The sequence below is a fragment of the Muscardinus avellanarius genome, assembly GCF_963383645.1.
Source record: "Muscardinus avellanarius genome assembly, chromosome: 13".
Classification (NCBI taxonomy): domain Eukaryota; kingdom Metazoa; phylum Chordata; class Mammalia; order Rodentia; family Gliridae; genus Muscardinus; species Muscardinus avellanarius.
This window is the reverse complement of record NC_137799.1, coordinates 30759195-30879243: the sequence shown is the minus strand read 5'-3', so window position 1 is coordinate 30879243 and position 120049 is coordinate 30759195. Positions and strand designations below refer to the sequence as shown.

At 36.3% G+C, this 120049-nt stretch overlaps 4 protein-coding genes and 1 pseudogene across 5 annotated transcripts; 2 read left to right on the top strand and 3 right to left on the bottom strand.

Annotated features, from left to right (window-relative positions):
• Nucleotides 1–11761: 11761 nt before the first annotated feature.
• Nucleotides 11762–69438, bottom strand: LOC308272139 (olfactory receptor 13F1-like; annotated as a pseudogene). The gene is made up of 3 exons: nucleotides 68616–69438; nucleotides 33617–33623; nucleotides 11762–11856 (listed from the first exon to the last, which is right to left on the bottom strand). The product of its transcript is annotated as an olfactory receptor 13F1-like (transcript).
• LOC308272414 (olfactory receptor 13C8-like) lies at nucleotides 34450–35412 on the top strand (the record flags this gene model as incomplete). The annotated part of the gene is made up of 1 exon (XM_080709213.1): nucleotides 34450–35412. The coding sequence occupies one exon, from the start codon at nucleotides 34450–34452 to the stop codon at nucleotides 35410–35412; it is 963 nt and encodes a 320-aa protein (XP_080565339.1).
• LOC308272416 (olfactory receptor 13D1-like) lies at nucleotides 57581–58516 on the top strand (the record flags this gene model as incomplete). The annotated part of the gene is made up of 1 exon (XM_080709215.1): nucleotides 57581–58516. The coding sequence occupies one exon, from the start codon at nucleotides 57581–57583 to the stop codon at nucleotides 58514–58516; it is 936 nt and encodes a 311-aa protein (XP_080565341.1).
• Nucleotides 69439–88344: 18906 nt separating the features above from the next.
• LOC308272138 (olfactory receptor 13C9) lies at nucleotides 88345–89202 on the bottom strand (the record flags this gene model as incomplete). Its single annotated transcript, XM_080708919.1, has 1 exon — nucleotides 88345–89202. The coding sequence occupies one exon, from the start codon at nucleotides 89200–89202 to the stop codon at nucleotides 88345–88347; it is 858 nt and encodes a 285-aa protein (XP_080565045.1).
• A 17137-nt stretch (nucleotides 89203–106339) lies between these two features.
• On the bottom strand, nucleotides 106340–107305 carry LOC308272417 (olfactory receptor 13C7-like; the record flags this gene model as incomplete). Its single annotated transcript, XM_080709216.1, has 1 exon — nucleotides 106340–107305. Exon 1 carries the CDS (start codon nucleotides 107300–107302, stop codon nucleotides 106340–106342), a length of 963 nt encoding a protein of 320 aa, XP_080565342.1. The 5' UTR covers nucleotides 107303–107305.
• Between the last annotated feature and the right edge of the window lie 12744 nt (nucleotides 107306–120049).

Below are 120049 nucleotides of genomic sequence, written 5' to 3'. Positions count from 1 at the left end.
ATTGATCTGCCTTTTGGTTTCTTGTGCCTTTGGGGTCTTGTTGAGAAAGTTTTTGCATGTGCCTATGTGTTACAGTGTTGGACCTATGCCCTCTTCAAGAAACCTCAAGGTCTCTGGTCTAATTTCCAAGTCTTTGACTCAACTTCATTTGACTCTTATTACAGGGTGAGAAAGTGGGGTTTATTTCCATTTTTCTGCATATCATTAACCAGTTTTCCCAACACCACTTGTTGAACAGGCTTTCTTTTTCCAGGGTAGTTTTTGGCCCCTTTGTCAAAAATCAATTGGTTGTAAGTGTGTGGATTTGTTTCTGGGTTTTCTGTTCTGCTTTATTGTTCTATATATCTGTCTTTGTGCCAGTACCATGCTGTTTTTATTATAAGGACTTTGTAGTATAAAGTCAAGTATTGTGATTCCTCCTGCATGGTTTTTGTTGCTGAGAACTACTTTGGCTATTCTGGGTTTTTTTTGTTGTTGTTGTTCAAAATGAATACAAGGACTGATATTTCTATGTTTGTGAGGAATAACCCTCATAATTTAATGGTAGATCTATAGATTGAATCTGTAGATCACTTTTGAAATTATGGTCATTTTGATGATATTTATTTTGCCTATCCATGAACACGGAAGATCTTTTCATCTTCTAAGGTATTTTTTAGTCAAATCTATTGCTTATAGTTTGAATTGATGTCTTCACTTCAATGATTGCATCCTTTAATTCTTTCAGACTCTCCCTAAATTCTGTTTGAAAGTCTTGCATAATTTCTCCTGCTAAATTTCTGATTTGTCCTTCTGGCAATCTCTGCAATTCTGTGTTGTCAGGTTCTATTATTGTGAAGTTGTGGGATCTCACTGCTTCCTTATTATTCCTCCCTCTCATGATTTCATAAGTTTGTATTGTTGATTTTGATAGATTTCTCTCAGTCTTAGGTGTTAGCTTATATATCCAGAACAAGTTATGTTAAATTCAACAGATTGATATTGCAGAATGACAGAAAGTGGATCTCTGGAGATGCCTGTGGCTAAACTGTTTCCACATGGTTGTTCATGTACAGGCAATGGGGATATCATTACAATATAATAAAAATGTACATTGTTTCTTTTTTAAAAAAAGTTCAACAGGTTGAGTGAGGAGGGAAATCAAGCCATAAATGTAAGAATAGGGTAAAGCCACAGATCAAATAGAATGAGAATATGAGTTTGATAAGGTAGTATATAGTAGATATTAGAGATATTGAATATGTAGTAGTATTATAGTAACCAATGTAGACTATTCAGTATAGTGATATGAAGTATATTTAAGACAATACACAGAAGAGAAAAGAAGAGGGAGAGAAAAAAGGAAAGAGCTAGAGAGAAGAGAATAAGTATGTACAAGGGAAGAAGCTTGATTTATTTGAAAAAGCCAAAGACAAGAATTTTGATTCAATATCAAATATAAATGCTCAGAATTTTAAAACAGATTTGATGTATGTCTATCTACCCTAAAACTTGGGATCTCTTCCCAGTCATTTCAGTGTGTATTTTCATAGGGCACCCAGATGACCACAGCAAATTGAACCACAGACACTGCAATTTAACATCTGCTCAAACATAAAGTTAATTGTTAATCTCATAAAACAGCTTGCTCCTACCATCTCATCTTAACTACAGTAGGACCATTGCATGGACCAGCTCAGCATTTACATGATGAAGAATGTCAGGACAATGCACAGTTTCTCTTCATTTATGTTATCCTGTGTCTTCAGAATTATTCCCCATGTTTATGTTAACCTAGGAAAACGGTAATTATGTTTAAATATATTTGTATATATCTGTGTAGCATATGATACTTTACAAAAACCAAATGCATTTTAAGTATTCATATTTTTTTCCAAATATGAATGACAAAATGTGGTTGAATTTATCTAGCCTGTAGGTAAAAAGTAGAACATGAAGCTCATTTCTTGGGCAATGAGGTCTAAAATTCTATGGACTAAAAATACCACCAAAAGTTGTTAGACCTTGTTTTTCCATCAATCACAATCTGAATTTTTTGGTCTTGGTAGAATAATGAAGAATTTAATATTTCAGTCTTTGAAATTTTTGTATTGATATGAATCACCTCAGAATCTTATAAGATAAATTCTTGTTTAGTAGGTAAAAAAAAAACAGGGCTTTCTAGATCAGCATTTCTAATAAATGTCCAGAAGATGATAAAGCAGATATTAGGAGGCAGGATATTAGTTTATCACCCTTAGCTGGCTGATTGTTTTTGATCTCAATAAATTTTCCTTTGTATTTATTGTATGGACTGGATTAACAACCTAAAAAATAACCAAAGATGCCATTCTTTTGCATTTTCCATCTATTCAACACGCAGCTCACAGTGAGATGAGAAGTGGGAATTTTTTTCTGTAGTGTAAAATGTCTTAGAGCCAGAAGTCAAACTAGACATATTATCACTTTGGAAATAACTTAGTTAATGAATACCAACTAGAAATTTCCGACTTTGAAGACAGACACTGAGAGAATATTGAATGTTCAAACAAGAAATGAGAAAATTGAAGTTCAAAGCAATTTTAACTTGCATTTATTCAGCTAAAGACCAAAAGGACCTCCAAAAAAGTTTTGTTTGTTTAAATTTAAGAAAATAAGTAAAATAATTTTGATCACAATTTCCTATATGATAGGCATTATGCTTGAAATTTATTCATCTGAGTACATGGCTAATAAAAAGAAAAAGCAGAATCCAAAGCCTATTCTCTTTCCACCTCTTTCATGTATAACAAATAACATTAAAACCTGTACAGAAATTGTGTGTAAAAAAACAGAGAATTATCACTGATTGCCACAGATAAGTTGAGATCATTGGATGAAACTTAATTTCACTCAGTTAACAATGTAGAGAGAGACAGTTGATGTCTCCAGGACTTAACTTTCATCACAGAGGAATGTTCAGAACTGTGAGATGGAATCACATACCTGATAACAATCCATTTGCTGTTAAATTATTCTACATGCATTCTATACCACTTCTTAGGATAAATCAGTATTCTTCTTGAGGGATGTTCTGACAGAGATCAGGGGATACCTTAGACAGAGAGGGATAAGCACACTTCGAGGAGCCCAGTCATGAAATCAAGGAAGATGATGGCAAGACAATGACTTACCAGAAAAACATGGTAATGTTTTAGATCCAGCCTCTTAGGGTCCATAACTAGGGAGCCTGTTCTCTTCCCTTGTCCAGACAAATGTAACAACAATGCATTTTACATTACTAAACCACAGCTCATGCCCCTGACCTTCACCTTTCTCTCCTGCCCAGAAATCTTCTCACTGCTCCTCACTGATTTTTATTGACCCTGAGCAAGGTCTGCTTTTTGTCTTAGTTCTCTTCTGCTCCCAAGTCTTTAATTTCATTGCCTTGCATGTTAGGAAATAGCAAGAGAAATAGGAAAGTAACTTGTCTTTCCTGCTCATCCCTGTACAACTGTGACCTACCACATTGGCAGCACAGAAAGGATGAGTTTGGGCTGAATCAATAAAGATTTGCTTTCTAGGTTTTTAAGGATTTTTTCTGCATATGTGTGGGTTAAAATTCAAGACAACTGAATATGTACCCATTGTTCATTAACAACAAGCTGTAGGTATAAAAATAATAGTATCATTCTGTCTCTACTAACAAGCTGCCATCTAACACATATATTAGCCAGCTATATATACAAGCCACTATTAACACAAGGAAGTCATACAAGAATAACTTGAACAAATAGGGCATGAGTTTAGATAGTGAAAAAGTTTTAGGTTTGAGTCATTTTTCCTCTAAGATATAGGCTGTTTTTCATCTGTAAAAAAGTGACAGAAATACCTACCTTAATTTTATGAAAGATTTGAGGGAAATTCAGGAAGATTATGGAAACTGCTTTTGCAGACTGACCAGCACTGTACAAATTACAATAATTCACAATTGCTAAACTATGGAACCAGCCAAGATATCCATTGACAAATGAATAAAATACAAAAATATGGGATATGTACACAATGAAATTTTACTCAGCCATAAAAAAGGAAAAAATTACATCATTTACAGAAAAATGGATGGAACTGAGAACATTATACTAAGTCAGTCACAAGAAGTAAAAATCGTGTTCTCCCTGATATCCAGAAGGTAGGGAGAGAAGGAGTCATAGGTAAAACTCTAGACAAAGAAGGAAAAACCATATATTAGCAAATCAGGCAACTTAACTGAGGAGGATGGAAGAGAGGAAAAGGGAAATTCTCTAATGTACATGATGTAGATTAAAAAACATATCAAAATCAATCACCAAGCCATACATGAGAAGGAGGGAAGAGGGAGGGAATGGGGTGGGAATTGGTAAAGGGCTAAGTGAATGATGTGTACATATAAAAGTTCTACCATCTTGTATTACCCCATTAAGATATATGACCACAATGTACCAATAAAAATTTAAAAATAAAACATTTATATTCAAATAAAAATTAATTAAAACAGAAAATGGAAAATACTGATATGAAGTCACAGTTTCTATGGTACTAATAAATTGGAATCTGTATTTCCTGTTATTTATAGTATATATTCTTATTTAATAATAGTTTTTAAATGAATGAAAAGGCAGGGTTTCAAAGTATTCAGGATTTACCTTTATCATGATAAATTATGCATACCTCCACATAAATTATCATAATTTATTCTTATAAATTATGCATCAGAGGAACCAGATAATTACTTGAATTTTTTTCCATTCTCAGATGATAGCTACAGAAATAGTAATATGGTCAGAAAATATAGGCTTCATGTGATGTTACTATGTAAAAGCCAGGTACTTTGTTCATATTTATGTCAAAAGTCTGAATTTAGATTAGGTTTATAAAATCATACCTGATCCTATAGATGTGGAGGAGTAAATATTTATTTTGCTACAATTGTTATAATTGTTCCCCAATTCCCAAAGCAATTTAGACTTAGAGTGAGGGATCTGTACAATGGGGAAGCTTCTGATGTATTAGGAACAAAGTCTCACAGACCCAATTAGAGGATGTTGAGAATATATTGTGGCTGAGCTAAAGCCCAAAAGAAAATAACATTCTCCTACCCATGTAACTTTTAGAAACAGGGGGACATACCCACCAAACAAACCTTATGAAATGTCAGTGCTGCATAGCTTAAGATATACCTACCAAAGTAAAATGAATTCAAAGAGCTCAGTATATCACACAATACTTACTGAAGTTAAATGTAATTTATAAAGACAATATCTAGATATGATGAATGAAGTAAAACAAGAATTTTTATCAATTTAATGACTAGCTATTTAAATGTTTAGTTTAATTCTTTGGGTAAATTAACTTCATGCTGGATGCCACTTTTAATTATTTTTTGAGGGTGATGAAAAGAAATTGACTATACTATACATACACTCACAGGACAAAAATGAAGCTATATGTTAAGACCATAAAATATTCTTCTAACCATCCAGAATGATTAGTTTTGAGCATAAATTCAAATTGGTAGATAGCACATTATTGAATTAAATTTTTTAGGAAAGTCCAGTAAGGTATGATATATAAATACCTAGATTATGATAATTTAAATAGATGTCATGTTTTACTGTTAAACATTTGAATTTTGAAAAATAACAATTTAAGTAGGTTGTAGTATCTTACATGCAGATAGATACAAACATGCACACATACAAACACCACCCCTACAAAATATAGCATGTGTACACTAGATACAAGTGGATGCATGTCAATGTTGTTTTTCTACTATGAAATCATAAATATAAATTTTTATAACAAAAAACTTGTAAACTGGGCGTGGTGGCGCACACTTGTAATCCCTGTGCTTGGGAGGTGGAGACAGGAGGATCGCGCAGTTTCAAAGCCAGCCATGCTGGCTTAAGAGACCCTGTTTCCAAATAAAAAATATATATATATGTATAAATAGGTCTGGGAGTGTAGCCCAGAGGTAGAAGGGCTTCCAGGAACTCCAGTACCACTAAAAAACACCTTGTAAAAAACATTTACATCATTTACATGGAAATGGATGGAAGTGGAGGACATCATGCTAAGTGAGATTAGTCAGTCATAAGAAATAAGAAATCGGATGCTTTCCCTAACATGCAAAAGCTAGGGAGAAATGGGTAAGAGAAGGAACTCTAGATGAAGAAAGAGATCCTATGATGGGAGGGGGGAGGAGGGAAACTCTCTAAAGTACACGATGTACTTAAACAAACATATCAAAGTCAATCACTAAGTCAAGCATGTGAAGGAGAGATGGGGAGGGAATAGGGTGGGGATCAGGAAAGAACTAATTGGGTGATGTGTGCTTGTATGTCTCCACAAGTCTTGTATCCCATTAAGATGTATGACTATAATGCACCAATAAAAATTGAATAAGACTTTCTACAGAAAAATAAATCAAGGTAAATTAATAAAATAATATACCTAAATAGTTGTTTGTATTTGGTTTGGGAATGATTAAGAAAAGGCTTCCTCAGGCATCAGAGGAAACAGATAATTAATAGGAATTTATCCCATTATCGGATGATAGCTTATGGAATAAGATGGGCAGAAAATATAAGCTTTGTGTAATAGTGTAGAAACCCTACTTAAGGTATTATTTTCAGACACTTTCATTTATGGATCTGAAGAGAGATTATCAAAGTGGGGCATTTTTGTCTTTATAAAACTTCCCTTCTGAATTCAGACAAGAATTAGAACAAATGGAAGACTGTATTCTCTCTTGAATTGGCTTCTTGGGGGTATAACATGAGAGGGCATGGAGACATTCAAACTATATAACAAAATATAAAAGAATATGTTAGCTCATCAGGTGTGGTGGTACACACCTGCAATCCCAGTATATGGGAAGCTACAATAGGAGGACTATAGGTTCAAAGCTAACCTCAGTAATTGAGTAAAGTTCTCAGCAACTTAGTGACACTCTGTTTCCAAATAAAAATTAAACAAGTGTTGGAGTGTAGCCCAGAGGTAGTATGCCCCCTAGGTTCAATGGCTAAACACAGACACACACACACACACACACACACACACACACACACGTATCTATTTCCCTCATCTCCCTCAAGAACTATTTATATATCTGAAAATTGTTCTTATTGTCAACAGAAAAATTTCAGAAAAAAAAAACAATTATAAGCCATCTACTCATTGTATCCAGAGTAAGCCATAGCTGGCAAGTGGATTCTATTGGCCTGTTATACTTATTTTCAAGTGGATATCAGTGCATCTTGATTGAGAGACATACATGTGTAGTATTTGGTTTGCATACCTGGCAAATGAAGTGATTACTATTACCACCATTGTGCAAGAATATTATGCTAATCTTGATGTTCATTATTTAAGGCACTCCATGTGAAATTCAATAATGAATTAAGCAGCAAAAATTTTAAATACACTAATATATATATATAAACACACTATATATATATATTCCCCTCCTTAAAGGTGTGGCCTATTTTATTCCCCTATGTGTATGCTTATAAATATCACAATGAATATCACTTTGATGTATAATTACAATATAACAATTTAAAAAATAGGAAACAAACAGAGTAGAGGAAGAAGAGGGGAAGTTCCAGTGGAAGAGGGGGTGGGGAAAAGAAGGTTGAGGAAAATAAAATTGATCAAATTATGTCATGTACATGAATAAATATCAAATGAATCCCAATCATCATATATAATTATAATGCACACATACAAACATTTAAAAGTTGACTAATGAAAATTTTAAAGGATAACCTAAATTCTTTCTTTAAAAAATTGGAGGATAATAAAAGATTAAAGGGATGGCTTTCACAATGGAATGGAATGTGTTAAAAGTTAATATGCAGCTGAACATGGTGGTACATGCTTGTAATTCCAGTACTAGGAAGGCTGAGACAGGAGGATCACAGGTTTGAAAACAGCCTCAACAAGTAATGAGATTCTCATCAATCTAGTGAGACAAGACCCAAGACTGTTTCTATATAAAATTAAATGGGACTGGGGGTGTATCTCAGGGGTAAAATTCCCCTGGGTTCAATCTCCAGTGCCACAAAAAAAATGTTAATATACATAAAATTAAAGGGAGATCGGCATTGGGTATATCTTTGACACATCTTAAAGAAAGATATTGAGAATATGGTGGAAATTAAATAGGCACTCACAGAAACTCTGTTTTTCTTTTTCTTTTTCTTTTCTGCTCCTATGATATTGGGACATTCATTCCATTTATGAGCTCTAGAGAAATGTTCATTTGCTGAATACCATACCATAACCATGAATCTAAATATTATTACTGTACATATTCTTAAAACAATGCTTATGTGGATAATTCCTTTTTTATATTTTGAAATCAGGATGAATGATGTCTCTAACTTGATGGATGATACAGGCCTTTGTGGTTGTACTTAATACTTTATTTAACTGAAAATAAAGGCCTGAACATTGACCATAGTATCGTGGGAAAATTAACACTTGGGGTTCACAATAAACCCTCAGATTTTACTCAGGGAATAAGCAGTTAATGATATCAACATAATTGGTGCACTAACCAATATTGACAGATATATTCTCAAAGACAGTTGTTCAAAATTAAAGTTACAGAATTTTTTTGGTTCTGAAATTTCTTCTCTTGACAAATCATGTCATATCTTTCTTAAAGCCTCACATGAGTAAATATTCTCAAGTTTCATGTGTTCTATAAAAGATCCAACATTGGGCAAGTGTGCAATGCATAATTTAAAAATCTGGTCTCCCAAAATATATAAAAACAGTTGACATGTAGCCTGTTTCACCTCAGAGCAAAAATCCACAAGAATGAAAAATTATGTTTTTCTTGTGGATCATGTGCCATTATTGTAGGTGATAGTCCCCATCACCATTATCCTATTGATTCTTGTAGAATATCATTCACGTAACAATCTGTGTGTTCCAGAGGTACATTTTCATGAACTACAATCTGAGTGGTAGTGCTTGGATTTTTGCCACTTGTTGTATATCCATATAATGCATATACCTAATCATAATCACATCATGTGATATGTGTTATGTGATATATTTATGCCTACAATTTGCCTCAAAATAATCTTTAAGATGAAGATAAATAAATAGGAATAATGATAAAAGATTGACCTGATATTTGTAGGTATTTAAGCTACATAATATGTACATGAAGTTTTGTTTAATTATTTTAATTTTTGTTAAATTCTTGAAAGTAAATATTTTCAAAAAATGTTCTAAGGAAAACCTATATAAGTGTGTGTATAAATATATATAATATATAATATAATATAATTGGTCTTATATATTAATATCTTATATGACATTAATATTCATATATTACATATTATATATATTATAAAGAGAGAAAGAGACACGACTATATGAACATGTTTGTAATCAGAATTCTAAACATTTTTGAGAAAACTTTTATAATGATATTTAGGTAGTAACACATTCATGAGAATAATTTAGCCAGAAATTGAAAAGTTAATTTCACCTGGCCTATTGTTTTCTTAGAATTTACCCTATAAAAATGTGTTTTGTATTAAAAATATGTAACCATAAGTACTTATAATACATCTACTAATAAAACAAACACATGATAAATATATAACTTAGTTGATAACTTGAAAAATAATATCATTGGGTGGTGGCTATAATGATAGCAATTTGTTCTTTTTCGATTTTAATATAGTTTGGAATACCAGAAAATAGCTATTTACAATTTAAATTTTAATATATTTAACAATTTGTTGGAGATTTTACATTTTCTGATTTTTCCAGAGAGGGCAATTTATTCTTCAATTTGTTCATTTTGGGCCATTGAATAGCACTTGTGTATATCAAAGCCAGATTTCGTCCACTGACATATATCTAATAGAATAGTTTATAAGATGATAAGCTTAACCTTATAGAAGTCTGTATGTAAAATGCTGACATTATTGTATAGGGAAACTATTAAGGCTAAGTTATAAAGATTTGGTTAAAACAACAGAAGTAACATTTTTACATGCCAAAGTCTTATTTAGAAATATCGCCAGTTGTGGTGGCGCACGCTTGTAATCCCCGCTCTTGGGAGGTGGTAGAGAGGAGGATCGCGCAGGTTCGAAGCCAGCCATGCTGGCTTAAGAGACCCTGTTTACAAATAAAAATATAAAATAGGTCTGGGAGTGTAGCCCTGAGGTAGGAGGGTTTCCAGGAACCCCAGTACCACACACACAAAAAAAAGAAATATCAAAAATGAACAAGAATTAAGTCGGGATCAGATGTAAACGTGGGGCCTATGGTGGAAAGGGCGGCGAGGCACCAGATGTTAAAATGCACCATCCACGGGGTCTAATTCATGCTTTGTTGGATCAATGTCAACGTGCTCAACTCAGAGGAGAGAAACCAGGAGCAATAGGTACTTGCACTAACAATACTTCTTTTTGGTGGGACAGTTGCTGGGCTGCAGGATTTAGGAGCCAGATCACTTAGGTAGGAATCAGGACTGGCCTGAAGGAAGTGGACTAGCAAAGAGTGAAGCCTAAGAAATGAGGGGTGATATACTAACACAAATAGAAGACAGGAAAATGAAGTCAAAGTCTAGTTATCATGGTGGATATGAGAAATTGTATAATATAGCCCAACTTTAGCCAGTGCTCAGCACTAACCTTCTAGATTAGTAATCTATAGAAGAGAATACTGTGATAGACTTACCAAGGAATCTCAAACTATTGAAGAATAACAAGAATGATTTTATTTCCTATTCACTTTTGTCATTCTTCCAGAAGCTGTGAGAATATGTCAGGTGGATTTCTTTGTGGCTATGAAATGTTTCTGCTTATTTTTGGCTTAGAATATTCTTCTTTCTTTCTTTTCTAGACTATATCCTCTGCTAATCTGCATCCCTGCAAACTCAAGAAGCCTCAAGGACTCAAGCCAGACGCCAGACTCTTCTTCTTTTGCAGTTATCTCAAACCTGGAGAGGCTCTCACGCAGCTCCCCTCACTTGGCGTAAATGGGAAGTTTCTATTCCTTCACTGGAAGAGAAGAATGACACCTCCATGATGTTATTTGTGCTTTCTTATTTCTTCCTCTGGCCTGACCTTCTCTTTATACAGATAGGGGTTGGAGGGAATAGCAACTCTTATGTGATTTCTATTAGTGGAGTAAATTTTAGAGGGAGATATCTGACTCTAGTAACTATTATAGTAAAATAGAGGCTAAGTACTAATTTTTAGTACTCAATATGAAGTCTTAGTATCAATTCCATAAATTTAGGATGGCAAAGGCTGCTACCATGCCAGTATTTTTTTGCAACTTATAGAAAATTTAAATGACACTAAGAACAAGATTTCATTTGTTTTTCTTTATTAAAAAAGGATTATGCCTTAGAAAGAAAAAGAATCTACGAAAATATTTAGGTACTTTGGGGACTCACAGAGTTTGTGCTCTTATCTCTACTTTTTGTAGCTTAGGTGTGACTTTTTCCCAATGTTTCCACACAGTCCACTAGAAACACTCATTTCAAGCATCACTAAGGATGGGACGTGAAAATAATTCATTGCATTTGTGAAATCTGGATCAAGACATGTTTGAAGCTGAGTTAGTAGCAAACTATAGTTCTCAGTCATTGCAGCTGAACATGGCTAGTAAAAGCAAAGAACAAATATATCTCTTTGTAAGGTTTCTTTAAACTGTATTCTCATTGAGTTACCCATGGGTCTATCTTTATGCTGTTACACATGGCCTGTATTTCTTGGTGTCCTTATTGAATAGATTTTTGGTTCAGTATGTATTTTACAGCAGCTTTTACATCTTTATTCCTCAAGCTATAGATAATAGGATTTAGCATGGGAGTCACTACCCCATAAAATAAAGAAATGAGTTTGTCTGAAGTTTGGAACTTGTCTTCTCCAATCAGATCTTGGGATTTGGGTTTTGCATACATAAAGAAGATGGTTCCATAGAATATGATCACCACAGTCAGATGAGCCGAGCAGGTAGAAAAAGCCTTGTGTCTCCCTGTGGCTGAGTTCATCTTCAGGATGGTATAGAGGATGAACATGTAGGAGAAAAAAATGACCAGCAGTGGAAGAACCAGAAAGGCCATATTTGATATTACCATGGTAGTAATATTGAGGGATATATCAGCACAAGCTAGCTTGAGGACAGCTAAGATCTCACACGTAAAATGATTGATAATGTTATTCCCACAGAAAGGCAACTGCATGGCAAGAGATGTTTGAACAATTGAATTGATTCCACCAGAGAACCATGACACAGAAGCCATCAGTACATACACCCCCTTGCTCATTATGATGGGGTATCTCAGAGGGTTGCAGATAGCCACATAGCGATCAAAAGCCATCATTCCAAGAAGTAAACATTCTGTTGATCCCATTGCAAATCCAAAGAACATCTGTACTGTACAACCAGAGAAAGAAATGTTTCTTTTCTTTGACATTAAACTCACCAATGTTGATGGAACAGAAGAAGATGTATAGCAGATATCCAGGAATGAGAGATTGCCAAGGAAGAAGTACATGGGAGTGTGAAGACGGGAATCAAAGATGCTTGCTGTGATCAGAATACCATTGCCAGTTAGAATCACTAGGTACATAACTAAAATCAGAACAAAGTAGATGATCTCTGTTTTGGGGTATCCAGAAAGACCCAGCAAAATAAATTCTGATACCAATGTCAGATTAATTTTACCTATGTCATTCATTTTCAAGATGTGAAATGATGACCTAACATAAAATGTATCTATAGCCAAGATACTAGTGGTACAAAGTATATGAACAATCATTTTTTTCAGGATGTACTAGGAGTTCTTGCTTGGAGCTCTGACATCATTATCTTCAATCATGTGCATGACTAGAATACAATGAAATTGGGAATGATAAAAGTAATTACACCCTATCGATAGCATGTTAATATTTAAACCATGATCACACACACACACACACACACACACACACCCAGAAGCAATATTTCCTGTTGTGGATGACATGTTTCTAAGTTAATATTTCTATAACCCCTGGTTATTTACCAGCTATAAGCCTGTTTAACTTTATCTGTCCCAGCCAAGTGCACATTGGAGAAGGTAAAAAACTATCCAACAAAGACTGGAATTTTGATTCATGAGTAACCATTATGTTTAAAATTTTAGAGAAATTTTGATTTTTTAATATAGTTTCATGTCTGATGTGCATATTTTATATTAATTGGCATAATCATGCATTTTATCAGGATTTAATCATAATCAGTTGAATTGCATAAACTTAAAATTAACATCTGATTAAAGGCATAGCCAGTTGTTGATTTCATATTTAAGTCCACTCTTGGTATCTTGTATGACTGTTTCTATGACAAAACCATTGCATAGACAAGCTCTGCATAAAAATGACAGAGAATTTTTGAAGAATATTAATCTTTTTATATATTTTCTTATGCAGCTTCAGAGTTTATCTTGACAACTGAGTTAATTAAGTCATCCTAAAAATAGTAATAATGTTTATATACTTCATATAAATATGTATGGATGTTTGCATATGTCACATATATGCTTTGCAAAGTATAGTATTCATTACATTACTTTCTCTTTTCAAATATAAAAGATGAAACTTGACCAAGATTAACCAGGTAATAATAGAGCTTGCAGCAATGATTTTTAACAGCAACTTCAGTTCATGGATTTACTAATATTCATATAAATGTGAAGCACCTGGGGATACTGAACGCTTTTCAACTCTATTTTCATGTTTTGTTCAGGTCCTGAGGTCTAAATTTCTCATAAGTTCCGAAGGTGAAAGTTATGTAATTGGTCTCCAAAGCTCTTGAGTAGCAAAGCTTGAATATATACTGAGTTGGAAGCTGATCTAAATGTTCCTGATTCAAACCAATTTTTAATATAGATTGGCATAATAACCTGGAAAAATTCAAGAACATAATACTTTGGAGAATTACAGAAATCTCCAGATTGACTTAATACTGTTAAACATTAAAAATATTGAAAGACATTTTAAAGCAGAATAAACTTATTCCAATGACTAGCTTACCTTAATGCCAGTCATATTCCAAGCACAATAAGAATAAATACTACAGTGACACATGCATATTCATGTTTATAGCAGCACAATTCACAATGGCCAAACTATGGAAACAACCTACATATCTGTTAACAGATGACTGGATAAATAAAATGATAGATACACACACAATGGAGTTTTACTTAGGAACAGAGAAGAACAAGAAGTCAAGGGTGGCATGTTTTCTCTCATATGTGGAAACTAAAGAGAAAATGGGAAAGAAGAAAACTTCATGATAAGAGTGAGAGCAGTAGAATAATGAGAGGGGATCAGGGAAGGGAGATGAAAAGGACTGAGGAAGAAAACAGATCAAATAATGTCATGTCTCATATGTCATATATATCACTAACAACCTTACTAGTGTGTATGGGGAAGGCAGAGGGGGCAGCACGTTGGGGTTAGGAGGGAGACACACCAAGAGATGTAGTGTGTATATATGAATATATCACTTTGAATCTCACTAAAATATACAATTATATCAACAAAATTCCAAAAGAATGATTTATTCTAAAAAAAGACTACTTTAAAGTGCTTCTGTTATCTGTTATAAAGTCCATACTTTAATTAAGAATATAGAAAAACACATATAGAAATGTTATAGATATGTTTTCATACTTTACTTTGGGTTGAAGTTATAGATTTTCCCAGAAGAAATAGATATATGAAAAAATTTTATGCAAGGGAGACCTCAGGAATAGTTTGTCCCTCAAGGTGGATTTATAGGCATGGAAAGGATGAGACAAATTAGAAGAGAAGAAGAAGGAACCCAAAAGTAAGAAACTGAGCCCAAATCAGAATAAGCAGATTGGCATCTCATTGGTTTAGGACAAGAGGCTTTCTGTGAAGGAGTGGTGGCAGGCACATCTAGGAAGGAAAGTTAATTGGGTGTGTTGAAAGCCTCTGAAATCAGGGGGAGAATTTGGTACTTGGGAGACCATCATTTGAAAATAAAGAATATGAGATAAGTTTCGCAGCTCTCCAAGCTTGACATCATACAACATTATGAGAGACTTCAGCAGAAATATAACTAAAGGAATTAACATACTTAAATTACTGGGTTGTTGCTAATTGCTGACTAGATGTGAAAAGCCATTTTTTTCATAATCACCACAACGTTCAAATCTGGTAAAAAAAAAAAAATCAGAAGTTTAAACATTGCAGAGACTAGTAGTTGCCAGAATTTTAGCACGTTACACATGCCATTGTGTGACAGTAGTTGGGAAAGGTACCAAAGCAAATACTACTTGGAGTCAGAAATCCAGCTCACTAGGATTATTTCCTCTACACACACACACACACACACACACACACACACACACACACACAAATAGTTGGAATTCAAAATAGAAATATTTAGACGTTGAAGGGAAAGGCAAACAAGGAAAAATACATTCTCAGGCTTTGTGATAAAAAAACTAAGCCCCCCCAAAAATGCTAATTTTTGTTTATTCAGCTTAATAATGAATGAGGGAGCAAGAAAGGGATCAAGAATATTTTCATTTTTAGTCAAATTTAATGTGACATTTTATGTGCCAATTTCTTTTTTTCTGGAAATAGTTTGCTAGGCCAAGGTCATATGGATAATAATAGAAGGATGCAGGATTCAAAGTCCATTCTCCTTTTATTATTACCTCTCCTGACTAGTAACATTAAAATCCATATAGAAATTGTATGTCAACAACAGAGAATGGCCAGAGAACCATAGAGAAACTGGGGTCCCAAGAACTAATTGACTGCAGTCACTCAACAGCACCCAGAGAAAAGGAGCAATGGTGCTGCATTTCTTCCATAGTACTTGTTAAAATAAATCAAAATGCTCATGTGGGATTTAGAAATTGGCTAGAGGATCCATTGGATAAGGACCAGACACTTTGATCAGTCCAGGCACAAAAATGAAAAGAAGACAGAAGGATGCCCTCTTACCAAGACACATGCAGATGGACCATCCTTTGGGATCCAGGCTTGGAGAGAGACAAATGTTATGACCGCGCATCTTAAGCTACTGGAACTGCTTCCCCCGGCACCTGCTGGCAGCCTTTTCAGCCTGAGCTGGAATACCTGGACCAATTCAAATCTACATTGAGCCAGGCCTGTCTTTGCTTTTCTTCTGCCCCCAGCACTTTACATTGGTTACCTTGTATGCTGGGAGATATCAAGAGGCACAGGGAAGCTGCTTATCTCCCTTGATTATCCCTCTACACCTAAATTTAGCAGAGTTGCTCTACACAGTAGATGAGGTTTGACTGAATATGTAGAGATTTATTTTCTAGGCTCTTGAGACCTTTCCCTGTATAGTGTTTATAGATTCAAGTTCAGGGCAACTTAATATGTCTAAATTGTTCACTTGAATAGACTTTATTTTTTACACTGTGCTTTTATTGGTGTATTATAGTCTCATATAATAATGTAAATTATGTTGACAATGACATACATGCACAAAGCACTTGTTTTTTTTTAATATCATCAGTACTAACAAGCTGCTATATTATGTATATAATCAGAAGTTTAAGCACTGCAAGTACCTGGGGTCACCTAATAATCATTTCAATATACATGACATTAGGTTAAGCATAATAGAAAAGTGCTTTAGACAAGGATCTGGGTCCTTGGTGTGAGGTTCTTTGCAATATATAACCTCAATTTTGTCATTTGGAAATTACTGACAAAAATACCTATTACTATTTTCTTGCAGGAATATTGTAAAGAAATAATAAGATGGTATATGGAAATTGCTTTAAGGATTAATCTTTATTATATAAAAACTATAATAATAATAATGGCTATATTTGGTAAAAAAATATTAAATTGGTGCCTGTATTGCTTCAGGTTATTCATATTGACTAGTAGCTTTAATCATAGCATAGGTTGGGATTAGTTGATTTCAGTGGTTATTAAGGACTCACCTTTATCATGATGAATTATTTCCACCTCCTATAGGAACCAGATACTTTTTTCATAGTATTTATGAAATCTAAATTAAGGTCAGGTTCAACAAATCATACTTGATTTGATAGATATGGAAGAGTAAATATTTGCTATGCAACAGTTATTATAATTGTTCCCAAATTCCCAAAGCAAATTAAATTTGGAGTGAGGTATCTGAGGAATGGAGAAACTTCTGACGCATTAGGGACAGTGTCCCAAAGACCCAATTAGGAGTAGTATTGAGAACACACTATGGCTGAACTGAAAACCAAAAAGGAAATAACAGTCCTTTACCCATTTAACTTTTGGAAACAGGGGCAAATGTTCACCAAGCTTCATGAAATGTGAGAGCTTTGTAGTTTAAAATATACCTACTGCAGCAATATTAATGCCAAAGGCTTAATAATTACTAAAAAAGTCATAAAATTGAAAAATTCTAGACATTATAATTGAAATTAAAAGGTGTTCAGTGTGAATTACTCTGTGGTTTAGCTTTTAGTTTACTTTCTCTTAATTATTTTTGATAAATTAATTGCATGCAGATGTCATTACCAACCTTTTTAGAATGAAAAGAAATACAGATGAATCAATATATAAGCCTACAGAACAAAAGTGAATCCATATGTTAAAGTCACAAAAGTTCTTTTTATAGTACAAAATGAATAGCTGGGATATAAATTCAGATGGGTAGAAAGCACATTATTGAATTAAAGTGTTTTAGAGAAGTCTATTAAAATACAGTATAGATATATTAAGACCCAAACATGAATCTCATATTTATTATTAATCTATTATTCTGAGAAGTAATAGTTTGTTCAACAGAGCAGAAGCAGTAATCTTATAGACATATAGACACAATATACATACTAGGAAACATAGTATATGATAATTAAGATGCAAAAGGAAACATGAGAGTTTTGTTATTTATATATAAAGTCATAGAATCATAGAGCTGGAAATTTCTGTAGAAACTGCATAGTAGGATGTATCTTTTTATAATGAGTAAACTTAGAGGTGAAGTAGTAAAATCATGTTCTAAAGTCATGCAATAACGTTTAAGTAACAATTATAAAAATCTTATCATTAAGATGACAAGCATATGAACTCTTCATACTATCTTTGCAACTTATCTATGAATGAAATATATTCCAAACAAGATCATTTAAATCAATGCCAGTCAAAATATGTACAGAATTTTATATATTTTAAGTTTAATGTCATAGAAGTTTTAAGCTGAAAAACATTGTAGAAGCCATCAAAAATTATATCTGTACAAGTGAGTAAATAGATATAAAGTGAATGTTCTAAGTCACAATATTGCTGTTAATATGTTTCAATTAGTAACAAAAAGACTAATAATCTAGGTGACAAATTCCTTTAAAATGTATTTCAAGACAACTTTTACCTTACAATACCAGGGCTTATTTATTATATTTTAGACAATAAGAATGTTTTATAATGTCCTATTTAATAAATTCATTTAGCCTAAAGTATTTACTGGATACCACTATATGCCTATTTAATAAATTCATTTAGCCTAAAGTATTTACTGGATACCACTATGTGCCAGCCCTTCTCTGTGCACTGAGGATACAATGTTTGGTTGAGCATTTTGCAAGAAACTAAGGGCTAGAAAAAGAGGAATATATTAAATATACTTAACATATAATACTGACATTATTTACATGAGAAAATTATACTTCTTACAAAACTCTCAAGGTAGCAACACATTTTGAAATAAATATGGTTGACATAAAATGTTAGAAAATCTCATTACTTTAATGAAATAGATTTACTTCAAGATATTATATTTAAAATTCCCATGTGAAATCAAGTCTTAATAAACATCTCCTTCAACAAAATAATAAAAATAAACTCAAAATTAGTTCCATAGTTTTTCCTTTTTTCCCAAGCTGAGAATAAATGATTTAAAAAAATATCTATGATATAGTATTGATTTATTTTTAGAAGGTTTATATGATCCTAAGAAATAATTGTAATGAAATAATACTTTGATCTTCTTTTCTTTTGTTCTATGTCTTAATAGTAATATCTAACAGAATCTTGAAGTTCATAAAATATGTTCATAATCCTTATTGCATAAAGCAATATTTCTGAATATCTGCAAGAGAAAGAAGTTGCTACATTTCTTCTACTCAAGATTTAAACATAGTGGGATAAACAGATACATAAAGTAACAAATTAAAATACCATTTAATGGCCGGGCGTGGTGGCGCACGCTTGTAATCCCCGCGCTTGGGAGGCGGAGACAGGAGGATCGCGCAGGTTCGAAGCCAGCCGCGCTGGCGTAAGAGACCCTGTTTCAAAAATATAAAATAGGTCTGGGAGTGTAGCCCGGAGGTAGAAGGGCTTCCAGGAACTCCAGTACCACCAAAAAAAAAAAATACCATTTAATGAATAGTTGAAAAATAATATCTGATTCAATAGCATTGTGTGCTCTAGTAATTTCTTCTCCCTCACTTTACTGTGCCTAGTAATTCTAAAAGGTCACAAAGCAAGTTCATTAGAGTTTAACAATTTATTTAGCCACTTCAATATATACCTAATAGCAAAACCACATATACTTGTACCAGAGTGTAGTAAATTAAAACTTCACAATATTACTACCTTTTCTATTTCTCCAACCTACCCTCTGATTAATTTTCTTAATCATTACTTAGTTTTATTTTCTACAATTAATTCTGACACTGGAATATTATTGTTGAGGTCATTTTCACTTGAATCTGTGGTTTTTTTTCTTTCTTTCCTTCCTTATTAGTTAAAGATAGATTATTTGAGCTGGGCGTGGTGGTGCACACTTGTAATCCCTGTGCTTGGGAAGCTGAGACAGAAGGATCGCACAGGTTCGCAGCCAGCCTCAGCTACTTAGTGAGGCTCTCAGCAACTTAGTGAGACCTTGTTTCCAAATAAAATATAAAATAGGATTGGAGGATAGTCTGGAGGTAGAAATCCTCTTAGTTCCACCCTTAGTACCACCAAAAAAGAAAGATTATTTGGAGAAGGTTAAAAAACTATCTCACCATTGCTTTAGTTTAAAGTAGACTCTGAAATTTCTCTGGAAGCATTCTGTTCTAGTTGGGTTATGATAATGATTTATATGTGGCTTCTTACATGCCAGTTTTTAAGTATATAGCCAGTATGGTATTGTTTCAGTCAACATTCTCACTGCTATAATCCAAGACAACTAAGCACACAATATAGCGGAAGGAAGATTTATTTGCTCACATTGTTTTGGAGATCTCAGAGGTTCAGGCAATGTCAAGCCAGGTTACATCTGCAGAGAGCAGGGCACAGCAGTGGGAATAAGAGAAAGGGAGAACAAAGATTCTGCTCTTGCATTATGGAGGGGGGAAGCAAGAGAGCCAATAAGGAAGAAGATTCAAAGACAAAAGTACAGTAACTAGGGCATACCTGCCAGGGACCCACCTTCTCTAACCACACTCACCTGTCTAGGTTACCGTCCAGTAAAGCCACTGATGGAATTATAAACTTCAGGACTAAATTGCATCAATTTTGACCATTAATATATGAGCTCTTTAGAGACATTCTATATGTAATCATAACATATATAAAAGACCTCTTATCAAACTTGAGCTGGGCTTTTCAAAAATTAAACTTTTTGGATACCAACCCAAAGATAAAAACTATCCTGTGAGATTGAGAAAGGGAGTTTTCAGTTGAAAAACTGTGACAGAGTTTTAGACCTCTCTATGTATAGCTGCTATTTTATATGCTGATATATATATATCTTTTACCTTTATTAAAATCTACACGACTATACCTGTAGAGTCTATATCTGTGGACTATATACCTGTGGCATATATACTGTTGACTATACTTGTTTGCAGTTAGTAATATAAGCAAGATACATGATCTCCATAAGTTACATGAGGGCTAAGGCTTTGTTTAGAAGGAAGGCAAATTAAGTGGGCACAAGAACCTTTTAATAATATTCTGGCTCCCAGGCCATCAGAAGATTTGTATAGCCATTATGATACGGAGTTTTCTCAAAAACTAAAAATAAAACTACCATATAATCCTATAATTCCACTCCTCAGTAGATATCAAAAAAGGCAGTATCTCAAAGAGATATCTGTATCCCATGTTCATTGCAGGATTATTCACAACAGACAGGATATAGGATCAATGTAAGTGTCTACTGAATGTGATGTTGATATGCATATACCAGGGAACATTGTTCAGCCTTTTGAAAAAAAAGAAAGAAAACTATCATTTGAAACAAAATAGATGAACCTAGAGTATATTACTAAGTAAAATTAGCCAGTATCAGAAAGATAATAATGTGTGATGTCATGGTTAAATAAGTCTCACATAAAAAAAACCTTGCGCATAAAGAAGAAGAGAGCAAAATAGTGTGCCAGAAGCTGGAGGTGGAGAGGAATAGGGAAATAAGAAGATGTCATGTTTGTCAAAGTGTAAAATTTTCAATTGTGCAGGATAAAGTTCTGAAGTTCTAATATACAACATGGACACTATAGTCTATGATACTGTATTATATACTTAAAATGTGCTAAGAGATCTTAAATGTCCTCAGATAAGAAGGGAAAAGGCTACTATGAGAGATGCTGGATTTGTTAATTATTTTAAATGTGATCATTTCATCATTTGTCTGCATAGCAAAGCATCACATTTGTACAAATATGTACAATTTCTACTTGTCAATTATTCCGGAAAAATGGAAAAAAAGAATAGATAGCAAAGAATAAGTAAATATTATTAAAATATCAGTAAAAGAATATAGGTGATCTGGCTGCTACATCAACTGCTGAGATGATAATAACCATAACAGTTTGCTTCAATTTATCCCAAGCTTGATAAGTTTAAGATATATGATGAAAATCCATAGGAAAAAACATGTAATCACTTTAGAACCACAGTCAATTAAAATTAAAAGATGAGTTGATGATTCATAGTAAGGGTATAACTAGGCTCTCTTGTCACAGACCCAGCAAAGGACCCAAATCATATTCAAAGAGTATGTAAAGTTACCTGAAGGTGGAACAAAAACTCTTGGAATTTTATAAATAAATTGGCAGGATAGAGAAATGTAGTTATAGAAAAATTAAAGTAAAAATAAGTCCCACCATAGGTATGTAAGGATAAAAGTTATGTGTGTATATTTTATTCCTAATAATTACTATGCTTTTCAGAAGAATAAACAGAGAGATAGAAGCAACTACAGATTATGTATTAGTTTCCTATGGCTGCCATAACAAATGTCACAAACTAGATGGCTTAAAAACAATAGAAATGAATTTTCTGCAGTTCTAGAAGCTAAACAACTGAAATCAAGGTTCAGAAGTACCAGTGCACTAAATTGGTAGAGGAGAATCCTTCCCAGATTTGAGTAATTTGTCAGCAATCCTTGGCTTTCCTTGCTTTATAGCCACAACACTTTAGTGTCTGCCACCACTGTCGCGTGATCTGTGTCTGTCTCTGCTGCTCTTACCAAAACACCCCTCGTATTGAATTAAGCATTCACCCTGCTCCATCTTAACAAATACAAACTACAAAATCCACTTTACAAATAAGGTCACATTTTGGAATAGACCTTTGACAAATCTTTCGGAAGAACATACAATTCACTTCCTAATAGGCTGCCTTCTGATAGAATTCAAGAAGAATTAGAGCTGGCAGGTAGATGACATTGGTCCATTATCCTTGGTTCCAGAGGAACAGGAATAATTTTTGACTGAGAGAGACTCTCACTCTGGCTTTAGATTTTTATATCCAAAAAAATGATGCAAATACCACTACCACTATTGAAGGCCTATCAAGAATATTATGTTTTTAATAGTGATTATCTAATTAACCCATTTTACTCCAAGTAAAATACAGAGAGTTATAAAGCACCACATACAATGGGCTTATTCTATGCATTGACAAACAAAGAAATGGACTAACTGAAAGTTGGGATAGCCTGCTTATTAAATTAGATGGGAGGGGAAAAGGGAAGGGAGCCAGGCATGGTGGCACAGGCCTACAATCCCATTACTTGGGAGACTAAGACAGGAGAATCACAGGTTTGAGGCCAGCCTTGGCAACTTATTGAGGCTTTCAGCTACTTAGCAAGAACCTGCTTTAAAATAAAAAATAAAAAGGCTTAAATGTAGTTTAGGGGTAAAATGGCTCTGGTTTCAATAACCAGTAACACATACACACACATGCGCACGCGCACACACAATGAAGAAGTGACAAGAAAGAGACTCATGAGATAGCATTTATTTATTTTTTTAGGTTTTAATATTTATTTATTTTATTTTTATTTTTATTTTTATTTTTTTAACAATTTTTTATTGAACATAAATAGTATACATTTACACTATATTTGGTGCCCTCTCCCCCCGCCCCTGTTTTCTCTTCCCCCCTCCCACCAATGGTTGTCCAGGTTAACCATGTCTTATTCATAATTTTACACATGTTCAGGTGTAGACCCTCATTAATCAAGATCTACCTTTCTCCTCTCCTATCTTTCCATTAAAACTTAGCTAGTATTTCCCCTCTAATATCTGGAGTCCCACTGGTATCCTTTGTGTTTCCTAGTTTGGGCATATTAGAGGAAACATGTGTATCTTCTCCTTCTGTGCTTGGCTGATCTCACTTAACATAATGTTCTCCAGGGCTTTCCATCTTCTTGCAAATGATATAATTTTGTTCTTCTTTATGGCTGAATAGAATTCCATTGTGTGTATTTCCCACAGTTTTACTATCCATTCATCTGTTGATGGTGATCTGGGTTGGTTCCATATTTTGGCTATTATGAATTGTGCTGCTATGAACATAGGTATGCATATGTTGCTGTATTTCTCTGAATTCAACCCCTTTGGAAAGATACCCAGGAGTGGTATAGCTGGATCATATGGTGGATCTATTCCCGCCTTTCTTAGGAATCTCCACAGAGATCTCCATAGTGGCTGAACTAGTTTGCACTCCCACCAACAGTGTAAAAGAGTTCCTCTTTCCCCACATCCTCGCCAGCATTTGTTGTTGTTTGATTTCTTTATGCTTGCTACTCTGACTGGGGTTAGATGGAATCTCAGTGTAGTTTTGATTTGCATTTATAACTAAATGTGTGCTACAATTTAATGTGTTTGAAGAAGAAAAAAAGATGGTTATTGGATAGATTATCAATATATTTTAAGAGAGACATGGAAAAGTAGTAAGAATGACACAGCACTTAAAGAAACCTCTCTATTTCTATTTTTTGCTTGATCTTATACTAGTAGAATAAGAATTACATTTTTGTGTTACGGAGAAAGTTTTGATTGCTGAAAATGGCACTATGGCGATACTGCTAAGCAAAAATGCCTGTCATTTCTTAGAATGGATTATTCTTTTCTTCATCTTTTTAAATTAGGAAAGAATTCTTTTCTACTCAGTGGTGGAGGCAGGCCTACATGCTTATACTTGTCTACCTCTACTCCATATTTCTAACAATAGAAGAAGGGAGCTCACTATCTACAGTTACACTGCTGCCAGGTGTATGGGTCATTCTTCTTGTTGAATTTAACAGTCCAGACCCAAGGAAGATAATCTGGGTAAAAACTAATGGTAAATGAAAAGAATGGTATTTGGTGATACAGAAGAAAGGCAAAAACTAAACGCACATACAGAGAGAGAAAAAGGGGGGGGGGAGAGAGAGAGAGAGAGAGAGAGAAATTAGCATAAACTTGCTACTTAAAGAAAATTTGATAGCAAGAGAATATTCCTTAGATTATTTAAAGATGCTAGCCACAGGTTGTATTGGTTTTCCTAAAGAAAACATCATCCTTTTATAAAACTGAAATGCAAATGTAACATAATGCCTGTTTTTGCACATGATGAACAACAGCCAAGGTAATGAATACTTGACTAACTAAAACCATGATTAGATTAGAACAACTTATTGGGCTTACATACCAACCACTCACTGTTACAATGTTTGCTATGGAAAGATCTCTGGCATGTTCAAACTAAAGTTACTGGAGGTTGCTACTAACAGTATGATAGTATCCTGTAAAAGTTAACATTGGAGATATAAAATATATACTCAAAAATCTATTCAAGAAATGTTCACATGACTAAAATATGTTTGTGTGTAAGTCAACTTTGACTAAAACATTCTAAAATAGACTTGGGCATAGGTCAACTTATTGGATGATTTGCCCATATTCCCTACTTAAAAGGTTCATTAGTATGGGAAATAAGGGCAATTGGCCTGGACTCATAATAGAAAACTGGATAAAACTAATTTAATGGATAGGAATAAAATGTACTAGGGTACAAGGGTGGAAAAGATGCAGACTGAGCCCAGAGGGTACTTTTTACTTACCTTCCTTTACCAACTGATATCTATTACCTATATTCTTCCAGGTGGAAGACAATTTAACTCATAAATAATGACATGCATGCTGTATTTGAGCCTTAAAAATCTTCAAATACTGTAGTAATGTGGATAGCAATATATTTCTTATTTGAATTTCATAAGTACAAGAATGTACCAATTATATGATATGATTGGATCTGATAACATTCTCCCTGGAGTTTTCAAATGTTTTTAATTCTCCATGTTTATGTTCCTAACTTTAATTTGTTTCAAATATTGGGCCCCATTCTAATTCTTCCCCAAATAATTTAAATTGCCTTACTGTCCTAATAGCTGGTTCTTTGGAGAATATTTGTGCACCTCAAAATGTAGAAAAACATTTAGGTAATCACAAACAGCCAAAGAACCTTGAATTCAACTAAAAACACTGGGCTCAAGAGTCAGAATATGTTAGGTAGCCTCATTTATTGGTTTCACCTGAAAAACAAACCACAGATAAGTGGAAACTTGAAGAAAATCACTGCAGCACACTGCTTGCTACTTAATTCTCACTTATATCCCCTAACTTTACTCTGCCATGTATTATAGAAAACAGAGAACATTTCTTAAGGCTGCAAAGGAAAAAACAGCTGTTAAGGAAGAAAACCAGTCTCAAATCAAGAAAAGGAAAGAATTCCTCGGACTCAGAGGTACATAGATGACATCATATCTCACCTTGTTTTGTAAACACTTTCTCAAATTATATCTCAAATATACCCTAACTGGATATATATAACTTTTTATCTATTGAGTTTTCATCATTTAGTGTCCTAGAGATTTGCATTATATTTTAAACCATTGTCTGGTTAATAAATAATCACATCAAAGGTCTTAGTTTGAAATTGCCCTCACTTAAAAAGGAGAAAAAGAAGGCTCCAAGTTTTATATTTGAAAACATAGGTGCTCTAAACTCACATGCTGTGTCCTTTATCAATGTCATATCTATCAGCCTCTTCAAGAAGCATTTATTCCTTTATCTACTCACCCACTAACCCAGAGGACAGAATTAACATTGGATTCCCCCATCAGGTGCTCAAAACTAGAACTTCAGGGCAAAACATACATGTTATTTCTCATTTTCTTCAGTAGTTAAGCAATATAAACACTATTCCTGAACCTACAATCTGATGGAAAGATAATTCTCTGTTCTAAATGTGTACATCTGTAATACAATGACTTAATCACCTAATAATCAAATAATTAAGCATAGCTATGGCACTATGTTTGAAAAAAATTTAAAAATATTTGCTGAGATATTATATCTCATCTAAGATATCATATCACCAGTATTGTTATATATTACCTTCATGCTTATATAACCTGTATGATTATATTATAGACAAAATAATAGTTTGATTCTTATATCTAACTATGAATGTAATTTATACTACATATAATTCTTTAAAATATGAATGTACATAAGTTTACCTGGTTCTTTGTACCAGGTTTTTGCTTAGTGTCTTTATTTTTTGCCTAAGAAAGTAACTTTCATTCTCATATACTTTTTTTTTTTGAAGATTTAAAGAAGTTTAGCTGGGTGTGGTGGCGCACTCTTATAATTCCCGCGCTTGGTAGGCTGAGATAGGAGGATCGCACAGGTTCGAAGCCAGCCTCAGCTACTTAGTAAGGCTCTCAGCAACCTAGTGAAACCCTGTTTCCAAAAGGTCCAGAGTATAGCCCGGAGGTAGAAAGCCTCTGGGTTCCACCCCCAGTACCACCCAAAAAAATAAATTAAATAAATAAATAAATAAATACAATAAAGAAGTTTATTAAAAAGATAGAAATAAAGAAAATAGAAATACAGAAAATAGTTACAGCCCCATGCCAAAATGGCATGAGGGGGGAGGTTGGCCTTGGCCAACTCACCACTCCCCCTCATTCTCATATACTTTTAATTATAACTAATTATTACCCACAGAGTATGAGAAGTATTTTAAGTTTCTACTCTCCACCATAGACTCAGCATATATGATGATAATGAAATTCAGACTAGGCTAATGAGCTTCTGTTATCCCCACAATGTAAATGAGCACACAAAGCTGGGAGAAGCTAGAAAATTAGCATAATACACAGCAATCATAAGAGGTGCAGCAAAGATTCTTTTTGGCTTATGTATGCTTGATATGATTGCTTATAATGTCAAGTTTACTTTGGGGCCTTATAGGAAACCCAAGAACAGAATGAATGTGTACTTTTTCACCTGGTGAGCAAAGCCTTTAATGAACCTACTATTCTATTTATAAAAGAAATGTTCAGGACAGGGCAGAGCAAGGAGGCTTACTTTAGAAAAAATTTTAAAAACTAAAAAATGTCAATAGCAAAAGGTTAGGTTGATAGGACTCTCAGGGCACTAATACTCTAACTTATTAACTGGTGTGTTTTTCCTTTTTTAAGGGTTTTCTAGTGAAGGCGTCCACAGTCAGAAGTGAAAGGAACTAGAAATTCCAGGCAGAATGAGGCAATTACTATAACAACTTTAGTTAGTTAAATAAGTGAAGTGCCAGTTAAACCCTAAACTGTGAAGAAGTCTGCATAGCCTTAGACTTTACTTCAAACTGAAACTAGGTAAGCTTTAGTTTCCACAGACATATTTGAGCTGAGAACTGAGGGGAAATGGAAGGATTGTTTTTGCCCTTTTGGTATCAATTTGACCTAAAATGAACTGTTTCTAAAAGATGCATTTTGAGTAAGGTTCTCTACAAGCCAAAGACAGAAACAGCAAATCCCCTGAAAGAGAATGCTTACAGACCAACAGAATACAGACCACAGTTGAGTATTGATGTGAAAAGTACTTCATCCTGATGAGTGTCCCTATGATAACCTTTGTTCTGTGTCTCCATCCATAACCCACCCCCTCCAAATCCCAATAGTTTCCATTGCCTAAAGAATAACAGTGCATTTTATGTGCATCACAAATTAGTAAATCGGCATTCCTCTTCCCATCTCTTCCCTTGGGATATTGAACCCTTACCCACTGTTTTGTTTAGAATCCATGCCAACACATCTTGCCTCACTCTACTACCTCGGACTTCTGAGGACTCCATCACGCTGACACCAGGAAGTCCTGTGTTAGCCCCCCTCAGGGAATCTCCCCGTTTTTGAAGTCAGTTGGTGCTTACTTTGGGAGTTTGAATAAAATACAGGTGGTGACTCAGAGGCTATTGAGGAAAGCTGACTTTTCTTCTTACAATCAGACCTCTCTATGTAGCATTGCTGTAACACTTTTACCAAGGACCATATTCTATCCCTTAGCCCCACAGAATCAAAATTAACTTGTGAGGGCAAGAAGAGACTGGGCTTTATTCACAGTATATTCATACTAGCTCACAAATACAACTAAAGAGCAGAGTATTTTACATTATGGTGAGAAATAGAATGGCCAGTGGGAATTACCTACTTAATTCCTCTGCTCAGTCCATTTTCTTCTATTTATTTATTTATTCATTTATTCATTTCTTTTTGTGGTGGAAGAGGAGAATGTGGTACTGGGGATTGAACACAAGGACATTCTATCCCACAGCTGTATCCTCAGCCTTTTTTTTGTTTGTTTCTTATTTTGAAACTGGTACTTGCTAGGTTGCTGAGAGTCTCACTGCATTGCTGAGACTGTCCTTAAATCTGTGATCTCAGATCATAAAATCTCCTGTCTCAGCCTCCCAAGTACTGAGATTACAGGCCTGTGTCACCATGCCTAGCTCATTGTTTTTTTAAATATGTTATAAGGACAATATATGGTTTATCACCAAAAGGGGAACACTGAGTCAAAACTATAGTATAGTTTATGCAATATTATAAGTATGCCATACCAAAGTATAGTGTAGTTGAATCAAGGCTAAATCAAATGCCAGATTCATCTGTCTCCATACTAAGGATACTATCCACTAGCATCTTTCTAACGGGACTCTGAGACTTAGTTCTCTTGGATGAATGTTGCCTCCCATTGACCCTGGAAACTTATTTTCATTCTCCTCTATTGCTGACTAACTACTCTATGACTTTTCCCCCTAATTGAGCTAGATTAAAAACTTTAATTTTAAAAAGGGTTGATCTAACTTTTATTTATTTTTCAAACGCCCCATTTCCCCTCCAATCCATTATGAGTTATTTTATGGCATTCTAATATAAATTTTCTTTACTTTTATATTTATGAAAGTTCCTTCTATTAAAACTATAGGTTTTATCATAAAAAACTGTTTACATAAAATCTACATGTATCTTCTCTTTGATGCTTGCATATGCTTTGATTTGTCTACTCTTCAGATTTAGACTTTAGTTAATCATTCTCAGGTGTGTGTGTATATGTGCGGGGAGGATGTTTACTGGGGTTTGAACCCAGGACTATTCTACCTCCAATCTACATCCCCAGCCCTTTATAATTTTGAAACAGTCTTGCTAGGTTGCTGAGACTCTCACTAAATTGTTGAGGCTGACCTCAAACCTGTAATCTGCCTGTTTTAATCTGCCAATATTGGGATTTACAGGTATGCGTTAACACATTCAGCTTGCATTTTTATTATCTACTTCAGTTCACATTATTTTCCTTGGTATTTACAAAGCCTGTTATTTTTGCCCATAATCACTGATTCCATAACATTCTATCTTCCATCCCACAATTATGTTTAATTCATCTTTAAAAATGCATTATTCTGGTAAGATATGTATTTTTAATTTAATAATTTGTTGAGCTCTAGATAGTAATATTGCTTACTTTTTTCAAAAATTTTAAAAATTTTTTATTGGTGCATTGTAGTCATACATCTTAACGGGATATAAGATGGTGGAGACATTCATGCACACATCGACCATTTAGCCCTTACCCAATTCCCACCCCATTCCCTCCCCATCCCTCCTTCCCATACTTGGCTTAGTGATTGACTGTGATATGTTTAAGTACATCATGTGCTTTAGAGTTTCCCTCTTCCCCCCCTCCCATCCCCTCAGTTAGGTCACCTTATTTGCTCATCTATAGAATCTTCTTTTTCATCTAGAGTTTTTCTTATTAACCATTTCTCCATAGCTTTCACATATTAGAGAAAGCATCTGATTTCTTAGTTTTTGTGACTGACTAATCTCACTTAACATAATGTCCTCCAGTTCCATCCATTTCCCTGGTAATGATGTAATTGTTTTTTTTTTCTTTATGGCTGAGTAAAATTTCATTGTGTACATATCCACAGTTCAACAATTTTTAAGAAATCTATTTGTGCTGTTGTATTGGTATTGAGTCCATTTGCTTCTGATTTCTGAAAACTGTTCCAAGAGCATTTTTGCTGTGGTAGGACCACTGCTCTGATGATGAAACCCTAGCTTGTCTCCAAACTCCTTTGGTCACAAACAAGATAGTGATTAGTATACTCCTGCTTGTTCCTTTAGTTCTAGGAAAGAACTCGACTAAGACACATTCCAAGGACTCAAATCACTAGGTCCTGTCCAATTTTAATATAAACAGAGAACTTTCTGGTATATCAGTATATATTACCATCAGAATTCTACCTGACCCCATGCTTGACATTATTTGATATCATCTATTTTTCTAATGAAAATGAGTAATATTTTATGCCTGTTTAAATAATCTTTTTGAGCATTTAATGAGCACTTTCAGATTTTCTACTATAATACTTCTATAAAGTGTTGAGTCTGAACATTTAATAAGCACTTTTCATATTTTTTTAAGCTTGTGCATTCTCCATATACTTGTCAATCATTCGGGAAATCCTTTCAATAAATAGCTGATTCATATACTTTGATCAATTTTCCACTGATTTAATGCTTGATTTTTAACTACTAAGAAACTTTGAAATTCTATATGGATCTCATGTCAGTTTTAGATACTGTAACCATCTTCTATAACTTGTTAATTTAATCTCTGATATCTTTCACTGAAAAGAAATTCCTCATTTTGATTCAACTAAAACCAATTTTTGCTTATTGCTTACGCCATTTGAATTTTTAAACTATTTTTCTCCACTATTGGCTCATGAAGCTATTCTATAGTGTTATTAATTTAATAATTTTTCACAGTTATATCTTTAGTTCACCTGGCTTTAGTATATGATATACTAAAATTTAATTTTAACTGTTTTTTCCATATAGAGAGACATTTTCCTACTATGACATGCTAAATTTTCACTTCACCATTGCTTTGTTCAATAATTTTATGTCTAGCACCCATATATACATATGTCTATATCTACCATCTCTTTTCTTCCACACTGTATTACTTAAATGGTCTTGCACCAATATCATTCTATTTGTATTACTATCTATGACTTTGTAGTATGTTTCCAGTATGGATCTACCATCTTATTTTTCTTTTATAAAAATGTACAGTGTAAGTTAAGTTTTGTACTTTTAGTCTTACTAGAAATTTTAGAATGAGTACTATATTCCCATAAAACTTCAGCTACATTTTGAATAGGTTGAGTTGAGTGTAGAAACTAATTCAGATGAGAAGTGACTGCTTTTTATTTTTTGAAGTGACTGTTTTTTATCTTTTTACTCCCACTATTAACAAGTTATTCACTTTCAATTACTCATATTTTATTATGCCATATATCATATTTTTTACAAGATCTGGAAAGATCTTATATAAGTTTTAAGATTAAACCACATTGGGAGGCAGAGATGGGAGGATTGGGCAGGTTTGAAGCCAGCCTCACTGACTTAAGAGGCCCTGTTTCCAAATAAAAATATAAAAATGGGTCTGGGATTATAGCTCAGAGGTGGAGTTTCCAGGAACCCGAGTACCACAAAAAAAGATTAAACCACAGATGCTTGTCTTTTAATTAGTTTTACATTTTTATTGTTTTCTAATAATTTATTGATAATAATGATTGAAATTTTTACTCACCTATAGACAGAGTTTACTAATTTTTCTCTTACACTGATAAAAATTTTAGTTTCTATTTTTCACTACTTCTGACATTTATTTTGTCTCATGATTTAGACAACTACTAAGTCTATGTTAAATGTAGTTGTAGGAGTAGATATCCATATCTTATTCCAGATTTTAGTAAGATTGCTTTAGCAGTCTCCATCAATCAACAAATAGTAAATACTGTTTGCTTTTGTTTTATGGTGGAGATTGAACACATAGGCATTTTACTTCTTTGCTACAGCCCCAGCCTTGTTGTTGTTGTTGTTGTTGTTGTTGTTGTTAGTAGTAGTAGTGGTAGTAGTAGTAGTAGTAGTAGTAGTAGTAGTAGTGTATTTGAAACAGCATGTCACTAAGTTGCTGAGGCATATCTATGTTGTTGAGGCTGACTACAAACCTTTGATCCTCCTATCTCAGCCTCCCAAGTACTGAGATTATAGGCATGCAATGTACTACCACACCTGGATAATAAATAGAAATTTGATATAGGTTTTGCATATAGTTTTCTTTCAATGTTAGAAAGTTATTTTCTGCTTTGTGAATTTCAGATACTTCATACAAAAATTATAAATTGAACTTTACTACCTGTGTTTGTTTTATCTCTTGAAAGAATTTTTTTCAGCCTGTTCATATCATGATTAACTGCTGACATTAACTAAATGTTTCAGAAAAGATAATCTATACATTACACAATAATAGTCCCTGTTTTCTTCATTTGTTATAAGTAAAAGCATTTAGAAATGTATCTGGCAAAAGTTATCCATACACAAATGACTATATTTCATCATTTTCAGAATTATTAAACTACAGATTACTGATATTCTCATTCATTTCATTGATGGTTTTCAAACTATGCCACCAGAAATCCTCTTAAACCAAACTGAAAAAAGAGTGAACAAGGAACTAAAAGAATACTGCTTTCTTTTCTCCTTTAAACCAGTATAACTTCAAAGAAATTATCCTTTTTATTTCTCTTAGGTATTATGCTTCTTCATAATCCAAAAAAATGGTTATATATCACTGGCCTAGTTAAATGTATTTATCTTTGATAAAAGAATCATTGTTAGAGTTGATTTTTAAGTGATATTTCTTACATGAGGTAAAAAATAAATTAGAGCCTGAAATACATATTCTCTGTGCATAATAAAATCAATTTGGTAAATACAATTTATTTCAACTTTCTATAAAAATGCTTACTTGAACACATCAGTCCTCATTATATTAAGGAAGATAGTGAGGAAATATAAATATATTCTTTTTCTCAATAAAGTTACATTCCTCAGTGAGATTTTTCATATTGCCTCAATCAGGGTATATTCAGATATATAACTACTACTGTAACACTTGCAGACTGAGCTTTAAAAAGATATTCAACACATACCCTACATTGTGACATTGATGGACTCCAAGCCAAGCATTTTTTTTTTTTTGCCTTTGTGGGCACTTATTTCATAACAAAACAAAGTTATGTTTACTTTTCCATTGGTATAAACACAGATATATTAATATTATGTTTTAAATCTAAAATTTTACTTTTTATTCAGATTTTAAAACAGATCAACGCCGGGCATGGTGCCGCACGCTTGTGATCCCCGCGCTTGGGAGGCTGAGACAGGAGGATGGCACAGGTTCAAAGCCAGCCTCAGCTACTGAGTGAGGCACATGCTTTAAGTCCTCTGGGCCAGCTGTAACTGAGCTCTATCATGGAAACAATTTCAATGTTTTCAAACAATCTAATTTATTTGAAGCCAAAATGAAAGTGCAGGCATTTAAACCATATTCCCTGATTTTAAAATGCTGACCTCTAATTCTAATTTAAATCACAAGACAGTCAGTACCAAACAAAACATATCTCTCTGCTAAATCCATGTTGTTGGCCAATAATTCACACCAATGTTTAAACAGACAGAAGTTGTAGAAACGGCAATAAAATTATTTGGGGTGCAAAGATCCTTTCTTTTATCTCTGAGAAAGGCGGATTGAAAATCCTGTTCTAGTGACCTGGGTTGATACTTAGAAATTTCCCCCAAAGTTATACTACTGCATCCAAACACAGAATTGTAATAACACAGAATAAAGTTCTCTAAAAAAATTAAAAACAGCTCTTGTAGGTATTGTATTAATGGATTTCTGTTCTATCATCTACAGAGTTCTGCTGGAGAAAGCATGTGTATAATATGGAAAGAGCCAATGATTCCATGTTGACAGAATTCATCCTGGTGGGGCTTTCTGCCCACCCAAAGCTCCAGAGAGTTTCCTTTGTGATAGTTTTGTGGATGTACTTGATGATCCTACTTCGAAATGGAATCCTCATCTCTGTGATCATCTATGGTTTTCACTTGCATACTCCCATGTATTTTTCCCTCTGTAATCTTTCATTTCTGGACATTTGTTACGCAAGGTCCTCTGAACCATTAATTCTTGACAGTTTTCTGACAGTAAGGAAAAAAGTTTCCTTTTCTGGGTGTATGGTGCGAATGTTTCTCTCCTTTGGCATGGGGGCCACAGAGTGTGTGCTTCTATGCATGATGGCACTTGACCGCTATATGGCCATCTGCTACCCCCTGAGATATCTTCTCATCATGACCAAGAGTGCCTATGTGCCCATGGCAGCTGGATCCTGGGTCACTGGGCTTGGTGACTCAGTAGTACAGACCTCTCTCACAGTGCAATTACCATTCTGCACTAATAACGTCATTCACCATTTTGTCTGTGAACTTCTGGCTATCCTAAAACTGGCCTGTGTGGATATTTCAATCAATGTGATCAGCATAGCAGGGTCAAATCTGATTGGTCTAGTTATTCCATTGCTATTGGTTTCTATCTCTTACATCTTTATCATTGCCATTATTCTAAGGATTCCTTCCACTGAAGGAAAACAGAAGGCCTTCTCCACCTGCTCAGCACACCTGATGGTGGTGATTATCTTCTATGGAACTATCTTCTTTATGTATGCAAAGCCCAAGCCAAACATATCTGCTGGTACACATGATCAGGACGTCACCGAGGCATTCATCTCCCTCTTCTATGGAGTGATGATCCCCATGCTCAATCCTTTCATCTATAGTTTAAGAAACAAGGATGTAAAGGCTGCTGTTAAGAACATGCTGGGTAGGAAAATCATTTCTGATGAAATATGAATGCTGATTTGAACTATGTGACTTAGTATTCAAAGTGGCTGCAGATAAAAACTACTGTGAAAAAACAAATTCACCCTGTGTCACTCTAAATCATGTGATGGAACTATTTAGATTGCTGTCATTGCAACTATTTTTGTCCTAACTGTGGAAATGAGGCATACATCTGGTTTTAAAACATAGCAACTATCAAAGTACAAGTTTTTGAAAATATGTTGGAAAGATTTAGCAAAAAGGAATCACCTTTACACTATTAGAAAATAATAAAAGTTAAAGATGTTCTAAAAATTTGTAATATAGAATAGGAGCACTATTAATTGCTATGCAAAGTGAATATTAATCTGTCCATGATGCGTTATACATTCAATTTCTATTTGTTAATTTATTCATTGTTTGTGTTCCCATTCATATAAACTTCTTCAGAATAGTATCATCTATTTACCCTACAGCATTCTGAAAACCTATAATAGAGCCTGCAAAGTAATAAATGCTCAATAAAATATTTTCAAATAAATAAACTAGTTACCTGATCTATCAAACAAGAAATACATGCCTGCCATAGCTGAAGTAGCAAGCATTATTCAAAAAGAATAATTAATCCTAAATACACTATATTGGTATTTTGTCTTACAATGATCCTGTTGGTAGCTAAGGTGTTTGTTGCCTTTTGTTTTCTTTGTGGTTTGTGTTATAATGTACAGAAACAGGTTTTGCTTTCCTGCTACTGTATCTTTTCTTGGATTTGGTATGTAATGAAACTATAACAGGTGTTTTCGAATAATGCATACTAATTTTAACTTGGTAAAATACAAGTGGCATGGTAGAAAGCATTCCTGTTGTGTTTTGAGAAGAGTCCAGTATAGAAAGATGACTGCTTCCCTACTCTGTATTGTCTCACACTCCTCCTAACCAATAAAACTAAATAGAACTGGTAATTGAGAAAATTTACAATATGAAGACAAGTGGCAGAAGAGATTGAATCAGGTTTTAGGGACTGGAGAATAAATAAGACAGAGATGGCCCCAAGTTGAGATTCTTTACTAAAGAGTACAGTCATGTGAGGCAGCACCCATGTGAGCACTGAAGGCCCCACTTACACTGAGGGAATTGAGTCAGATGTGGTCAGAAGAGGAAAATATCCCCTTTAGTCAACTCTTCTAGGAGTTTGAGGTAGGCGAATATAGAAAACAAATCTACGTTAAGAGACAAGAGATACTTCTAAGTTGTAGGAGTAAGCCCATTATACCTTCCTCTCTTGTTAACAGATAATAATTATTGCACAATATTGAATAAGTTAATTCATACACAGCACTTAATAGTACCTTAAAAAACTAAATGCCCCCTGAATGCTCTTTTGTTATTTTTAGTGTTGAATATACTTTTGTAAGTCAGAGATTTGAGGTGGCCCAGGATTTTCATCCTTACTTTTTAGGAAACAACTTTGATGCTATTAAGCTATTGTCTGTAAGCTTCACATATACTTTTTTGTATTGAAGTTTGAATCCAGAGGCTTTTCATCTCTGAGCTACACTCCCAGCCCTTTTCACTTTCTGTTTTGAAACATAGTCTTGCTATGTTGCTGAGAGTCTAAATTGCTGAGGCTGTCCTTGAACCTGCAATCCTACTGTCTCAATCTCCCAAGCACTGAGATTACCTGCATGCATCACCATGCCCTGCTCAAATATACTTTTCTATGTTCTGCTTTTTGAGTTAATATTGAAACACTGAAAACTACATTTCTCCGTTGTTAGCTAGCTTCTATTGCACTTTTCCAAAAGTATCGATTGAGGAAGACTGAAAGATTGACTGAAAATAAAGGAGTTTGTCCCTAGTCCCATCGTGTGCTTCCTGTTCCTGTTGACATCACCCCAGGTTTGGTTCTTCACCAGGACAATTGGAGCTTCCAATATTGCTTTTAATTTCATTTAGTTTTCTCCATAGCCTGGAACCAGCAATATACCAGTCCCTTCTCTGAATTTTGAGCCTGTCACTTGGTTCAAAGTTGTGGAAAATTAAAAGCCCTGTCAAGTCTTTACTCTTTCTTGAGGTATATTTAAAATCAATAATGTATAAAGTTGTCTGCTTGAGAAATGTGCCAAATCAGATAAAGCATAGGCAGTAGATTGGGTCAGAATATAATTTCCATATATAAATAAATAACAAAAGATACTTGAAAAGACATATGGATTTTTTCTGCAGTTACAAAAGTCACTTTAGTATACTCTACAATTGTATGCTCATAATAATCATGCAATCATTATGTGATAATTAAATCATCCAATGGCCATGAAGTATACCAAAAGAGTAGCAGAATGGATAGCAGAGAAAAAATTCTAGAAATAATGGCTGAAAATTTCCCCGATTTCAATCAACAACTAGTCTACACATACAGAAAGCTAAACAAATTTCAAGATAAACTCAAAGAGCCCCACACTCAGACACATCATAATCAAAATATGGGAAGACATAAACAAAGAAGATATCTCATAAGCTTCAAGAGAAAACTGGCTCCTCGTGGACCAGGAAGCCACTATCAGATTAACTGCTGACTTCTAATTGAACAATTCAAGTCAGAAAGCATTGGGATAACATATTCAAAGTCCTAGATGAAAACCTAAAACAAAATAATACTATTAATCATCTCCATCGAGCAAATATATGTTTCAAAAATAAGGCAAAATAAATCCAATAGTTTAGCAATAGTTACTGAGAGAGAGAGCTCCAAGATTTCCTTAGCAGCAGTTTCTGCATAGGTTTATCAAGATGGCCCTTGCCTCAGCTCTCTGCTTACCAGTTGAGAAGCACAGTGCTTTTCTTCAGACATCTGCTCATTGTGCAGCCTCTGATTTGGCTAAGTTCAGTCTGCTTTTTTTTTTGCCAAGAAACTATTCCAGCTGGCTCAATTCTGAGACACAGAGCAAGTAGAAAGTGCTACCTTTCTCTGTTATACAATTTTAAATCTCCTCCAGTCTGTATTTTTTAATATGGCATTGTTCTATCTCATAGTTTCCATATACTAACTTTGTGCCTGGTTACATTGCCACAGCATCCTAAACATTATCTATACCATGGTTTTTGACTTAGTGACAGAGAACCTCATAAAAGTGGATCAAAAGATAGCTGAAGCCAAGAAGTCTTGCTGTAGTGCATCTGTTAACATGAAATACTAGATTCCTTAGGGTTACTCTTGCTGCAATACAGCCAGATTCCAAATGAAATCTTACAGATACACATTGGGCATTTAAAAAAATGACAATCTAACTCCTCATTTCATGCCCTATGGTCATCATTACTGCTGTTCGCCAAATACTCTGGTTCTCCTTCTTTCCATAACACAGAAAGATTGCCATTTTCCTTGAAGCCAAGTCAAATTTTATTTGCTTTGATCAATTAAATCCTCATAGAAGTGATATTTCTCATCTCTAGGTAGAAATATTTATTGCATGTGTGAGATCCTGACACACTCTATTTCCTTTGCCAGAGAACAAAAATGGTCACTTCAAGAGGAGCCTCCATTAGACTACATGACATGTTCAGAGCTTCCCTGCCATTCATGACACTTTATATATGTAGCTGAATCAATTAAAAAATAGTGATAAACCACGGAGAATCAGAGGCTGTTTGATACTACATTATGCCCAGACACCGCAAATAAGGGAAAAAGTTATGAGATAATACCTGGAAGAACTATAAGAAAACAGTAGCAATAAGGTTATCTGCATGGGAAATGCCCTTATCAGTAGTGCAAATGGTCTCAAGCCTTGTACTAATTGAAAATTTTAACCTGAGATTCGTTTCTTAAACCTGAAGCCCCAAATGGAGGAAAAGAGGTTAAGGAAGTCACTCTGGTTGCTAGTTTTACCAGATGTTCTTTACACAACTGCATCATATTTAGGAACATGTAATTCACGTCTTAAAAGCATAAATTTGAAAATCATATCAATTTTCCTAATTGTAATAACAGAGTAGTTCCCCAAAAGCTAGGGATCAAATAATTTAAAATGAAACACTTTTTCTAATACTTACACATGTAACATATGCTAGCAGCAATCCTTACAATTTCAGATGAGTAACACTCCCTTTCTCCCAGCAAAACAGATCCAAGTACTCTTTGTGGGTAATTTCAATTTACTCATGTAAGATTCCCACAGAAAATTTGAGTTTACAATGAAAAAAATCACTAAACATGTACTAAAGCAAACTGCCATTAGCAGAAGTTCACACACAATGTAACCATAATATATATGATGAAATAAATTCATTATATTAAAAGTAATATTACATTAAAAACATATTTTACCTTTAAAAGGATATATAACTTCATTTTATTTTAAACTGTATGTTTATAGGAGACATACATACTGTATAAAAAAGGGTTGAAGTGAAAAGAAAGAAAAGGTATATAGTAGACAAATTTAGCAGTTGTTAATGTTTCTATATTAGTATTTGAAAAGATTAAGATCAAAGATGCATTATTAGAAATAAAGGGGGTAATTAAATTATAAAAAATGTTAATTTAACCAGAAAGTCATAGATTTATTCCCTAAGAGTTTCAATATATAAAAGAAAATTTAATATAACTACATATCTACCTCAAGAACCAAAAGGATAAACACAAAAAGTTTTATAACGATGTAAAATATTTGAACAAAAGCAACCCAAGTATAATTAAATATGCATTCTTCTAAAGCACCTGTAAAATATATACAAAAATTGATATGATACTAGGTCAAAAGCAAGAATCAGCATATTTCAAAGAAATGACATTAGCCATCCACATTCTCTCTCCAATATGTGACTTAAAGACAGTTAAAAGTCTCCATAACTTGAGATAATTAAGACACACTTCTAAATAACTAATGAATAATAATGATATTCAAATATTTTAAAATTATGTGGCAAGTGCTCCAATAAATCAAAGTGCATGCTCGTCATAAGCAACCAGTGTGGCCATAACAATGTCTGCCACTTAATTATTGGCCCTTTTATAGGTCAGAAAAAGACATAATTTCAAAATTATTAAAAGATTATTATTAAATCTGACCTGAATTTGTAGCAACTGCTATAGCTATAATTATGTTTATAGTGAGTTTCTTATATTATACAGTCTTTATAAATTTTTTTAGAAAACTTCACTTCATAGGGGAGAGAGAAAGAAATAAAAGGAAAAGAAAGACAATGAGAACAATCTAAAGAATTTAATTTCAGGCCAATATGTCAAGCATTGTTATATTTTCATCATATAATTTCTTATTAAACAGTCAGCCGGGCATGGTGGCGCACGCTTGTAATCCCCGCGCTTGGGAGGCTGAGACAGGAGGATCGTGCAAGTTCATAGTCAGCCTTCCTGGCTTAAAAGACACTGTTTCCAAATAAATAAAAATATAAAATAGGTCTGGGAGTGTATCCTGGAGGTAGAAGGGCTTCCAGGAACCCCAGAACCACCAAAAAAACATTCATAATTATATTGAAAGTATTATCTTCTTATTCATAATTTATGGAAGAAGAAATTAAGACTAAAAGAGATTGACAGGTTCTAAGTGGTAGGGCTGACTTTCTTTCCTCTAGGGGCCTACTAGTTATGAGGAAAATATACTAACATCTAGCTGCATCTAAATCAGAAAAAAATAATCCAAAGGTATATTAAATTATGGAAAAATTATACTCATAACTGCATTACGAGAGAGAGAGAGAGAGAGAGAGAGAGAAGAGCGCATTCTAAAATGGAGCCTCAAGATCATCTGACAGATTATACTTAAATTGACACAGATCTGCCTGTAACCATAATTGCAAGTTGACAAATCAGACATGGATTCATGTACTTGGATGCTTGCCTCCATATATTATTATGTGTGACGGGCCACGCCCATCAGCCAATAAGTCTGAGAGCTAAGATGGCGCTGAGCGGAATTTCCCCAGAGCACTTAGGTGGTAAACAGCTTTCAGGAAGTGACGACAAGAGCATGAGATACACGGGAACACCGCATGCCATAGGGCAACAGCCAATGGACTGGCTGTTGCCATGAGTTGTGCACGTGAACAGTCTGCTGATTGGCTGTTGGGCTCTATATAAGGGGAAGATTTCTGGGGGGAGGAAATCTATGGGAGATCGACGGGAGAAGATTTACGGGAAGAAGATTTACGGGAACTGTACAAGAACCTGGGGTAATAAAACTGCTTGAGGAAGATCGTGTAAGAGTCGTCACTGCGCATGACAAGTGGTGGCCCGTACGGGGACTTCGCTTTGATCAGAACCTCGGCAGTCCAGGGCAGCCGGCTGGTAAGTACTCCTTGACTCCGAAAAGGGAGGAGGAGGCTCCGTTTACGGAGGGTTATTTTCCCCGATCAAAGGGGGCTCCATTAAGGAGGGCAGCTGGCTGGTAAGTACTCCTTGACTCCGAAAAGGGAGGAGGAGGCTCCGTTTACGGAGGGTTATTTTCCCCGATCAAAGGGGGCTCCATTAAGGAGGGCAGCTGGCTGGTAAGTACTCCTTGACTCCGGAAAGGGAGGAGGAGGCTCCGTTTACGGAGGGTTATTTTCCCCGATCAAAGGGGGCTCCATTAAGGAGGTAAATAAGGCTCGCGGATAAGCGAGGCTCGCGGAAAAGCGAGGGACAGCGCTGTATTTTCCCCGATCAAAGGGGGCTCCATTAAGGAGGATATTTAGTAAATAAGGCTCGCGGATAAGCGAGGCTCGCGGAAAAGCGAGGGACAGCGCTGTATTTTCCCCGATCAAAGGGGGCTCCATTAAGGAGGATATTTTTTAGTGTAAGCAAGTTAGAGAATCGGGCTGGTCCTGATTCGACAAGATGGGAAATAGTCCATCTCACCCATTGCATAAAGCATTGAAAGCTTTGTTGAAAAGTAGAGGCCTAAAGCTTAGGGACAAGACAATACAAGATTTTCTCGAACAAATAGATAGGGTAGCGCCATGGTTTACAGTATCAGGGAATCTTTCTTTAGCAAGCTGGGATAAATTGGGAAGAGACGTAGAACGCGCCGAAGAACAAGGTATTGTCACAGGAGGGACTCGGCCGCTTTGTCGGCTGATTCGTGCCTGTTTGGAAGAAAGGCGCTTTAGAAAATTTGTGCAGGAGGGCCAGGCAGCTTTAGACGGTGTAAAAGAGGAACGTTCAACTTCCTCTAAAGTGGCCAGTGAGGAGGATTCAGAGTCAGAGGGGGAGGATGACTCTGAGGAGGAATTAGAGGCCATTTGTAAACAAGTGAAAGCTTTTGAACTGATTAAAGAGGAAATTTCGCCTCCTCCGTATAACCCTTCTGCGCCCGGAGCAGGAGAAGGTGTCTCTTTTAGTAGTCAGATGTGGAGAGATGCGGGAATTTTCCTAGCAAATCAAGCTTTCCCAGTTTTCCAGCTGCAGGAGGGGGGAAATCGTTATCATGAGCCTTTGGACTTTAAAACAGTTAAGCATCTCGCAGAGTCAGTTCGCACATATGGGTCGTCAGCTGCTTTCACTATAGCAATAATAGAGAGTTTACATCGCTATGCCATGACCCCAGGAGACTGGCAAAATTTAGTTAGGGCCACCTTAAATCCTGGCCAATACTTGGATTGGAAAGCTTATTATATAGAATATGCCACTGAACAAGCTGCACGTAATCGAGCAGCAGGAAATCCAGCCTGGGATATAGACATGCTGATGGGCCAAGGACGATTTGCTAATCAACAGCTTGGGTATCCACAACAGGTATATGAACAAATCAACAGACTCGCTACCCAGGCCTGGAAGGCCCTCCCTAACAAAGGAGAGGTATCTGGTAACCTTACAAAGATTACTCAAGGATTGACTGAACCCTTTTCAGACTTCGTTGCCCGTCTAGTAGAGGCTGCGGGAAGAATTTTTGGGGATTCTGACGCGGCCATGCCGCTCATTCTACTCGTAGGCAATCCTCAATTAGATTCTCCTCGCGTCCTTACCGATGAGGCCCGCAATGCGTTACAATTAGTAGAACAAGCACTTACGAAAGCGTCTCTCCGTCGAGTGACCCCTGGACAGCCATTATGGGCTTGTATCCTGGCCACTGAAAAACAGCCTACTAGTGTTCTTTGGCAACAAGGACCCCTTCTTTGGATTCACCCCAAAGTCTCCCCTCAAAAGGTAGTTGAATATTATCCCACCAGTGTAGCAAGCCTTGCCCTTAAAGCCATTCAGCAGTGCATCCAACATTTTGGCAGAACGCCCGATAAGTTGGTGGTACCGTACACTGCTCTGCAAGTACAAACGCTGGTAGCCACTATTGATGATTGGGCTATACTTATGTGCTCTTTCAGTGGTGAAATAGACAATCATCTTCCCAAAGATCCATTGTTACATTTTGTTCTGGAACATCCTCTCATTTTCCCATTGGTCACTAAAAACAAACCTGTAGCTAATGCAATTAACATTTTTACTGATGGATCCAAAACTGGTGTGGGGGCCTATCTAATAGAGGGAAGCAATCCTGTTGTCATCCAATATTCACATACCTCTCCACAACTGGTTGAATTAAATATTGTTTTAGAAATTTTTAAGAGAGTTTCTTCTCCTTTCAATTTATTATCAGATTCACAATATGTGGTTAATCTGGTTAGATCGCTTGAATGCGCGGGTCAACTCTCTTTACATACTCCTATTCATTCTATGGCTAGCCAAATCCAGATTTATATACATTTAAGAAAGACACCATTCTTTATCCAGCACGTTAGGGCACATACTGGATTACCTGGCCCTATTACATATGGAAATGATCTAGTAGATAAACTCACCAAGATACATATGATTTTTTCTCTTACTCAAATGCAACAGGCACAGGCATTTCACCGTCAATATCATGTAAATTAAAATCCCTCGACATCAGGCTCGGGAAATTGTAAAAACCTGTAATGCCTGTGCCCCTTTTTTACACCCCCCACATGTGGGCATTTGCCCACGAGGCTTGCTCCCTCTACATCTCTGGCAAATGGATGTAACTCACATATCTGAATTTGGAAAATTGAAATATATCCATGTTTCCATAGATACTGTCTCTGGAATTATTCATGCATCTGCTCATGCCGGGGAAAAGGCACATGACGTCGTCAATCATTGCCTTGAGGCCTGGGCAGCATGGAATATGCCTAAAGAAATAAAAACTGATAATGGCCCGGCTTATACTTCCCAAAAATTCACATCCTTTTGTTCACAGATGGGAATAACTCTAAAGCATGGCCTTCCGTACAACCCTCAGGGACAGGGTATTGTGGAACGCGCCCATCGTACTCTTAAAGAATGCTTGATAAAACAAAAAGAGGGAATTGGAACCAATATGAAACCGAAGCAGCGCCTATCCTTAGCCCTTTTTACTTTGAATTTTTTGCAATTAGATGTCAATGGCAAGACTGCTGCCGATCGTCATTTTGCCCCCTCGGGTACGAGCCAGGGTTTCGTGCGTTGGAAGGATGCCCTCACAGGGCAATGGAGGGGACCTGACCCAGTGCTCACATGGGCCAGAGGCTCTGTTTGTGTGTTTCCACAGAACGGCGCCGATCCTGTCTGGGTTCCAGAGCGGCTGACTCGTCTGGTGAAACAAAAGGATGATGAGCCATCGACTGATTCTTCTGGGGACCATGATACTGTGGAATTCCAAGGATAGGGATTGATCCACAATGGGGGCTTCTGACTGCTTTTCCTTTTCCATTGCCTTTCAGTCATTCTGCTCAAGTTTTTCCCCGCTTAATCCTTTTACCTTTTCCCCTAAAATTGGCACAGGAGCAAATTCTACTTTTGCAGGTTATAATTTTACTTATCAGAGCCCGACCATGGCCTTTCATTCTAACCCATTTGATCTGTGGCTTCTTTGTGGGATAAATGGCAGTTGCACGGATTTAGCTCCCCTTGTCATGATTAATGATAACGCGTCTATTGCCGCTAATCTTTCTTGCGAGCTTTCTGCATATCCTACAGATAACTGGTCATCGAAATTTGACAATTTGACAAAACAATTGCGGTTGGAGATCATCAAAACCAATACTACTCGAGTTGACCCGGTGATGGCCCGCACCTTGATGTCCTGGATCCAACAAGCAGCTCGTCATTTAAAAGAGTGGGCTGGACTGGGTGCTCTTGGCCTCTGTCTGGTCTTACTGTGTATCTTATGTCTCTATTGTCTTAGAAAACTAATCCGTCAGCGCGCTACAGATCAAGTGCTCATAGCTCAGGCATTTGCAGCCATGGAGTTGGGACAATCCCCTCAAATATGGCTTGCGGCGATGGGAAAGTCTTAATGACAGGATGCCAGCTAGGACTGCACTCGGGACCCCGGGAGGGTGCATCCCGAGGAGGGCATGCTCAACTGCATACGGGTTGCCACTGATTCTTGTCCCGTCCCTGGCAAAAGGTGGTGGGCCTAGAAGCCCCTTCCAAACATACAGGGGTTGAGTCCTCTGTCCTCTCCTGTCTGAAAAAACAAAAAAGGGGGAACTGTGACGGGCCACGCCCATCAGCCAATAAGTCCGAGAGCTAAGATGGCGCTGAGCGGAATTTCCCCAGAGCACTTAGGTGGTAAACAGCTTTCAGGAAGTGACGACAAGAGCATGAGATACACGGGAACACCGCATGCCATAGGGCAACAGCCAATGGACTGGCTGTTGCCATGAGTTGTGCACGTGAACAGTCTGCTGATTGGCTGTTGGGCTCTATATAAGGGGAAGATTTCTGGGGGGAGGAAATCTATGGGAGATCGACGGGAGAAGATTTACGGGAAGAAGATTTACGGGAACTGTACAAGAACCTGGGGTAATAAAACTGCTTGAGGAAGATCGTGTAAGAGTCGTCACTGCGCACGACAATTATGTGTTGTTTTTGTTTTTGTTTTTGTTTTTTTCCTTCTTAAAACCAGTATCTTTAGCCGGGCGTGGTGGCACACGCTTGTAATCCCTGCACTTGGGAGGCTGAGACAGGATGATCGCACAGGTTCAAAGCCAGCCTCAGCTACTTAGTGAGGCTCTCAGCAACTTAGTGAGACCCTATTTCCAAATAAAATATATAAAAAATAGGTCTGGGAGTGTAGCCCGAAGGTAGAAAGACTTCCAGGAACCCCAGTACCACCAAAAAACAAAAATTCCCAAAATAACAAACTAAGTTACTTTATACTTCATAGCCTTAATATCAATTACTCATCAAAAGTTATTAGAGGTCAAGAAAATGAAGAAATCCTATCTGGATTTTACTCTCACGTTTGTTCAAAGCTGTTAGTTGGATTTAGGAAACTATGATAACCAAGTCCTCTGATGACTATGATGGAGGCCATGAATAAGTTTGGATAATTACTTTACCTTTCCTTGAAGCCCCCATCACCTCCCAGGAACTCACACATAGCCCTGTATTCATAGGTAATGGACAGTAAATGTTAGGACCAAGGACTTTAAAACCAGATGTTGAATAAACCTACTATCATAGGCTTTCAGGTGATATACCTTAGGGAAGATGAGAGGGTTAATATATTTTTAGTATATTAAGGGAGGAAGAAAACCTATATGATGAAAAATCTGGGTATAATTAGACTGTTTAGATTGGAATCTCATACATATACCTTACTAATCTATGGCCTATGCAAGTGATTTAATTTCTCTGATTTTAATTTTCTTATTATGAGGGTTAAACATACTAGTTCTTTTTTTTTTTTTTTTTTTTGGTGGTGCTGGTGGTACTGGAGTTTCTGGAAGCCCTTCTACCTCTGTGCTACACTCGCAGGCCTATATTTTATATTTTTTTATTTGGAAACAGGGTCTCTTAAGCCAGCACGGCTGGCTTCAAACCTGCATGATCCTCCTGTCTCCGCCTCCCAAGCGCAGGGATTACAAACGTGTGCCACCACACCCGGCAACATACTAGTTTATTGATCCATATCTTAAAGACTTTCTCTTACTCTAGAAAAAATGTGCTTACTTTAGCAAAACAAAAAGCAGAGTTCATTTATAAACAGATTTGCTTGGGGTGACAGTGGGTCACCACGTTGATGAATTCTGACCAATATATAGACAGGCAAACTTAAACACTGATCATAGATATTCAATTTGATGATATAGAGAGTAGAATTTTTTATGCAATTATAGGTAATATCTTTTCAGTATATAATAAAAACAGAACATCTATTACTAATCTAGTCTCACATTTTAGAAAATTAATATATCCACTAAAAGGAGAGACAAGTAAGATGTCTAAAAGACAAAAAGAGAAGCATGGTTATGTACAGGCACCGAGATCACAAAATAAAAAGTCTCAAAAATCTAAAACTGAATATCCTAACTCTACAAAAGGAAATTAGAGATACTGACATCAAAGATACCATAGAATATCAAGGAGAAGAGGCACCCTGACCAAGTGAGGTCACTGATGGCTCCTGCAGGGTAGGTCAAAGTTGTCTGAGTCAAGAGAAAGAAGCATTAATTTTACTGAGACTGAATAAGGTTAGTTCTTTTGACTATCACTGGACATCGCCCATAAGATTTGCAGAGAAACAGGGAAAGAAGAAAACATTTCCCTGTTGGAGATCAATTTAAAATGAAGCAATCACTTCAGTAAGGAATGTTTTTTGTAGCTCAGGTAAAGGAGCACATTAAACAAATTATGTTACAGATACATTTACCCCTCATAAAAATCTAAAGCTATATATGTTTTTATAATGATAAGGTATGCACACTCCAAAAAGAATGAATTGGTCTATTTGGGAATGGAGCTTGAATAATTAAAATTTATATTACCATTACCCCATGGTATAGCTCTATTTTCTTTTGATTTCTAAAACCTTTCACAAACTCCCTATCCATCTCTTTAGTAAATAGGTAAGAACAATTCTTAGCTGTAGACACCATTAACCATGTAAAACTGGGTACTTCCAATAAGAAGATGTCATTTCCTTTCTACTTGTTATCGGGTAGCCTAGTAATCTGCTCCCACAGGAATATAAAACAAAGTCTAATATTTATACCTAAGCAAGAAACTACATCTCAGAGGGCATCATTAAAAGTTAACTGACCTACTTCTGTGTGATATCAAGGTACAAATAAGTTACACAGGATGGGATCCCATGTGCCTGTTAAAGCCTAAAGTCATGCTTGTTAAGGTGAACTTGTAACTTTTTAACAACACTCTGCCCTCCACAAGTTTTCTGGAGGGACTCTGGAGCATTTCTTAAGAGATTGATTTCTCCTTAAACTAGAGAGGGAAAAAAAAGTATAGAGGCCATCACGTGGAAAATTCTAAAAGTGTAATCACTTTGTCCTGTGAAAAGAAAGCAACCCTCTATGTACTGCCATCAACAAGTCACTTGAAAAGCATAGTCATACAGGGCAAATAAGACATAACCCAATGAAAACACAAAGTCAAAGTGAACTGGTGAGAAAGCAACTATAATAACACTGCATGTTTTTAGTCACATAAAGGCTTGCTACAGTGCTCACCCCCCCCATCACTTTAAATATAGTCTACTGCAATCAAGTACATTAATTGTGTAACAGTGAAGATATTTGAGTTTGTGGTCCCCAAAATATATAAAAGTATACAAATAGTTCATTGCAATCCCAGGAGATTAATTTGTGACCTACATAATTATTATAATTTAAAAAGAATTAGAGTTGTGTGGAATAGATGACTCCAACTTTTAGAATGGAAATTTCTTTCTCCAGGAATGTTCACATGAATCTAAGACAATCATGGGGCAGAAACCTACAAACAGGAATCCCACGGTAATCAAAGATAAGATTCAGTAAGTAATTAAGACTTTGTTCCAACTTTAATTTATATAATCTACAGTGAAATTTAAAGATGAAACAAAGAAAGAGCTCAGGACAAGTAAGGATGATAAATAGCATAAACAAATAATGGCAAATAAATTATCATACTGACGAGTGCATCTTTGAATTAGGACTATTCAATATGCCAACTCAATCATTATGGAATAATCCTGACTGCCACTGTAGAACAAATTATTTGTTCATCTGAAGCTAGAAATGTGAACATCTGTCACCAAAATGTACATATATGAATAGCCAAGCTTTCTAACTGGCTATATGTTAAAATATCATCAGGTATGCCTGATAGTATATTCATATTGAATATAACATAGATGTTTCCAAGGGCAAAAGCTAGAGTTTATCATGCCTCTTCACCTTTTGTTGGGATTTCACATGATTGCTGAAATTTGTGTTATACCTTCAGAGAGCTCAAATTTGTCTCAAATAAATTTCATCTTAAACATTACATGGTATTAATCACAACTAAAATTTCATGAGCATCTGTTCCTTTAATAGCATTGGACACATGCATTTACAGTGAGAAGGGAATTGGACCTTGCTGACCTGACAACTCCAGTATTTTTGCTTTTGTATGCTCCTCACTTATCCCTGTTCCACACACAGCTTCTAGAGAAAGAGGATGTTCTAGCTCAGCCAAGGATGAAACAAAGATGAGTGTAGTAGTGGTTTGGAAGTTATCACATATCCAGGGAGCTGGGACTCAGAGACATACTAGTGAGTGTTGCTGTAATAATATCTCATACCCTTGTGAGTATGAGTCCTGCTTCTTCCAAGTATTTTCCAGTTTGTTTTCTGAAAACTGTACTATACATGAAAATAGAAAAAAAAAAAAATATATATATATATATATAGTCAGGATCCAGGCATGATGAATCACACTTGTAGCCCCAGCACTTGGGAGGCTGAGACAGGAGGTTCTGGGTTCCAGGCCAGCCTCAGTTACTTAGTGAGGCCTTCTGCAACTTAGTGAGACCCTGTTTCAAATAAAGAATAAAAATAGGGGGTGAGGTATAACTCAAAGATATAAAGCCTCTGGTTCAATCTCCAGTACCACAAAAAAAGAAAATATACAGTCCTATTGTAGCATTTTCTCCCATTTGGAGACAAATTCCACTGTCTAGGAGATCCTCAGAAGATATCAAGTTGTGGCCAATGTGAATGTGGCACTAAGACCTGACAAAAGGTGATATTCAAAAGAAACTCTAACAAGTAAGCAACCACTCAGAACAGAAACACAGCTGGTATAACATACTAGGAAGCTGAGTAGTAGTTTGATCTATATCATATCCTAAGATCCACTACTGTAGAATATACTAAGGAAAACAGGAATGGAAGATGGGAGACCTATTAAGAAGCTGCTAAAAAATGGCATTTTACTTATTTTATTTAAATATTTAATTGTCAAAGATTGAATATAGTTCATGATGATTTAGTATGCATAAACATTGTCTAAGGAGTACCATAACCAAATTAGTACAGCTATCACCACCCATTCTATATTTTACATATTGAGAATTTATTCATCATATAAATGAAAGTTTGTACCCTTTGACCAATATCTCATTATCCCACCCTCAGCCCCTGACAACCACTATTCTACACTATTTATATAAGTTTTACAGAAACATTATCATGAATCAACTTGACAGTGTTGAGCATCACTCATTTGGGTCTACCAATGTGTCTGCTGAAGTAAATTGACTTCAATACACTTATCAAAGCAAATGAGATGCTTCTAATTTGATGGAATTATCTTAAGTAACTTGTGAAATTTTATGTAATCAAACTCAATAAGGTTTGTAATTTTGTCTCATAGAGGCAATATATTTTCCCTAGCTCATAAAGAAATAGATTCTCAATTTTAGTGGTAGTGATTAATTTTGATACTTTTCTATTGATTTTTATTAGCTTCCTGTTGAAGTGGAATGATTATTTATCTGTTTTATTTACCAATACCAACTGAAAGTGATTACTTGTAGCATCAAATTATACCCAGATTCACTGATTAATAATCAAATATAAAACTGTTCACTTTTATGGTATACCTATTAAATGTCAAGAATGACAATAAGCACTCTAAATTTTATCAGGCGACAGTCCTGTGATATAGTTATAATACTCATTTAACAGCTTAAGTAGCTTAGTAGATGGTACTAATATCTGAGTTTAGATACTGGGATCCTAACTTATATGTATAGAGTCCATAACCATTCTTTCTCTATAAAAGCAACACATAATATTTACAATATCAATATAATTAGAAGAAGAGCAAACACTTTTATTGAGTGCCTTCTATGCATCATACTGGTAACCTCTTCGTGTGCATTGCCTTTTTAATTCTCAGAATAGAAATATTAGGTAAAAAATTATTAAATTACTTCTATCACAGATACATAAACTTAGGCTTAGAAATGTTCAGTGACCTCCTTGAAGCCATAGACGTTGTCTTCAACAAAGACTGACCTGTCTCCAGAATCCACACTCTTAACCACTTCCCTCTTCTGCCTCCTAAGGGGCAGAGGATGTTTTGTTCCTGTGGGTCAGGCAAAACCAGTAACCAGAATCAGGATGCACAAGAGGGGTCCTTATTTATTACACAGAATCTGACATTCTTAAGATATTTTCTTTTTAATACTTTTATTAATGCATTGCAATTATATATCATAGTGATGTTCATTGTGATACAAACATATATGCAGTTTTTGATGAATGTCCCTGCTACTCTCTCCCCCTCCTTATACATACTAGAAAAAACAGAAGTAATACATTTATTTATTGCCAAAGTATTATTTGATTTTAAGATATTTTCTTTTAGCAATACATGTTCTTAATTATATTACCAATTCACATTGGAGAATGACTGAAGGAACATAGAATTTTAGGCCAGAGCAAGAAAGACTTAAAAACAGTAATCTATAAATACTTGAAAAGCTGCCATGAGAAAAAACTGTGTGTTTTTGTTTTTGTTGTTGTTGAGTTTTCCATAGAGAAGAATCAGAAATATATGCAAAAGGTTATATATACAGTTACATGCAAAGACCTGGTAATTACTTATTATCTAAAAATAACTTATGTGGTCTCATAAAATTTTCTAGTCATCTAAGGATCTGGGGGCAGGATAAGATGACCATTAGCCATACTGTAGGTGTGTTTCTCTCATCTCATAAGAGTACTGATATAATTTCTACCTCTAATTCTCAATCATTTCAAAATATGATTATTTTACTGGTGTGATCATACATTAATGCATTTAATTATCTTTATCTTCATGTATGTAATTAATTATTGAAGTGATGAAGATTATTACAAAAATATATGTACTCCCCTTATGGAATAAGATATGATTATTATTTCAGCATTATTAACAATAGTAAAAAAGCAAGATAAATGCCCATTATTTGAAAATATAATAAATAAATCTCAAAACATAAATAAAACAGAATACTATTTAGCTATTATAAATTGTGCATTCTCTGAGTGCTTGATGGTATATGAGAAATTGATTACTATATAGTCTTGAGCATAAACAGCCATAAACTACAGCTAAAGGTAGAAATATTATGATCTATAGTATAATGTTCCTCATATTTCTTTTTAAAATTTATGAAGTCATATTTTCCTACTAATTATATCCAAATCCAACTCACGAATGATCACAGTGCCCACCCCACAACAGGCATTCAATAAACATCTGGTGAATGAATAAGGCAGAAAAGCTGTGATAAGACTTTAACAAGGCATTTGGGGAAAATTATCTAATATAGTAAAATATGAATCTGTTCCATACTTTAGATAGAAAAGGACATAGTTACCATGTGGATTAAACAAAAAACCAAGTCAGAGAAAAATATTTGTTCAGACTTTTTCAGCGATTATATTAAAATCTCACTTCAATGGGGAAAAAAGGCATATTAAAAACAAGAAGGAAAGCCACTATTGGAAGAGTATTAGCAGAAATTTTAAAATTCAAAGTGTTAAGCATATAGTCAATATATAGTCTACTAAAATTCATACTAATTAAGAAGAAAATTATTAAAATTAAAATAGTTAAGTGAAGAGTATGGACAGATAATATAAGAGAAAACATAGGCACAGAGAAAATGTTCAATATAATTAGAAATTATAGAAATAGCATGTAAATCTAAGTTTTGATATAGGTAAAAAGAATAAACATCTCTAGTTCCAAAAAAATTATAAAATCATCTGTGCAAATATTTCAGCAGTAAATAGTCTTAAGTTTGGTGGAAATAATTATGTATATATACTAATAGTTCTCTCAAAACTCTTATGATTTCTGTAGTCATATCTCTAGAATTTTATTTTATTTCTGATAGAAGGAAAAGCAAATTAAATAGAAACATAGATATCAATGGTTATCATATAAAAGTCTCAGAAGCAAATTAAAACATCTAATAATATGAAGTTAGTAGGGTAGATTATACTAATTCCATTTAATAAAATAATTTTAGAATATTTTAAGACATTAAAATACTATGACAAATCATTGATAAAAGTAGCAAATGCTAATTATAATTTATTTAGATAGGATTATAGTAGTATAAAAACTATGTCTATATGTGGTCTAAAATTAACAATAACAAAAATAAAGAGGTTAGTGACTCATTTAGGATTTCTTAAAGTTCACTTGGTATTATTGGGGCAATAAAAAGAAAATGTTTTTGAGGAAATTAACTCTTCTAAGATTTTTTTTTCAGTACTAGAAATTGAACCCAGGAGCATTCTACCTCCAAGCTACATCCTCAGTCCTATTTTTATTCTTTATTTTGAAATAGGTTCTCACTAAGTTGCAAAGGCTTCACTAAGTAGCTACGGCTGGCTGTGAACCCGTTTCTGTCTCAGCTTCCCAAGTACTGTGATTACATGCTTGAGTCACCATGCCCAGAAACCTTCGCTGGGAATTTTTGTACATTCTGATTCCAGTTCCAACTTATGATGAGGAAATCAAACACAGACATTAGTTGAATACTCTTAAGAAACGTTTGATGTGGAAGATTTTCTTGAATCATATATAATTGGGTCTTTGGAATGCACAGAAGTCAGGGAGTCGATCCCAAGGGGATCTGAAGTCTCTGACTCACAACCTTAGGGACTAAGAAGTTTGTGAAAATAAGTGTTAAATTCACCTCCAAAAGAAGCTTGGTCTCCCTTGAGTCAGTGCCAACTTTATAACAAATCATTGGGAAACGGTAGGTGCACCATTGAGCTTTCTGCTTACCGTGTTTTATTTCCTTCATATCCTCTTAAGAATAGTCACGTATGGGCAAATTGCTGGAGTGTGGCTCTTTTTTTTCACATTTCGTTTTAGGAAAGCAGAGTCATTGCTTTTCAAATTGAGAATCTTCTGTTCTCATCTGAAAAGGCAAAGGATGGTGACTTTGAATGGGAGGTGAGTTTAATAGAGATGAGTTTATTATAATTATTTGATAAAGAAAACATTCCATGAGTAAATATGTATATATTTATTTATTTATTTATTTATTTATTTATTTATTTTAGTTGAGGTTGTCAGTGTTTGTTGGGTTTTTAAAATATGAATATATCTGTAAAAAATAAATATAAAAAACAGGTATTACCCACCAGACCAGGATGTTTTATTTATTTTTAAGGCTCCAAATAGTCCAGTGATCTGCAATTTCTTGAGATATGATTCAGTCTTATGAACAAGAGAAAGTTGCTTACAATACAACAAATATTTATATGTAATAGGCTAATGGATACTATATTCAAGTATCTAGTATACTAAAACCTTAAAGAATTAAGAGTAATCTAGAGAAAGAACACATGACTTACATGTTATTCCTATATAAACTATGCCCAATAAGAGCAAGAGAAGGCATAAAATTAAAGGTGTTAATGATAAAAACAAAATTAGAAACAAATAATATGAAGGAGAAGGGAGAAGTAATTATAATTTGGTTTTAATCTGAACCCCAGACAGCCAAAGGTAGAAAACTATTAAGTATTATTTGTGTTTTCATTTATATTATAAATCAAATTATGGTAGACTTTAATTCCCCACAATAGACTTGAAAGTGATTTTGAGTATAGTTTTAATTTGAATTCATTATTGTGGGTAATATTCTCATAAGTCGTTTCCAAAGAGGTGAATATTTATTTTATATGCATTTTATCATGAGTCATCATTTAAACCATTAAATTGTGGTTTTGTAAAATTTTGGTAAAAATAAGTGAACATTGTGGTACAGTGTTAAAAATAGGAACCCATGAAGATATAGGCTGAAGCCATAACTCTGGCATGTATCACCAAAGGATATTAAAATTTTACTTAACCCTTGAAATCTTAAAATAACTTTCTCTTCTGTAAGAAAAAAAAGTCATTATAGGATTTGGGTTGAAGATTAAATGATAAAAATTCATGTCAGACACAGGGTGGCCCACACTTGGAATCCCCATATTTGGGAGGCTGAGACAGGAGGATCTGGGTTCGTGGCCAGCCTCAGCTACTTAGTGAGGCCCTCTTCAACCTAGTGAGACCTGTTTCAAAAATAAAGAGTAGCCGGGCGTAGCCACGCTTGTGATCTCAGCATTCAGGAGGCAGAGACCAGAGGTTCGCTATTTGCCGACAACTTCAGCTCTTTAGGGAGGCCCTTCCCGACTCAGTGAGACCCTGTTTCAAAAAATAAAAAGACTAAAAAATAGAGATGGGGTGTAGCTTGGAGGTCCAATGCCCCTGGGTTCCAACCCCAGTACCAAATAAATAAATAAATAAATAGCCAGCAAAAATAGGGCTGGGGGTGTAACTTGAAGGTAGAATGCCCCTGGGTTCCACCTTCAGTACTGCAAAAATAAATAAATAAATAAAAAGAATAAAAAATAGGGCTGGGGGTTTAGCTTAGAGGTAGAATGCCCCTGAGTTCAATCCCCAGTACCGCAAAATAATGATAAAAATTGTATAAAATGCCAAATACATACTGAGAGCTCACCTGTTGTCAGGTACTCTTCCCTTTTTGAACTAAAATATTGTTTTTACTTATGGTATATTGAGAATTACAAGCTATAAGATCTATAAATAGAGAATTGGCATGTATATTAAACTTTTGCACAATTATCAACTGTCTTTTTTTTCTTTTTTTGGTAGTGGAGATTAAACCCAGGAATGTTTTACCTTGGAGCCTCTGAGTTACACCCCAAAACCTCAAGTGTTTAAGCTAAACCAAAATTCCTTCTTTTGAAAAATATCTGCCTGAGCAGCAAATTTAACAAGTAGAAGAATAAATTTTACACAGAAATAAAAGGCAATGTGGTGGCAATCAATGTTCAATTTAGTTGTCCCTGTATATCCAACATCTTAAAAAAAAAAAAACAGAACTGACCACAACTACACAAAAGCCTTACCTCCATGTTTCAGCAGAGTGTTCAATTAGCCCTGCCTACCATCCGGCAGCTATTTTATAGACAACTAAGGTACCAGCAACACTCCGATGGGCTTGGGGAGAAATGGCCTGAAAAGCTGAAAGGCCTTGTGACTCAGGTGTGTTCTGTAGGCAGGCAACATTGGCATCACCTGGGGACATGGAGATCTCGGAGCCCACCCTAGAGCCACTGAGTCAGAATTTCTTAACAGATTCCCCAGGTGACACGTATCCTAAAATACTAAAGCTTGGAAGTACTCTGCAAGTGGGTGGGTCTTTTCTTCAGTCGCACATTAAAATCACTTGGAAAGCTGTATTTTAAAAATGGCTGATTCCCTCCATCTGGCCGATTTTTATAATTTTGGGAGAGCAATAAGGCATAGATTTTTATGGTATTTAAAAAGAGAAAATGAAAATTTGTATAGAAGTCCACTTGCTTAATATACTTCTATTTACTGTTGGGAGGGGAAGTGAGGAGAGAAAAGGGCATCAAGCACAGTCTGAATGTATGCCATTTTCAAGATGATCCACATAAAAAATAAATAAAATTTTTTTTAAATAAAATGAAATAAATAAATTTTTCACTCAACTTTATTTTCCTCAGAAAATTATCATGATAACGATATGAGAAAATGTGTGAACTCTTATAAATTACAAAGCCCTAAACCAGTGGTATTACTAATGATTTATGACATTAAGTCAAATAAGTAAATCTTTGTTGTACAGATTGAAACATACTATCTCCAAAATATTGATTTCAAAGTTGGACCTGTGGATTGACTGTATCAGAAAGAACTGATAGGTGTTAATGTAATGCAGATGTTTCTGCCCTGCTCTAGACCAAAACACCAAAAAGCTAAACTCAGACCTGTCACCAGCACCCTAGTGGATGCTGCTACAGGGTTGTCCTTCCCACCCCAATTAGCTCTCACTTTGTATGACTGTCTTGTCCTACAAGGTGAATCTCCAGGCACAGAAAAGCAAAAATGAAGCATACCAACTGGACAGAGATTGAGTTCATTCTGCAGGGACTTTCTGAGTACCCAAGAGCTGAAAAAGTCCTTTTTGTGCTGTGCTTAGTGATGTACCTGGTGATCCTTCTGGGGAACAGCACCTTGATCATCCTAACGCTGCTGGACTCCCGTCTCCACACGCCCATGTACTTCTTCCTCAGTAATCTTTCCTTCCTAGACATCTGGTATACATCCTCCTTTATTCCTTCAATGCTGGTACACTTCCTATCAGAGAGCAAAACCATCTCTTTCAAGAAGTGTGTTATTCAAATGTCTGTCTCTTACACCATGGGATCCACAGAGTGTGTGCTCCTGGCAGTGATGGCCTATGACCGCTACGTGGCTATCTGTAACCCCCTGCGATACTCCATCATCATGAGCAAAGCCCTGTGCATTCAGCTGGCGGTTCTCTCCTGGGGGTTAGGACTTCTCAACTCATTGACAGAAACAGTTCTTGCCATACGGTTGCCCTTCTGTGGAAAAAATGTTATCAATCATTTTGTTTGTGAAATATTGGCCTTTGTCAAGCTGGCTTGCACAGATATTTCCTTGAATGAAATTACTATCATGTTGGGCAATGTCATATTTCTGTTTTCTCCATTACTGCTGATTTGCATCTCCTATATTTTCATTCTTTCTACTGTGCTAAGGATCAGTTCAGCTGAAGGAAGAAAAAAAGCCTTTTCCACCTGCTCGGCCCACATGACAGTGGTGGTTGTGTTTTATGGGACCATCCTCTTCATGTACATGAAGCCAAAATCCAAAGACTCTGCTTTTGACAAACTGATAGCCCTGTTCTATGGCATAGTCACCCCCATGCTCAATCCCATCATTTACAGCCTCAGGAACACGGATGTGCATGGAGCCATGAGAAAACTGACGATCAGACACTGGTTCCAGAGAAAATGACAACACCCTGATACTTCTGAGCTTATATACAAAATAAGCTCATAAATTTGAGCAATGGTTCTTTTTTTTACTGTGTCTAGAATTTTATCTGGGACATAATAGGCACTCAATGAATAGTGCTGACTACCTTTCAGGAAAAACAAATTGTAGATTTTCCCTTACCACCAGATCCAGTTTGGGTAATTAAACTAAAATATTGTAAATCTCTAAAATAATAAAAATATAGTTCTGAGGTCCCTGAGTTCGATCTCCAATACCACCAACATGAAATAAAAAGTTTTTAAAATTAATAAAAATAGTAATCAAGTTAGATTACTTTATAAAAATGACTGTGATCACATAAAAATGCAGAGATAAATGGTTTAAGAAGTGAGAGTGAACACTTGAAGGCAATTTTTTAAATTAAGTCTTTCCAAATCCAACCGGTATGTCAACTAAAACACATTTTCCACCTTCTTTTATGAAACTATTTTATGGTATTTTGTTTGTTCTATTCTTGCTTTGTACTTGTCCAGGGATTTGATCTGGCCCCAACCTCCACTTTGGCCACATATTTTACTTATCTTTTTCCACTTATGTCCCCCAACTCCCTGTACATGTTGTGCTTTGTTGACTATGTAGTTAGACAATTACATCATGCTCACCATCTTATGATAATAGTGCATACAATTTAACCTGAATTTTTGCACTTCTTCTCTGATGAAATCTGAGCAATCTCTCAAAAGATAGTCTGCAACACCATTTAAAACCCCCCCAGATGTACTTATTTCCTCCTCTATGCTGTCCTGGCTTTTATCCTTACTACAGTGACTTTTCTTTTATACTATAATTATTTGTTAGTTTCTGAAATCCTCCCAGTAGCAGAACTATGGCCGGTTGTTCTCTGTATGAAGTCCATTATCAAGTTAATTAGAAATAGTAGTAATTAACTGTTGAAGTAATTAATTAAAATTTTAAAAGGATAGTAAAACACAGTCCCAAGTGTCAGATTTAATACACAGAGATAAGCGAACTCAAATTTATATATTATTTTATTCTCCAGACAATAATTCCAAAATTTTTCTTAAAACATCAATTAATCTTTAAATATAGAGAAATATAAAGCAAGCTAAAAGATTGAATAAAATACATTGAAGAGATCATTCGGGCTGGGTAAGACAAAAATTAGAGGGTATATTATTCTCTAGTAAATAATTACTGAGAAAATGTATCAGTTGTATAATTAACAGATACTGACAATTTCACTCTTTCAAGGCAGTGGACAGTCTCATTTTAAAACATTTTTCTTTCATTAAAAACAATCAAAGCCGAGCATGGTGGCACATGCTTGTAATTCAAGCATTTGGGAGGCTGAGATGGGAGGATCGTGGTTCACAGACAGCCTCAGCTACTACTTAGTGAGGCCCTTTGCAACTCAGTGAGACCCTGTTTCAAAATAAAGAATTAAAAATAGAGCTGTTGGGGTAGCTCAGAGGTAAAATGACCCTGGGTTCCATCCCCAGTACTGCAAAAAAAAAATTCAAAATAACTAGTGAGTAATAATGTATAGTGTCATTTTTATAAAATATCATGTCGTATATTTTCATGATATGTAGTAGAATGACCTGGATCAGTACCCCAGTATGAACTGGGTGATAAGAGCATCTATGCTCAAAGGCTACCCACCCAGCAAAAGTCTTATTCACACAGCAGTGCTGAGGAGGGCATTCTTACTTGCTCTGCCCATCATAATAGTTTGGAGCATCAGCAGAGTAAGGAAGACATCAGTGTGGAAGAAAGTTTTCAGAGCCTGAGTTAGATAAAAGAGGCATAGACACAGCATTAAAACATTAAAACAGCACTTAGTTAAGTATCATATCTGCAAAGGAAGGCTGACTGACTGAAGACATTAGAACACACACAGGTTAAGACCACGCATGGTGCCACACACATGTAATCACAGCGACTTGGGAGGTTGAGGAAGGAGGATTGCAATTTTGTGGTCAGCCTGGGCAACTTAACAAGACCCTATCTACAAATAAAAACAAAGTAAGTTTGAGATGTATCTCAATGCTAAAGGGCCTCTGGGCTCAATCTCTGGTAACACACACACACACACACACACACACACACACACACGAACACAAAAAGGGTAATAAAAATATAACACTGTCTGCACATCAAAAGGAGAAGTGGGCAGGTAGCCTGAAGTGAGGTTGTCAAAGCCCTAAATAATCAGGTGGGAAAAGCATGGAGAAGGGGAGGGTTCCGTGTGTGTGTGTGTGTGTGTGTGTGTGTGTGTGTGTGTGTGTGTGTCTGAGTCAGAGAGGTGAAGAGGGTTCTGAATCCTCTGAGAGACCTAAAAAGAGTGAGAAGGGCACTTTGAGGAGGCGAGACAGATCACAGTGTGTCAGGACCAGTTCAGGGTGGAGTGGGACAGCCTTGTCTAAAGTATCAAAACTAAGCATGTTGAGAAGGGGGCCAGTATGAAGACAATGGGGAGGACATTCACATAGGGGAGTCTGAAGCCAAAGAAATAAAAAGTCAGTTGTAGATGTGGACTGGAATCTACACCGTTAGCTATCTGGTTCTCAGGCCTTTGAACTACACCATCTAGGTCTCCAGCTGGCAGGAAATAAATAGGACTTGGCCTCCATAATATTGTCTTACTTAATATTCAAAAATACATTGTGGTGTTATAACCATTTTTATTTTATAAGAAAGAAAATTTGATTCAGATATTTAAGAAATTGACTAAGATCACTCACCTTTGTATAGAAAAATCAAATTGAAATTTTTCACTGCCAAATTCATTGTACTGTTCTTTCTCCCATCTCTCAGTTTTGACCAATTATAGGAAACCATGAATCATTTTAGAGATATTTGCCTTAAACTTCTCTCTAGACAATTTTACCCATACTTATGCCCCAATTTCCACCTCTTTATAAAGGATTTTCCAATATACATCTGAGTTCCTCCCTAGATCACTAATCTGTCTTCATTTGGGTGTCTGTCCATGCATCATCAAGCAGTCAACCAACTTACACCTTACCTGTGTGGAGTCACCATTCTCAAGCTTCTCCCTTTATCCAAACAAAGGCTACATTGGAGATCTTTACTTATAATCAATGGAATCATATTTTATGATTATTGCTCTTTATCTAAGAGAAACTCAAATCCTACAACTCTGTATTTCTTGTTTCTTTTTCATCTCATTGACTTCTGTTACTAATTGAATTGTGTTCCTCCAAAAGTTGTTAAAGTCCCAACCCCAATATAAGGACATATGAGCAGATCCAGTAAGAGGGTCTATTATGATGACCAAATTAAGATGAGGTCATCAGGGTGGGCCCTAATCCAGTATGACTGTGTCTTTATAAAAAGAGGAAGTTTTGCCCCAGGGACACACACAAGGAGAATTCCACATAATGAATGGGCTCATGCTGCCATAAATCAAAGAACTAGTGGCAGTTAGAGAGAAGACTAGAGGAGGGCCTTCCAGAGCACCTTCTGAGGGTTACAACCCTGCCAAGAACTTGATCTCAGGGTTTCAGATTCTGGAACACTAAGACAATAAATCTATTACTTAACTTCTTGCTATCTCAAGACTATGAGGACTATTTCAAAGTTTTGCTAGCTCATTTCTCCCATTTTCACCAAACCTCCATACTTTCAGTCTTTATCCTAGACCAGCCTTTGTAACTTAAGATCACAATCTGATCTATTCACAAGAGTACAAGAAAATCTTCACTAGCTTTTCATTTTCAAAGAATAAAACCCAAATTTGTGTCTCCTATAATACAATATTTGACAAGCTGCCCTCAATAAGCCATTCCACTGTTATCCCTTAAGTAAATGTTAGTAGTCTAGACTTTCTTTTTTCTTGCCTTTGTGAATTTGCTAACAAAAAAAAATGGTGTGCTCATTTCTCAGCACACCAAACTCCTATTATTTCTTTACAGTTCAATTTAAAGATTATATCTACAAAAAAATTTGAATATTTCACATCAATAAGAGAGAGGGAGACAGAAAGACACAGAGAAATTCTTTGAAAGACTATAACTTCTAGAGATCAATCAAAATGATGTTATATAAAAGTTTCATGTTACTGTAATTCTCTGATTTCAACCCCTTTGGAAAAATACCCAGGAGTGGTATAGCCAGATCATATAGTGGGTCTATTCCCAGTTTTCCAAGGAATCTTCACACTGCCTTTCCCCACATCCTTGCCAGAATTTGTTGTTATTTGATTTATTTATGCTTGCCACTCTGATTGGGCTTAGATGGAATCTCAGCGTAGTTTTGATTTACATCTCCCTGATGGCTAGTGATACTGAACATCTCTTAATGTATCTATTGGCCATTTGTATCTCTTCTTTTGTGAAGTGTCTATTCAGTTCAATTGCCCGTTTCTTGATTGGGTTATTTGTTTTGCTAGTGTAGAGTCTTTTGAGCTCTTTGTATATTCTGGATATTAGCTCTTTATCAGAGTGGTCAGCACAAGTTCCAAACTATGGAACCAACCCAGGTCTCTATCAAGAGAAGAATGGATTGCAAAATTATGGGAAATACACACAATGGAATTCTACTCAGCTAAAACAAAGAACAAAATCACATCATTCACAAGAATATGGAAAGACCTGGAAAACATTATGTTAAGTGAGATCAGCCAAGCACAGAAAGAAAAGAGACATGTCTTCTCTAATATGCCCAAAATAGGGAGTATCAGGAATACTAGAGGGACTCCAAATAATGGAGGAGAAACCTCAACAAAGCTAGAATGGAAGGATAGGAGAAGAAGGCTGAGGTTGATTAATGGAGGGGCTACATCCAAATATGTGTAAAACTATGAATATAGCATAGTTAACCTGGACATTCATTGTTGGGAGTGGGGGAAAGAAAAAGGGGGAGAGGTCACCAAGCACAGTCTGAATGTATGCCATTTTTAATATGTTCCACATAAAAATATTTTTTTAATTTTAAAAAGCTTCATGGAATATTTTTAATTGTTATAGACAAATTGTATATGATAGTGAGATTAATATGTTTTATAAAATATTTTTGAATGAATAAATGCTTTTTTAACAAAAATGTTCCCAAAGTTACACATCACATTTCTTCCTGACACTTAAACATCAAGCCCTCGGTCTAAGCAAATTCAAAAGAAGAAAAGAATAAAGTATCATCATAATCCTTGTTCTACAGCCTACAGCCCTTCCACCTTACCTTTCTCTCTCTTCTGCCTGTCATTACTAGGGGTGCATCTCAATATCGGTATATCTGCAGAAATACAAGAGCCAGCTTCATTGCTTATTTAATGATAACTGAGTTCAAAGCATGATATCTCCTAAGATCGATAACTTACCATTAACTCTGATTCTGCTAGCCTGCTAAGCACTTCTCTACCCCAAGACATTCACATCACACATATTCAGCTACATGAAAATATAGATTCACACATGCAATACACAGTCACACATTTATAAAACATGCAATTGTTTCCATCAAAGTTAGCTATTCTGAAAAATAAGCTAGTCATAGTAAGGTCAATAACTTATTAATGTAATGACATTTGCATATTGCATGTTTTACATTTTGAATACTCAACAGTTGACCTAACGATATTTAAAATTGATTGGTTTTGGTCTTTATAAAACTAATTGAAAAATAAAATTTCACATCATCTTACTTATTTATACAAAAGCTCAAGCCAGGCATCATGGCACAGGCCTGTAATCCCAGTGCTTGGGAGGCTGAAACAGGAAAATCACAGGTTCAAGGTCAGACTCAGCAACTTAGCAAGATCTTGCTTCAAAATAAAAATAGGGCTTGGGATATAATTCAGAGGGCTAATGTCCCTGGGTTCAATCCCCAGTACCAACAAAAAATAATTTATACAGATTTATTTACACTGACTTTATGTTACCTAAGAGTTTTAGTACTTAAAGAAGGAACTTGGAAAGTTGCACATCTCATTTTATAGGTATCTAGCCCCATTATGCCAACATTTTGAAGTATATTGACCTCTAAAATAACTTATAGTAATGTTTATTGATTTTTTACCAATGAGAATTAAGAGCACAAAATGAATTTTTTATTTATTTATTTATACCAGGTAATGAACCAGGGACATTCTACTTTCTTTTTTTTTTTGTGTGTGTGTGTGTGTGTGTTTTATTTTTTTTTATTTTTTTTTAATTAATTTATTTTTTAAATTGGTGCATTGTAGTCATATATCAATCACATTGGAGTACAAGACTTGAGAGGATATACAAGCACACATCATCCAATTAGCCCTCCTCCAGCCCCCGTCCCATTCCCTCCCCCTCCCTCCATCCCACACTTCTTTGGTGATTTACTTTGATACATTTGTTTATGTACCTCCTGCATTTTAAAGAGGCTCCGTCCTCCAGTATTACATACCCTCTGATTGATCACATTAGTTGCTTCACTATAGGGCCCTTTCTATAGCTCAACCTCTTCCTGTTGCCCTTTTCCTCCTAGTTATTGCTGATTAAGAGAAGCGTCTGATTTATATTTTCTGCGATATTTCTCTGTGCATGCTGCGTTGCAAGTACCAATCCCACTCTTGATGGTCCCAGTACTGGCCTGGCTACTCAGTGGACTGATCCAGACCTCGCTGGCTCACGCAGCGGCCTTGCCTCATGGGAGGACCCAGTTCTGGTCTCGCTGGCCCCTGAACCGGTCAAACCCCTAAGCTGGCTTTGGTCCCGACCTTGGAGGCCGCAGGAGTGAACTTGCCTCACGCCAGGCTCCGATGCTGGCCATTGGCCCCTGCACCGGTCTAACCCCTTGGCAGGATTCCAATCCCGGCCTCGGAGGCCCCAACACTGGTAATGCCTCACGGCAGGCTCCGATGCCGGCCTCGCTGGCCCCAGCACCGGCCTAACCCCTCGGCAGGCTCCGATCCCGGCCTCGGAGACCCCAGCACTGGTCATGCCTCAAGGCAGGCTCCGATGCCGGCCTCGCTGGCCCCAGCACCGGCCTAACCCCTTGGCAGGCTCTTATCCTGGCCTCGGAGGCCCCAGTACCGGCCTTGCCTCACGGCAGGCTCCGATGCCGGCCTCGCTGGCCCCAGCACCGGCCTAACCCCTCGGCATGCTCCGATCCTGGCCTCGGAGGCCCCAGGACTGGTCATGCCTCACGGCAGGCTCCGCTGCCGGCCTCGTTGGCCCCAGCACCGGCCTAAACTCTCGGCAAGCTCTTATCCTGGCCTCGCTGGCCCCAGCACCGGCCTAACCCCTCGGCAGGCTCTTATCCTGGCCTCGAGGCCCCAGTACCGGCCTTGCCTCAAGGCAGGCTCCGATGCCGGCCTCACTGGCCCCAGCAGCGGCCTAAACCCTCGGCAGGCTCTTGTCCTGGCCTCGGAGGCCCCAGTACCGGCCTTGCCTCACGGCAGGCTCCGATGCCGGGCCTCGCTGGCCCCAACAGCGGCCTAACCCCTCGGCAGGCTCCGATCCCGGCCTCGGAGGCCCCAGCACTGGTCATGCCTCAAGGCAGGCTCCGATGCCGGCCTCGCTGGCCCCAGCACCGGCCTAACCCCTTGGCAGGCTCTTATCCTGGCCTCGGAGGCCCCAGTACCGGCCTTGCCTCACGGCAGGCTCCGATGCCGGCCTCGCTGGCCCCAGCACCGGCCTAACCCCTCGGCATGCTCCGATCCCGGCCTCGGAGGCCCCAGCACTGGTCATGCCTCACGGCAGGCTCAGCTGCCGGCCTCGTTGGCCCCAGCACCGGCCTAACCCCTCGGCAAGCTCTTATCCTGGCCTCGGAGGCCCCAGTACCGGCCTTGCCTCACGGCAGGCTCCGATGCCGGCCTCGCTGGCCCCAGCACCGGCCTAACCCCTCGGCAGGCTCTTATCCTGGCCTAGAGGCCCCAGTACCGGCCTTGCCTCAAGGCAGGCTCCGATGCCGGCCTCACTGGCCCCAGCACTGGCCTAACCCCTCGGCAGGCTCTTATCCTGGCCTCGGAGGCCCAAGTACCGGCCTTGCCTCATGGCAGGCTCTGATGCCAGCCTCACTGGCCCCAGCACCGGCCTAACCCCTCAGCAGGCTCCGGACCCGTCCTCGGGGGCCCCAACACTGGCCTTGCCTCACGGCAGGCTCCGATGCCGGCCTCGCTGACCCCAGCACCGGCCTAACCCCTCAGCAAGTTCCGGACCCGACCTCGGAGGCCCTAGCACAAGCCTTGCATCATGGCAGGCTCCAATGCCGGCCTCGCTGGCCCCAGCATCGGTCTAACCCCTCTGCAGGTTCCAATCCCGGCCACGGAGGCCTCAGTAGTGGCCTGACTCACAGCAAGCTCCGATGTCGGCCACTGGGCCCGGCGCCCGCCTAACCCCTCAGCAGGTTCCGATCACTGTCTCTGTGGTTAGTATTTCAAAGGTTCCAGTTGTAATGTATCAGATCTCTGCCTCCCCCGAATATTGGCCACTGGCATTGCCACTGCCTCCACCGTTTCAAATCCTTCCCAGGCTCTTTTTTCACTCTGAATGTTGTCCAGTGTTCCTAAGCATGCGTGATGGTAGCATTCGACATTTGGTGTAATTTCTCCAAAAAAATAAAGTTGGTAAGATCCGGTTTCTGCTTCTCCTGAATACAAGTCTCTACCACCATCGCGAAGAACTCTTTCAACACCGCATTTCTCCTTGGTCTCCGCTAAACTCTCTCCTTATATGTGATGTCTGAGATTCTTAACAATATAGAGAAATAGCAGTCCTCTTTCACGGCGAATTTTTCCATAAGTTCCAGTGCATTTAGATAAGTTTTGTCTGCATCTCCAGTGTCCTGGCATCCATAACGGCTTTCTTACCACCTCTCCGATATTTTTCTTTATCTTTTTCTGTTCTGGGCCCGGTTTCTCCAGGGGTCTGGCGTGCTACTCGCAGTTCAGCCGGGACCCAGAGTCCCGCGATCCGGGCCCCAGCTGGCGTGCCCTGTGCTCGACCCCCGCCCAGAACCCAGCGTCTTACTGGGCCTTGTTTCTCCAGGGGTCTGGCGTGCTACTCGCAGTTCGGCCTGGGGCCCAGAGTCCCGCGACCCGGGCCCCATCTGGCGTGCCCAGCCCGCGACCCCTGCCCAGAACCCAGCGTCTTACTGGGTCTGGTTTCTCCAGGGGTCTGGCGTGCTACGCGCAGTTCGGCAGGGGCCCAGAGTCCCGCGACTCGGGCCCCATTAGGCGTGCCCCGCCCGCGACCCCCGCCCAGAACCCAGCGTCTTACTGGGCCTGGTTTCTCCAGGGGTCTGGCATGCTATGCGCAGTTCGGCCGGGGCCCAGGGTCCCGCGACCCAGGCCCCGGCTTTTGTGCGCCGCGCGCGACCCCTGCCCAGAACCCAGCGTCTTACTGGGCCTGGTTTCTCCAGGGATCTGGCGTGCTACTCGCAGTTCTGCCTGGGGCCCAGAGTCCCGCGGCCCGGGCCCCATCTGGCGTGCCCAGCCCGCGACCCCAGCCCGGAACCCAGCGTCTTACTTGGCCTGGTTTCTCCAGGGGTCTGGAGTGCTATGCGCAGTTCGGTCTGGGGCCCAGAGTCCCGCGACCCGGGCCCCATCTGGCGTGCCCAGCCCGCGACCCCCGCCCAGAACCCAGCGTCTTACTGGGTCTGGTTTCTCCAGGGGTCTCACATTCTACTTTCAAACTACACTCCCTCCCATCCCCTTTTTATTTTTAATTATTATTTGGGGGGGGGGGGTCTTGGGATGGAACCCAGAAGCATTTGACCTCTGAGCTACACCCCCTTGCCCTATTTTTTATTCTTTATTTTTTGAAACAGGGTCTTATTAAGTTGCGGAGGGCCTCACTAAGTAGCTGAGGCTGTCCACAAACTGCACTCCTCCAGTCTCAGCCTCCCAAATGCTGGGATTGCAAGTGTGAACCACCACTCCCAGCTTCTATTTTTAATTTTTAAACAATATCTTTTGAAACAAGTTGCTAAGGCTTGCATCAAAACTGTAATCTGTCTCAGCTTGTCAAGTATTGGGATTACAGGTGTGGGCCACCATACCCGGCTAAAAACTTTCTAATAAGCAATTTTTTCACACTATATTCTGCTTTTTATTTCTTAGGCTGCAAATGCATATTTCCAACATAAGAGTCAAAGCCACATAAAATAAAACCATGAATTTATCTATTTCCTGTGAATATACAGCTAAGAGGTTTAGGTACATGGAGAGAGCCATGCCATAGAGTAGAACTACCACAGTCAGGTGGGTTGCACAGGTTGAAAAGGCTTTGCCTCGGCCATCCACTGAGCTCATTCTCAGGATGCTGGAGAGGATGAAGGCATAAGAGATACAGATGAGTAGCACTGGCATGGGAAGCAGCAGCACACTGATCACCAGCATGATCAACTGCACCATGGATGTATCTACACAAGTCAGTTTCAAGACAGCCAAAATCTCACAAGTGAAATGACTGATGATGGCATTGCCACAGAGAGACAGCTGCAGCACAAGCACTGTTTCCAGCAGGGCAGTAAGGCAGTCTGTCACCTAGGAGCCAGCTGGGATCTGCACACAGACCCTCCTGCTCATGATGAGGGTCTTGCAGATGGCCACATACTGGTCATAGGCCATCATGAAAAGGAGCACACACTCAGTGGAGCCCTTGGCAAGAGAGAAGTACATCTGAGAAGCACATCCTGAGAATGAGATGGTGTTTTTCCATGAAACAAAGTTTATGAGCATCAGAGTGAGAGCAGAAGAGGTATACCAGATGTCCAGAAAAAAAGAGGTTGCTGAGGAAGAAGTACATGGGAGTGTGCAGGTGAGAATCCAGGATGGTGATGGAGATCAGAATGACATTGCCCAGCAGAGTGCTCAGGTACATCAGCAGACATAGCACAAATATGATTACCTTAACTTTGGGATAGTGAGAAAACCCCAGGAAGACAAAACCTGTTACAGATGTCCCATTTGGTTTGGACATTTTATTATTTTATGTTCATCTGCCCATGCATAGATGGAAATCTCAGAAAAATATATTTGAAATGATTATATAGTTTTTCTTGACCATTTCATTCCCTCCTTTCAATCTGTAGCAGTGAATAAATGTATATATTTTATATATTTAAATTTCTAAACCCTGCCAACTTTCAGAATTTTTGTTAGAAGTGCCTGACAGCTACTTCTTCCTGTCAGTATTACTGGCAATATTACATTAATTATTCATTCATCCATTTATTTGACATTTATTGAATACACCATAGGACACTGAGGATCAGGTGCTGACTTATACAAAATCTGCTCTCAGCAATGCATAATCAAATATAGTACGCAATAAAGTAGTAAATAACTATAATACCACAACATATTTATGCCTAGGGATACAAACATAAAAGAACTGTAACTCCATGTTAGAGACAACTGCTCAATAAGATGTTCTGAAAAATTGTATCTATCTAAAAATGCATTAGACCCAACTGGGATCAGGGAAAATTAGCTAGACAGAGAGCTCTTTTGTTAATAAAAAGTTGCAATAAGAAATAACTTCATGCCAAGTGTTGTGGCACATGCCTATCATCTCAGTAAATTGGAGACTGAGACAGAAAGATCACAAGTTGGAGGCCAGTCTCAGCAACTTAGCAAGAATAACCTCAGCAACTAGTGAGACTCTGAAAATAAAAAATAGAATGAAATAGGACTGGAGGTGTAACCCAGAGTTAGAATTTCCCTGGGTTCAATCCCCAGTACCACAAAAAGTAAAACTAACTTCACAAATTTTCAGATGGTTTAATATGACAGATGGATATATTTTACTCTAAATAATGTCAGAAAAAAGGCTAGGGAGATAAGTAAAGGCCCAAAAATACCTAAAAATCACTCAAATAACACCTGATTTCTATCCTCAAGAGTGAATGTTTGAATATGAAAATAATCTTGAACCCATTCTTTCTTAGAAATAAAAACATTTTTCAAGTTATATACTTTCTCACTTGAATCAAATTACAGCATATCTCACAACTGATCACATATACAGACATGCTTAAAATTACTATTTTCTGCCGGGCGTGGTGGCGCACGCTTGTAATCCCCGCGCTTGGGAGGCAGAGACAGGAGGATTGCTCAGGTTCAAAGCCAGCCCTGCGTGCTGGCTTAGGAGACCCTGTTTCCAAATTTTTAAAAAAAATGTAAAAATAGGTCTGTCAGTGTAGCCCGGAGGTAGAAGGGCTTCCAGGAACCCCAGTACCACAAAAAAAAAAAAAAAATTACTCTTTTCTAAGACAGAACTCAAATGAAGCATAACATACACAGGCTTTATACCCATTCTTTCCTACCTCTCCAAGTTCATTTCCTAACACTGCATCTCCCACCACAAGTTTCTGCTCTAAAATGGCAACCAACCATGGTTCCTCATGCTTATGTTGGATTCAAAGTACCCATGAGACATCATGAGAGAGACAATTAATATCCAGTTAGGATGTACAACTCTAGATCACAGGAGATTTATGAAGTAGAAGTTCACAGATATTTTTAGCCTCTATATGGGTGATACTTGGAACTGTAATTACAAAGATAAAATTCCTCAGGAACATTATCTAGAGAAAAGAGGTCAATAAAGACCAGGTTCCTGGGAAAGTCCCAAACAATTTGGGAGGGCATAGGAAGATCACCCTCTATTCATTCAAAGTAAAGATAAGAAAAATACAAGAACCAAAAAATATGATGTAAATAGAGAAACTGGGTGGGAGAGCTTCAAAAATGTCACATTTACTGATGCTAAAGACAAGACCAATGAGGTAAGAATTAGAAAACTAGTAGCAAACTCCCTTCTGACTCCTGCCTTTCTCCATTGTTTGCAAATTAGCTAGAATTTAAGTCTAAATATAAAGTGCATACTTATAAGTGATGCTTATTCTTTGCCTACAATTCAGAAAAGCACACTTCAAAGCATGTAAATCTGCTGATTTACTTATGTTAAAGTCATTTTGATTACTGATTTACTATATATATTTATACCAAACAACACATACATCTTTTAGGAATTATGTATAAACTTAATATTTTTTATTAGGATTCCTTTTTGATCCCTTATACTACCTACTAAAATATTTGTATTGTCATTTCTTACTAAATGTTTATTGGATTCATTTAACCAAATCTAATATATACAATGTATTAATGGTAAGGTTTGGAGGAGGGAGATGTGGAAGGGAAGAAGGAAGATAGAGTAAAGAAAACAGTTCAAATAATGTCATGTGCATAAACAAAAGTATCAATGCCAATCTCACTAATATGTATGGGGAGGAAAGTGGGGTTTTCAGGGTTGAATGCAGAGGGAAATACACTAAGAAACGTGTGTGTGTGTGTGTGTGTGTGTGTGTGTGTGTGTGTGTGTTTAAATCTCACTAGGATACACTATAATGTATAATTACAATGAACCAGTAAAAGTATAAAACATCTAAGGTATAATTTAAAAGTCTTTTTTTTTTCTTTGCAATACTGGGAATTGAACCTGGGGTCATTCTACCTCCAAGCTACACCCTCAGCCCTATTTTTTATTATTTATTTGGAAACAGGGTCTCATTAAGTTGCAGAGGGCCTCACTAAGTAGCTGAGGATGGCCACAAACCTTCAATCCTCCTGTCTTGGAACTGGTAATAATAAATAATAAATGTTTTTGAATAATAAACAATACATGAAAGTTTTAAGTAGAGCTTTATTCTTTGTACAAAGTTGTATTAGTGAAGCATATTACACTCAGACACATACATATGTTATATTCCTCACCTCCCATCACTGGACTGTGAGCTTATTAGTAACCTGCTCCATACTGTGCGAGTAGAGTAGTAGCATGCACAGAATACGTTTAACACCATATGGAAGTCTTGCACATGGTTTCTAGTACGTTAAAAATGAGTTAATATTCAAAATAATTCTCTGTGGCAACATAAAAATATGAAGATTCCTCAATTTATTATTTATATCTACAATCTTACCTATGACATTAAGTAAATTAAGACATTATGACATTAAGTTGAATTAAGAAATAAAAGTTGGACTTCCGGGAAGATGGCGACCGAGAAAAGCGGGGCTTAAGAGCCCCGCTAACAACAAATCTCCATTACCACAAAATCAGCGCCTTTCATAGCCAGAAAACACCATCACCAGTGAAACAAAAAATCACCAGGCTCCAGAGAGAAAGCGGACTGAGAACAGAGCCACAGAGGAGATACACCGGCCTCACGCCCGAGGACGTGGCAGACGCGGCAGCAGCGCCATACTGCCGGCGGCACCGGCGAATTCGCGGGACTGCTACAGCAAGCCGAGGTGAGCCACTGTGGAACAGCCAGGCGGGATTTCTCCGCGCAGAGAACATCTAAAGCTCCCAGTGGCCGAACTCAGCACACGCTGCAGGGATTCAGAGTGGAAATAAAAACCAAGAAGAAAAACGCCAGCCCCACAACCGAGGGCGTAGCAGCTGCGCCATATTGCCACCGGTGGCAGCAGCACCGAATTCAGCGAGGCCAGTACAGCTACATCTGCATACTCAAGAACAGTGAGTCAAATTGCAGGCCACAGAGGAGAAATCCCAGTACTGTATTCCCTGGGACTTGACCCAGTGGGGGAGGGGTGGTGGCAGAGATATCACACCATAGGAGAACTTGCAACCTGGCACCCCCCACAGTCTAAAGCAGCCTCTATCGACTCTCTGGGTCGGAGACTCTGTGATAAAAACCCAGTAAAGGAGTAGTGGGGTCTGAAATACTACTGACTCGAGATCCAGAACACCTTAAGTGAAGTCATAGTGACCCAAGAGAAGAACCCAGAGAAGGCACAAACATCCGAAATCATGGGAAAGAGGAATAATACTGGAGCAATAAATGCCCACAACCCCACAACATCAGAACCCGATAAAACTGAAAATCAGAGATTTCTAGAAGATCAAATCAGGAAAATAACTGTAGAAATAATAGAGGTGCTTCGAAAAGAACTCAGAGAGAGCCAAAAAGAGATAAAGGATGCAATTAATGAAGTAAAGGCCTCAATTCAAAGCACAAACAACCAATTAGAACACATGGAGAACAGAATCTCGCTCTTAGAAGATGAGCAATCCAAAAATGAATGCATAGTTTCTAATCTAGAAAAAAATATCCGACAGCAGGAATCTGATATTGAAGAAATATGGGCTCATTTTAAGAGAGCTAACCTAAGAATAATTGGAATAGAGGAGGGAAAAGAAAGTGATACCAAAGGGATCAACAATCTCTTCAAGGAAGTAATAGCAGAAAATTTTCCAAACATAGAGCAAGAGGTTGATACAAAGGTCCAGGAAACTTATAGAACTCCCTTTAGACAGGATCGGAGAAGAGGATCCCCACGCCACATAATTGTCAAAATGACCAATGTGGAAGACAAGCAGAGAATCTTAAAGGCAACAAAAGCAAAGGGCCAAGTGACATTCAGAGGCAAACCAATTAGAATCACTCCAGACTTCCCAAACCAAGTTATGAGAGCCAGAAGGGCTTGGAGTAACATATTCCCAATTCTGAAAGAAAACAACTTCCAGCCAAAAATTTCCTACCCAGCAAAACTTTCTATCAAATTAGATGGAGAAATAAGAAGCTTCCATGACAAACAGAAACTGAAGGAATTTATGTCTTCAAAACCAGCACTAGAGAAAATACTCAAAGAGATTAACTACAAAGAAGAAATAGGTAACACACTCCAGAACTAGAGAAACAAGATTTTCCATTCAACAGACAACTAAGATTGGTTATCTGTGGAGATTCATTATTTATGTTAGTCTTTTACCTATCTCTAAAGGGTATTGTTTGCCTTTATTGTTGTTAATCTTTAGGATTTCTAGTTGGAATATTAATATACCTTCAGATATAGCAATTGGAAATATTTTATTCAATTCTATTAGTAACTGTTAACTCTGTTTACATTGTCTTTGGATATACAATTTTTTTTAGGGAGTTTGTACACTCTTCTGTTGCCTGTGCCATTGAAATCATATCCAAGAAATCACTGCCAATTTCAATGTTGTGAGGTTTAATGACCCAGATTTTCTCCTAAAAGTTTATAGTCTTAAGATTTATATTTAGGTCTATTATCTATTTTGAGTTAATACTTGTATATGGGATTAGGTAAGGGTCCAATTTTATTCTTTTCCATGTAATTATTATTTTCTAACAATATTTAGTTAAAAGATTAATATTTCCACCACCAAATGTTCGTGGAAACCTTGTCAAAAATAACTTGACAATATAGGGAAGAATTTAGCTCTAGGCTTTTATTTAACTCCAATGGTTTATATATCTGCCTTTAGAATAGTACTACACTGTTTCAATTATTGTAGCTTTATATGGTTTGAAATCAGAAAAAATATATCTTCTAGCTTTGTTCTTTTTCAAGATCGTTTTGGGTACCTAGAGTCCATATTCCATATTAGGATAGATTTTTTTCTGAAAAATAAATATATAAATATATGATAGTTTCACCTAAAAAATAGAAAAAAAATATTCTCTGGTAAGAAAGAAAGCAAAAAAAAATATTGAAATGTTATCTTTAAGTCATCAAAAGCTGGGTATCAGACAAATGAAACTGTTATGTGAGATTATCATTTTTAATTTTAGATAAATTGCCATAATACTAGATGTCAACTACTAAGCCAAGCATGGGAAGGAGAGATAGGGAGAGAATGGGGTGGGGATTGGGTGTGGGTTGACTGGGAAAAGTGTGCATGTATGTCTACAAAAGTATGTATCCTACTATGATGTATGAATACAGTGCACCAATAAAAAAAATACTGACTCATAGCCAGGTACATGCAAAAAAAAAAAGAAATAAAAGTTATAAACTCTTAGCCCTAAGCATTTAATGTAGTATCTCAGAGGGGAAAGAGGACAATGGTCACTTGTACTTTTACAAGAGATGGATGCCTCCCCAACAATAATGCCCCATAAGAAATGAGAGCACTGTCCTTGAAGTGTGAGATTGGGGCTCTAATTACCATCCTCTAACTTACTGGTATGCATCATTAGGCAAATTGCTTTATATTTCTTTAGCATTTGGTTTTCTAATCATACAATGAGAATAATAATTTCTACCATGCATAGCCCTCACAAATTTAGATTAACTTGGCTCAAACTCACCCCCCAAATGTGGAGTATTAAAAATATGAATCCCATAGAGATTGAGAGTGGAATAGTGGTTCCCAGAGACTGGGGAGAGATGAAGGAGAAGGGAAGAATGAGGAGACACTGGTTAGTGGGTACCAAGTTCTAGTTAGGAAAGATTAACAAGTTCTAGTGCGCTATTGCATGGTGGAATGACTACAGATCATTATAATGAATTGTACATTTTGAAAAGCTACAAGAAGGAATTTTGAACATTTTCATGGTGAAATGATAATATTTGAGGATAGAAATATGTTTATCCTTGTTTGAACATTATACAATCTGCATATATATGGAAATATCACCTGGTATTCCATAAATATATAAAATTTTTATGTTTTTATTTATCAGATAATATGAACTTTTTAGTGTATGTGGCACTGGGAGTTTGACCTGGAAAATTCTACTTCTGAGTATTAGCAATATTTTATTTTATTTCATTTTTTTAAACAGGGTCTTACTACATTGTGGAGGGTCTCACTAAGTGCTAAGGCTGGTGAAGAACCTGTGATCCTCCTGTCAGCCTCCCAAGTGTACACCACCATACCCAGCTAAAATGAATTCAAATTAGAAATAAATTCTCCTTCCCCAATCCCAGTTTCATGGCATCTCTAATATTTCAGAGAATCATGAAGGATTTATGATTTTCCTGATTCCTATAACTGTATTTGCCTATATGCTGCTCAAACCTGGGCCACAATGACTCAGAAAAAAAATACTACTTTCTTCACAGTTGGTCAAGATATTAGCACCCTAACTCTTGGTAACTATGAAACACTTCCCTGATTATTTCCAGATTGGTTCATGATAGACATTTCTGGCCACTAACATCAATTTTGGTCATAGCACACCTCCACTTCTGTGGGAATATTTTTCTATTCCCAGTTTTCTTACTCTCTCTCTCTCCATTGTTTCCTCTCTGCTGCTCTCTGGCCTCCTTCTCAGAAAGGAAACAATGAAGTCTCCTGTTTCCTTACAGAGGAACTCTCGCTCATTCCCTTGCCCTTGTCTTACATCTGACAGTCTCAGCCAGAACAAATCATTCTTTGTAGACTCTTTTCCTTTAGTTTCCTGTCCAATAAGGACTTACCGGGGTCTTGAAAGGATCACAGTTTTATTCATTGGTCTATGCCATTTTTATTTCTTAATACATGGGTAGTATTTGACTCATCACAGTTTATTGAAAAGACCCCTTCCTCACTGCACTGCAATGCCACATTTGACATCAGTTCATTGCAGATGGGCATATTTGGGACCTCTGGTTCTGGTCTCCAGTTGTTTTTCTATCCGTGCCTCACCACTGTTCCATTAATTGCAGGTTTAAAACTCGTCTTGATTTCTGCTCCTCTATATTTTTTCTTCACTATAGATTGTTTGGTAAGTATTGGTATTCATATATTTTTGGTAAGTATTGACATTCATCAATTTTCACAATGCACCTGCTGGGATTTTGAATGTATTGGACCTAAATATTAGATTAAAGAGAACTGACATCTTTATAACATTGAATCTTTCAGTCCATGAGAAAGATATAGAAATTCCATTTCAGTCTTCTGTAATTTCTTTTAGTAATTTTTAACTGGGTTTTTTTTTGTATGTATAAATGTCTTGCACATATTTTATTAGATTTGTTCACATGTTTTTATGTTTTGGTACTATTGTAAAATGTTTATTTTTTCTTTATGTTATTGGTTGTAATGACTTTTCTATGCTAATTTTATATCCAACAATCTTGCTAAATTCACTTACTACTTCTAATAATTCATAGACAATTGGATTTTCTATGTACACATATTGTCATCTGTAAATAAGAACAGATTTCTTTCCTTCTCTCTCTTATATCAGATCATATTATCTCTCGCTTATATCTTTCGTTATAGTTATGATTATAAATTCCAGTACAAAACTGAATCTGTGGTGACAGCATGCATTCTTATTTTTTATCTCATTTATTATAAACACTGATATGTAAATTCTTTCTAATTCCTTACTATTTCCTAGTAGTACCACATGTTATGTGTTATAATTTATCTCTTCCTTTCTGCTTTCTTTGGAGCAATGTTTCATTTATCTTTTACTCAGTTTTATTTTTGCTATCAGAGGGTGCTCACTGAAATAAAAATATGCACCTCTGACGTATAAGATTATAATATACACTTTGTCATTTCAGAACAAATATGAGACCTCAAACTCCAAACTTAACTGCTTCTAGTTTTTGTGTTACTGCTATTTTAAGGTTTAATTCTGTACAGTTTAAAAGCTGTAATCTGTAGGATTGTCATTTGTACACTTGACCTTTATTTAGATTGTTCTATGTATCCACTCGTCCTCATGTTTATCATCCCTATATATTTCTCTCTGTCATTTTCTTATCCTCTCAGTAGTTATTTACCCATTTTGGACTTCTTTTGAAACAAGTTTGCTAGAAATAATTATTGTGGAAGATTTGGAGGAGGGGTATATCTGAAAATGCTTTCATTTTGTTTTCTTTTCTAAAGGATATTTTCACTCAGTATATTGGTTGAAAACTATTTTCTTTCAATTTTTTAAAGAACTATCTCTCTCTCCAGGCATGGTGGTGCATATTTGTAATCCCAGGATGTGGGAGGCTGAGACTGGAGGATTGAAGGTTCAAGACCAGCTTCAGCAATTTAGCAAGACTCTCAGTAGTATAGCAAGACTATTTTAAATTTTAAATGAAAAGGGCTGGGGTATAGCTCAGAAATAGAATGGGGTTTCAATCCCCAGTACCCCCCAAAAAACCTCTATTTTCTGATATTCATTGTTTCTGCTGAAATCTTCTGTCTCTTTACTGCTTTTTTGAAGAAATAAATATGTGGGTTTTTTCCACTTTAGCTATTTTTAATAGTTTCTCTTTACTGTTGGTTTCTAAGATTTTATGATGTGATCCTTACATGTGGCTTTCTTATTTGTGACTTGGTATCTTTTGTAAGTTGAGGGAATCATTTACTACTAGTCCATTTTTCTTTGACCCCATATCTTTTCTCTCCTACATGTCCAGCTAGACTTTTCATCAGGCCATATATAGTTTTTAGTCTTTTTCTGTTGTCCCTTGTTCCTCTTCATTCACATCTGTATATTTTCTATAGATCTGTCTTCCAACTTGATGTTCCTAGACCTCATCTGATCTGCTGTTAAATCCATTTTGTTTTTTATTCCAATCATTGTGTTTTTCAGCTCCACACTTGTTATTTCATTTTTTTTCACATAATTTCTAGTGCTCTGTTTATCTCTTCTACTTCTCACTGGGTCCTCTATGTCCAGATACATGCTAACATTAGCAAGAGTCTGTGTCTGATAGCACCTATATTTGGATCACCTAGGAACCTTTTAATGGTCTTTTTCCCTTGGTCCTGTTTTTTAATATTCCTTATAACTTTTATTAAATGTCAATTATATATGTAGACAATGTAGGATCTCATTTCTTAAAAGAGGATTCACTCTGTCTTCCAGAAGAAACATTGAGAAGGAGATATCAACATATCAAAGATAGATTAAAATAATTTAATTGGATTTCAGACTTGGTGAATCTTATCTGATATCTGGCTTTCCTTTCTTTAATTTTATTTTCCTTCATGACCCCAACTGACACTCTGAAGATTTTATCAGGGAGTTTTATTCTTCATAGGCCCTAATCTTTGTTTTCATCTCACAATCACTATTAGACTGCCAAAATCTCACCTAGCATTTTAGTCATATTGTTAATCAATTTATTGGCCTTTGACTAGCCTAAAAACCATCAAATGCCTCATAAATCAAGGGCCACTGTGGGGATCACTAACTTGTACCTCCCTTCACATTAATCCTTGGGTTCTCAAGGACAGCGTATCTTAGCAGGACCAAATTCAAGCTTTATCATTTCAGATCCATACTATTGCCAAAGTCTATTGTCTCTTTTCTCCTTCTTAGCAGTAGCCTTCTGCCCATCAACAGGCAACAACTAAAAATTAATAAGTCTTCCCAGAGAGAAAAAGAAGAGCACAGAATGTTGTCTCAAATAAACTTCTTTTCTCTCAAGAATCTTAGTTCCTCATATTCTGACTTCTTCAAAAACAATATAATTCATTAAAAATGGCTTATTTAACCTAAATTTTCTACATTTCTTACTGAGATCATTAGCTACTCCTCTATAGTCAGAGAAGCTGCACAATCCTGTTAACATTTTCTTAAACATTCTTGTCTCCCTGGCTGTGGTATAAACTCTATGAGAGCAAAAATTGTTTGTTCTGTTCACCAATTTATCTGTGTGCCTAGAACTGTGCTAAGTAAATATTAGGCACCAAGGATGAATTAAATTGAATATCATGAGGTAATGTAATCGTTTTTAAATTTTCTTGTATATTATGCTTTGACATCGTTTGTGTGTATGTGTGTGTGGTACTGGGGATGGAACCCAGGGGCCTTAGACCTCCAGGCTATACTCCCAGACCTATTTTATATTTTATTTGGAAACACGGTCTCTTAAGCCAACTGAGGCTGGCTTTGAACTTGCGCGATCCTCCTGTCTCAGCCTCTCCAGCACAGGAATTACAAGCGTGCGTCACCACGCCCGGCTTTGACATCTTATTTAAACTAAAAAAAAAAAAATTCTGGCTGAAGAGAAATTGCTCCTCCAGGAGTCCAGCCAATTCTTGCAGATATCAATGGACCCAACCAGTAGCATGACTTTGACATACAAATTAACGAATCTAGAACCACACCTCCTCTACTTGGCCCATACATCCCATCAAGCGGTATTCTACTGCTTCAATCATCCCTGGCCCAGGTGCCAGGAAACTAGAAATCATCCCTATAAACCAAAGCCTGCAGAAATCATTTACATTGCTAGTCTTAACTGTTCATCCTACCATGCCTTGACTTTCCATGGAAAATCCAATCAAGGGTGCAGCCTAACCCTTCACTTTGCTTCTCTCTTCAGCCTCCCAACCATCTTGTCTTTCCTGTATGTCCTTGCATGATGGTTCATTCTTCTTGTCTCCAGGACCATGACTATAATAAACTATGTTCCTGACCTCCTCTTTACCTCCTCTTGTAGATGCACCTTACTAATCATCTCATAAAAGAACACAAAAATACATATATATTTTTGGGGAACCTAATACTTGATCTGTAATGACTTGCCCCTAGCTACTGCACAACAAATGTCCAGTACCCTCGATTATATTCATGTTGGCTACCTTGGCCACTCTATTCTACTTACAGTAGACACTCTGAATTAGAAATAAAATTCCACTCTGAGTATAGTTGTTGTAGATATGATCAATATTTATTATTAAGGTAGAGTGTTTAGGAGCCAATAAAATAGGGCAAAATGAGAGAATTATATTTGATAAATTTACTATTGCTTGACATTGGCAGTGGACTATTTAAAACAGGATTGGATTCTGTAAAAAAGTTTCCCTCATGACATAAACCAGCAGACTGAAAAAAAACACAAAATACTTTAGCACCAAAATATTGCAGCAAATGAAAAGTCAATTTTCTTGGTATGAATAAGTCCCAGGGACGCCATGAAACATTTCTCTAATGATTTTAGTAAGGTATCAAGGAAAAAATGAAAACAAATAAAAAATACCTGGTCATTATCTGTGAAAAGCAAATTACAAATTCGAAAGTAAACTGTACAAGACATTAACTATCATAAAGAACATTATAGCTTTTCACAATAATAGGGTAGATCTGATTTGGCCAATAGATCTCCCTTATGTGAGGAGTTCTATCTCATTTTTCATTACTGTACTCTGCTTTTTTCTTTATTGATTCCCAGAGAGTGTTCCTGTTTTCAAAAAAAATACAGATTTAGGTTATCCTTTCCTTTCTACTGTGTGTATTTCATTAACTTACCTTTACAAATATCGTTAAGCTTATTTTGATTTAATTTTCTAATTTCATTAAATGAAAACAAAATTTATTAATATTCCTTTTTTCTCCTGCAGTTCTATTTGTGTGTGTGTGGGGGGGGTAACCTGGGATGTGATCCAGGGGCATTCTACACCCAAGCTATTTTTTTTAATTCTTTTATTTTTAAATAGGGACTCACTAAGTTGCAGAGGGCCTCACTAAGTAGCTGAGGCTGGCTATGAACCTGCAATCAATCCTCTTGTCTCAGCCTCCCAAGTACTAGGATTACAAGCATTGGACCACCACACCTGGTACTGCAGTTCTAATTCTTTTTTTTAATTTTTTATTGGCGCATTGTAGTCATACATCTTAATGGGGTACAAGATGGTAGAGGCATACATGCACACATCACTCATTTAGCCCTTCTCTGATTCCCTCCCCATTTCCTCCCCCTTCCCTCCCCTTCACATTTGGCTTAGTGATTGACTTTGATATGTTTGTAAATGTACATCATGCACATCAGGAAATTTTCCTCTTTTCCCCTCCTATCCCCTAGTTAGGTCACCTTATTTATTTATGGTTTCTCCTTCTTCTTCTAGAGTTCTGCCTATGGTCCTTTTTCTCCCTACCTTCCACATTTAGGGAGAGCATCCTATTTCTTACTTTTTGTGACTGACTAATCTTACTTAGCACAATGCTCTCTAGTTCCATCCATTTTCCTGTAAATGATGTAATTTTGTTCTGCTTTATGGCTGAGTAAAATACCTTTGTGTATATATCCCATAATTTTGTAATCCATTCATCTGTTGATAGACATCTTGGCTGGTTCCATAGTTGGCAATGGTGAATTGTGCAGCTAGATATGTATGAACATAGATATGTATGCATTAGTTTGGTAGTTTGGTTTCCATTCTTTTGGGTAGATACCCAGTAGTGGTATCGCTGGATCATATGGTAGGTTCATTCACATTCTTCTGAGAATCCTTCATGTTTCACTAATTTGCAATCCCACCAACAGTGTATTAGAGTTCCCACTTCTCTGCATCCTCACCAGCAATTGTTGTTGTTTGTGTTCTCAATGATTGCCATTCTAGTTGGAGTTAGGTGAAATCTCAGGGTAGTTTTGAATTGCATTTTTCTGGTTGCTAATGATATTGAGCATTTTTTCACAAATTTATTGGCCATTTTAACTTCTTTTGTGAAGTGTCAATTTAGTTCACTTGCCCATTTATTAACTGGATTGTTTTCTTAGTGTTGAGTTTTCTTGAGTTCTCTGTATATTCTAGATTTCTCTCAGAAAAAGTGTTGGCAAAAATGTTTTCCCATTCTGTCTGCTCTCTGTTGAGGTTCATAGTTTCCTTTTCTGTACAGAAGCTCTTCATTTTAATGCAATCCTATGTATTGATCTGCCTTTTAATTTCTTGTGCTTTGGGGGTCTTGTTGAGAAAGTTTTTACCTGTATCTATGTGTTTCAGTGTTGGACCTATGCCCTTTTCAAGGAGCTGCAAGGTCTCTGGTCTAATTTCCAAGTCTTTGATTCATCTTGAATTGTCTCTTGTACAGAGTTTATTTCCATTTTTCTGCATATGGTTAACATGTTTTGCCAACATCATTTGTTGAAGAAGCTATCCTTTTTCCAGTGTATGTTTTTTGCCCCTTTATCAAAATTCAATTAGCCATAAGTGTGTGGCTTTGTTTCTGAGTCTTCTATTCTGCTCCATTGGTCTATGTGTCTGTTTGGGGGCTGGTACCATGCTGTTTTTATTACTATGGCTTTGTTGTATATTCTGAAGTCAGATTTTGTGATGATTCCTGCATGGTTCTTGGGGCTGAGAACTACCTTGGCTATTCTGGAGTTTTTGTCGTTCCAAATAAATTTAAGAACTGATTTTTCTATGTCTGTGAGGAATTCATCACATAAACAGAACCAAAGACAAAAATTACATGATCATTTCAATAGATGCTGGAAAAGTATAAATGGGTTGACACAATCTAACACTCATTTATGCTAAAAGAGCTGCAAAGAATTGGAATAGAAGGAACATGCCTCAACATCATAAAGGCAATCTACAATAGGCCCACAGCCAACATTATATTAAATGGGAGAAAACTGTGAGAATTCCCTCTAGAAACAGGAATAAGACAAGGATTTCCTTTATCACCACTTCTTTTTCATATAGTACTTGAGACTCTAGCAAGAGCAATAAGGCAAGAAAAGGAAACTAAAGGAGTACAAATAGAAAAAGAACTAAAATGATCACTATTTGCAGATGACATGAGACTATACAAAAAGTCCCAAAAAACTCAACTAAAAGGCTTATAGAACTGATCAACAAATTCAGCAAAGTATATGTATACAAAATCAAACTTTAAAAATCATAGCCAGGCATGGTGGTGCATGCTTGTAATCCCAACATTTAGGAGGCTGAGAAAGGAGGACTGCGGTTTGTAGACAGCCTCAGCTACTTAGTGATGTCCTTTGCAACTCAGTAAGACCCTGTTTCAAAATAAAGAATAAAACATAGTGCTGGGGATGTTGCCTGTGGGTAGAATGCCCCCTGTGTTTCATCCCCAGAACTGCAAAAAAATTCAGAAGCTTTCCTGTATGCCAACCATAAATCCACTAAAAAAGAAAAAGAAATCCAGAAAACACTTCTATTCAGGATATCCCATAAAAAAAATAAAATACTTAGGAATAAACTTAACCAAGGAGGTAAAAGACCTTTACATAGAAACTTATAAAACATCGAAAAAAGAAATCAAATCCTTAGAAGATGGAAAGATCTTCCATGTTCTTGGATAGGCAGAATCAAAATGGCCATTCTTCTAAAAGTGATCTACAGATTCAATGCAATGCCCATTAAATTACTAAGGCCAATCCTCACAGACATAGAAAAATGCAATTCTAATTCTAATTCTAATGAAGACATTTAAAGCACTTTTTTTTTCAACTTGGCATTTTGTGTACAGACTTGAAAAATATTCTTGGATAATTTTTTTGCTTTTCTTTAATGTCCTCTTTGGTATAAGAGCTATCTAGATGGCTATTACTTCTTTATCTAGTGGTTAGGTATTTTTGTTTCATTTGTATTATTTTGTTTCATTTGTATTATTTCTTTCCAATCTTATTTTAAGAAAGTATGATCTATAAATGTCTAGTTTTGGACTTTTGAGAAAATAATTACATGTTATATATTTTATAAATGTTAACAAAAAATGAAACAGAAGTGCCTAATCACTAGATAAGAAAGGGACACACACAAAGGTAATTACTAGATTATGTGTGTATGGTGTACGTTGTGTGTGTGTGTGTGTGTGTGTGTGTGTGTGTGTGTTATGTATGTTTATACAGAACTGGATATCACACCCAGGAATGTTCCACCACTGAACTACATTACCATCTCCCTTTTTTAATTTTCAAGACAGAATCACAAAATATAAATTTAAAAGAAAGTTTCCCAGACTGGCCTCAAACCTGTAATCCTCCTGCCTCAGCCTCCCAAGTACTGGGAAGACAGGTGTGTGCTTCATTATTTTCAACACTTGCCTTCATTATTTTCATTATTTTATTATATCCACTGGCCAGTGTACCTTCAACTTCTCTTTTGTTACTGATTTGTCCTATAAAAACACTCTATTCTTTTTAAAGATAATACAAATAGAACAAAATCAAACAAGCAATAATCTTTCCTCCACCTAGCTCCTTTGTATTTTTACCTCATGATGTTTAATCGTTTTCAGCATATGTCTTACGCATATTTACTCCAATTAACTCCTAAGTTTTGCTTTCATATCTGGGCTTCCCTGAAAGGTGTCTCTCATTTACTCAGAAATTAGTACACTCATTCTATTTATGTCTTCTACCTAGTCTACGCTTTGCATCCTCTTGAGAGAGAGAGGCTTCCACTGTTCTCCTGCTGCTGCTGCCCTCAGGAGTATCAGGGACATGTTTTTGATATAAAAATTGCTTGAGTGAGCAGTTGTCTGACTAAATTGAGAAACACCTAGAACACTGTGCCAGAGAACACAGGCAATTATTGTCTTCCCAACGTCAGATCTGTATTTTCTCACTTTGGCTCCAAGTTACATGTTCATTTCCCTCATGAAAGCTGTTTCTTTTATTTATAACTGTGTACCCAGTTGCTAGCATAGCAGCCAGCATTCAGTGGATGCCCAATAAATATTCCTTCAGTAAATAAAAAATTAATGAATAATGGTACATTCCCAGAAAATTCCAGATACAGGAAACCTAACTGCACTGAATCTCACTCTAAGAAATGATTTCTACAAAAGGATGAGAACAAGATTTTAAAATACAAAATCTGAGCTGAGAGTGGTGGCTTGTGCTTGTAATCCCAGTACATGGGAGACTGAGACAGGAGGATCGCAGGTTCTTGGCCAACCTCAGCTACTTAATGAGGCTCTCTAAATTATAGTGAGACTCTGCTTCAAAGCTAAAATTTAAAAATCAGGCTGGGAATGTAACACAGAGGTAGAATGCCTCTGGGTTCAATCTCCAGTACAATAAATAAATAAATAAATAAATAAATAAATAAATAAATAAATAAATGTCTACTGGGAGGGGGGCAAAGGGGGAAGTGGGCAGAGGAAGGGCACCAAGTACTGTGTAAAATATATGCCATTGTCATCATGATCCACATTATGAAATGAGACTATAGTGCACCAATAAAATAAAATTTTAAAAGTCTACTAGGCATTTTATAATTTTAAGGATACTATTTTTATATCACAAATGCAAAACACAACTGTCTTAGGAAACTTATCTCTACTGAAACAAAAAAAAACATCATCATCGACTTCCTTAAAAGAGTCTTTTCTGGAAGATTATTGCTAATGTCAAATTCCTTTTTCCTCTTGCCCCAGTTGACCTCAGGTCTTCTCCTAATTTAAGACTTACTTCTTGTCATTGGTGATTAAACATCATTTTTGGATACATATCGATCATTTTAGATATGCTGCTAAAAAGCAGTGATATTGGGTACTGTGATTAGAAACCTGGAATGTAGTATGCTGTCATAGAAAGAGTAACTGATCTGAGAAAGAAGAATAGGCTGCATGTACTTCTCTATAACTTGCATGTGGTGAGGTTCGGGCAAGGTGTCTTAGATTCCTTAAGGTCACAGCCTCATTTGTGAGGTAGCAACACTACTGTCTAAGTCATAAGATTTTGGTGAGATGAGGTAGTCAAGCTGTGAGAAATACAACATTAGTGTCTGAGTATAAAAAATGGTTTGTGGGTCAAACATAAAATGACTTACTCTGGAATTCTTAAGGGGGGAAATTTTATACACTGTTGTATGGATAATAGGTTCTTACAGCCTTGTTTTTAAAGTTTGAATATGGCACATAGTCTCAGCTTTTGTGACCAGATTTAATCTATAAATAACTATAATGGAAGTTAGATATAGTTAAATATAGTTTGACTGTTTTATACTGCAGTCACTAAAATTTTAAAAATAAATCTGAAAAAAAAATGAAATGAATGAAGAAACCCAAAGACCTCGCAAAAATTTAGCCTTTATTTCTCTGCATAAAATATTTATGAACATGTGGCTCACTCCTGAACACACTCATCTTGGGCAGTAAACTGGAAGTGTTGTTCAGATAGAGATAAAATGTTGTGGGGAAAAGAAAGATAATGTCATAACCTATCTGACATTCCTTATTCTTCTGCATCCTCAGATTACCAAGGTCACAAGCCTCATTAGCAAGATAGAAACATAGGCATATTCCCTCAAAAGAATAGCTTGAATATTCGTATAAGGATTGGAAAGGTATTGAAATTTCCTCAGGATAGCCAAGGCTTATTGTAAATGGAAACTGATATGGCTCTCCATCTAAATGCAGCTTTTATCCACATTATTATCTCAACCAGTAGGCTGTTTCAAACCCATTCTTTAAAATTCTGTGTTTTTTTATGCTAAAGATGTGTCAGCTGAAAGCAAAAATAGAGATAAAACAGGAATAGTTTTGTTGGTTGTATAAACCTCTGCCCCCAAGCCCTATTTATCTATTCCTTCCATAGTCCCCAAATTCAGAATGCTTAGAATGCAATAGGGGAAAAAATTAAATGCTGAAAAAATATATAGCATTTGATGGCTTTAAAAAGTTTGGAGATAAATGAAAAACAGTAACAAAAATTTCTTCAATGAAAAATACAGGGGAAGTATTTGGGTTTTTTCTTCTCTTTGTTTTCTTTTTTATTTATTTTATTTATTTATTTATTTATTTATTTATTTATTTATTTATTTAATGGTACTGGGGGTAGAACCCAGGGGCTTTTCTACCTCTGGGCTATACTCCCAGACCTATTTTATATTTTTATTTGGAAACAGGGTCTCACTAAGTTGCTGAAAGCCTCACTAAGAAGATGAGGCTGGCTTTGAACCTGTGTGACCCTCCTGTCTCAGCCCCCCGAGTGCTGGGATTACAACTGTACACCACCACACCCTGCTCTCTTTGATTTTTTGTTGTTGTTGTTGTTTTGTTTTTTACAACAGAGTTCTTTTTTTATTTTGAAAGACCTGATAAATTATTGCCTATGAAATAATGTTATGTATGTTAAAAAGTGAACATAAAAAGGCACATTGCTCCCAATTCTAATACATAAAAAATACAGAATATGAAGATATAGTCCAAAGTGGTAGAGTGTAGCCATCTCTCAGTGTTATGTGACCTCTCTTTTTTATTCATCCTATTTTCTTGTATCATGAAAATTCTTGATAAGCATGCAATAATTTTGAAAAGCAAAGAAAAGAGTAACCAAAATGTTCACATAGCTTTCAAGTTTCAACAATGCAGAATTCACGTTTCAATACTTTTTTCATTCACTTGCTAGAGAACTTTCTGCTCAGTATATTTTTTAGAGCTTCCTTCACGTCCTTGTTCCTAAGACTATAGATTAAAGGATTCATCATGGGAGTGATCACCCCATAGAACATGGATATAAGTTTGTCCATAGCATCCAACTTGCCTGCATCAACCATGTCTTTAGACTTGGGTTTCATGTACATGAAGAGAATGGTCCCATAGAATATGATCACCACTGTCAGGTGGGCTGAGCATGTAGAAAAGGCTTTGCTTCTCCCCTCTGAGGAGCGGATCTTGAGGATGCTGGAAACTATTAATGAGTAAGAGATGACAATCAAGAGAAGTGGCATCAAAGTGAACAATGTTGTGGCCACAAGCATGATGAACTGATTTCCTGAGATGTCAGCACAGGCCAATTTCATGACTGCCAGGATTTCACAGGAGAAATGGTTTATGACATTGTTCCCACAGAAAGGCAACTGTACCACAAGGGCAGTTTGCACTGCGGAATTGACGAGCCCTGCAAGCCAGGACCCAGCTGCCATGGGCACATAGGAATCCTTGCTCATGATGATGGGGTACCTCAGAGGGTTGCAGATGGCCACATACCGGTCGAAGGCCATCATGGCCAGGAGCACACACTCTGTTGTCCCCATGGCCAAGCCAAGGAACATCTGCACTGAGCAGCCAAAGAAGGAAATGGTCTTAATTTCCGAGAGGAAGCTTACCAGTGTAGAAGGAATGGAGGTAGTAGTGTAGCAGATATCCAAGAAGGAAAGGTTCCCCAGAAAGAAATACATAGGGGTGTGAAGGTGAGAATCCAAAACGCTGATTATGATGAGGGTGCCATTACCCAGAAGGATGACCATGTACATTATTAAGATGAGTGCAAAAAAGAATAGCTCGAGCCTCGGGTAACCAGCAAGCCCCTTCAGAAAAAATTCCAACAGAACGGTTTGGTTTTCCATTTCATTTTACTGTCTTTTGCCTGTAAAAATGCAAATAATTTTTAAAATAAGAATTTCTTTACTATAACAAGTCTAAGTACACCAATGCACAAACATAAAAAAAATTGTAGTGAACTCAATGAGATGAAGAAAGAAATAAAGTAAGGAAAAGAAGGAAGGGAGAAAAGAGAAAGGAATGTTTAAAACAATGTAGGAGTGTAAAGGAGAATCTATTCTACTGATCACTCATTCTAGGCTTGGAACCTTGTGAAGATTTTTCTATAAATTATGCCATTTAAACCCACAACATTATCATTTTAAAGACAAGGAAACCCAAAGTAAGGAAGTGAAGCCCAAAGTTATATAATAATTTGGTAGTAAAGCCTGCGCTCAAAATCAAGACTGCTTTCCTGTGACCCACATGGTTTCTATGAACCATGAAAGCAATACAAAATATGTTATATAAGAGATACAATGGTTTACTTAAAAAGGCAGCCTGGATCCCAGATTAGAACTCAATAATAACCCATAAGTAAGTATTAAGATGTTAAAAGAAGTGGCTCAACCTGAAGGGAGAACAATGGAAATAAATGAACCCAACCTTTGTAAGTGCCTGATTGTCAAAAATAAAAAAGGTCCAATTCAGTTAAAGCCCAATACTCCGAAATCTTGTCAAAATGCAAATGTCTTTCTTTAGACAAAAGACAAAACAAATATATATATATATATATTATTATATTTGGGGGGACACTGGGGATGGAACCCTTCTACCTCTGGGCTACACAACAAGACCTATTTTATATTTTTTATTTGGAAACAGGGTCTCTTAAGCCAACGAGGCTGGCTTCGAACCTGCGTGATCCTCTTGTCTCCACCTCCCAAGCATGGGGATTATTACCAGCGTGCGCCACCACACCCGGCTTTATATTTTAAATTATCACATGGTTAAAGTAAGTTGACTTCTTATCTTTTAATGTTCAATTCTAATAATTTTAAACATGTATAGATTTATGTCACCCCACCATAAACAGATCATAAAACTTGTCTATAATTCTTTGAAAATCCTTCATAAAAGACCTTTTTAGTCACCACCTCCACCTACTCAGAAATCCTGGTAACCACTGATTAATTTGCTGTTTATATAGTTTTACTTCATCCAGAATTTAATACAACTGGAACCATATTGAGCTTCTTATCATAAAACCTCTTTGACTAATGCAAGTTGTTATTTCTGAATAGTATTCCATTGTATGAATACACTACAATTGTCTATCCATTCAACTTCTAAAGAACATTAGGGTTGTCTCCATTGTGGATCAGTTATGAATAGAGTGCTATAAATATTTGTGTTTCAGTTACTGTATGGACATAAGCTTTTGTTTTGGTAAGATAAAGATCCAGTAGTAGGATAATAATAATCATATGGAAAGTTCATGTTTAAGTTCACAATAAGCCAGCAGTTTCCAGCATGGCTATATCATTTTTGCATTCCAACTGGCAACATATGAGAGTTCTAATTGCTTCCCGTCCTCAACAACATTTAAGATTGTCAGCAATTTTAAAGGTTTATTATAATAGGCATATAGGAATAACTCATTATGGTTTTAACTTGCATTTCCCTAATGACTAATGATGATGAACCTCTTTCCATGTTTTTGGTTTTATTTTGCTTTGTTTTTTCCATCCTTATGTTCTCTTTACCATAGTGTCTGTTCTTGTCTTGTGCTTGTTCTTATTTTCTTGTTTAGCTTACAGTTCTTTACATATTCTGGATATGTCTTTTATTATATATGTGATATGCATATACTGCTCCCCAGTCAGTGGTTTATCTTCTCATTCTCTAAAGTAAAAATCTATTAATTGTAATATTAATTGATTGCTCCCTAATTCTAATTGAAAGGAATTTTATTAAAATCCTATGATTAAAGAGAGGTCACCCAGCAGGGCAGTTCTCTGACACTTCTCACTTGGAAATCCTTCAGGGAAATACTCAGTGTTAACATCCAGAAATCATTAGAATAGTGGATGTTGCCTCCAAAGACTTTCCTCAGAAAGCCTCAGGCTACCGCTTTTAAATTTTCCCCAGGAATAGATTCCTTCCCAGCGTCCCCAAACATATACATGCACACATATAAATTTCTAATAATATATTTGTTCATAGACATAGAATTCATTTAAAGTGCTCCAATTAATTCACAAAATGTAAAGCTAATTTCTGAAAACAAATAGACACTTAAATAGAACATTTCTCTTTATTCATGAACTCAATACAAGTGTGAAGTCTGGATTGAATCATTTGGGTCCATTTTAGCCACTTTTTAATCCCCAAGATCTGCCTCCAGCCATTATTAGGGTTAACTTTTGTCTTATTTTTTTTCCTTATTTCCATCTACTTTGCCCTTTTATATTGTGTAATTCTTTTATATACTAAATGTGTATACTTGAATCTTTCTTATTTGAATCCCAGATTCATCTCCGTAATTCTGTGTTATAAAGCCATCCAAACCCAATTCCCTAGTAAATAATGGCTGAGAAGCAATATCACTGTAGGACTCATTCACATCACTGCCACCATACAATTTATTATCACGTCAAGTCCATTGTGCTGAATAGACAGAACATGCATTTAAATACTGACTTGGCGAGCCACTTGTTCAGTGACTTTGATCAATTCACTTCTGAGTCTCAGGATCCTCATCCATGAAAAGTCAATTTTAACAGCCTCATAATAAGGTGATTGAGAAAATAAGCAAGGTGATATGTGAAAAGAAGTTAGTACATGGTAAGCCCTGTTTTAGTTTCCTTTGTCTCCTAGTGACTTGTTCTTTCAAGTTCTCTTATTTCCCAGTAGCACTTTCTACAATAGTATCTTTAAAATTTTATCAGACATTCTTGGTTATTTGGTCTCTTCATAACCAATTCAGCCTGTTACTTTCATCACATCTATTATTTGAGATAGATGGAAATTATACCAAAGTAGACCCATTGACAGTGCCATGAATAGTGTTATAATATTATAACTGAAGCCCACTGTAGATTTTTTGTTGTTGTTGATTTTGCTTTTGCTGTTGCTGTTGTTTTGTGTGAGTGGTTCTGGGAATTGAAAACAGGAGCATTCCATCTCTGAGTTATACCCCAGTCCTGTTTTATTTTTAAACAGAGTCTTGCTTAGTTTACTGAGGCTGGTCTTGAACCTCTGATACACCTGTCTCAGCCTCCCAAGTACTAGGATTACAGGCATGCATCACCATGTCCAGTCCCATTTCAGTTTAAAACAGTGAATTCACAGGCTGAAATTTTCAAAGGAAGGCTATTTTAGTTCATTCATCTGAAACCTAAACATGTGTGTTTGTGTCACAAATATCACATCTAAAGTTACCACAGAAATGTACTGCCAAAACAAAAGGAAATTTTTAAATAATCAAAATGAGCCCCCAAATACGCAAACATAAGCCTAAATCCTTCCTATTAGCTAAACACTCCTTGCCCCTCTTCATTTTATTTCTTCACAGATTTAGAGATATATTTAAGAATAAGTAATAAGGCATCACAAATAGTAGGCCCACATGGAGGCTCTAGGGCAGGGACCAGGGTAAACACAGTCTGCTCATAATTAGCAGTGGACAAACATTTGTTAAACTGAACTGGTACTAGAAGGTTAGTAAAGTGAATATAATGATGGCAGAAAAGAACATGGAAATGCTTGACATTCTGATTAAGACTGCAGACCTGCCGACTTGTGCAGCAGCCTCACAGCACCAAAGAGAACGATGCTGTCAGGGGTATAAACATAAAGAAGCAGGTATCAGGAAACTAGATTCTGACCAAATAAGTCTCCATTGTGTTTTTAATGTTCATATTGCTTCATATCTTTTTGATGTTTAAATTGTTTCAGATTTTCAACTATTTTATTGGTTATAGGTATCCTTTTTTTCTCAAATTTCTATTAGACATTTCTCCTGGGATTTTTTTTTTTTTTTTTTTTGTGTGTGTGTGTGTGTGTGTGGTATTGGGGTTCCTGGAAGCCCTTCTACCTCCGGGCTACACTCCCAGACCTATTTTTACATTTTTATTTGGAAACAGGGTCTTAGAAGCCAGCGTGCGGCGGGCTTCAAACCTGCGCGATCCTCCTGTCTCCGCCTCCCAAGCGCGGGGATTACAAGCGTGCGCCATCACGCCTGGCCTTCTCCTGGGATATTTTTTTTAAAAAAACAGGATCATGCTAGGCTGATAAGAGTCTCACTACTTGCTGAGGTCATCCTCAAACCTGAGATCCTCCTGTCTCAGCCTCCCAAGTACTGGGATTACAGGCATGTGCTATCACACCAGCTTCTCTTAGAATTCTTATTTCTGTTTTCTTTACACTTTCTCTAGTAAGAAATATTCCATCCCCACAACACATGACTTATTTCAATTCAGTTCATAGAAACCAGCTTTCCCTTTGATTTGTGTTACTAGTAAGTGTGTTTTCAGCAATTCTTTCTAAAGGAAAAGCAGCCTTACCTCCTGAGTTGCAGCATAGAGTAGACTGCTCTTCTTGATCTTCTCTTTTCAGGATATTTTAGGAAATTTTCAGTGAGGATGATGAATCTCTAAAGAAGGGGAACCAGATATCACAAAACATTTCATCTTTTAAAAAGGTGTCAAAGATACCATTTCTAACTCATTTCAAAAATGTTTATACAATTACATCACATATGTTTCCAAAGACAGTTTTTGTTGTTGTTGTTTTGTTTTGTTTTGTTTTGTGGTTCTGCTAGTCCAAAAGTAAAAAAATAAATATTGACAGGTTCAGTTTGAGAAAATGACACATTTCATTTCCCCTTGAAGCCAAGGTACAAAGACTTTTCTGGGCCACATAAAGGCCCAGACGAGTCCCTAAAGAATCTGTTAGGCTCAGGAAGGCAGTTTAAGTATGTCTTGCTCTCTGGGATTTCCATAGTACTCTAAGACATCATTTTAAATGGCTCCAAGGGAAAGATGTTCCAAACTTTTTGAAACTTCAGTAATAATTCCCTTAAGACTTAATTATATTAGACTCATTACTTTTATTTATTTTAGCTGTAAAAATAGATGTTTATTAATACTTGTGTACAAGTGTAAATAAGCCCATAATTTAAAAGTATATTTTAAAACGAGGGCAGAGTAATTTAAACTTATCAAATGTAGCCATTTATTAAGCCAAGAAATCACTCGGATCACAATCAAGCCGGGCATAGTGGCGCACACTTGTGATCCCTGTGCTTGGGAGGAGGAGACAGGAGGATCACACAGGTTCAAAGCCAAGCGCGCTGGCTTAAGAGACCCTGTTTCCAAATAAAAAGAAGTATAAAATAGGTCTGGGAGTGTAGCCCGGAGGTAGAAGGGCTTCCAGGAACCCCAGTACCACCAAAAATAAATAAATAAGTAAATATATAAATAAATAAATAAGTAAATAAATAAATAAATCATAATCAGAAGTCTTGAAGACACAGGAGGTTGAGGCAGTATGATTCCAAGTTTGAGGCCAGCCTGGGAAACTTAGTAAAATCTTGTCTCAAAATAAAAAAAAAATGGAAAGGGCTGGGGATAAGGTCCCGAGTTCAATCACCAGTGCTATAAACAGAAGAAGAAGAAGAAGAAGAAGAAGAAGAAGAAGAAGAAGAAGAAGAAGAAGAAGAAGAAGAAGAAGAAGAAGAAGAAGAAGAAGAAGAAGAAGAAGAAGAAGAAGAAGAAGAAGAAGAAGAAGAAGAGAAAAAAGGAGAAGGAGGCAGAGGAGGAAAAGGAGGAGGAGGAGGAAGAGGGGGAGGAGGAAGAAGAAATGATTTAAAGACATATCTCAGCCATTTTCAATTTATTATATACTTCTAAGATCCCTATTCCAAATGTATTCTACTGACTTTATTCAGGTCTTTGTTCATCCTATTATGTCTTCTTGGTAAATAGAAAGATCTCATTAGGCTGCATTAACTCTTAGTTATTTGGTATGATAATAGTATACAAATTTCCAGGCATTGTTATAGGCTTTTATATATATTTAGTCACTTGGTTTATATTTTTTTAATTAGTAAGAGAAGAAAGCTGAGTTTTAGTGTATGAATAATCTAAAACCAATTGTATTTGGCTCTGAAAACTTGGAATATACAAGCTATTATGTGAGTGGCATTTTGAAATTCACAACAAATTCAGAAATTTTTTAATTAATCAATGAAAACCTAGGAGCTATCGAACTGTTTGGTGTGTGTGTGTGTATGTGTGTGTGTGTGTGTGTGTGTGTGTGCATTGTGTGTGCATTGTGTGTGTGTATGTGTGTTTTCCTGGTGATTGAACCCAGGGATATCCTATCTCTGGGCTACACTCCCAGCCCTTTCTTATTTTTCATTTTGAAACAGAGTCTCACTAGGCTGCTGAAGGTCTCACTACATTGCTGAGGCTGTCTTTGAACCTGCAATCCTCCTGTCTCAGCCTCCCAAGTCCTGCAACACCAGACCCAGCAACACCAGTACTTTTCTGGGAGGCTGAGATAGGAAGAACAAAGGTTTAAAAGCAGCCTCAGCAACTTAGCAAAGCTCTCAGCAACTTAGCAAGACCCTGTTTCCAAATAAAAAATAATAAAATAGGGCTGAGGATGTATCTCAGAGGTAGAATGCATGTGGGTTCAAACTCCAGTAACACAAAAACAAAACAAATAAACAAAAAAACTATTTTACTTTAATATTTTAAAAAATAGTTTCTGGAAACAACTTTCTTACCCATTTTTTCCCCTGTTCTTTCTTCCCTGGTCACAAGGAGCCCCCTAATCCCACATTCATCATTACTCAAAGAAGTTATCCTTTTAAATTTTTGGCAAAGTTTTAATTGCTATTTTATCAACTTACCTCATTAAAACTGGGAAAAAGGTGACAAGTTTATAAACTAATTGGTTCATTACCTGCCCCTAATAATGATTTTTTAAGTGTACTTATTCTTCCGTCATAACCTAGGATGTGGAAACATCCTAATGGACTTGCAGTGAACTCCACTCAAATTTAATCACTACACACCTAAGGAAATTGCCTAGCCACTAATATTCATGTTTGTATTTTTTTTACTGAAATCATTTTTCCACCATCAGGCATCTGCTTCAACTTTCTCTTTTTTTGAATTATGTCTTGTTTTACCCATCTGCATTCATATTTACTTTAGAAACTAGGAAATTTCAGAAGCTATACCACAGTTAATTTTTCAGATATTTCTTGTCATTTATTTTTTTTATTTTTTAATTTTTTATTGGTGCACTGTATTCATACATCATAGTGGGATACAAACTTTTGTAGACATACATGCACACATCGCCCAGTCAGCCCCCACCTGATCCCCAACCCATTCCCTCCCCATCCCTCCTTCCCATGCTTGGCTTAGTAGTTGACATCTAGTATTATAGCAATTTATCCAAAATTAAAAATGATAATCTCACATAACAGTTTCATTTGTCTGATACCAAGCTTTTGTTAACTTAAAGATAACATTTCAATATTTCTTTTTGCTTTCTTTCTTACCAGAGAATATTTTTTTCTATTTTTTTAGGTGAAACTATCATATATTTATATATTTATTTTTCAGAAAAAAATCTATCCTAATATGGAATATGGATTCTAGATACCCAAAACGATCTTGAAAAAGAACAAAGCTAGAAGATATATATTTTCTGATTTCAAACCATATAAAGCTACAATAATTGAAACAGTGTAGTACTATTCTAAAGGCAGATATATAAACCATTGGAGTTAAATACAAGCCTAGAGCTAAATTCTTCCCTATATTATCAAGTTATTTTTGACAAGGTTTCCACGAACATTTGGTGGTGGAAATATTAATCTTTTAACTAAATATTGTTGAAAAATAATAATTACATGGAAAAGAATAAAATTGGACCCTTACCTAATCCCATATACAAGTATTAACTCAAAATAGATAAAAGACCTAAATATAAATCTTAAGACTATAAACTTTTAGGAGAAAATCTGGGTCATAAAACCTCACAACATTGAAATTGGCAGTGATTTCTTGGATATGATTTCAATGGCACAGGCAACAGAAGAGTATACAAACTCCCTAAAAAATAAAAAAATTATATATCCAAAGACAATGTAAACAGAGTTAAAAGTTACTAATAGAATTGGATAAAATATTTCCAAATGCTATATCTGAAGGTATATTAATATTCCAACTAGAAATCCTAAAAATTAACAACAATAAAGGCAAACAATACAATTTAGAGATAGGTAAAAGACTAACATAAGTAATGAATCTCCACAGATAACCAATCTTAGTTGTCTGTTGGATGGAAAATCTTGTTTCTCTGGTTCTGGTGTGTGCTACCTATTTCTTCTTTGTAGTTCATCTCTTTGAGTATTTTCTCTAGTGCTGGTTTTGAAGACATAAATTCCTTCAGTTTCTGTTTGTCATGGAAGTTTCTTATTTTTCCATCTAATTTGATAGAAAGTTTTGCTGGGTAGAAAATTTTTGGCTGGAAGTTGTTTTCTTTCAGAGTTTGGAATATGTTACTCCAAGCCCTTCTGGCTCTCATAACTTGGTTTGGGAAGTCTGGAGTGATTCTAATTGGTTTGCCTCTGAATGTCACTTGGCCCTTTGTTTTTGTTGCCTTTAAGATTCTCTGGTTGGCTTCCACATTGGTCATTTTGACAATTATGTGGCGTGGGGATCCTCTTCTCCGATCCTGTCTAAAGGGAGTTCTATAAGTTTCCTGGATCTGTGTATCAACCTCTTGCTCTATGTTTGGAAAATTTTCTGCTATTACTTCCTTGAAGAGATTGTTGATCCATTTGGTATCACTTTCGTTTCCCTCCTCTATTCCAATTATTCTTAGGTTAGCTCTCTTAAAATGGGCCCATATTTCTTCAATGTCAGATTCCTGCTGTCGGATATTTTTTTCTAGATTAGAAACTATGCGTTCATTTTTGGAATGATCATCTTCTAAGAGCGAGATTCTGTTCTCCATGTGTTCTAATCGGTTGTTTGTGCTTTGAATTGAGGCCTTTACTTCATTAATTGCATCCTTTATCTCTTTTTGGCTCTCTCTGAGTTCTTTTCGAAGCACCTCTATTATTTCTACAGTTATTTTCCTGATTTGATCTTCTAGAAATCTCTGATTTTCAGTTTTATCGGGTTCTGATGTTGTGGGGTTGTGGGCATTCATTGCTCCAGTGTTATTCCTCTTTCCCATGATTTCGGAAGTTTGTGCCTTCTCTGGGTCCTTCCCTTGGGTCACTATGACTTCACTTAAGGTGCTCTGGATCTCAAGTCTGTAGTATCAGATATTTCTTGATGAAATACTGTTTTGTGTAAAAATGCTAAACACTGTTTCTGGTTTTGTTTTTCTTTCACTTAGTTATATTAGCATAAGTATTTTGCATTACCACAAATTCCTCAAAAATTCTAGTTAGTAGTTACAAATAGTCCGCTAAATGTGTATTCTATGATAATTGCATATCTCCCCATTATCAAAATAAACAAATATTAAACTATGCCTAAAAGCTGGGTATGGTGGCCCACGCTTGTAATCTCAGTACTTGGGAGGCTGAGACAGGAGAATCTTGCAGGTGCAAAGCCAGCCTCAGCTACTTAGTGAGGCTCTCAGCAGCTTAGTGAGACTCTGTTTCTAAATAAAATATAAAATATAAAATAAGTCTGGGGGTAGAGCCCAGAAGTAGAGGGCCCCTGGGTTTCATGCCCAGTAACACAACACACACACACACACACACACACTCACACCTGCCTCAATGAGTAACATGCAAGGATAGCAAAATTGTCCAACACCCCAAGTACTCTGGGAAATCATTTATTAGGGACAATTCATGGTCTAAACTTTGGTCATTCTCTTTCCCCAAGCAAATCCTACCCTGTTGCCAAAATCATTGTTTAAAAACATCAAATGCTGTGTGCACATATGTCTCAATCACTCTGAACTTCATCGTGATGTGTAATTACAATGCACCAATAAATAGAAAAAAGAGAAAATACTGAATTGTAACTCACGCATTGGGCCAGTTAATTTATTTAGGGAGATATTTTGCAACTGCAGTAGAATAACATGAAGATGCAGGGTCATTTTTAAAATGGTATTCTGTGGTTCATTTACTATAAACTGGAAAGTCACCTGCTAATATTTATCAATTATTTTTTAAAAACTGAAGTTATTTGCACCCTGCTTTTGGAAAACAATTAGAGTGCTTGAGATGAACCAAACCTTCTAGGATAATGATGTTCCTAATCACAATTCAACAAGTGTACAAAAAATGGCTTTCATGGACAGGAACAGAAGGCAGCTCTCGTGTGTAAGATTTGGTAGCTTCTTGTGGGGACAGTCAAAACATGGTGTATGTTAGGATTCCTCATCTCTTTCTGGTGAAAGCCACTATTGCATGAAAAACAGCTAAGTAATTCCTTTAATATGCCATATTGCCTTATGTAATGTTGTGCCAGGGCTAGCTGCCACTTTGTTCTGTTTTGATATATAAACTGGACAGGGACTGTATAGTGAACAGAAGTTCTATGCCAACCAGCTGCCACTGGGTCTAGAGGCAGAGGCCTCTTTTGTTCAGCTTGCTACAACTGAAATAAAGGCATTCCTCATCCCCTTTCAGCTCCCCACTTCTTCTTGGGACTGACCAGATAAAACTTGCAACTTTCTAGCCTTGGCCAGTGACACAACACTTCTATATAGAAAATCTAAACCCACAAAACTGAAATAAAGCACATAGTAGTCTCATCTCCAAGTGTCACTAGAATGTTCTTTCATGTTGGCCACTAATCACCATCCCACAATAAAGCACCAATGGTACTCTGAGGTCCTGGAGAGACAGTCTGGCTTACCTTGCTACTCAGGTGTGTTCTGTAGACAGGCAGCATCAGCATCACCTGGGAACATGTTAAGAAACAGAGATCTCAAAACCCACCTTAGACCCACTGAGTCAGAATATTTTACAAAGATTTCCCAGGTGATTTCTTTGAATACTAATGTTTGAGAATCACTCAAGTTGATCAGCAGCTCTCTCCCTCAGTTTTACTATAGAGTCACCTGGAGAACATTATTTTTTAAAGTTCCTGATCCCCAACCATTAGCCACCTTACATAATTTTTGCATAATGATAAAGTATTACTAAAAGCATAGGACTTAAAATTAGGAAAATACAGATTTTAATAGCTACTCACTCACCATGATTTTATTTAAATTTTGTTTCTCTGGATTTCATTTTCTCAGAAAATCATAGTAATTATAAAGTAAATAATATGTGAGGTACATTTATAATCTATAAATCCCTATATCGATGGTATTGTAAAGGGTCAACATAGCATTAAATCAGATAAATGTCTGTTGAACTGATAAAGGAATGCTTTCTCCAAAATCTTTATTTTCCAAGTGGAATTTGGATATCAACAGCACCCATAAAAACAGATTATTAAAAATGCAAACATTCGAGCCGGGCGTAGTAGCACACACTTGTAATCCCACCATTCAGGAGGCTGAGACCAGAGGATCGCGGTTCACAGACAGCTTCAGGTACTTAGTGAGGCCCTTTACAACTCAGTGAGACCCTGTTTCAGAATAAAGAATAAAAAATAGGGCAGGGGGTGTAGCTCAGAGGTCAAATGCCCCTGGGTTCCATCCCCAAACCCACAAAAGAAAATGCAAACATTCTATTCTGCCTTAGGTCTCATGCATCATAATTTCTGAATATAGAATATAGACATTTAAATGTTTGGCAAGCTACAAATTTAGCGCAACTACTCTACGAGGCAGAAGATTAATCTCATAATCTCTGCTATTAACACTGCTCCACTAGTCCTATCATAGTTTTAGGACTTCCCTACTACAATTATGTCTTTTAATATAATATGAGATCTCTCATAGAATTCACGTGTTTCCTTTTCTTAATTATTCTGGGTATTTAAAAGTAGAATGGACAAAACCAACTGCACAACTGAGATTGAGTTCACCTTGAGAGGTCTTTCTGAATACCCAGAGGTGACAAAAACTTCTTTTTATCATGTGCTTCATGGTGTCACTGTAATCCTTTCAGGGAATGGCATCTAGATCATCCTGACTCTCCTGACTTCCCACCTACTTGTGCTCATGTATTTATTTCTTAGTACTAACACCTCCTTTTTAAATAACTGGATTCTATCCACTTTCTGTCTCTGCAGTGCTGATAAAGTTTTTTCAGAGAAAACAAACTATTTCCCAGGCTGTGGTATGCAAGAGTTTATTTTCTATATCATGGGATCCACAGAGTGTATGGATCCTGGCAGTGGTTTCATGACTGCCATGTGACCACCAGAAAATGAAACAGACAGAGAGAAGATTGTAACCAGGTGGACTCAGGTCAGAGGCACAGAGGAAAATGCACCTGCCCTTTCTTTGAGTCTGGTGGTTTACATGACGATGGTGGGAAAACTAAACCAGTGGAAGAGAAGTGATTACATTTGGGAACTAAGCCTTGGAAGACCATGTTCATAGGCAGTGGAGCGTGGGAGACGTGCCGTGTTTCCCTCCTCCATCCAGGGAAGTTTGTACCACCCTACAACTAAAATTCTTGGGAGGCTCCTGAGATCCAGATGCCTAGCAGAGATAGGCATTTGCCTGGACCTGGAGGTATGTTAATTTCTCTGGGATTAGACAAGGTTTCATAATTTTGATCACAGATGGATGTTAGCTGCCAGGAATTCTCATTTAGAACTTTGCATCAACCCCACCCTGTGAGTGCATCCATCTAGTCTGTGCAGAAAAAATTCCAATAAAGATATTTCTCATTCCACCTTCCTTGCACTGGTGAACAGGGAAGTTAAAGGCATTTCAACCAGGTCCATTTCCAGGCTACTCCAACCAGAAGCATGGAGAGTCACAACACAAAAGGACAAAGGGTAATACTCCTAGCTCTTGCTCTTCTAAGGGGTGTATAGCCCAAGAAATGTAAAGGACAGCCTAGCAGTAAGCATCCACCCTTGTACATATTTTCAATCACCTCAGTGGAGACAATGCTTTCATTTTTCATTAAACAGCTCTCTTTTCTGGTTGTGTTTAATCTGTTCATGTATATACATATACACATATTTGTTTTCTTTTCTGGTTGTGTTTAATTGGTTCGTGTATATACATATACACATATTTGTTCTTTTTGTCATTCTTTTTATTATCCTTTGTTAGTGGAATTTTGTTTTTTAATTTTGTTTTGTTTTTGTTTCACTTGTAACACTTTTCCTCTTTTCTTCTCCTTCTTCTTTTTTTTTTTTTTTTTTTTTGGTGGTACTGGGGTTCCTGGAAGCCCTTCTACCTCCGGGCTACACTCCCAGACCTATTTTATATTTTTGAAACAGGGTCTCTTAAACCAGCGCGGCTGGCTTCGAACCTGCGCGATCCTCCTGTCTCTGCCTCCCAAGCGCGGGGATTACAAGCGTGCACCACCACACCCGGCTTTTCTTCTTCTAATAGTCAAGTTATCTTGTTCTTCCTTTATCTCTTTATTTTATTTATTTATTTATTTTTCTTTTCCATCTTTATGAACTTCACTTGCTACCTTTGTTCTCCTCTCTTTCTTCACCTTATGAATATCCTAAACATTTTCTTTTCTACCCCACTTTTTTTCTACTTAAATGTATGTTTATTATATTTTAGAACTACTTATTTTATACAATTTCTGCCCTTACCATTCATGTTGTTATGATTATTAGTACTTTGAACATGGTGGTTGAAATTTGGTGTTTAATTATATATCTAGTTCATGGCTATTTGTTGTTGATGTTAATGTCTGACCCCATAATTCCTGCTTGGTTGGTTATTAGTGTTGTATATGTCAGAGTAGGCACTTGCTACTTATTTTAGTGCTGTACACTTTCTACGAAGAATCACTTGAAATAGAGGAAGAAGCTAAATTATAGGTTATTGTCATAAATAATTGTTTAGGGGAATTATAAAAGATGATTTTCCAAACCTTGGGAATAAGATGGACATTCGGACACAGAAAGCTTTCAGAATCCCAAATAGATAAAATAAAAATAACCTCCCCACAACACATTAAAATGAAAATACATACCATACCGAACAAAGACAAAAGTTCATTTTTCCAACAGAAAAAATGTCAAGTCACATTTAGGTGCAAGCCAGTCAGAATTATTTCTAATTTCACAGCACAAATTTTAAAATCCAGGAGGCTTGAAATAAAAAATTTCCAAAATAAGCAGAAACTAGAAAGACTTTATGACTACTAAGCTAGCACTACATAAAATGCTTTTTAAAAATTCTTCACACCAAAGACATTAAAAACAAATCAAAATAGAGTTTACAAATAATGGAATCTCAGTAGAAGAATGGCTAAGCAAATGAGAAATCTGATTGAATCAAACATTAAAAATAAACCATCTCTTTAATAACATTGAATGGAAATTATTTCAACTCTTCAACTAAAAGACATAAACTGGCAGAATAGATTTAAAAATAAGACCCAAATATAGACTATTTGTAAGAGATTCATCATGCAAATGAAGGCAGACACAGGCTAGAAGTGAAAGCATAAGAAAATAACACTGCAAGCAAATGAAGCCTGAAAACAAACAAGAGTACTCACATATCTGACAAAGCAGACTACAAGCCAAAATTAATTAGAAGAAACAAAGATGGTTATTGTATACTGGTTAAGGAAACAATCCAACCAAAAGACGTAAATATAATGAATATTTATGCCACAAATGTTGTTGTAGCTAATTATATAAAACATATACTTCTTAACTTAAAGACTCAGACCATAATAATAATAGTACTGAGTGAGCTCAACATACCTCAAACTTCTTTCATCAATAGATAGTTCATTTAGACATAAAGTAATGTCTCCTCAAATCTGAAAAATGTTATAAATCAAATGGACCTAATAGACATCTACAGAATATTTCACCCAACAACAGCCAAATTCACTTTTGTTCAGCTCCAAAACCTCCAAAATAAACAATATTTTAAGCCAGGAATCAAGACTTTGCAAAAACAAAAACATTGACATAATTTCTTTCATCTTATCATATCATAATGGAATGCAATCAGAAATCAAGGGCAAAAAATACAAAAACTATATAAACATATGAAGACTGAACAATACTTTTGAATTATCAATGGGGGAAAGAAGAAATCAGAGAGAAATTTAGATTCTTAGAATCAAATGAGAGTAGAGACACAACACATCAGAATCTCAGGAAAACTGTGGAAGCAGAGTGTGGTCATGAATACCTACATTTTAAAAATCAGAAAAATCCCAAATAAATATAAAAATGTACCTCAAGGCCCTAGAAACACAAGAACAAACCAATTAAAAAACCAGGAAAAGGAAGAAAATAATTAAGATTAGTGCTAAATTAATGAAATAGAGAATTAAAAAATTAAAATTAATGTAATGAAGAGTTAGATCTTTGAAAAGATGGCTTCAGTTCTTTCATATTAATCATCTTATAACCATATTTAAGTTACTCCCAATGGAGGTAAGAGTGTAGCTCAGTGGTTTTATCACAGCACCTCAATCAATCAGTTGGGCATAGTGGTGAACATCTATAAACCCAGTACATGGAAGGCTGAAGAAGGAGGTTTTCAAGTTTCAAGGCCAGCCTTGGAAACTTAGCAAAGACCCTGTTTCAAAATAGGTAAAAGGAACTGAAAGTGTATCTCAGTGGTAAGCACCTCTGAGTTCAATACTAATCCAATAAGCAAATGAAGAAATAAAAAAACAAATAAATTCCTCAAAGTCCACCCACTACTGTGCTCAGCCCAACAAAGACTCGTCTATTTTACAAAAAGCAGGGGAAAGAAAACTACTGTAATATTTTTGTCCTCAACTTATTTGTCAGTCTATATTACACAAGATTGTATTCCTTGGCCATATTTTTTTTATTTTCCAGGTTGTTTAGTTTTATTATACCATTGGTAGAACAATGCCTGAGACCAAAAACGATATTCAGCTAAGACTGGTTGATTGACTAAGTAACAAATGACTAAATGACTGAAGGGAAAGCTCATATTCTGCAGGAAATGTATATAACTGCAAAAATCTGTATAGTTTGTTGCAATATAATTCCATTATCATTGCATTCTCAGAGAACAATGTAATCGAATTCTTTAGAAAGCAAATAATTTTTTATACATTTAACAACAATGGTGAGTTACCCACAAAGATACTACTGCTCATCTACAGAAATACAAGATAGACCAAATTTATCCGTAAGCTGGGTTGTCGGCACAAAGCCTGGTGTTACCATAGACTTCTTTGCACAGAAACATGTTTGCCAGTTTTCAGCCAAAGGCAAATCATCCCTGGGGAAAAATAACTTCATTTTTCTATTTCTTTTTCCTCTGTGACATATATAGGTCAGGTACCTAATACCCAAAAAAAAAAATCCTCCTTTACCACAAATCTACTCCATGATGGCATACTTAATGTTGAGTTTATATAGCAATCTGATCCTTACTAAGTCTCTTTTCACTAATCTTTCTAATAATGTTGTGATATACATACCTGAGGTTGTTAGTAAAATGGTACCTCCTTTTAAATAATATTATAGAATTCATCATTTCAAAGTTAAACTAAATTTTCCATCCATGAGAAAGAGAGGGGTTTGAATGAACAAAATTTTTAGTGGTGCTAAGGATTGAAACCAAAGGCATTCTATGTCTGAGTTATACCCTCATCTCTATTTTTTTTAATGTTTGAAACAGGGTCTCAGTAGTTTGCTAAGTGTCTTGCTGTGTAGTTGAAAATGTCCTCAAACCTGTGATCCTCCTGCCTAAGCTTCCCAAGTACTGAAATTACAGGCATGCACCACCACACCTGGAAAAATGAACACTTTTTATCCATAAATTTCTGTCCCTACTCTTTTTGAGCCAATCATGAAGGGGAAAGGCTAGCACTGTATACATTTATTTCATTTATATATCAAGAACAGAAGAATAAGAATTTCAAGAATTAGTGGCATCACCAGCCCTTATGTTTATATTGGAGTCACCAGTAAAAAGTAGCCCTATATTTAGAGTAAAATAATTTAAAAATAGCATTCACATTCCTTGTGAGAGGCGTTTCTGACATAGTATATTCTTTACAGCTGCCTTCACATCTTTGTTCCTCAAACTATAAATGAGAGGATTGAGCATAGGTGTCACCACTCCATAGAAGACAGAGATCATTTTGTCTGTGACTCGTTCTTTGTCTGCACCAGAAGAGTCTTTAGCCTTGGGTTTTGCATACATGAAAAGGATGGTCCCATAGAATAGAATCACCACGGTTAGGTGGGCAGAGCAGGTAGAAAAGGCTTTACGTCTTCCCTCTGCAGAAGGAATCCTCAGGATGGTGGAGAGAATGAAAACATATGTAACAAAAATGAAAATGACAGGGATCACAACAAAAATCACATTAGCAACAGCCAAGCTAATAACATTTATGGAGACATCGGCACAGGCCAATTTTAAGACAGCCAAGATTTCACAAGTGAAATGGTTAATTACATTATCCCCACAGAAAGGAAGTCGCATTGCAAGAGAAGTTTGCAGCATGGAATTGACACCTCCTGCAATCCAGGACCCTGCAGCCATGGGTACATAGGAAGCCTTGCTCATGATGATGGAGTATCTCAGAGGATTACAGATGGCCACATAGCGGTCAAACGCCATCATACTTAAAAGGATGCACTCCGTGGCTCCCATAGCAAAGGAGAGAAACATCTGCACTCCACATCCAGAGAAGGAAATGGTTTTCTTTGAAAATAAGAAGCTGCTGAGAAAGAGGGGAATAGAAGAACTAGTGTAGCAGATGTCCAAGAATGACAAGTTACTGAGGAAAAAGTACATGGGGGTGTGCAAGTGGGAGTCGTAGACGCTTACAGTAATGATGACTCCATTTCCCAGCAGGATCACCAGATACATGCATAAGACCATCACAAAGTAAATGGCCTCAAGCTGTGGGTAGCCAGTAAGCCCCAGCAGGACAAATTCTGTCACAGAAGACTGATTGGATTTTCCCATGTTAATATTTTTCTTTCACCAACAGGAATTCTATAATGGCCGGAGTGCATGTGGATCTAGGGTAGTGGTGTCTGCAAGACTGGTGTGCATTCTTAAGTGGGTTCCCTCATGGACAATAATGACCTATAATTGAATACACAAATAGCACAAAAATATGTTACTATCCTCTATGTTAAAAATATGTTCTATCCTCTAAGTTAGACTTTCAGATCTCATGAAGCAGGCTTTAGCTCTTAAATAAATGTCCTTGTTAGAGGATAGATTAAATACATGCAACTGGATTAGAATTATGTATCTCATTTGCATTATGATTTGAAATTATTTTAATATAGTGTGTCACATGAGTATTTTGACCAAACAATATTAAGCATGTATAAAATACATATACATATGTATATATTATGAAATGGCACTGGCAAACAAATATTTGACCATTTAAAAATCATATACATCCTGTCTCTTGGTTTCCCAAGGATAATAAGTGTGGATCACCACACACAACTTTCACCTGATAATTTTAAAGATATGTATTTAGCTGTTACTTTCATTTTGTGTGTGTGTTGGGGATGGAACCCACAGCCTCATGAATGCTAAGCATGTGCTCTGCAACTGAGCTACACCTACAACTTTCACAAACATTTTAAATTGTCCAAAAACATATTTTAAATCCACTCAGCACCTCATTGTCTTGTAATTACTTAATTGTGTGAATTGTTTAAAAAATATCTCACTAAGGCACTTTCAATAAAACCACATTTTTGTTTTCAGGATGTTCTTGATTTTCACTGTTCCACTATGTTATGACATTTTATAGAATCACTGAGACTTTGTTTCAAAATAAAATAATAAATAGGGATAGGGGAGCTTAGAGGTAGAATGACACTGAGTTCAATAGTTTAATTTCTAGTATCTCAAATAATCAGATTAACTGAAAAGACAAATGAATAAAATGAAATATTTAAATTTTATATGATGTGATTACTATAATGTGAATATTATATCCTTGAGCCTACTGTGCTCCCTCTGTATATATGAGAATAACTGGATGTGAAAAAATTGACTAAATTTGACTCTTATCTCCTGTAAAAAAAAAAAATAAATAAAAATAAAAATAAAAATAAATAAAAATAAAAATCATATACAGCCAGGCATGGTGGTGCACGCTTGTAATCACAGCATTTGGGAGGCTGACGGGAGGATCATGATTCATGGACAGCCTTAGCTACTTAGTGAGGCCCTTCGCAACTCAGTGAGACCCTGTTTAAAAATTTTTTTAAAAAGACTAAAAAATAGGGGATGTAGTTCAGAGGTAGAATGCCCCTGGGTTCCATCCCCAGTACCACAAAAAAAGGGGAAAAATCATATATATTGTAACCTATATTTTCTCTGTAACTAATATGCTGCCTTAACAAATATCACTGTTCTTCAGTTATTAAAACAAAATGCTACATGTAAATCTTACATCAATTATAATGTAACTTTCAGGATAGTTTTCAGTTTCAGGACAGTTTTGTAGCTAAAATAATAAATATAAAAGATGTATTTTTATTTATTTATTTTTTTGGTACTGGGGTTCCTGGAAGCCCTTCTACCTCCGAGTTACACTTCCAGACCTATTATTTATATATATATATATATTTTTTTTTTTTTTGAAACAGGGTCTCTTAAGCCAGTGCGGCTGGCTTTGAAATGTGAGATCCTTCTGTCTCCGCCTCCCAAGAGCAGGGATTACAAGTGTGCGCCACCACGCCCGGCTTAAAAAAAAAAAATGTATTTTTAGGAAAACAACTTTTGATTATTCATAATTTGGGGTAAATATGAATGCTTATAATATTCAAAAATATGAACTGTTTTACAAACATTACAAACATTAGTAATGCTTGTAAAAAAATGAGAAACAATTTTAGGCAAAATGACTCTTGTCTTTTTCAGTACAAATTAAGAAATGTTTTAGATCATTCTGTTGTCCTGTCTGATACATATTACCAATGATAAATTGATTTCAAGAAAATTCTAGTGCCCAAGTCTTGATCTTCATACATCATTTAGTTATGTACAAATAAATGTACAAATTACAAAATTTCATTAACAATGAAATTGGTCTTTTATCTTCAGGCATGAGAAAATGAATATTACCTCTCCTTGAGCAGCGGTCAGCTTCCTTTACTCCAACAGCAGATCCATTGGGCTGCCTCACTGCCTATTCAGAAATACCCATGATAACAAGGAGCAGGCCAGGCCACTCAAAAAGTCTTAGGTGTGGCAATTTGCTGTAATTTGTATCCTCATCATACTAGAATATGGAATATTTCTATTTTGAAACATAGAACCAAAATCCCTGCATTTTATGAGATTTCTAGTCTACTAATTCTATTTCAATAATTTCAGTAAAATAACTAAAATAAGAACTATTTGATTCTCAATTATTCAAATTAAGTAGCTGCCATTGGAAAAAAAAAATAATGAACCAGTGACAAAATAGAAGTGATTCTCAGTAATGATGAAAGTTGGAGCTCTTTACAGTCTTTTTACTATTGGAAGATCCTTTAAAGGACCAGCCAATGGAGCACCAAAGCAATTTAAAATGTTTGCTGCTTTGAGGCTGTTTCTAATTCCCAAAACAATTTAAAGTCCACAATGTGGATTGGATAGAATTTAGAAACTTTCTAGTAATTGTGAGCTCAAGTCCCTCAGAAGCAATTAAAATTAAGTTGCTAATACAATTAAATTGTGTAACTCATAAAATAGCAACAATTCTAGCTTTACATTCCTGCAAAGAACAAATGTAGGCTGCTACCCAGATAAAATGGCTAAGCCATAAAAATTAGAGCTGACTACATCTGATGAAGAGATATATCAGAAACAGTTGGCACTTCATTTAAAATGATACATGGCTCTCAATAAATTAAATGCCAGTCATCTTTTTTTTTAACCTTTAATACCAGTCCCGAGCCCATAAGCATCAAATTCTGGTGTCTCTGTCCCCTCTGAAAAAATGTAAGCATTTGCACAGTCATTCTAATTTCGATTACCCGTGCTTTCGTTCAAGTATATACAGAATGTGCCAACCACATCTATCCTATTGTTCCATCATTCTCAAAATGGCATCGTACAATAGTGGCAGAAAACGAAAATATTTTTATGACTGAGAAAACTGTACTTTGCTCTTGGACTTCAGGAAAATAAATTTCAACTTAGAATATTTATTATGACACTTGCCATAACTATCTGTTGAAATAAATATTAACTCTTGAAGAATTAAGTGTTTTACATCAATATTGTGAAATAATAATCCAACATGAAAACAATTGGAACCACTAGATGTAGTGTTAAAAAGAAAGAAACACAGTTTTATGACACTGCTAATTTTCATCTCTGGACAATATTTTTTAATGTCATCTAGCAAAAGGTGCAACATAGGAAAGCAAAATATGCCATAAAGGATTATATTATTTGCTTCAACAAATCAAATTTGGAAAGCAATTCTCAAAGTTGCTAACATCTTGCAAGGGCATGCTCCAGGTACCAGTTCATAACACAAGTGATGAGCATGTTATCTCACTAATCAATGTTCAATGGACAAAAGAGCTAAGAAGGTTCAATGTGACCACTGCAGAAGCTATGTTACCATAGACATGAAAGATAAAATGCAACAATAAAAAGGGTTAAAACAAATTCTAAAAAGGAAAACAATGTGAAGTAGAGCCAAACAAATAAGAAATATAAAAAAGTATGTGATAATAGGTTTTTATTATTTATTTCAGGTAAGCAGAAAGTAAATTTTTAGTATAAATGGTACTTATGTAGTATTTTTCTTTTATGTCAGTGTACTTATGAAAGAAAATTAGAAATAACTCAAAATTAACTAGATGTCTTATATTTTTATTTGCTAGCTAGCAACCCTAATGTTCTAACACCAAGACTCACATGGAATTCAGCCCAAGCCTAAGTTGCCCCTCCCAGCCTCACTGTTAGCCACTTCCAGGCTTTGGGAGTATGGAGCCTAGGTTTCTGGGCAGCACTACTCACACTAATACTCTCAGGCAGTACTTTTTGGAACTTTAATCCTCACATAGAAGAAAAAATTATGACTCTTTCTGGGACCTCTTTTATAAGGCCACTAATCCCATCCATAAGGTCTCTACCCTCATGACCTAATCATTTCCAAAGACCCTTCCTTCCAATACCATCCCATAGTGGTTAGAATTTCAATAATTAAACTTTGAGAAGACATAGTGTTCAGTTCATCACAGTGTATTTCTGTAATCCACTCTGGTAGATACATAATTATAACACTATTTGTTGTCTCAAATATATATACCCATCAAATAAATATCACCTACAGCTATAATCTCTGTAAAGTTATTAATTTTTTTGTGGTGGTACTGGGGTTCCTGGAAACCCTTCTACTTCCGGGCTACACTCCCAGACCCATTTTTATACTTTTTTATTTGGAAACAGGGTCTCTTAAACCAGCATGGCTGGCTTCAAACCTGCGCAATCCTCCTGTCTCTGCCTCCCAAGCGCAGGGATTACAAGTGTGCGCCACCACGCCCGGCTAATCTCTTTAAAATTAATAGCCCAGTTATGCTAGGCCAGTGGGATAGGTTGTTGAGAGACCAAAGAAGACACCCAGAGATGGAAAATAAGTTATAAGGTTTATTGAGAAATGTTTATAGGGAAAACCAGTGGTGCTGGGCTTGATAGGGGCTTCACAAGAAATGAGGACAAACTGAACAAGGTATACCTCTGCTTTCACACAGTGCTTCCAGTGCCTCACAAGAAAGTAGCACTTCCCGTCCCACATGATGCTTTATTACATGGGCAGCCACCTGGACAAGCACTTCCCTCTCCATGGTACTCTGGTCTGCACCAGTTACCTAAGTGGAGGGGTTTTATGGGTCAGATTGCAAACAGAATGTATTAGCTTGCTTCGTCCCACTGTGTGACATACCCTGAGGAAACTAGCATGCATGCAAGAAAGCAGCTTTCTACACATGATACTAACATGCTCTGCTTCCAAGCATGCAAGAGAGAACACCAGTGTATAAGATCGCCTTACAGGGGATAATTAAGTAGCGCTCTTCAACATTTTTAAGTTCTAGCCTATCATCTCATTATCTCTCTTCCTGATTTCATTCAACTCAGTAAACACTGAGGCCACCTTTCCCCCAGAAACTATACCCGTTTCTTCCCTATATTCCATGAGCCACTCTAGTCCCATCCTAGATACTATAGCTGATTTTAATGGTAATCCAAAGCATAGACTCCAGTTATGTCCTCCCATACCCTTTAAATTATGCTTATGTTATTTATAATACCTAACACAATGTAAATGTTATGTAAATCGTTGTTATACTATATTGTTCAAGGAATGATGATAAGAAAAACATCTGCATATGTACAGTACAGATGCAATTTTTTCCAAATATTTTTAATCATTTTCACTGGCTTAAATCCAAAGATACAGAGAGCTAACTGTAAACTCTAAGCCTAATGAAGGTGCATAGAAACTCCCAATGTATAGCCAGTAGGTCAGAAGTATCTGAGGCCCAGACTTGCTACTGGCATTTGAAGAGGGGACAATCTTGTGAGACTGGGCCCTTCACCTCTAGGACCAGATGCAATCTCACTATAGATAGCATCAGAATTAAATTATAGGACACTCAGCTGATATCAGAGAATTGGTGGTGTGGAGAGAAAACAATCCATATCTGGTAACAGAAGTCAAGTGTCAGCTGAAAAAATACAGAAGGAAAAAACTGTAATTTATTTTCTCTTATTATATGCCACATGCATATGAATGTATTCAATATTAATAGCCACCCTGCTTGAAATCAGGGAAGAATTTAACTTTTTCATTTATCAAAATTTCCAAGATTTTGAAAATAAATATGTATTGTTTATTTAATTAGGAATTTTATATTGGTGCAGTATAGTCATACATCTTAATGAAGTACAGATGTTTTTAATACATTATTTCTTAATATGTTAGGTATAATTAGATCTTTAAGACATTATTATTTAAACTTTAAGAGCTCCACTACCTTTTGGATGGGTTACAGGTAACACTTTAAATCACTTTTGGGATTATAGAGTCCCTTTGAAGAAAGCAAATAATTTGTATTGACAGAGCCACTGGTGAGTTCTTTGGAAATTTTTAGGGCTCAAAAGTCAGAGCTAACATGTATTTGCTATTGATACAAATTCAAGAAACAATATTTGAGTAAGGTTGACAGGCTTACCTTTGGTCTGTTCCCTTTGACATTATCACCATAATTTGAAATGGTGATATTCTTTTTTATTATTTATGTTTATTGGTACATTGTAATCTCACTTCTTAATGTAGATCATGTTGACAATGGCATACATTCACACAGAGCTTGGTTTCCCCTCCATCTCCCCAATTCCCTCCCTCCCAATACCAAGTATAAAGGTTAAAAATGTTATATTCACATATGTACACATAGTCAAAAGTAGCATTTCCATTAATAAACCTTAACTTTCTTCCTCCCCTACCCTTCCTCCTTGGCTCCACTGAGGATTTCCACCATTATTTCTCTCTGGTATTCCAAATACTCCCTAGCTCAAGCATATTAGAAAAAACGTATGTCCCTTCTCTTTCTGTGCTTGGCTAACCTCACTTAACATAATGTTGTCCAGGTCTTTCCATTTTCTTACAAATGACATAATTTTGTTCTTTTTTATTGCTGAGTAGAATTCCATTGTGTGTATTTCCCATAATTTTGTAATCTGTTGACAAACACCTAGGTTGGTTCCATAGTTTGGATATTGTGAATTGTGCTACTATGAGCATGTTAATGCATATATTACTATAGTTCTCTGATTTTAACCCCTTTGGAAAGATACCCAGTAGTGGTATAGCCAGATTGTTTAGTGGCTCTATCCCAGTTTTCTAAGAAATCTCCAAAGGAAATCATCAAGAATCTAAAGAGAAAGCCTGCAAAGTGGGAAAAGATCTTTACCAGCTTTTCCTCTGATAGAGAGCTAATATCCAGAATATACATCAAGCTTAAAAGACTTTACACTAGCAAAACAAATAACCCAATCAAGAAATGGGCAAATTAATTGAATAGATAGAGCACAAAAGAAGAGATACAAATGGCCAATAGATACATTAAAAAGTTCAACATCATTAGCAAGCAGGAAGATACAAATCAAAATTACACTGAGATTCCATCTAACACCAATCAGAATGGCAAGCATAAAGAAGTCAAATAGCAATAAATGTTGGTGAGAATGTGGAGAAATGGAAATGTTTCTACACTGTTGGTGGGAGTGCAAACAATTCAGCCACTATGGAGATCAGCATGGAGATTCCTTATTTATTTTAACTGACACACCAAAATATAAAAATAGTACACATTTATGGGGTGCCATGCGGTGTTCAGATATATTAATACATTGTGTAATGTTTAAACCAGGTTATCTGTCTAATCAAACATTCATCATTACTTTTTAGTGAAATCATAATTCTTTCTACCAGATATTTAAAATATACAGTACATTATCATGATCTATAGTCATCCTACTGTATAATTGTACATCAGATTTACTCCTATTTAACTACAGCTCAGTCACTGGTTGACCTTTTCTCTATCCCTCACCAACCCTCCATTGTAAGCAGCTTCTATTAACTTCCATTCTACTCTCAATCTCTATCAACCCTTTTGTATTACAAAAGCCTCCCAAACAATGCAGGTGGCATTATACTACTGACTTCAAAATATGCCACAAAGCTAAAGTAATCAAAACAACATGGTCTTGGCACTAAAAATAGACCATAAAAACATAGACCAATGGAACAGAATAGAGAGCCTAGAATTAAACCCACACATTTAAAGCCAACTCATTTCCAACATACTTTTGAGAATGGATAGTCCCTTCAGTAAATAGTGCTGTGAACATTGGATCTCTACATAAAGAAGAGTGAAACTAAACCCCTACTTCTCATCAGTTACAAAAATCAATTGCACATAGATTAAGTATTTAAATGTAAGACCTAAACTATGAAATAACTAGAAGAAAACCTAGGGGAAATACCTCAGGATAGTGAAATGAGCAAAGACTTTTTGAATGAAACCAAAAGCACAAGAGACAAACACAAAAATAAATAGGATTGCATCAAACTAAAAACCTTGTGGAGAGCTGGGCATGGTGGCCCATGCCTATAATCACAGTACTGGGGAGCCTGAGACAGGTGGATCACAGATTTGAGAACAGCTTCAGTAACTGAGACTGTTTCAAAATAAAAAATAAAATAGGGCTGGGGAGTTGGCTTGGAGGTAGAATGCCTCTCATATCAATCCCCAGTACCAAAAAGGAAACAAAACAAAACAAAAAATCATGGTGGATTTTTCAGTTACAGACCATAGCACAATAGCTCAAAAAGAAGGGCGTTGTCAGCTAGTTTGAGAAAGTGCATTCATAATGAACTTAATATCTTGACAGAAAGACGTTATTAAAATGCTACAAAAATGACAGAGAGCAGCAAATACAGTTGCATTCTAAAACTCTTAGAAACTGAAATTTAAAAAGGATATATGACCTGTGTGTGGAGGAGGTAAGAATCCAAGAATCCTACATACTAAGAACCAAACAGGACACATTGAGGCAGAGTTGTAAAGATTTGTTTCAGAGGGTGATTTGTGCATGTATGTCTTCACCATCTTTCATCCCATTAAGATGTGTGAATACAATTCAACAATAAAAAAATTTTTTTAATTGATAAATCTCAATTTTTTTATATTTTAAAAAACTTGACATTTTTAACTGATTTTAAACTTTTGTAAGGTCACAAAATTATCAGGGTTCCCTTATATATCTCACCCCACTTTTATGTTAATACGTTATAGAAATATCATACAATTTTGAATAAAAATTAATATTGGTACATTATATTAGTTAAATAACAGGCTTTATTCAAATTTTGTTGATTTTCCACTAAAGTATTTTTCTATGTAGGATTCTCTTCAGAATCCCACACTGTACATAATTATTTTTCTTTTGTTTCTTCCAGTTTTAGAAGTTCCTCATTCTTTTTCTTTTTTAATTGCAAAAGTTTCAAACAAAACAATGAAAAAAATTTGGAGAAGTAAATACATCAAAGAAATAACTTTGATATATATGAACATTATTCTAAGTTACTAGTTTCTCTTTATAATGAAAAAAATACTTGGGAGTCCAGATTAAATTTATGTATTGTGCCTCACTTTGTGCCAAGCACTAACATGTATATTAAAACTTCATGGCAGGTTTATAAAATAGGTACTATTATGCTAACATTATGAGACACACCAGGCTCAGGAAGGTTAAGTATCTTGCCCAAGGTCTACATAGCCAAGACTAAGCTCTAAGTTGTTCTCCTTCATTAAGACATAGTACTTTATCATGCACAAGTTATGATAACAGTCAGGACAAAGGAGTATGAGGCTTCAGGGCACAGAATGCTTCCACAAGACAGCCTTGGAGATGGTCAGAGCAGGCAGGATAAGCTGGGAGAACCAATCCCAACAGAGAGCCTTTTGTTCACATAGTCAATCTTCACTACATAAAAGCTAAAAAGCTTTTTCTGTGTTTTCAGCATAAACAGTTGCACTTGAGTTATACACAGATGAGTGGATTACAAAACTATGGTATTTGTACACAATGGAATTTTACTCAGCCATAAAGGAGAACAAAATTATGTCATTTACAGAGAAATGTATGGGACTGGAAAACATTATGCTAAGTGAGATTAGTTAGTCACAAAAAGAAAGAAATAGGATGCTCTTCCTATTATGCAGAAGCAAGGAAGAAAATAGGTCATAGGAGGAACTCTAGACGAAGAAGGAGAAACTATAGATGAGCAAATAAGGCGACTTAACTGAGGGGGCTGGGGGGATGAAAATTCCCTAATGTACATGGTGTACATCAACAAGCATATCAAAGTTAATTACTAAGCCAAACATGGGAAGGAGGGAGGAGGGAGTGGGGTGGGAATCGGGGAAGGGCTAAATGAGTGATGTGTGCATGTACACCTTTACCATTTTGTACTGCATTAAGATATATGACTACAATGCACCAATAAAAATTTAAAAACTGAAAGAAATATTAGTGTGAACACTCAGGGTAATTCTCAGCCCATGGAGAAAAAGGAGGAGGCCTTTGATGTTTTGTCTTTAGCTTTACTTTTCCTATCTTAGTTATTCTTAGTTCCTTTTGGTGCCCACAGGGGCTTACATATTCAGACAAATACTGAAGGTATCCTGTGCGTGTTGTCATAGTGTGAAGAACCCAGTTATTTTATAAGGAATAGAAGAAACTGGGTGACTCTGGAATTAGAATGCAATCCTTAGTGCCAGGAATTTTTTCATGGGGAAACTTTCCAGGTTGACTATGGAACCACTAGATTGACTCTGGACTTGGTCTTGAAAGAACAAATAGATGCCCATATGAAAAGAGAAAATATTCAGTCGGTTCAATTGGACTCCAGATTTTAGTATCATCACCTTCAACATTTTAACAGAGATTTCTCTTTCCAAGCCAGTCAAGAGACCTAACATAATGGAGCCTGCTTCTGACCTAGCAGCTAAAAGATGGCCTGTTTCAAAGCTGACCTTTTTCTTCCCTTGTCCTAACCCTTTCTTTCAGCTCCTTATCAAATAACATGTTCTTATTCACTGACTGACTGAAGGGGACCAGGCACCTACGGATCTGTATTAGAACTGATTCAAGGAAGACTTTTAACTTTTCTTATATCCCTTCTGATGACACACTAGCACAGCATGAGCCTGGCCTGTGGATCTGAATAAGAACTAGCTCAAGAAAACTCATATATGAATTGTTCCCCTTCAGACAAACACCACAGCATGACGGTACACTTGGCTACATGGTCCTGGGTCATAGGCTGTCTGAATTCCCTAGTGTAAACAATCCTGACACTGATATTGCCTTTATATGGTGGCAATAAATTGATCATCATACCTGTGAGATCCTAGCCTTCTGAAAACTCATCTTCTCAGATATCATCATCAATATGCTGATTACAACAGTAATAAATAGTATTATACCGGTAGTTCTCTATTGTTAATTTTCATCTCCTATCTGTTCATTCTCTTTCAGGCTGAGAATTAATTCTACCTGGGAAAGAAAGAAAGCCTTTCTGCCTAATCATCTGACTAGACCGCTGTCATCTTATTTTATGATTTAGTCATTTTATGAATATGAAGACCAAGCCAAAGGACACAAATATATATGATGAAGTCATCAGACTATTTTATGGTGTGGTAACCCCAATATTAAACCTAATCATCTAAAGCCTAAGGAATAAGAAATTTAAAGATGCTATGAAGAAAATTCTGAGCAGACACCTGCATTTACTAAAAATATGAAGTGGCTTGAGGCATGTAATATTCTCAATAGGAAAAAAGATTTGCCTTTTGTGTTCAGATATTGTAAAACCTACTGTTTCAAGAGCATATATATGGCTGCACAACCAAATATGAGACTCCCATTCTTTTCAACATAAAATGTTCATGTAACTGTCAACAGTGTCTTATCTGCTAGAATTCCAGTTGCAAGGAAGTTGCCAACTGGCTCCAGATGTATTATGTTACTGCGCATCTAAATTTCAATCTATCTCTTTTCCCTCCCTGATCATGATAGCCATCATACTGTGATGAAGCCACGCACAGATGTCCCAGTCATATTATAACTAAGGTCCAAGCCAACGGCAAGCATTCCACAGTCAGACCTGAGAGTAAGCCAGCATTTAGATGATTCCAAACCATCAGCTTTAAGCTGCCATAACTAACTCCAAGAAGAAAAAAGACACTGTCCCAACAAGCACAACACAAATTTCAAGGTCAATAACAAAACAGATGCAATTTATTTATTATTTATTTATTTATGTATTTTGGTACTAGAGATCGAACCCATGGGCATCTACCTCCATGCTACAACTCCAGCCCTATTTCTTTTTTTACTTGTATTTGAAATAGGGTCTTGCTAGGTTTATGAGAGTCTCTCTACTTGCTGAGGCTGTCCTCAAAGCTGTGATCCTCCTGCTTCAGCCTCCCAAGTACTAGGATTATAGGCATGAGCCACCAAACCTGTCATTTTTCAATCTACTACATTTGCTAACTATTTGTTACCTAAAAATAAATACCCAGGGGAAAAAATTATTCAGGAGAAAACAGAATCCGGATTTTTTTAACATGCCATGCATGGTGTTTAAAATATAACACAAAATTACTAGATACATTTAAGCAAAAGGTAATCAATCAAGACTCACTATGATACAATTTAAATAATGCAATCAGCAGATAAGAATTTCAAGTAGACATTAGAGCTATTCATAAATTTTTTAAATGCTTACATAAATAAATAAACATAAATATTAGGAAAGAAATAAAGAGAAAAAGAATCAAATGAAAATTCTAGAACCAAAAAATGCAATATATGATATTTTTAAAACACTGGAAATTGAGGAACAAATTCAAGGTAACATAAAGAAAAATCAGCAAAAGATAGTTCAATAGTAGCTACCTAATCTAAAAAGAGAGAAATAAGAGTGTATGATCTGTTTTCTGCTAGAATGCTGAGTGATACGATTGCCTATATAATAACAATCTCCTTTCTTCCTTGATAATAAAAATCTAGATTTATATTTAACTATCAGTCAGCAGCATATCCAAGAATGGTGGGACCAGAGGAAGCACGATTACTTCAGGATAATAAGGCAAT